Source organism: Carya illinoinensis, chromosome 10, assembly GCF_018687715.1.
Source record: "Carya illinoinensis cultivar Pawnee chromosome 10, C.illinoinensisPawnee_v1, whole genome shotgun sequence".
NCBI lineage: Eukaryota > Viridiplantae > Streptophyta > Magnoliopsida > Fagales > Juglandaceae > Carya > Carya illinoinensis.
Window position 1 is genome coordinate 16,919,445 of NC_056761.1, and position 136,986 is coordinate 17,056,430.

A 136,986-nucleotide genomic window follows, 5' to 3' on the forward strand; every position below is an offset into this window, starting at 1 on the left:
GGCTCCAGTGCCACACCGCAGAGTACCACCACGCATGTGACACCTAACAAGCGATGCCCAGTTCCGCGCCCTGCGCGTGCGTAGCCAAGCATCCTCTAGCCCTCACCAGCAAAGGGCCACGGAGTCGGTGCGTAGGGCGATGCCCGGTTCCGCGCCCTGCGCGTTCGTAGCCAAGCAACCCCTAGCCCCCGCTCCCGTCGTCTAGCGACAACTTAGGGGACATCACTCAGTCTATTCCGCTCCCAAGTGACCAGAGGAGCTCCACCGGGATAATACCCCATCCCGGCTTGGGGTCATGATACACACGCACCCGTAAAACCACTCACGCCAATACACAGGCTTTTCACACACTGCCACAAACACACGTGCATGCACCATGCAATGCCATAACAATGCATAATAAAATAATCCAACAACATAAAACAATTAAACAGGCAACTCCGTCCTCCATCCACCCGACCCCCGAACTCCTCGGACTCAGTCCGGAATCAACCAACCAGCAGATTAAATAAATTGAATGAGTAATATATATTTAAATCTGAAAATAGGGTTTGGAAAATACTTACAGCGCTATATGGCAATTTTAGAAAATAAGCGGCGTTGCAAACGGCGGCGAAAAAGCAACGTCACAGTGAAAATTCACTGTGGCCGTGGGTTGTGAAAAACTCACTTTTGAACGGGGACAAACTAGAGCTTGGGATTGATAGAGAATGGTCTAGGGATGGTTGTGAAGCTATTGGAAGTGATGTTTGGCCGTGGGTGGCGGCGGAATCGCCGGAAAGAGGCCGAAAAACCCAAATCGGAAAGCAAGCTCGTAGGAGCTGTTCCGGTGGTCGTTGGAGGCCGAAAATAGGTGGGTTAGGACGGCAAGGGACCGGTGATGAAGTGTTGAAGAAATGGTGGCCGGAGGTGGAGCGACGGCGGCGGATTGGAGCCAAAACCGTGCAGCCTTTGGAGAGCTTTTCCGGCCAAACGGCCGGCCGGATGGGGGTGGAAACCGGTGGGGAGGTGCGCCGGAGGGAGACGAAGAGGATGGTGGGGGTGGTGTGCCACACGGTGGCTGGCGGCGGTGGGGCTGGGCTGAGGAACGATCCGGCGTGAGGGAGAGAGAAGAGAGAGAGAGGCCGGGTGGGGAAGGGTCGATCGGGGAGAGAGAAAGGAAAAAGGAAAAAAAAAAAAAAAAAAGAAAGGAAAAAGAAAGAAGGAAAAAGAGAAAAAGGAAAAAGAAAAGGAAAAAGAAAAAGAGATGTACGGAAAAGATGAGGTCTAATCCTCATTCCGGGAAACAAAACTAAACCGCCAAAAAGAGATTAAAACTCACAAAACAACTGAAAGAAATAAAACACAACATCAATTAAATTAAAAACAAATTTTAAAACGTAAATAAATTAAAATAAACAACTAATATATTAATTAAAATAAAAACAACCATATCAGCGAAAATACACTCAAAAACAGGTCATCATATTCTAAGTATTCATAATATTTTTCTTGAATATAATATCTTTATATTTTTGTGGATGTTATATTCGGATGATTAACAGTGTATATTGGTGTATCAATAATATTTTCAGGAATAACTCACCAGATTTGAGTGTCCAGATTCTGAGATCTGGTGTTAAAGTTTTGAAATCTATTCTGAGAAATTGAAGTAAGAAAAGATCTTGATGTATGATAATTAGAAGGCGCTAGAGAAGAATAATGTAAATGTGATAAAGTTCTCCTAAAAGGTTAAAAAGCAATTTGGATTGTTTCGTCCTTTTCTTATCTATGTAATCTAGATCATCTTTAGAATTATTTTTTATTTTAGGTATTAGAGTAATATTATCTAATGGTCATTCATTAGGAAGAGTAATTTGATTCCAATGAATTTGTTTGGAAATTTGTATACTTGAATTTGGTGTGCTAGATTATTATAGTAATATATAGCCTTTTAAACTAGTAATAAGAGCTTGTGGCACTAATGTTGTTTTCATTAGTTTATAATAGATCCTACTACAGTTAAAGGATGTGATCCTTTCATCATATGATAACCATTTATTTTAATATTTAATATTAAAACATTTAAGATATTAGTATCAAATAATGAAAGAGAATAAGTAGGGTAACAATTAAAATAAACTAGGCCTTAAAATATGCTATATTCTACCATACCAAATAATGAATCATGAAAAGTATAATGTCTCTCATCTATTAGACAGAGTAATACTGAGGCATTTAATTTACTTTTGGTGAGTGATTGTATACCCACTTGTAGGGCTGTGCATAAAAGGCCTTTGGCCTGATCCGTCCATAATACCCGACATGCTCCACCCGAACAAAGTCGGTTTCATCGGGTCAAGCTCCAATACGGGTTTAAACAAGGGATTATCGGTCGAAACCGATCACCGTCTCTAGCTCTCTTCTCCTCAAACCCTATCCCCCCACTCCATTCCTCCTAACGTCTTCCGTTGCTATTCACCGTCGACCTTCCGTTGCTGCTCTCATTTGTTGCTACTCCACCTCGCAGTCAAATCTGCACTCTCTCACAATAACTTGTACTTATCCCCTCTGTTACTCTCTCTTCCCGTTATTCCTTTTTCACCGATCCTCAACCTTTGCAAGTTTGTAACAATTTTTTGTTTTTTTTGTTTTTTTGTTTATTTTATCTGCAATTTTCTGATTTGGACATTCTGAGAAGTCTATTAATATCTAGGCTTTTTTTATCTATCATGTTTTTGAGAAGTCTATTAATTAAAAAAGAAGTGGGGCCATAAGTAATCAAACAAGTCCTGGCTCTGATGACCAAGTTCAAGGACCCAACAACAGAAACTTTGGGGAAACCATCTATATTTTCAAGTACTCCAGTGACCCAGTCTACAACCAAACAGTTCTCCCCTCTAAAACGTGATTTTCCTGCTATTTGATCATTTATTTTAATAAATGCACAAATTAGGAAAAGGTAAAAGGAAATAAACAAGTTTTAAGTAGCAATCTATTCTCTCTCTTTGCCGAATTATATTGAACTAAAAGCATTGTGAACTTATGGATAAAGACACCATTTACTAAATAAGTTCAATCTATTATCCTTAGCAATTTTCTATAGTTTTACCAACTACAAAGAATAGGCTGACCATATCTTGTAAGAGTTGAGTTTTTTGCAACAATTTGAACTTAGTAGGAAGCTATCATATTCAAAATCCCCAACAATTTGACTGAGATTGCTCCACTATTATAGATTCTGCCACCATGTTTGCCATGAACTCTTTATTGGTGGTTCTTCTAGTCAACTCTAATCAATGTCAACATTTCGTGTGACAATCCAGGATTTTTATCCGAGTTGGGAGTTTTTGGGGATGGAATATACAGACCCTTGGGCTAGTTTTCTTTTTGGGGTGGGGAAAAAGAAGGGGTTCTCTCCTCCCCTAGGAATCATTTAGGAGAGACTTGAGTGTAACGAGTAAAGCAAACACAAAGCAAAACTCTAATGGCAAATATAGTGAAAATATAGATTTTGCTATATAAAGAAGAGCATAATAAAATAAGAAAGTACCGTAAGCTTAATGGTTTTGTGGCCAACTCTTTCTTATATCTAACGGATACAGAGATAATAATGGAATTCTCCATGAGCTTTCATATTTAAACAGGACAGTGAGGTGTGTTTCACTGTTTCTAGCTAGGTAATTGTCAATCTTTATTCTTGAGATCTATCGTAATAATTGCAATATTGCCATCTTGGATTCCATGACTCAATAATTGGCTTATTTCTCTAAAATCCTTCATAATGATTACGTTTTTCAATAACTAATTTTTGCAGAAGCTGACGAGAATAATTCATCTTTGAAGGATTCCCATAACAACTGCACAGTATATATATATATTAATTTTTTCCCCTATTGGTGTATTGTATATTTGTTTGGCGCCCTTTCCCCAACCCTTCTGATCAACTCCTTTTTCGTGGATACGAATAAAACCTGCATTGGTTCGAAGTATATATACATAAATTAGTAAACACTTGGAAGCTTTCCTTTCAGCTTGTACAAGTTTTATATTTGTGTGTGTGTGGCTGGATGCATCTATGCATTACTAATATCTTGATTTTTGTATGTAATATTATATGTCAGTTCATATATGGATTGCTTTGAAAATGATACTTATACAAATTTAAGAGATAATGAGACGGCTACTCCTTTGGATAACCGATCACAAAAGACATCAAATATTAACTTGTCTAGTGACACAAGTCTACCTCCTCGTAAAAGGAGGGCAAATAAGGACCCCTCAATAGCGTTGGACCATTTTACTAAAATAGATGGATGCCCTTTAAATTACCCAAAAGCAGAATGTAATTATTGTCACAAGATTTACTCTTGTCATCCCAAAAGACATCGTACATCAAGTATGCCACAGCATTTTAGTACTTGTAAACAACATCCTTATAGAATCAGACTTACGAATCAACAGAATATGAGTCATGAGGGGCCTCTTGAGAGAGTTGGAGATAATGATGTTAGTAACTCGGCAAATGCACATAAATGTGATTTGAAAAATGTATGAATGACAATTGCTGAAATGATCATTTGTGATGAGCTTCCATTTAGGATACTAGAAGTCCAGGGATTTAGGAAGGTATGTAGATCTCTTGAACCAAGGGTCCAAGTGCCATCTCAAACCACTGCAGTGAGAGACTGTATTAAACTATTTAAAATGGAGAAGGAGACGTTAAGGAAAATATTTAAGACGGTCGAGCGGGTTAGTTTAACCACTGACACATGGACGTCGATTCAAAACTTAAATTATATGTGTCTTACTGAACACTTTATCGACTCTAATTAGAAACTACACAAAAGAATTCTAAACTTTTGTATGATCCCTAATCACAAAGGAGAAACTATTGGAAAGTGCGTAGATTCATGTCTACAAGATTGGGGCATTGACAAAATCTTTGCTAGTTGACAATGCTTTCTCAAATGATATTGCCATTGAGTATTTGAGAAAGTTCATAGGAGGTCATTTGTTTGAAGGGAAGTATATTCACATTAGGTGTTGAACCTCATTGTGAATGATGAGCTAAAAGATTGTGATGATTCAATCACAAGGGTGCGCAATGCAGTTAGGTATGTTAGATCATCTCCCACAAGAATTGAGAAATTCAAAAAGTGTATAGAGAAGGAGAAAATTGATTGTACAAAATTGGTATGTCTTGATGTTTCCACAAGATGAAATTTGGCTTATCTAATGCTAGAAGTTGCATAAACATATAAAAAACCTTTTTTGCAATTGGAGAATGATGATTCTTTTTTCTGTTATTGTCGTAGTGTGAACTTGGGCCCCCTAACTCTATTGATTGGGAGAGAGTTAGAGTATTGATAAAGTTTTTGAAGATTTTTTATGATGCTACTGTGAGACTTTTTGACTCTTTGTATGTCACATCTAATGCATATTTCCAGGAGCTTTGTAGCATACAATCACATTTGTCAAAAATGAGTCAAAGTAATGATGCAGTGTTGAAATGTATGGCTGAAAATATGAAGATTAAGTATAAAAAATATTGAGGATCAATTGAAAAGCCTAACTTGATAATATTTATTGTTGTTGTTCTTGATCTAAGATGCAAATTTAATCATTTGCATTTTTTGTTCAAAAAGACATATGGTGGTAATTGTGATGACCCGCCTTTACGTGTATTTTCACTAAAGGGTTATTTTTAATTTAATTAATATATTGGTTTATTTATTTTAAATTATTGCATTTTAATTGGTTTTTTTAATTTATTTGATGTGGTGTTTAATTTATTTTAGTAGTTTTATGTTTTTAAAATTGTTTTCGGCAGATTGGTTTTTGGTTTCCGGAGTGAGGACTGGACCTCATTTCTCTTCCCTCATCTTTTATTTTTCTTTTCTCTTTTTTCCTTTTCTTTTCCTTTTCCTTTCTTTTTCATTCTTTTTCTTTCTTTTCTTCTTCTTTCTTCTTCCTTCTCTCCCGCGTACGCCTTACAGCTCTCCCTCTCCTTTCCGTTGCCGCCTGTTGACCAGCCCAGACCGCTGCCGTCCAGCCGCCGTGTAGTACACCACCCCCACCAAAATCTTCCCCTCCCACCAATGATCATCTCCACCAAGTTTCACCTCTATCCGAGCCACCTTAGCCGCCACGAGCTCCTCCAAGCCACACAATTTTTGAGCTTTTCCGGTGCCGTCGTTCCACCTCCGGCCACCACCTCTTCACAGTTTCTTCCCCTACCTCTTGCCGACCTAACCCACCCATTTCTGGCCTCGATCCGTTGCCGGAACAGCTCCCACGAGCTCAACTCCAATTTGGACTTTTTCCGCTTCCACCGCCGTTTCCACTGCCACCCAAGACCAAAACTCCCTTCCTTTATCTTCCACAGTGTAAATTACACTGTTACGTTGCTTTCCTATGCCGTTTGTAACGCCACGAGCTTTCAAAAAATACCGTATAGCGCTGTAAGTATCTTCCAAATTCTACTTTTATATTTAAATATATTTTACTCTTACAATAAATTATCTGGTTGGTTGGTTGATTCCGGACTGAGTCCGAGGAGTTCGGGGGTCGGATGGATTGAGAACAGAGTTGCTTGATTTGTTATTTATGGTTGGTTGGTTATTTTATGCATTGAGATTGCATTTACATTGTGCATTCACGTGCATTTTATTTATTTGAGAAAAATCCTATTTTATTGGCGTAAATGGATTTTCAGGTGCGTGTGTATCACGACCCCAAGCTGGGATGGGGTATTATCCCAGTGGAGCTCCTCTGTTCACTCAGGAGCGTAAAATACTGAGTGATGTCCCCTGAGTTGTTGCTGGGCGACAACGGGAGCGGGCGGGATGGTAAAGCTCTATGCACCGACTCCGTGGCCCTTCGCTGGCGAGGGCTAGAGGATGCTTGGCTACGAACACGCGGGGCGCGGAACTGGGCATCGCTTGTTTAGGTGTCATATGCATGGTCGTTACCCACGGTGTGGCACAGGAGCCAGGTTGTGCGGATGACCCCTAGGGGAGGTCATGGTGCATACGGATTAATTGGTTAATGGATATGAGTTGGATTTGGGCCAAATGAGACTTTTGGCGAGTTTTGAAAAATAATATGTTTTTGGGGTCAAATGGGATTTTGGCATGCGTGGAAAAATATGGTTTTATGGGTTTTGTGCATTGGCATTCTTCACACATATTGTTTGAGTTTTATTATAGTTTTATCTAGTGGTGTTTAGATTTTACTTACCTGCGATACCATTTTTGGTTCCGTAGATTTTGGTACAGAGTTCGAGGATGAGGAGGAGGCTGAACCCGAGGATGCGGCTCCGCCGGAGTTCTGAGTTGGAGTTATGCTTTATAGTTGGTTTGAAACAATATTTGTGTTTTGTGATATTTTATTATGTATATTTTGAACAACTTTGTATTAAATAATGAAAATTCTGGTACTTAATTATATGACTTTCGTTATCCGCTGCGTGTTTCTTTTTGCACGTTTGTTACTTTTACACACACATGGCACTCGTCGATAGGGTGGTGACCCGCAATGTCACCATCCAGACGTCTCGATTTTCCAGTGTCCGTGCTTAGGGATTTGGGGGCGTCACATTAATTAAGTCAAAGAAATTATTGCAATAGTGAAACACTTGATGATTGACATTTACTTGGAGTATAGTATTGTGCTGGAGTTTCCTATTCTGAGCCTCCTTCTGTAGTTGATCGTACTATGATTGATTCTGATTCTCAATAGAGTTTTTGGATTGAGTATGAGCAAGAAATTATTGAATCTAATTTGATGAACAAATTGGAGATCGATCAGCACTTAGAACACGATTTTGAGGCACAAGTTCCAAATTTTGATATTTTGGATTGGTGGAAGATTAATGAAGTAAAATATCCTATTTTCGCAAGAGTTGTACAGGATGTAATGACCATTCCCATTTCTACAATTCCTTCTGAGTCAACCTTTAGTGCAGGAGGTCGTGTGCTTGACCCATTTCGTAGTTCACTATCTCCAAGAACAGTCGAGACATTTGTTTGTGCACAAAATTGGTTGAAGGATTCAATACCCATTGATCTTCATGCCTCCTTGGATAATATTGAAAGCTTTGAGATGGAATTGGGTAATGAATTTATTTCTTATTTACATATTTATTAAACTTTTTCATAATATTTATTTTTATATCCTTTTAATAATCATCATGTGTATTTTTGGAGTTTGGTCCAAAATTAAGCTTTGCTTATGATGATGAGATTGAGGAGTAACTCAATGCTTATGGTATGCATGAATGGTATAATTTTCATTTTCACTCCTTTGTATATGATTTGCATAAATTAAAAATTCTGATTTGATCTTCCCCAATATTAGTTTCTAAATCTTTGATATTGGATTTGTAGATTCACTTGAAAATTTCTTACGTTATTTCCTTTATTGAAAGAAGGAACAGTTGAAAAAAAAGACACCAAAAGCTTGGCATGTGGATGGATTAGAGTATGCATTGATGGAAAAGTTGCTTGGAAGATGTATTAATACTCTTGGGAATTACTATATGCTAGACAATGTTTTGATCGATTTTTAGTACTGCTTATTATTGGGTCAGTTACTGTTTTGTTGATTATCATCACTAAGTGTCATTCGCCATACATTTATGAATATTGTATAGTTTTTGTTAGGGATAAGTACCTACATGCATGCAGACTTTATAATTTAAACCATTTGAAGGTATATATTAATCCCAGTAAGTGCAGGATTCCTTTTTGTTTTTGCTGAATAGAAAGCTATATATATATATATGATCAGGAGCCAAGAGCAGAATTAATTACTTAAATCACCCATGCTAGATTTTGAACATATACGGAACACATTTGGTAGTGATTTTGAACATATACAAAAAATAAAAAAATAAAATAAAATAAAATAAATAAATAAAAACAATGATTTTGGAAATAAATAAATAATCAGATCCGTCCGTACATACCCGCATGTACGGTCGGGTCGAGTCAGGTTGGCGCTTTTTGGTAGCCGAGTTGGGTCAGACCAAGCACAGATCCGACTTGGGCTCTTGGGTTGCAGGTCTACTCACTTGTACTAATCCAATATATATAAAGAAATACTTCTGTTCCTTATGATGTTTAATAGCTTCTTTTGTTAATAATTGTAACGATTCATAATCATCATTTAAACTAATGGTTTTCTTTACTGTTTTAATGGTATAATTAGTAAAAAATAATAATTTATAATAAAAAGTAGATTATTTTATATTTGATTTTTTGGAACATTAGGAATTATTCAATCTTGTAAATTCCTTTCTATATCTATTATACTATAATCTTCTTTGTTGATATTATCAAGTTCTATGGGAATGCTACTAATGGATTCATCAGATTTAAATAAAGAATTCATTGAGACACGTTTTTAAATCAAAAATTTCCTATATTGAAAGAGAAATAAGTAGATCAAGATCTTGAGAAAACACCATCGAAACCACCCTTAAAGCTTTCCACCATACATGGACTAACCAACAGATTTTCATGACTTACCAATACAAAAATTCTCAATATACTTCATTTTTTTATATATAAGTTATCGTTGTTAAAAATCTGTATTAGTGATTTTTTTTTTTTTTAAAGCAAGGATACTCAAATGATTTCTTATACTTTTAATTTCTTCTCTTAAAAAGAAGCAATGATTTTCCCATTTCTCTATTATCGTCTATCTACTTTGAAATATATGATATTTAGTTATCATTAATTCATTATCTTGTTTCATTAATTGTTGTTTTCTTTTAAGATCCTTTATTTTTATTCATAAAATGGTTTAATTCAAGTCTTGAATTATAATCTCACATTTTAAATCATAAAGATCTCAAAAACCAACACTATGAGCAAAATAATAATTCATTATAAAATTTAGCAACATATAATAAAACAATAAAGAAGTAAAACAACAATATAATATAATACCAATATAATAGTTAATAGCTCTGATACTAATAACATATACTAGAAAATATAAAGTAGATATATAATTAATAATAATATATAGTATTATAATAATAGGTAGTATAACCAGTCGTATGCATGATATGAAGTTTATATAGATGGTATATAACCGACCATATGCGTGAATAAAAGAAAGAAATCATATATGATAAAATTGACTTTATTAAAAACATAATACTTAAAAAAAGATTAATTTTCAAAAGGATTGGGAGCAGAAGACATGAAGGAAGGTTTACCAAAGAGAGAGTTTTAAGAAGTGAGAGTAGAGAAGGATGGGAGAAGAGTGGCTTCAGATGAAAGTTTCTGAATGCTTTTCTTCATTTACAGACTTATGTTTATAGATTTTAAAACAATAATAAATAGTAGCTACCAATAATATGTGTCTTATCTTCCTACGTCAACTAATAGTAAAGTTAAAAAATATACAAATTCTTGTCTAACATCTTGATCTATTACGTTAACTAAAATTGAACAAAGTGGTTTGTCTTTTAGTAGACAATAATTTTGAAAGACAGTCATTTGTCTTGACTTTGAATAATAATCTGATAAGAACAGTGGATAACAATCTTGATAATAGACGAAGTTGCTTGTCTTTATTCTTTGAAGAGATAATGCTTCTGATAACTTGTATTTGTCATGTTGAATAATTTAAAACGTAATAATCTTCTCGAATCACATAATCTGCAAGATCCAAATCAAATGGGTCTTGAGAATCCATCAGATGTACTAGATGGTAGGATGAGTTGTCCTGAGAATGAGAGATTTGTTGAGCTAGTGATAATATAGGTTGTTGTAATGGAGATAATCTGACTTAATGTTGCGGACCCTTTTCATCATCACTATCTGAGACTTGTGATATTGCCTAAACTAATTTCTTCAAATCTCTTTTGCTAGTAATGGATGCTAATCAAGCCTAAAATCTACTCCGTTGAACTAGAACTTGAGGAACTTTGTTAATTTTTGAAAACATTTTAAAAACATGATCATAATTGTATTTTTCCTACCATTTTGATAAATTACAAGAAATCAAGACGCTCCCACTATGGGTTTTACTGTGGTAGGATTATTATGGACCAGAGTCCCTATCCAAGAAAGTTTTTAGATTTTTGCTTCGCAAAATGATTATCCACCCTCATTAAATCATTGTTCACCACTTCTTTTCTTTCTCAAAACAAAATTAAATTGGATTATGAAGTGGGAATATGTCATCAACCTCATCCCTCTCTCAAAACCACTATGTTTTAAGCCCGTGGAAAAAATACAATTATGATCATGTTTTAAAAATGTTTAGATTATGAAGTATGAATATGTCATCAAAGCTCAACCCTCTCTAAAAAATATTATGCTTTTAGCCCGCCAAGTTTCTATCAAATTATGGAAAAAAATATAATTATGATCATGTTTTAAAAATATTTTCAAAAATTACCAAAACTCCTGAAGTTCTAATCCAGTATAGTAGATTTCAAGTTCAATTAGCATCTATTACTAGCGAAAATGACTTGAGGCAATGTCACAAGTCTCATATAGTGATGATGAAGAGAACCCACAGCATTAAGTCAGATTGTCTCCCTTACAATAACCCATATTATCACCAATTTAACAAGTCTCTCATTCTCAATAGGCATCTCCTTCTTAGGACAACTCATTCTACCATCCAATACATATGATGGATTATCAAGACCCATTTGATCTGGAACTCACAGATTATGATCATCATTGCTTTTTCAATTATTCAACATAATAGATGAAAGTTGTCAGAAGCATTATCTCTTCAAAAAATAAAGACAAGTAACTTCATCCATTATTAATTAAGATTGTTATCCACTGTTCTTATGAGATTATTGTTCAAACTCAAGACAAGAGTTACTATTCAAAGTCAACACAAATGACTTTTTCTTTCAGAATTATTGTCTACTAAAAGGCAAACCACTTTGTTCAATTTTAGTTTACTTAGTAGGATAAGATGTCAGACAAAAGACTTCTTATATTTTTTAACTTTACCATTTAGTTAACATAGGAAGGTAAGGCATATATTATTAGTAGCTACTATTTTTTAGAGTCTATAAATAGAAGTTTGTAAATGAAGAAATACATTCAGAAACTTTCATCTGAAGCCCGTCATTCTCCTTTCTCTACTCTCACTAAAATTCTTTGTTTTGTAAACTTTCCTTCGTGTCTTATGCTTCCAAGTCTTCTGAGAATTAATCTTTCTAAGTATTGTTTTAATGAAGAAATCAATTTTATCATCTATAATTTCTATCTTTTTATTGTTATCGTGCGCGCATAAGGTCAAGACAAACAACTTTGTACATAATGTTCAATTTTACTTATTATTAGTTGACATAGGAAGACAAAATGTTAGACATGTATTATTGATATTTATAGTTTTAGTGTCTATAAAAAGAAGTCTGTAAATGAAGAAAAACATTCAGAATTTCTCAGCTGAAGCCTCTCTTCTTTCATCTCCCACTTCCAAAATACTCTTCTGTAAACTTTTTTCATGTCTTTATCTTGCAATGCTTCTAAGAATTAGTCTCTTTGTAAGTATTACGTTGTTAATGAAGTCAATTTTATCATCTACGATTTCTATCTTTTATATTTATTCATGCATATGGTCGGCTATACAGCATGTATTAATTGCTATCATGTATATGTCTGGTTATATCATCTATTATTATTGTTAATTTATTATTATTAATTATATATATTTTGGTATACGTTATTATTATTTATAATAATAATTAATTAACATATACCAACCATATGATACCAATTAATGTGATACCAATAACGTATACCAAGAAATATATAATTATTATAAATGTATATTTATTTATATACATTTAACATATAAAAATATAGTAACTATATATAGTACCTATATATAAATAGATATCTATACTAACTATATATAGCTATTCTATATATAGTAATAGTTTTTTTGTTCTAATCTATATATAGTAATAGTTACTATATATATAGTATAATTAATAATAAAATATTAATTAGTAATAATAGGAAGTATAACTTTGCATGGATAAAATATAAATAAGCATTGTAACCTGTCGTATATATATTTAATAGATATATATATATATATTAATAATAATAGGTGGTATAACTTGCCTTTTGCATGAATAAAAAAAATTCATATTTAAAAATTTTAACTTCATTAAAAATATAATACTTACAAGGAGATTAATTCTCAAAAGATTTAGAGGCAAAAGACATGAGAAGAAAGTTCATTTACAAGAGAGAGTATTTTGGAAGTGAGAGGAATAAGAGAAGCAATGGCTTCAGGTAAGAGTTTCAAAATACCTTCCCTTGCTTACAAGTTCCCTTGCTTACAAGTTGTCTATCTATGGACACTAAAACATTAAAAATTTTCAACATTAAAAACATCTGTAGTAATTGTCAATAATTTTCAACATAAACAAAGTCACTTTTCCTTACGTTGGTTGCTTTTGTTGGCTTGCAATAGTCAACAATAATTTTTTTTTTTTTTTATAAGTATCGTCAACAATAATTATTGATAAGGTCTTTTGTCTTATCTTGAATCTTTGACTTTTTGAACAATAATCTGATAAGAACAGTAGACAATAATCTTAACCTCATATCTCTCTAAAAAACATTATGTTTAATTTTAGCTTGCCAAATTTATGTTAAATGGTGGAAAAGTATAATTATGATCATGCTGTTAAAATGCTTTCAAAAATCACCAAAGCCTGTGAACTTTCAGTCCAACGAAGTAGATTTCAGACCCAATTAGCATCTATTACCAACAAAAATGACTTGAAGAAATTAACTAAGACAATTCACAAGTCTCAGATAGTAATGATGAAGAAGATCCACAACATCAAGTCAGATTATCCTCGTTACAGCACGCAGCAATGTCATCACCAGTCTGACAGGTCTCTCATTCTCAAAATAACTCATCTTATTGTCCACCACATTTGATGGACTCTTAGGATCTATTTGATCTGAAACTTGCAAATTATGACCCTTAGGTTATGTGATTCTAAAAGATTATTACTCCTCATTCAATTATTCGACATGACATATTAAAGATGTCATGAATTATCTTTTCAAAGGAAAAGAGACGAGCAACTCCATCCATTGTCAAGACTATTGTCTACTGTTCTTATCAGAATATTGTTTAAAAAGTTAAAATTCAAGACAAGACAAAAAACTTTGTCTGTGATTATTGTCAACCATTATAAGCCAACAAAAGCAACTTACATAACAACAAAAGACTTTGTCTATGTTGAAAGTTATTGTCAATTACTACAGACGTAGGAAAATAAGGCATAAAAATAAGACAATAAACTTTGTACATTTTATCTGTACTATTAGTTGACGATAAGGCATGCACATATTAATAGTAGTTACTTTTTTAGTGTCAATAAATAGACAGCTTGTAAACAATGGAATACATTCAAAAACTCTCATATGAAACCATTCCTTCTCTCTTCCTTCTAACTTTCAAAATAGTCACTCTCTTATAAACTAACTTTTTTCTATATCTTCTGCTTCCAAATATTTTGAGAATTAATTTTCTTGTAAGTATTATGTCTTCAATGATGTTAAAATTTTCATATATGATTTCTATCTTATATTCATACAAAAGGTAAGTTATACTGCCTATTATTATTAATATATATATTTATTAAATATATATACGATAGGTTACACCGCCTATTCATATTTTATTAATGCAAAGTTATACCATCTATTTTTACTAATTAATATTTTATTATTAATTTTACTATATATATAGTATCTATGTATAATAACTATATATAGTCTCAAATGAGTTAAGAGTAAAAGACATGAAATGAAGCTTAGTTTATAAGAGAAAATATTTGGAAGTAAAGAGGACGAGAGAATGAATGTTTTCAGATAAGAAGTTCTAAATGCCTTCCTTTATATACAAACCCTATTTATATAGACACGTGTACAATGTGGATCAATAATATGTATCATCTGACACTAATACAATAAAAACTTATAATATGTGCCGTCTGACACCCTAAACACTAGAAATAAAAGTCTCGTGCCTTATTAGGCTAGACTTTATTTTCCTACATAAAGTGAAAATAGCTCAAAATGTACAAAGTCATTTGTCCTTTAGTGGACATAAACAATAATCTTGAAGCACACGTCTTTACTATTCTTGAATAGTGATTCTTGTCCCAATGAATAACTCTAATAAATTTTCTAATGAAATAAAAGTTAAGCAACAATTACAAAAATTTCTAGGAGTTTGATTATGTGGCAAATTTTTATTCATCTTGCAAACCATTATACAAATCATTATTTAAAAAATTAAAAAGGAATCCACCACCATGGATAGAAAAGTATACAAATATTATAAAACAGATAAAGGCTCATTTTAAGAAATTATTATGCTTAGGACTTCTATCTCCTCATATTTTTAATTATTATGCTTAGGACTTCTATCTCCTCATACTTTTAAAATTGTTAAAATAGATGCCTCTGATATTGGTTATAGATGAATTATGAAACAAAGATTATCAAATGATTCTTAACAAATTATTAGATTTTATTCAGGATGTTGGAATCCTACTCAAAAAATTTATAGTACTTATAAAAAAAAAAGATTTTAGCTATTTTAATATGTATTTTCAAATTTCAAAATGATTTGTTGAATTAAAAGTTTTTACTTAGAATATATTGTGAAAAAGCAGTAGTTCTACACAACACTACACCTAGAGGGGGTGAATAGATGCACTCCAATTTTTATGTTCTTTTAAAGAAACAGTTAAACAAGCAGTTAATAAATAAATCAAATAGCACAAATAATTAACACATGATCTTGATCACGGAGTGGAAACTCATTTGAAGAAAATCTTCAAAATCTAAAACCACTCCGGGTGTAAAAACACCACCTCAAATCCACTATAAAAATTTTAGTTCATTACAACCAATTTAGAGGCGCTCACAAAACCTTTGTAGTAGCTAAACTTGACTTGCAACACCACGAGCTACCCACTCGATCTCTACACGCATGTAGTGTCGGAACTCCGACCTTTCTATAGCTTCCCACGAGAACCTCTCGATCTCTGCATCAACAGCAACTCCGGACTCTTCCGGCTAACAAATATGTCCACTTCAATTGACTCATGTAAGAATTGATTTTGACTATGTTGTGGTGGAGAAGTGTTTATCCAAGAGAGAATCAACCAAATGGAGGAGATGTTGCTCTAAGAAGTTATTGAAGACCCTTAGGGTTTTTGCTCTGATTCTCCACACTAGAACAGAAGTTAAGTTGTTCTATTTATAGTTCCAATCAAAGGAGACGCTTCAAAACCCTAAATTGTAAGTGATCTGGAACATTGGCTCGAGTGAAGTATCAAGTGAAGGTCAAGCGGCACAATCTGCCTGAGTTCGCTCGAGCTCATCGTCGAGCGAGTGTCGAGCGACACACTCTGCCTAGGTTCGCTCGAGCGAGTGTCGAGCGGCACAGTTCGTTTGAGCACCCTGTTGAGCGAGGGTTGAGTGAAGACATCTGTTTTGACCAATAACGAGCACACTTCAAGCACGTTTTAAGCTTTTCCGCAATAACACTTGTTACAACACTATTTTACACAGGTTTTCACAAGAATATGCCAATACGCTCATTTTTTCCTCAACAATCTCCCTCTTTGGCATTTCTGTGACAAAACCTCTAACCTATACATATGACTTAATCCTAGCACACCCATCACTAGATCCATATTCTTGAACATGTTGAAATATTTCTGCACACGCTTAGCAAACGGTTAAACATACCCATACACATATGCACAAAAATATGTTTGCAATTCAGAAATCATAATTCATGAATAGTCATGTCAAGTACAGGTTTTAGAAAAGAAATATTTCATTAAGCAACAAATCAGAAATTGAGTTCAAGAACCATTAGTCAAACAACAGCAGCTAACATGAGATATAAATCAAAAGACAACCAAAAGCTGTTGTTTCCCCCAAAAAATGTGTTATTAACACTGTGTTACTAAAACAACTCACACTCCCCCTAAGTTAGTACAAGTAACACCCCACACTCCCCCTGAGTTAATACTGTACTTCAAGCATGCTTTTTGTCACAACAGGCAAAGGGTCTCAATCATCACCATTGGCATCCTCATCATCCTCATTAAGTTGCCCTTCGATGTCGTTGAAACGTTGGGTTACAAACTGCTACAAATTATCAACTTTAACATTGAGGCTGTGAACCGTAGCATCTATAGTATCGAACCGGGCGTCAAGACGGGCTAGATACTCAAGAACCTACTGGAGACTAGGCTCAGACGAACCAGGGGCCGAAGTGGATGGTGACGAGGTAGACAGCTGAGAACTGAATGGCCGAGAGCTCGAAGGCTAAGAGGAGGGAGCGGGAGGGTTGTGTGAGCACGACTAAGTTGGACCATCCTACGACCAATAGGAGGCTTAAGTGCAATTCTAGGCTCCTAAGGAAGTAAAATGACTGACTGGGAGAGGGCCAATCGGGTGATTAGACAAGCTAAGGGCAAACCAGTCTGTATTTTGGAGGACCGATATGCCTCAATAATAACCCGACACAGAAGACTTCCTAGATCAATGGAGACACCATTGATCAAGGCATACAACAGAGTGGCACGGTCAAGACCCACATCACTATTATGACCAGTAGGATCTAAATTAGTAAGAACAATCCTACTGAAAATGAGGTGATCAGGTGTAAAACGAGTAGTGGAAATAGCGGTCGTCCCTTCCCAATTACTAGGCCGACCACAAAGACATACAGCAATGACTTGTAGATTGGGAGGACATGTCCGTGTGTAGGAAAACACAAGATGGGACACACGAGGGGCATTTAGCAGATCTGCTATCATGCCCGAAGTTACTCGGAAAAGAATGTTCCGGAGACTGACCTCAAACGAGTCATCAACAGAAACGTTATGAACGTTTGAGTAAAACTTCCTAACCAACTCCAAAGAAGGAGTGGGATGACCAATGGTCAAAGCCTGCCATTGGCAAGACTTAAAGATGCGAGGAATGATGGTCTCAGTAAGCTCACCTAGAGATACTTCACGCTCAACTATAGGAGTACGATGAGAGAAGTTCAAGTTCTGAGAATACAACTCCTGGGCTCGTGCATTACGGAAGTGGGCTTGAGCGGGTGCAGGGGGGTTGTAGCGAGGACGAACACGTCGAGACATGGTTTTGGCTGTAGACAGAGTCAATAACATTAGACAAGGCTAAGGCAATGTGAAGACCTGATGAATGCATGCCAACCATGCTGACACAACAATGCCAACCGATAATGCAAGACTCAATGCATGCCCATGTCTCACTCTTCATTTTTAAATCAATGATACATGCCTATTCCAAAATGAGCTATATGCATGCCAATGCCAACCCATATGCATGACCCATGCCTCTTCTAAAATAAACCACTTTCAAAGATAATGCAATCTTAAGTCAAACAACGTCCCAACTCTAGGATAGACATGAAATAAGTATAGGAACAATGCTATGCCAATGCATGATGAAAAAGGGAAAACAAAAATCATTGAGGCATTTTACCAAACACTTGGGGTGCATCCAAGTGAGAAACTCGGGCAAAAACCCATGGGAGTTTCAAAAGCCTCCTTAATACACCCAAATACACAACCATAACTCCAAAAGAGTTTCAATAAACCAAAAGAAATGAAAATTTTCAAGAAATTTCTCAAATAACCCCAATCCGAAACCCATATGCAAAACAAACGGAAATATACCTAAAAGAAATTCACCAAATCGTGAAAGAATAAAAGAGAATGGGCTTTACCTTGATTTGGAGGTGATTTCGGAAGAACATCCAAGTTTAAACTGAAAGATTTTGAGAAAAGAAGATGAAAACACACGGGAGAGGAGAAAACAAGAAACTGCGCATTGTGGCTCGAGCGGCACTGGGCTTCTATAACAAGCCTTCACTCGAGCAAACTTAAAACCCTCGAGCGGCCTATCGAGCGGTTTTCACTCGAGCAGTGTCGAGCGAGGGTCGAGCGAGACCTCCAGAAATGCATATTTTGCCCAGTTTTTAAACACACAACACTCACATGATTTGGACAAATACTGGGAATGTCAATTTTCACACCAAGAGTACATATCAAATGTAGAGGAGCATCATATTCTCATAAAACACATAGGTAAAAACAAAGTATCACAAGCAATGTAGACGTGCGTGTTTAAAGCGGTCCTTACTCAATCAAGAAATTTCAACTGTAAAGCGTAAGCGGGGTTGGGCTGAACATGAAACCGTAAGTGTTTGGGAAGCTCTTTTAAAACACAGAAAGTCAAACCCAATGCTGCTAGGACCTGAATCTTTCTGTTTAAATACTTGTTTCAGTATGTTCAAGAAAACATGAAACTTCTTCTGTTTTTCACCATTTTTTTTATTTTACTTTTTCTTTTCCTTTTGATATACTATATTTTTGCACAAGCAAGCCATGATGAGGTCATCTAGCCCGTGGTCAATTCTGTATGTAGGTAGAGCTTCCTACCACCTTTGATTGCCTCCCTAATAAACTCACAAGTGGTGAAATGTCAATTAATTGAGTTTGGAGTGAAGTGTGTGATGCCAGTCATAGATTACACGAGATACTCACGTTCCAAATCTTTGTAAAACATAGGTATATGATACAAATCTCAAAAGACACATGTACCTAGATTTTAGAATTAACAACCCCACTATCATATAGCGCAATCATGGAGTGCATGTAAAGGCAGCAATCAACGACAATGAAACTAGACAAACAACAAATACAAAACAAACATCAACAACAAAATAAAACAAAAATGCATGTAAAGCATGTAATGCATGTTATGCATTTTTCAATGCTTATGTCAAAGCACAAATCCCAATAGCCTTTCTTAGTAGTTCAAACCGAAGCCCATCCAAGGGTTTGGTAAAAAGGTCGGCTAGTTGATGTTCGGTGGAAACATACTCAAGGATCACAACCTTTGTTTCCACAAGCTCCTGAATGAGATGATGTCTAATGTCAATGTGCTTGGTCCTAGAGTGTTGGACAGGATTTTTTGAAATGTTAATAGCACTAGTATTGTCACAATAGACGCTCATCACACCTTGGGCAATGCCATAGTCACATAGCATTTGCTTCATCTACAACAATTGCGTGCAACAACTCCCTGCAGCAATGTATTCAGCCTTAGCCGTGGACATGGAAATTGAGTTTTGTTTCTTACTCATCCAGGCTACCAAGTTCGTCCCAACATAGAAACACCCACCAGAGGTGCTTTTCTTATCATCTGCATTACCTGCTCAATCAGCATTTGAATAACCTGCAAGTTCAGTGTTAGAGTCTCTAGAATACAAAATCCTATAGTTAACTGTCTCATTCACATAATGAAGTATGCGTTTGACAGCTATCAAATGTGATTCTTTTGGATTGGCTTGAAATCTAGCACAAACCCCAACACTAAAGGCAATGTCTGGTCTACTTGCAGTGAGATACAACAAACTCCCAATCATGCTCCTATACAAGGATTGCTCAACATCCTTGCCTGACAGATCAGCGCTAAGCTTAACACTAGTGCTCGTGGGGGTTCTAGCATGGCTTTTGCCATCTAATCCAAATTTTGTGATAAGATCTTTTGCATATTTGGATTGAGATATGAACAATCCATCATTCAACTATTTTACTTGGAGTCCCAAGAAAAAGGTTAGTTCACCTACCATGCTCATCTCAAATTCATTCTTCATTTCATTAGCAAACTCAAGAGCCAGAGTGTCAATGGAAGATCCAAAAACAATGTCATCCACATAGATTTGAGCAATTGTTATGTCTTCTCCAACTTTTCTAATGAATAATGTCCTATCAACACCTCCTCTCAAAAACTTGTAGTTTTCCAAATAGGAAGTTAGTCTTTCATACCAAGCTCTAGGAGCCTGTTTCAAGCCATAAAGAGCTTTCTTCAGCCTGTAGACATGATTAGGATATTTTGGATCCTTGAAACCCTTTGGTTGTTCAACGTAAACTTCTTCTTAGAGAATTCCATTCAAAAAGGCACTCTTGACATCCATTTGATAGAGCTTAAAGCACACGTGACAATTGAGCAATGCTCAACAATATTCGGATTGACTCAAGTCTGGCAACTAGAGCGAAAGTCTCATCGAAGTCTATACCTTCCATCTGGGCATACCCTTGAGCAATCAATTTTGCTTTATTTCGCACTATGGTTCCATTCTCATCAGACTTATTCTTGAAAATCCATTTTGTGCCTACCACATTGTGACTTTATGGTCTTGGCATCAAGTACCACACATTGTTCCTCACAAATTGATTTATTTCGTCATGCATCACATTTAACCAATTCTCGTCATTTAAGCCTTCTTCGACCCTTTTTGGTTCAATTTGTGAGATGTAACTTGAGTGAGCCAATTGATTTACCACTTTCCTCCTTAGTCTTATCCCTTCATCTATGTTTCCTATAATGTTTTCTTGAGGATGATTCAACTTTACTCTTGAAGAAGGCTCTTTTTGGCTTCTCACCTTTTCATTTGACGAGGACTCCAAGTTTTCTCTTACTGCATCACCATCTTCTCTTTCAGTTTCACTTGGTAAGTGAGATGACTCATCTTTGTTCAATTTCTCTTCAGGAGCATCATTCACTACCACAGTTATGGACTCTATTACACTTCTGGTGTGCAGATTGTAGCATCTATAAGTACAGTTGTTTCTAGAATATTTAAGAAAAATCCCTTCATCACTTTTGGGGTCAAACTTAGCCAAATTTTCCCTATTTCTCAAAATGTAGCATTTGCTTCCAAACACCCTGAAGTACTTCACATTTGGTTTCTTTCCTTTCCACAGTTCATATGGTGTTTTGGAAGTGTTTGGTCTCGGATAGACTCTATTCACAATATGACATGCTGTGTTCACAGCTTCTCCCCAGAAGTGGGTAGGAACATTCTTACTATGTATCATGACTCGAGCCATTTCTTGAATTACCCTGTTTTTTCTTTCGACCACTCCATTTTGCTGTGAAGTGATAGGGGCAGAAAATTCTTGACTGATGCCCTCTTCATCATAGAAACTCTCAAGATTTGAGTTGTCAAATTCTCTTCCATGATCACTTCTAATTCTGACTATTACCTTTCCTTGCTCATTTTGAAGCTTCTTGCACAAGATTTTAATCACATTAGGAGCTTCAGCTTTCTCTCTCAAAAAGCCCACCCATGAATATCTGGTGAAGTCATCCACCATTACCAGTATGTATCTCTTTCCCCCCAGGCTTTCAGTTCTAGAGGGTCCCATAAGATCAATATGCAATAACTCTAAAGATTGTCCGGTTAGGATATCTGTAGTTTTCTTGCGAGCTATTCTAACTTGTTTTCCCAATTGACATGACCCACACACAAGAGTCTCCACTTTACCCAGCTCAGGCAACCCTATCACCATCTCTTTCCTAGCAATCTTGGATAGATTTTTATGATTCACATGTCCAAGTCTTTGGTGCCACAGGTCTATAGCCTCACTCTTAGCACTGTTGCAACTATATTGAAAATTAGGAGTGATGTCATAACAATTGTCAGATGTCCTCGTTCCCTGCATCATGCAGTTTCCATCATTATCTGAAACAATGCATTTTTCTTTTGAGAAGTGAACCTCAGCACCATTGTCACACATTTGACTTATACTGAGGAGATTTGCTTTTAATCTATCAACAAACAGCACTTCCCTCAAGACGGGTAGTCCAGGTATATCAATTTCACCTCTTCCAATTATATCAGCTTTTCCACCATCTCCAAAAGTTACTGTTCCACACTTGTACTCCTCAACAGTTTTAAACAAACTTCTATCACCTGACATGTGCGTGAGTATCCGCTATCAAAGTACCACACATAGGTGTCTCTAGTCTTTAGAGTAATGTGTGCCACATGACATGTGTTTCTTTCTCCAGTTCTGAACCACATCTTTCTAACTTTTGGAGAACCACCCTTTTTGGTAGTCAACAGTTGGTCTAACTTGACATTTAGCATCTCATTTTGTCTAGTTAAGGCCATGACTTGACTCCAAAGATTCAGATGCCCTCTTTTTGGTTGTCTATCTCCATTTCTCATGTGATTCTTCCTAAGTTCATAGCAATTTGGTCGGATGTGGCTAACCCTACCACAATTATGACACACATAGTTTTCTTTGCAATCTCTTTATCTTCTGAATGAAGAGGTACACTTAGGAGCAATTATGAGACGTTTACCCATGTTTGGAGGGTGCATACTTTTACTTTGAGAAGGTGTATGTTCATACGTGATGTATCTTTTCAGCTTAAAACACTTCATTACAACATGACCTGTTTTACCACAGTGGTGACAAATAGGTCTTGCATTTCTAGCTCTTGGTTTCACATGAGACATAACACCCATTTGGACATGATAGGATTTCTTGCCCTTGTCAGATGGGTTAGTCTTTCCATTGACAGCTGATTCACAAACAAACACAGTTTTCTTCTCATTTTAATAGGAGACCTTTGAGGTGGATGCAGCCTCAAATTTTACTGCATCATATCCTAGTCCACTCTTGTTACTAGGGGACTTTCCAAAGTTTAGGATTTCATCCAACTTTTGTTTCCTACTGGAGAAGGATTTCAGTTTTTCCTTCAGCAAGGTTATCTCACTTTCATGAGTTTTTAACTCATCTTCCAAAAACACCTTCTTCATTTTAAACTGATCAGCTAGCACAATGGCCTCAGTTAATTTGCCTTGAAGCTCTTCATTTTCTCTTTTAATGAAATCTAGCTCTTCAATATGCACTTTGTTGAGTTTCCTCAATTTAACGCATTCCTTGTATAGCTTCTCATATACTTCTTGCAGCTCATCTTCATATTCAAATTCATTTCTAGACTTACTCTCATCATCCGACACATTTTCACTGTGTTGACTTTTGCTATCTACCGAGACAGTGAATGCCATGTAATTCAGATTTTGTTTTGGGGAAGAGTTCCCTGAGGAATCACTTGACTCTGATTCATTCTCACTTAGGGATGCAATTTTTGCTCTTTCTTTTGCCTTTTTGTAGTTTGCACATTCCAGGCAAATGTGTCCAAAATCATGGCATTCATGACACTGCACACTGGACTGACCTTTGTCTCTATTTGTTCTAGTATGCTTCTTAGAGTTTCTACCTTGTTCTCTGAACTTGAACCTCTGTTGTATCTTTCAAACTTTTTCTTCTCTAGACTCTGATTCTTTTTATTTCTAGCCACAAATATTTTCCTGAATTTCTTAGCATAGAATGTTATTTCTTTGTCACCCATAGCCAAATCATCGGATGACTCATCTGGCTCCTCTCTAACAATATTGAGCGCTATGGACTTGTGCTTCTTGTCTACTGGAAGAGTATGTTCATATGTTTGGAGGGAGCCCACCAACTCTTCAATTCTCATAGCATCCACATCTTTGCTTTCCTCAATAGCTGTAACCTTAGGACGAAATCTCTCAGGAAGAGATCTGAGAACTTTTCTCACAACTCTATTCTCAGGAATTCTGTCTCCTAGATTAAAGCGAGAGTTGACGATATCATTTAGTTTGGCATAGAAAGCATCAAATGTTTCATCATCCTTCATTCTCAATTCTTCAAAACTAGTTGTCAACATTTGAAGTTTAGAATTCTTTACAGCCTTGGTACCTTCATGGGTAATCTCAAGAATATCTCAAGCTTCCTTGCAATTTTGACACATTGATATCCGTTTGAACTCTTCTTGGGACACAGCCATGAAGATCGCATTCAATCCTTTGCTATTCCAACCACACTCACTTATTTCATCCCTAGAATAATTTTCCACACTTTTGGGAGTTCGAACTCCCTCAACAACAACTATTGGTTCTGGCTAGCCATTTGTTATGGAAACCCACACTCGTTCATCCACAGATTTTAAGAATGCTCTCATTCTCACTTTCCAATAAGCATAGTTGTTTCCATCAAAATATGGTGGAGATGTGAGTGATTGAGACTTATCCATTTAAACCACTACAGCAGGATCACACTCAGGAGCTAAATCCTAGCGGAGTGAACCCACTATGATACCAATTGAAAAAGTAGTGGTTCTACACAACACTACACCTAGAGGGGGTGAATAGGTGTACTACAATTTTTATGTTCTTTTAAAGAAACAGTTAAACAAGGAGTTAATAAATAAATCAAATAGCACAAATAATTAACACATGATCTTGATCATTGAGTAGAAACTCATTTGAAGAAAATCTTCAAAATCTAAAACCACTCTGGGTGTAAGACACCACCTCAAATTCACTATAGAAATTTTAATTCGTTACAACCAATTTAGAGACACTCACAAAACCTTTGTAGTAGCTAAACTTGGCTTGCAACACCACGAGCAACCCACTCGATCTCTACACACATGTAGTGTCGGAACTCCGACCTTTCTATAGCTTCCCATGAGAACCTCTCGATCTCTACATCAACAGCAACTCCGGACTCTTCTGGCCAACAAATATGTCCACTTCAATGGGTTTATATAAGAATTGATTTTGAGCGTGTTGTGGTGGAGAAGTGTTTATCCAAGAGAGAATCAACCAAATGGGGGAGAGGTTGCTCTAAGAAGTTCTTGGAGGCCCTTAAGGTTTTTGCTCTGATTCTCCATACTAGAACAGAAGTTAAGTTGTTCTATCTATAGTTCCAATCAAAGGAGACGCTTCAAAACCCTAACTTGTAAGTGATTTGGAACATTTGCTCAAGCGAAGGTCGAGAGGCACAATCTGCCTGAGTTCGCTCGAGCTCATCATCAAGCGAGTGTCGAGCGACACACTCTGTCTGGGTTCACTCAAGCTCAGTGTCGAGCGAGTGTCGAGCGGCACAGTTCGCTCGAGCGCCCTGTTGAGGGAGGGTCAAGCGAAGACATCTATTTTGACCAATAACGAGCACACTTCAAGCACGCTTCAAACCTTTCCACAACAACACTTGTTACAACACTATTTTACACAGGTTTTCACAAGAATATGCCAATACGCTCATTTTTCCCTCAACATATTGTAAATTAGCCAATGAACTTTTGATTAAAAATATAAAAAAACCTAACTGCTAAACAAATATTTACTAGATGACAGGCTATATTAAGTATTTTTTTTTTTATATTGCACATATTAAAGGAGAACATAATCTCTTCATAATTTTCTATCCCCAGAATTTTTATGAATTTATTTTAGTAGATACAGATTTTATTATTATTTCTGAAATCTCTTGTTCTTTTCAATCTCAACCTTATCCACCTGCATCTCTGATTATTACATTTCATAAAATTAATATTAAATAAATCCTTATCTTAGAACAGTGGAGAAAAAACCCTTATCTTATAAAAAGATTTTATCAACCATCTGATCCACCCTATTTTGATTATTATGACTATAAGCAGGAATGGGCACAAATATTTTTAAGACAACAAGAATTTGCTTTCTTCACTTTGACAAATTTCAAGAAATTAAAACATTCCCACGATTGTTCCTATTATAATGGGATCAATTTGGACCAGAATCTCTCCTTCCAATTTCTCTCCAGGAAAGTCTCTAGATTTTTACATTACAAAATGATTATCTATCTTCCTTAATCCACTGTCCACTACTTCTTATTTTCTTCCTTAAGACAAAATTAAACTAGATTATGAAGTGAGAATATGTTATTAAACATCATCCATCTCTAAAAAATATTTTGTTCTTAGCCCGCCAATTTATTATCAAATTGTGACAAAAATACAATTATGATCATGTTATAAAAATGATTTAAAAAATTACTAAAGCTCCTAAGGTGTTAGTCCAATAGAGTATATTTCAAGCTCAATTAGCATCAATTACCAGCAAAAAAAGATCTGAAAAAATTGGTTGAAGCAATGTCACAAGTTTCAAACAGTGACGATGAAGAAAATCCTCGACAAAAAGCCTAATTATCTTCATTATAATAACCAGCATCATTAGTAGCAATATCATCACCAATTAATCAGGCCTCTCCTTCTCAACAGACCTCTCCTTCTCAAAATTATTCACCGCATTTGATGGACTCTCAAGATCCATTTAATTTGAAACTCTCAAATTATGACCCTCAAATTACATGATTCCAAAAGATTATTGCTCCTTCAATTATTCAATAATTACTATTCAAGAATAGTAAAGACATGTATGTTTCAAGATTATTATTCAAGTCTACTAAATGATAAGTGACTTTGTACATTTTGAACTATCTTCTCTTTACGTAAGAAAACAAAGTCTAGCCTAATAGGACAAAATATTTTATATATTTCTAATCTTTAGGGTGTCAAACGGCACATATTATAAGTGTTTACTGTATTAGTATCAGATTGCACATATTATTGATCCACATTATACATGTTTATATAAAGAGAGTTTGTATGCAGAAAAAGGTATTCAGAACTTCTCATCTAAAGACATTCATTCTCTCATCCTCTTTACTTTCAAATATTCTCTCTTATAAACTTCCTTTCATGTCTTTTACTCTCAACTCATTTGAGAATTAATCTCCTTGTAGTATTATGTTACGTTTTTAATGAAATCAATTTTATCATCCTCTGTCTATTATTTTAATTAATGCAATTGACTGGTTCTACCGCCTATTATAATAAATATTAAGTATCTATCTATTATATATTACCTGAGATACGTATATATAGTTAGAATATATAACTATATACTTAGTATATTTATATATAGTTACTATATATAATACTATATATTTATATGCTAAATGTATATAAATAAATATACATTTATAATAATTATATATTTCCTGGTATACATTATTGGTATCACATTTATTGGTATCATATGGCTGATATATGTTAATTTATTATAATTATTATTATTATTATTATTAACGTATACTAGAAAATATATAATTAATAATAATTTAACAATAATAATAATAATATTTGGTGTAACCAAGCATATGCATGATAGCAATTAATACAGGTGGTATAACCGATCATATGCATGAACAAATATAAAAAATAGAAATCGTAGATGATAAAATTAACTTCATTAAAAACGTAATACTTATAACAAGATTAATTCTTAGAAGGATTAGAAGCTAAAGACATGAAAATAAGTTTACACAAAAGACCATTTTGGAAGTGAGAGATGAGAGAAGAGAAATGCTTCAGCTGAAAAATTCCGAATGCTTTTTTTCATTTATAAACTTCTATTTATAGACACTAAAACAGTAATTATCAATAATATATGCTTAACATTTTGCCTTCTTACGTCAACTAATAATAAGAAGAGTTGAACAGTATGTACAAAGTTATTTGTCCTGACCTTGAATAGTAACTTTATCTTGACATTGAACAGTAGACAATAATTTGACAATGAATAAAGTTGTTTGTCTTTATTCTTTGGAGAGATAATACTCCTAACATCTTTCATCTGTTATGTATATTTATATATATAGTTACTATATATAACTCTATATAGTTACTATATAGTTTACTATATACTTAGTATATTTATATTAGTATATAATATTATTATATTATATATATACTATATATATTACTATTTTATATATGCTATATAGTTAGTATATACACTCTATAAAACTATAACATATAAGGAACCTAATAAATACTTACGTTCGCATGTCATGAACTTTACGTTCGAATGTAATTTCTATACGTTTGAATGTGAAATGGGTGTGTTCGAACGTTTATAGAAAAATTGGTAGGACCTTTCTCGTGTATATTCTATGGCATGCACCATAACCTAAATTCATCTACGTTTGCACGTTAATTGTTTTACATTCGAATGTGAACTGGGTACGTTCTAACATTTATAAAAAATTGGCAAGACCTCTCCTACGTAAATGCTATGGCATACACAAGGACATAATCGCATGTACGTTCACATGTTCAACACATTACGTTCAAACGTTATCTGTGTGAATAGACTTAGTGGGACACTTAGCGAGAGTGGAATATTTTTGGAAACATTCAAATGTTTGCTATAAGATTCGAATGTTGTGGCAGTTAATGCAACAACTTTGCATTTAAAAAGTCACTGCAATAAGTATGTTTACTAAACAGAATGTCATTCACTCTGTCTAGTTCCACTTATATCGAAACATTAGTTCGAGCTTATACGGCATTTTATGTGCAGTCTTGGCGAGATGTTCCGAATGAGGTTAAGGATCATATTCAGAGTCGTGTATTGGTGAGTTTCTATACCTTAGTTTTTTTTAACTAGTTAGTATAATATAATATTTTTTACGCAATTCACTTCTTAGGATGAATTCAACCTAAATTTTAGCTGTAGCGAGCAAGTACAAACTATGAATGAATTGATGGCTACATTATTTCGGTATCACAATGGACGATCTCATGACCACTTCAAGAAATTTGAGACGTTGGAAAAGGCTGCTCAATCCCATTTTCAAAAACGAAGTTAGATGATTGGAAGAAGTGTTGTGATCTTTTTGCAAGTCCAGATTATCAGGTGTTCTATATTTTACCCTTATAACTTATTTACATCCATATTGGTTTCATATATTATATTTAACATTGTTAATTTTTCCTACAGCACTTAAGTTCTATCCATGCATAGAATAGAACCTTTTTGACAATCCACTATCGCGCTGATTCAAGGTCATTCTAACGCATTGCCGATAAAATAGTAATTACTTATTAAAATTCAATCATTTTTATCATATTCATTATTTAGGTACTAACATGATTTTTTAAAATTACTACTGTGGCTTTGTTAGAAAGGCGATGATTCTGAAAATTTCTTCATTGTTCATGTCTATGTTGCCACTCACACCGATAAGCACAATGAGTGGATTGATCTTGTCGCCAAAGATAATTATATAAGTGATGTCATTTTCTGTGTATAGATTATGCTAACATGTGAATAAATATTATGTTTTCTTACTACTTTAGTTAATATGTTACTTTTTGTATGTTTTCTTCCTAATTATTGTAAGAAAAAATGATTAAACTACAGTCAGTCTTTGAGGAATCTTCTCCTAGTGTCATCGACATATTTACGCAGATCCTCAAGACCAAGTTTGATTGGTAAGAGGTTTGGAATGTTCTTTCAAGCTTGTCGATTTTTTCTCGACGACCTTAACTTCAGAAGTTAATAATCTTCCCAAAGATTTGGACATCACTCGCCAATAAATTGAACAGATGAAGTCGATATAACAAGAGTTGGAGACTCTCTTATTGCAACAGTCCGATTTAAAAACTCGTTTGCAAAAGTGATAAAGAGATCCGGACGAAAGAATACACCATGAAGTTCAAGAACAACTATAGAGGGAGATGCAGGTTGAGATGGAACTTGTTTTGTCACTGTAGCAAGATCGTGATGGGTAAGAAAAGAAGAAGAAATAAATCCTATCATTGTTCAAAACTTTTGTCCTCTAATTTTACAACTCTCTAAAAAAATTTCATCAAATGATACTATTTGTGGTGTAATATGATACAATTTTAATGCATTTTAATTTTATGAAATTAATAGTTCTGATCAATACGTTCGACTGTAAATAAAGAACATTCAAACATGGCTTTACGTTCGTATCAACGTTCGAACATAATTACACAGACGTGCGGTACATACGTTCAAACGAAACTATTACCTTCAAATGTATATACTCAAACATTCGAACTCATTCTATTGCAATCAAATGAAATTTTTTGACATTCGAACGTATATATTAACCATCCAAAAATGTAATTTTTTACATTTGAACAATTACCCAATAATGTACGAATGAAACATTCAAATGTCAAATAAAAAACTTTCGAATGAAAAATATTGAACGTTAGATATTTATCGTTCGAATGCTAATCAGTCGGTTAATGTTCGAACATTATTTTACCACGTTCAAATGTACTTTCTGTGACGGTATTTGACTGTCACAAAAAAAACTTCACGTTTGAATGTTCCATCCCACAGCAAACTTCCAACCGTCACATTTAAAAAAAAAAAAAAAAAAACTTTTTGTGATGGGTGTATAGTAAACCGTCACATAATACCTTCTGTGGTGCCTTTTTGGTGGCATTCCAAACCGTCACCAAAAACTTTCTGTGACGGTGTTTTAATTTTTTGTGACAGTTTCTTCCATCACAAAAGATGAAATATGTTGTAGTTATATAGAATTACCATCAAAATGCTCCAGAAATTTGAAAAAAAAAAAAAAAAAATCTAGTGAAGTTGCTAAATCAGGAGGTTTGAGACTAACATCTTCCAAATATAATCTAACAGAGTACAACTAGGCAAAAAATTAAATACAGACAGAAAAAGATAGACAGATAGAAAAAGATAGACACGAAGGGTACAAAATAATGGATACCCATCTCCACAAGATGGGAAAGAAAGAGTTCAGAATAAAAGAGACACCCAGCACTGGTCTGAGCAACAAAGGATAATAGGACAGTAATCTAGTGTATCTTTAAAATTTAAATAAATTATCAACAAAGGCTTTCAGTATTGCAAATCATTGCACCATTAACAGCATAATGTTGCAATAGTCAATTCCTGAAAATCATTACTAGCATTTGAGTAAACAACTTGTGCTTCCGTGATATAATATAAAAATACTAACTAACCATTCCAAAGGTGATTTTCCCAAAACCATTGTCTCCCATGACTGCCAGAATCAAAATGAAATAATACAAAGATAAAGAACAATGCTAAACAAAAAATTAAAGTTCCGGTAACCAATCTCCTATTTTATACACAGCGGACACTTTCTAATATATATTAATCCAAAAGTTTAAAGCCCAACACTTTGTAATAGCAATCAGAGGTTAATGCCCAACAAAATCTCCGGTTAAGATCAATAAATGTTACTCAATAGACTTCTAGGACGGGCTCCATCTCGTTTCCATAACCAAATGTTTCTGAATAACTGACAGAAAATAGGCTAGAGATAATGGCTAGAAAAGATGGATCGCTTGTGGAATGAGAACAAGAGGATTACAGGACAGGAAGCTCAAATGAGGAATTGGTGGATAAATATCTAGTAGAATGAGAAGGTAGCTATGGATTAGAACAGTGGCAGTGGAGGTTATGGAGGGATGTAGAGTATTATTTCAGAGTGGAAGCAATACCATGTCTTTGATTTTTTTTTAATGGGTAATAGAGATTTTATTAAAGGTGCGGCACCTGTACACATGAGGTGGAAAATCTACAAGCAGTAAAGCTAAGGTTATCTATCATATGCCACTGTCCGAACTTAGAGACACTTAAGCATAATGGAATCATTCAACACACATCTAGGCGACAAAGATTGCTATTTTCCCTTTCAGCATGCCATAACCCTTCCCAAGGGCATAACCCAAACTATACCAAGACATTTGAAAATTGAGTACCAAAGTGCTCTGGCCACGTCACTGTGAAGCCCTGCTCTTCCTACACATCCAGCTCATCTCCTCCACGACTGTAATCTCCTTGACAATGTGAACAACCTCATTTTTTATTGCTGTCACTTTGCCAGATAAGAATCTTTCCTACCCATCACTTCAATATCATGGAGATTGCGCATAAGTATCAATTTCATCCCAATGAGTATTTGATCTTCTGAAAACATGAAAAAATGAGTAGCTCCATTGAGCTACCACTCTAATATAGTATATGAATCTCCTCAGAGATCATAACCAAACATGGCCCTAAAATTTATGACTGGCATAAGAGGATCCAGTAGCCTAGTCCAATTAGATGGGATATTTGTTATAGTTTCATGGAAGGTCAGCTAGATATATGTATAAGATAATTAACAGATTCATCTATTTACCAATGAATTAATTAGAAATACGAAAACGACAACGCCATAACAGTGGCTCAAAGCTTTCAAGAATCAATTTGCCTTCCCTCGCTCATCCTCGGGGGGCTTTAGCCTAAAGGATTTCGCTGTCTCAGAATCTATCCCATCTAACACCACAGCTTGATACGTCTTAATCTCACCTCCATCGCCAAGATCCTTGGCAATGAAGGTTATATAATACCTGACTCATTTGGTAGCCTGATCAATTACCTTCAAGACCTTAACAAACTCCAATTCTGCATTGGCATCCTACACACCAACCAAAGCCATCACGAATTTTCACGACTTTCAATTCAAAAAGATGATGATGATCATCATCATAATAATAATAATAATAACAGAGGAAAAAAAAAAAAAAACCTTGAACCGACGATTATATTCGTCGATTGCGAGCTGCGAATGCCGTTTATACATATAATTGTCGTAGTCTATGTTGCACGGTTGAATTTGGTGGAAACAATTGACGCCATGGATGTCAGAAAAACATCAAAGCCCTAAACCAACAAATGACACGAAAAGATGGAGGAATTAAGCAAAAAATTAAAGCTGGAGTAAGCGATAAAATGAGAATAGAAGATCGGATCAAATATAGTCAGACTCACGTCACTCTTCAAAACTTGTTCGCTGTAGGAGTAGGCTTCCTCTCGTGTCATCTCATCCCGGTGATCATTTAGGGCGCTAAGTAGAGGCGGAGGTGGAGAAAAATTATTTTGGCTGAGGATTAATTCTCTTTCCAGCTTGTCGTAACCAAACAATCCCTCAAGAGCTATGTCGTCCGTCTCCATTGCTCTTCAAGCGATAACCCAGCAATTGAAGAAACACGAAGACAAGCCTAGCCACTGCCGCTATCTCTCTCGCTAATTTATAAGTATCTCTCTACGTTAATTTTTCCACCAGGCACCACCGTCTTTTTTTTTTTTTTTTTTTTTTTTTTTTTAATCCATCTTTAAAAATTTAAAATATGTTAAAAAAAATGAATTTTTTTAAAAAGTAATTAAAAAATCACTAATAATTGAGAATAAAAAATGATTGCAAGAGAGTTTATTTCAAACAAATGCTTGTTTTCAACGTTTAATATTTATGATAATGCTCATGCAATTTATATGCATAATGAGTAATAATACGTCTATAATTATTTTACAGTTAGCCAGTACACGCATATCACTTTATTAATATAAAAAGCTGACTTTAATTTTTTTATAGAATTATAAAATAATTGTAAAAATGTTGTTGATAAATCATTATCTATGTATAAAGTTATAAATGGAACACAATGCACTTTGCTAAAGGTTATATTATCAAGTTATGGGTCAAACCCAAATCAGAATGCCCTAATTCCAACTCTAACTTTGTCAAGAGTTTCACTCAAACTCTGACTCCAACCACAGTAGACTCAATCAGAGCGAATTCGAAACCACAACCACCCAAAAATCACAAGAAGTAAAAATTACCGATTCACCCAAATCACAAGCAAAATCATCGAAATCACAAACCCAACAAATTGACACAGATAAAAAGATGGAGATCAAAAGTAAGGGACTTACGAGAGATAGAGATCGAGAGGCAAAGGATAAGGGACTTAGGAGAAGGATTCGGTGTCAAGGGGCAGTTGTGGCATCGGTAAAGAGGAGGGGAACACAAAGGGACATCAACGTGAGAGTGAGGTCGCGAAGGCGATGGAAGAGCCACTACAGAGAGAGAGAGAGAGAGAGAGAGAGAGAGAGAGAGAGAGAGAGAGAGAGAGAGAGAGAGAGAGAGAGAGAGAGAGAGAGAGAGAGAGAGAGAGAGAGAGACTCCGATAGGATGGGGAACCTGGGGTTTCTTAGAAGAGATCAAGGGAAGGGAGCTGAAGTTGAACTTTGAATGTCAAAGTAATGAGATCGAATAGGAGGAAGGGGTGTTAAGGTCCTAAAAACGTAAAATGGCACCATTTTACCCTTGGAAATAGGGGTGAAAACCGACCTTATCGGTGTGGTTTTTGGGTAGAACCAACGCTGACCAATGAGGTGAGATTTGCCGGAGCAACCGACCGTAACCGGTCGATGAGGAGGAGGAAAACCGTCCATATCTACTCCGGTGGTTCTCTGGCGGTTCACGGTCCGTTCTCGGTTCCTCTAGCGGCGCTAGTTCTCAGAAAGAGTAGAGAGAGAGAGAGTTACAGAAGAGAGAGAGCTGTAAAACCCAGGTGAATCGGGGAAGAAGAATGAAGAAGAAGATCAAAATGACGCCATTTAATTTTAAATCCAACGGTGTCATTCTACTTTTTTTTTTTCGTTTCTCATAGATAAAACGATGCCGTTTGCTTTAATACAAACGGCGTCGTTTACATGTGTTTTAATCTCATAGCATCAAACGACGCCGTTTCACTTAAACTTAAGTGGAACGGCGTCGTTTTATGTAGGTATAATTTTAAAAAAAATGTATGTATATGTAGTCAGCCGGTTCAGCTGTTTGAGTCGGCATTAAACCGAGACTGAAACGACGGACGGTGGTTTTATTAATTTTCTGCCGCCCGCCAACCGGTTCCCTGCCTGTTCAAGCCGGTTCCTAACTCCTACGGCTGGTCTGTGTCGGTCACAACCGGTTTGTCCGTTTGTTGTACACCCCTACTTGGAAAGCAAAGACGTTTTTCGCAATAGTGAGGTTGCAGTGAGTGTTCAAAGTGTTTTGACTTTGTTTGGGGCCTTTTGGGTAGCGTTGCGAGGGGTTTGGACTTTTAAACCCCTTTTTTTTTTTCGTAAACATTGTTTTGGGCATTTGTTTTCCTCCTAAACATTAAATTAAATCTTAAATCAATTTTAATCTTTGTTTTAGCCATAAATTTTTTTATTTATGAATTTTATAATTTTTTTTATCGTGAAGTTTAATTGTTAAGTAGTATTGATTATTAACAACCACTATTTAATTAGTGTCTAATTACATGTTACTATACTGTATTATTACATGTTATTAACTCAATATAATATTTTATACTAATGTCTAACTTAATTTGTATTTTAGTGTTTAATTACATATTATTATATTAAACTTAAAGTATTATATGTTATTGTATTAGTTTTAACTTAATTATACGACTTAGTATTTGTAACAACCCGATCCTAAAATTAGGCCATAAAATAAGTTTTCATATTATTATTAAAAAAAATTATTGATTGTTATTATTATACTATTATCACTTTATCAAATTCATGTCATTAATAAGTTGATAATTTTAATTTGAAGTAGTATCATTATTAGCATCATTATTTTTATTCGTAGGATGAGTGTAGTGGATTACTTCAAACATACACATTCTCCCTCTCCTCTAAGATGTATCTTTTGTAATTGATTTCCTCTCCTCTTGTATGTTACTCTTTCCATAACCGACTAAACGAGTATATTTAAAACCTCCGTCGGTACACCGCCTTCAGGTATTTTCTTGATTCAAAGTTTTCGGCAATGTTGTAAACCTTGTGGTGATTTCTTAGTCCCAAAGATTGTGGCAATTAGGTTGTCTACTTATAAGCCCAAATCTCTGCTGTTATAACCTCTCATTCCCCCACAATATTCCATCCCTCTCCTCTATGCTGATAGCCCTCTGCTCCTAATCTTTTAGGAGTAAATAGTCATACCCCACTTCCTTGCACCAACCACCATTTAATCAGATTGAGAAGAAGAAGCCCTAGCTCTTACCAATGCACAAACAACATGCACCAGTGTATTGGCTCTTGGTGCACTACCACAACCCACTGCAATGCACCAACTTATTCAGCCTCCAAACAACCCCGTTAATTATGCATAGCACCTTAGAAATCTTCCCAAAACCACAGCAAGCACTCCTTGGCATCTTTAGGGTTGTAAGAGGACCAGATCAAATCGAAAAAACTAACTAGCTGTAAGAGGAACTGCTCGCGAGTTCCTCCTTTCCCACAATCTCTTGAAGCAAAATGGCAACATATGTAGTTTCTGGTCTATTCATGCATTGGCTCATTCAAAGCTGTAGTACAACATGGTGAAGGGGTGGAATCGGCACTTCTTTTTCCTGTCTGGTAGATGGTGGGAGTTTCAGGTCGGCCAGGTTAATCAGCGCGACGACCCCGTTCGTGCCATCTGGGGAGTTGTTGGCAAGTACAAAAGTTTTTGGCCCTTAGCAACTTCCGAGGAAGTGAGCCAGATTGAGACCGTTCCTGCCTAGGTGAACATTCACCTGAAATTTTTTCTGAGGCCTAGTTGGATGAGGGTAGCCTTCGGTAGTACTTGGCTCACCCGGCCAACATGCATTTCGCAAATCAGACTATACCAATGCAGCCGATAGTTCCTCAGGTCCATAGGCAATTCCCTAGCCCCCTAGTAGTGGTCTCATCCCCTAATATTGACATCTAGATGGTTCCCTTGCCTGTGTCTATGGAACGTCCTGCTAGGGGCGAGGATTTCTTTGTCTAGGTTTCTATCCTAGAATCTCCTGGTACTTACTCCCCTGAAGTCGAGGTTGTCTCGTCCGAGGCTTTACTTGATGTTGACGGAGGCAACTAAGTCGTTTCCTAGAAAGAAATGGTGATGGCTGTGTCTTGGGTTGTTGGGGTTCTAGTTGATGTGTTTCAAGCAGAGGCCACAATGGTGTCAACTGAGGTTAATAAGGTTTCGACTGTTGTCGTTGACGTTGAGGTTTCATTGCCCTTTACTTGCACCATCTCGACTTTCGTATTGGCAAGAACAGGGGTCAAGGTCATGTTGGTGCTAGTGGGGGCTAGTTAGGTCCCGGATGTTACGGCAAACACTGGGTCCTTATTGTCCTTCACTGATACCATCTAGACCTCGGTGACTATATGAGTCAGTTTAGAGGTAGGGATGTGTTGCCCAAATAACTAATATAAAAGGGGGGTGAATTGAGTTATATTTAAAAAATTAACAATTATAAATCAAATACACAATAAAAAATATAAATAAAATATAAAATAACAATAAATATAAAGAGTAAGGGTAAGAGAGAAGTAAACTCAGTATGTTAACGAGATTCGGCCCCACTGCCTATGTCTTAACCTCAAACTATCCTTAAGGATCCCCAAATTCACTATTTAACATCTTTCAGATAGATTTTTTTTTTTTAACTTTTGGCATATGACAAAAGGAGTACACTTTACTTTTCAAATTTTTTAAACAAAATCATTTACCTTTTGCATAAGTCAAAAATAGTATCAAGCACTTTTAAAAATATTCAAATAAAGCATGCACATGTAAAAAATGACAATCAATCATCTTTAATATTTTCAAAATTTTCAAACAAAATCATCTACTTTTTGCATAAGTCAAAAAGAGCATCAATCACTTTTAAAAATATTCAAATAAAGAATACACATGTGAAAGATGACAATCAATCATATTTAATATTTTTAAAATTCAAATATTTAATCATGTCATGCACATGTAAAAGATGACAATCAATCATCTTTCAAAATTTTCAAAATATTCATGCACATGTGGAAAATGTATTTTAATGTTTTATGATAAAATATTAATTTTGAACCTTAATTCTAATTTTAAATTTTTAAGATATTTACAACATTACTCTATGATTATAATGTGAATTTGTTCCCTTCTTGCTCATGTTTGGTTCATTCATGTGCTTGACTCCATTGTATAGACAACTTAAGCTTGAGACTCATTTATTTTTTGAATTCATTTGTTATCATCAAAATCAATGTGTAGATATATAATTACACGAAACTTGAAACCTTAGGTTCAACAGGATGAGAGCGAAGCGGGAGACTGAGGTAGCTCTCCTCAGTCCTAGCATTGATGTATTGGAGGCCGGTGAGGTTTCAATAGTCCCCATGGGCCCAGGGGTCAAAAAGGATCCTTAGTGCGTCGAGAAAGGTGAAGGTGAAGTTTGGGGATGTCCATTTCCAGCAGAGTTTGTGGGGGCGCTAAAGCATTGAGGGGCGATGGGGCCCTGGTCAGAAATCGTTCTGAGGAAAAGGGGTATGCTGCTCCGAGGTTGGTGATAGGTGGGGCCTGTTCTGACCCCGTCCAAGAAATGGCTTGAAAACTCAGGAGGTTCTTTTTCCAGGGTTGGTTATCAACTCGTTACATTCCTCTTTATGTTTTCTTAGTGCATATTCTTTTCATACTGACTTGAAAACTTTCATGGTAGGGTGCAAAGCAGATAGTGGCCTTCATCGTGGATGATCGGGAGGGACTGGAAGGCGAGAACTAGGCACTCCAACCCTTGGCGTGATTGAATTTGTGCAACACCAAGGAAGAGAGTGAGACGAAAGAGGAGCTAGAGGAAGCCCTCATTAAGGTGCAACTCAGTCGCCTGCAAAGGCAGAAGAGGATGCTTCAGCTTCGTCACCGAAAGGCCCAACTCAAGTCTAACTTGGCGAGGTCACGGGAGGAGGTCAGATCATGTTGTCCTGAACCGACACTTACTATGAAAGCGAGGGACAACCTTTCTATAGCTACCATTGGTGCCATGTTGCAGCAAGAAAATAACAATTTAGCTAATAAGTCAGACTCCGATGCTATCTACGACTTGGTGAATCTCGAGACTCGCTACTCCTCCTCTATAGTTACTTTTTCTCAGTGGCTACAAGCCAAAAACCAAGAGTCTCACACAAGGGAAGAAATCTTTCAGCAGAAGAATAAACAATTGAAATCTCTATTAGATTCTTCATTCTGCTTGTCAATTCCCATTAATAGGGATGACATGATATTATATGAAGAGAATGAACGTCTCAAACATGAGACTAAGAACCTCAAACTTATGTAAAAGTATTTCAAAAAAATCTCTCTCTATTTTTATTGACTCTAGTTTATCTTTTAAGAGATATTCATAGGATGCATTATATATATTTCTCTTCTAATCATACATAATCTATCTTCTGGTAAAGGTTTTGTGAAAATATCTGCTAACTGATCTTGTGTGTTTGTGAAGTCTAGTACTGTCGCATTTCTGCACATGATTTCAAAGAAAATGATATCTTATTTCAATATGCTTAGTTCTAGAATGTTGTAGTGGGTTCTTTGAAAGATTTATAGCAATTGTATTATCATATTTGATTGGAATATTATTATACATGAATTTAAAATCTTCAATTTGTTATTTCATGCAAAGAACTTGAGCACAATAGCTACCCGCAGCAACATATTCTGCCTCAGCAGTAGATAATACAACAGAATTTTATTTTTTACTAAATCAGGAAACTAGTGCATGACCTAAGAAATGACATGTTCCACTAGTGTTTTTTTGATTAATTTTGCAATCAGCATAATCTGTATCTGTGTAGCTGATTAAGTCAAAAAATGTGTGCTTAGAGTACCATAACCCTAGGTCAATTGTACAACTAAGATATCTAAAAATGTGCTTAACTGCAATTAAATGAGATTCTTTTCAAGATGATTGAAAACGTGCACATAAGCACACACTAAACATAATATCTGGTCTACTGGCTGTCAAATAATAAGTTACCAATCATACCTCGATATACTTTCGAGTCAACTGCCTTACCGATTTCATCTTTATCAAGTTTAGTGGATGGGCTCATTGATGTTCCAATTTCCTTAGCACCTTCCATCCCAAACTTCTTGAGTAATTCTTTAATATATTTTGATTGATTGATGAATGTTCCACTTTTTGCTTGCATAATTTGCAATCTGAGAAAGAATGTAAGCTCTCCCATCGTGCTCATTTCAAATTCTTCCTGTATAGTCTTAACAAAAACTTGGCACATATTTTCATTAGTAGCACCGAATATTATATCATCAACATAAATCTGAATCAAAAGAATATCATCATTTTCGTATTTAATAAAAAGAGTTATGTCGATTTTTTCTCTTGAAAAATTTTTTTCAATCAAGAAACCACTGAATCTCTCGTACCAAGATTTAGGAGCTTATTTGAGTCCATATAGTGATTTTGTAAGTTTGAAAACATGATTTTGATAAATATAATTTTCAAAACCTAGAGGTTGCTCAACATATACCTCTTCATTTATAAAACCATTTAAGAAAGCACTTTTAACATCCATTTGAAAAAGTTTGAAATTTTTATAACAAGAATATGCAAGTAGCATTCAAATAGTTTCTAATCTTACGATTGGTACATATGTCTCATCATAATCGATTTTTCTTTTTAATTAAAATCTTGGGCTACAAGTCGAGTTTTATTTCTAGTAATGACTCTTGACTCATCTTTCTTGTTCTAAAAACCTATTTTGTTCTAATAATAGTATGATTTTTGGGTTTAGGAACAAGTATCCAAACATCATTTCTTTCAAATTGATTCAGCTCTTCTTGTATAGCTAAAATCTAAGATTCATCAAGAAGTGCTTCATCAATATTTTTAGGTTTAATTTAAGATAAAAAAGCAGTATGATTGTAAATATTTATAAGAGATGACCGAGTACTTATATCTCATAAAGGTTCTCCCAGAATTTGTTCCACTGGATGATTTTTCACAAATTTTCACTGTTTGGTTACATCTTATATTAAATTTTGATGATTTTTGCTGATGTCTTCATGTTAGACTTCCTCTATTGTGTTCTCTTTGTTAATATTGAGATTTTTCGTGTTATTTATACCTCATGTTTCTTCATCAACGAATTTCTTGGAGAGTAGATAATTAGATTCATCAAATACTATATGCATAGATTCTTGTACAGTCAGTCTTTTTATTGAATACTCTATAAGTTTTACTATTAGTAGAATATCCAAAAAAGATACTTTCATCAGATTTTGCATCACACTTATCTAAATTATCCCTGTCATTCAAAATAAAACATTTGCATCCAAATATATGAAAGTAAGCAATGTTGAGCTTTTTTTCATTCCAAAGGTCATAGGGGATTTTATCTAACTTAGACCTTAGCATAACTCTATTTATAATATAACATGCAGTATTTACCGTTTCGGCCTAAAAGTAACTAAGCAAGTTGTTCTCATTAAATATTATTCTTGCCATCTCTTGAATAGATCTATTTTTTCTCTCTACTACCCCATTTTATTGAGTTTGAGGAATAGAAAAATTATGCACAGAATCATTTTCATTACAAAAAGTTTCAATATTTTTATTAACAAACTCTTTTCCCCTATCACTTCAGATACTTGAAATGGTATAACCCTTTTCATTTTGAATTCTCTTGCATAACTTGGTAAATGCATTACGTGCCTCATCTTTATGAGCAAGAAAGATAATTCAAGAATATCTAGAGAAATCATCAACAATAATAAATACATACTATTTTTCTCATAGACTTGCTACTCTATTTGGTCCAAAAAGATTCATGTGTATCAGTTGCAGTGGTCTAATAGTGGAAATATGTTTCTTGGTTTTAAAAAACAATTTTGTTTGTTTACCAAATTAGCATAGATCACAAATTTTGTATTTAAGAAAATTTACCTTTAGTAAACCTTTCACAAGATTATTTTTTTAAAGTTTGGAAATAAATTCTATGTTGGCATGACATAGTCTTCTATGCTATAGCCAACTAGTTTCATTTTGAGCTGAAAAACAAATAGCATCTTGTGAGGCAATTTCTTCATAATCGATTTTATAAATATTGTTGTTTCTAAAAGCAATAAAACAAACGTTGCAATCATGATCATTCAAAATAATGCACTTATCCATTTGAAAGTAACTATAAATATTTTATCATATAATTAACTTATACTCAAAAGATTATGCTTTAGACTTTCAACAAGTAGAACATCTTCAATTATGAGAGAAGATTCATTACCAATTTTACCTATTCCCACAATCTTCCCTTTCAAGTTGTTTCCAAATATGACGTATCTTTCTTCTTTAGATCTAAGATCAAATAACTTAGTCTTGTCTTTCGTCATGTGTTTTGAACATCCACTATCTAAAAACCATTTGTTTTTGCTTGTGGAGGACTTTATGCATACCTATAAAAATAATTAAAATGATTTTTCTTGATACCCAAGTTATTTGGGTCCTTTATTTATTAGTATTAGAAAAAACAAGATTTTTAAATACTCATATGACCCTAATAGCCATTATATGCTTTCTTCTAATAGGACAAGCAGAATAATTATGATCATTTATATTACAAAAATTACAAATAGCATATGGCAAATATGAAGAACTTGAGTGATTATAATAATATCTTTTTTTGACAAAATTATTTTATGAAAAGAATTTTGAATACTTGACTTTAATGTAGAAGGATTATCAAAGAAGTTTTTATAAGATTTGTATTTTTGTTTTGGCATATATCCCAAGCCTACCTTGTAAAAAAACACATTTTTGACAAACTAGAAGTTTTTCAAATTTTTTTTTTTCTATTTGTAAAGTTTTCAATTATATTTTCTAAATCAGTTTGCTTCTTATTCAAGTCAAGATTTTTATCTTTCAAAATGATGTTTTCTTTTCTTAAAACATCAATTTCGTTTGTTAGAGAAGAATTTTTCTTTTTTCAAAACAGTATATTTGATATCCAATTTTTCAAGTTCCTCATATACCTCTTTTAAAACATTTTGTCATTCTTCATATGAAAGATCTTTAATATTATCAAGATTTGTTACCTCAAGGTCATTTTTAGCCATAAAACAAATACTTGCTGATTCTTCATTACTTATTTCACTATCTGAGCTACTTTAATCATCATCACATGTAACTTTTATTACTTTCTTACCCTTATTTCGATCTTTTTTTAACAATGGATAATCTGGCTTAGTATGTTCAGGCTTATTGCATTTATAATAAATTAAAGAGTCATTTTTACCTGAATTTTTCTTGAAAAAAATTTTAAAGAATTTTCTCGAAAGAGTTTATTTTTCTTTAAGAACCTCTTAATTCTTTTTGTTATCATCGCATCTTTTTCATCTTTATCGTTATTTTCCTCATTTTCATCACTTTCACTTTTATTAGGAACAGTTTTAGGTGCCAAGCTCTTTTTTAGTTTTCCTTTTTCTTACCCTCTTCTCAATGTGTACTCATGGGTGATAAGTGACCCGATGAATTCATTCACTTTGAGTTTCTTGAGGTCAATAACTTAAAGAATTGCTATCGCTTTTGATTTTTAGCGTTTTGGTAGAGAGTTGAGAATTTTTCTTACTATTTCCACCTTGGAATAAATTTTGTCAAAAGCTGTCAAGTTATTTATAATATTAGTAAAACGAATGTACATACTAGAAATAGATTCATCATTATGCATCTCAAACATTTCATATTCATAAGTAAGAATATAAATTTTTGATTCCTTGGCTTGTGAAATTCCTTCATAAGTAACTTCCAAGTTATCCCAAATTTCTTTTGCCGTAGCGTAAGTCATTATTCTATTAAACTCATTTCCATTGACAGCATTATATAATAAATTCATAGCAGTTAAATTTAATGCATAAAATCTATTGTCTTCACGATCAAATTTTTTTTCTTTCTTTTTAACTTTTACTCCATCAACCATTTTTGTTGGAATATAAGGTCCATTTATAAATTATTTCTAGATTTCTCGACTTTGAGCTTGAAGAAATTCTCATTCTAATTTTCCAGAATGAGTAATTGTCTTCACAAAAGAGTGAAGGCCGACTGCTAGATTGACTTTCACCAAATGAAACTGCAAGTTAGTTATAAAATCTTAATTCAAAAGATAGTTAATCTTATAACAGAGCCATTGCTCTGATACCAATTGTTACAGATCATAGGTAGCACCTATGTCACCTAACAATTGTATCTACCAGACTAGCTGGCCACCGTCTCTACCAGTGCACCGTCACCCATGGTCGGAGAGTTTTGCTTCGGTGACATATTCATAAGCGAAAGTTCTCATGAGTGATCTGCCTGTATGAGTAGTACAAGCCAACTAACTCTTATACCAATTGTTACCAGATGACTAACACAAGAGAGCAGTGAATTGAGTTATACTTAAAAAATTAACAATTATAAATCAAATACACAATATAAAATATAAATAAAATATGAAACAACAATAAATATAAAGAGTAAGTGTAAGAGAGAAACAAAATCAGTATGTTAATGAGATTCAGCCCCACTGCCTACGTCCTCGCCTCAAACTACCCCTTGAGGATCCCAAAATTTACTATTCAATCTTATTCAAGTGGAGATAGAAACTTATTACACATTTGAACAATACCACTATAAATGATCCGTGTAAAACATTATCTACACTTGCAATCACCTTACACGTAGTAATTCAACTATTCTCTGTGTAGAACACTTTCTACACGCATAAGGGTTATACACGCACTTTTACTGATACAAGAGTTGATAGTGGATAGGTTATTAGAAAACACTTCTTAATGAGTGAAATAAAAATAATACAGCATAAACTATATATCTCTCAAAATGAACAAGGTTTAAGGCTCAATACTTAGAGAAGAGAGAATGAAAGTTTTGAATGAATATTGTATGCTCTTGGTGTTATGAATATGAAGCTGTCAAATAATCTATTTATAGGCATATGAGACTTCATATTCAAATTTAAAAAAAAAATCACATGTCAAAGATAACAAACATCATTCATTTTTTCAAAAAATTCAAATAAAAGTTTCTTCTTTTTCATTTGTCAAAGACAACATCAATTACTTTTCAAAAATTTCAAACCTAATTTTTTTTTTTCTTTTGGCATATGACAAAAGGGGTAAACATTACTTTTCAAAATTTTCAAACAAAATCAAAAAGAGTATCAATCACTTTTGAAAATATTCAAATAAAGCATGCACATATGAAAGATGACACAATCAATCATCTTTAATATTTTTAAAATTTTCAAACAAAATCATCTACTTTTTACATAAGTCAAAAAGAGTATCAATCACTTTTGAAAATATTCTAATAAAGCATGCATATGTGAAAGATGACAATCAATCATCTTTAATATTTTTAAAATTGAAATATTTAATCATGTCATATACATGTGAAAAATGACAATCAATCATCTTTCAAAAATTTCAAATTTAATTTTTAAAATATTCATGCACATGTGGAAGATCTATTTTAATGTTTTATGATAAAATATTAATTTTGAGTCTTAATTCTAATTTCAAAATTTTAAAATATTTACAACATTACTCTATGATTTTAATGTGAACTTGTTCCCATCTTACTCATGCTTGGTTCCTTGATGTGCTTGTTTCCATTATGTAGACAACTTGAGCTTGAGACTCCTTTATTCTTTGAATTCATTTGTTATCATCAAAATACATGTGTAGATATATAATTATACAAAACTTAAAACCTTGGGTTCAACAGGATGAGAGCGACCCGGGAGACCGAGTTAGCTCTCCTTAGTCCTAGCACTAATGTGTTGGAGGCCGGTGAGGTTCCAATAGTCCCCATGGGCCCAAGGGTCAGAAAGGATCCTTAGTGCGCCGAGGAAGGTGAAGGTGAAATTTGGGGATGTCCATTTCCGACAGAGTTTGTGGGGGCGCTAAAGCATTGAGGGGCGATGGGGCCCTGGTCAGAAATCGTTTTGAGGAGAGGGGTATGCTGCTCCGAGGTTGGCGATAGGTGGGACTTGTTCTTACCCTATCCAAGAAATGGCTGGAAAGCTCAGGGGGTTCTTTTCCAAGGTTGGTTATCAACTTGTTACATTCCTCTTTAAGTTTTCTTAGTGCATTTTCCTTTCATACTGACTTGAAAACTTTCATGGTAGGGTGCAGAGTAGTTAGTGGCCTTCATCATGGATGACTGGGAGCGACCGGAAGGCGAGAACTAGGCACTCCATCCCTTGGCATGATTGACTTTGTGCCACACCAAGGAAGAGAGTGAGAGGAAAGAGGAAATAGAGGAAGCCCTCATTAAGGTGCAACTCAGTCAACTATTGAGGACCTATGTTCCCACCTGGGTCAGGCCGAGGCTATCATCTCTCAACTGCATGCCGAGTTGTCATACGTCTGTTTGGTTCGCGATGACACCTAGTCTTACGGCTACCTGGAGGGCTTGGAGAGAATGAAGGACTATGTGCTCCTAAATCCCCAGAGCAATTTGAAGGCACTAAAAGTGCATGACCTCCCTATAGACTCAGTGTTGTTGAAGCGAGGAGAAGCTGATCGAAAGCGTACTCTCAGACAACCTTGCTAGCTAAATACTTCCCTATTGTATCTTTGTGTTATCATTTTTCTTCATTTGTGTCTGTACTTTTTATTGTTATTAATGGATCTCCCTATACACACTTTTCTCTCTTCTTGTGTTCTTTTTTTTTTTGTCTTTTTCTGCTTTTACCTTTCCATTCGTGCACTTTGGGAGGAGTATATTGGGTGATGAGTGTGGGTGCGGCACTACTTGGGTTATGAACAAACTTATGTAAAACTTAACTATTATCGTAACCATAAACCTAGACTGTCTCGATTTGTTATTGCAGGTTTGGGGGTGGGCCTCCTCAGGGATTAATGCCGGGTAGTTGAGGGATTGGGCTCGTATTCCACCAAAGGAGAGGCTGAGGCACCTTAGGCTAAGCTCTCTCCAGGGAAATAAGTTGTTGGATAACGGAGAAATTGTCCCGCTCTCCTCCGTGACATAAGTAGGAGGCATTTGATAATATTGCTAAAATCAAACAAGTTAGTGTAACTAATCTCCAATTATGGTTGTGAAATTTGCAAACCGGATGAGATCTGAGGTGCGGCAGAGATATGAGACGTTATTCACTTGGCATGCGTTACTCATTTGGCATTCCGTTGTAGGAGTTGACATCCCAAGAGTAATGTCAGGTAGTCAAAGGACTAAACCCGCTCTCCACCGGTGTAGAGGCCGAGATGCCTAAGGCTAAGCCCATCTCTTTGGTCCCCTCGGGAAGATAAGTTGCTGGACAGTTGAGGAGCTGATCCGTTCTTCATCATGATGGGGGTCGGGGTAAATTTCTAGGCAACCGAGAGGCTGGACCCACTCCATTCGTGGATGATTGGTAGGGACTGGAAGGCGAGAACCAGGCACTCTGATCTCTGGCGCGATTGACTTTGCGCCATGCCAAGAAAGAGAGTGAGAGGAAAGAGGAGCTAGAGGAAGCCCTCATTAAGGTGCAACTCAGTTGCTTGTAGAGGCAGAAAAGGATACTCCAGCAGTCTAGCCCAGCTTCGTCATAGAAACGCCCAACTCGAGTTTGATTTGGCGAGGTCACAGGAGGACATCGGTTCATGTCGTCTTGAAGCAACGTTCACTATGAAAGCAAGGGACAACCTTGAGGAATCCCTCGATCGCTAGCTTGACGAGCTGGAAAAGTTTTGAGCTGGGAATTTGCGGTTGGGGAAGGAGCATGACTTTGATGCTCAGGCATACAAGTGGCTTGAGGGGAGGTATGAGAAGCACTCCAAGTCTTCGAAAAATAAGTCGAAATCTCTTAAGGTTAGGTCCAAAAGGGTGAAAGACTTGGAGTCTGAGAATGCCACGCGCTGGGTAGTCCAAAGAGAAGAGCCAGGTTAATGTGTTGAGACTTGATTGGTTGAGGCCGATCCTACAGTAGCTGCTCATGAAGCAACTATTGAGGACTTGCGTTCCTACCTTGGTCAGGTCGAGGCGATAAGAAAATGATCTCCAAACTAAGATAAAAAGAATAAAAAAATGGACGAATTCTAATTTCTATCACGTGGATGTTACAAATGCCATGTGGATGTTATTTTACATCTTATAAATTAAATTATATCATAAGAATAATGTGTAGCATAAAAACTTTTAAATAATATTACTCTTTCCAATACTATGTTCTTGCATCAACTGGGACCATTATTTTTTGTTTTGAGCCATTTTCGATCGACGTTCTTAAATGAAATTGTGGAGGTAAATGTCCATAACACCGAGGAAACCAAATCCCGTCGTGGAGGAGGCAGGAACTCCATGCCAATGCGTGGCCCAACCAACCAACTCATGACGTAGGTTGAAAAATCTAACGGCAAGAGGATTTGTTACATTATCTATCCTAGACGCGTAGACTGAACAATCTTTAACACGAAAGTTGACTGGTCTACGAATCATAACAATAAATATTATACAATTCATATAATTTAAATTACAGAAAATATTTAGAACAGATAATTGTTGAATATATAAACATGATTATGGTAATTTATAAGGGATGTTCATCTCCTCTCTCTTCTCCTTGTGATCAAATATCTATCTAAATATAACCTCTAGCCAGTCAAACTTCTGAACTTCCATAGAGTCCATAATGTCAGTTTATAAATATTACTATAATTGTAGCAAGGGGTGACTTCACTAATAATTGAGATGTCTTACAATTTTTTGCTCTTGATAGAGCTTAAAAAGATTTTTTTTTTTTTAATAAAAATACGATATTTCAATTTTATTAATAACTCTAATTTATAGTAGAGGAATAACTTATACAAAGAGAGCATGACATTACACAATAAATAAATAAATAAATAAATAAAGAATAACAGACGTTAAAAGGGACTTGAATATGCCCTTATTATTACATCTTGTCACGGAACAAAGAATATCATTAGCTATTTATTATATGGTCTAATTATTTTGTAATCGAAAATAGATGTTATATCAGTTGTTCATCGCTTTTGTTCATTCCAGGTCTTACTCTCAAAAAATTCCCCCAGCATGCGTTCAAGATCTTCTGGAGTGAACCTTATGTACTTCTGAGGGTTCTTTCCATTCTCTATCATAGGCCTATAACAAAAAAAGCACATTTTTTTATTTTTAATAAACCAAAACATAAAAAATTAGGCAAGCCTTCTAAAAAATAGGAGGAAATTAGAAAGTACGAGGAACATGCCCGTAACGTCTAAGGAAAGATCTAAAAGCAGGCAAGAGGACTTCAGCAACAGCCAGCCTCAGAGACTCTCGCAACTCACTATCGGGAACTGTCCATTGAGATTGCCTTTGATGTAGCTCTTCAAATTGGGTATTGAAGGTCTTGAACCTGTCCTTCACCACTGCTCTGGAAAGACCAATGCCACCAACATCACCTCCAACCAGGCCACCCCCACCTGATGGACTAGATCCCTGAACGGTGAGACATTGCAGAATCTGAGGATCAAAAAACAGCAGCATAGCAGCTGAGTGAGATCTTCGACTAACTTCCCTTATCAAATTATCAAGTATAATCTTCGAAAAACATTTCTAGCACCTGTGAGCGGTGAAGTACAGTTACAGTTACATAAAGTATTGCTCACTTATCATGTCCTTGGCATAACCAAAACTATAGAATGCTCGAACAGCCAAAATAAAATAAAGATGTAAATGGGGAAGTTCCGTAAACATCTAGCATAACCATTAATGTCTCCAGGTCCAGCTTCAAGAGTTGTGGAAAAGCAAACAGATTCTGATACAAGAAGTTTGATTAAAGAAGCAAAACCTTTGCCCAAGAAACCCTCTTATACTGATTTGCATGCTGCTGAACAATCCTCCGCTGTATCTGCACCCAGTCATCCCCCAACAAGTCTTTTGCCTCTGACCTGCGAATATTCTTTTCAGAATTGTGCATACTTAGCATGCAGGAATGATCATTTCCAAATAATAGAGCAAGCTAAATATATAACTAACCTCCGAACCGATCTCACTATGTAGTGAATGTTGTTCATAAGAAACAATTGTGTCAATGCAGGATCTTTGTACTGCTTGGATTTCCCATCCAGGTTATTCTGGAGAGCCTGCATAATCCTTGTAGTTAGAGAAGCCAACTGAGCTTCAGGATCAGCATCATTGAATTCCTGAAAAAGCTGCTTCAATGTGGATTGGTAGCTGTGCACAAAAATACCCAACAGTCATGCATTTCGTTTGACTACAGTTTCTCACAACATTGACCAAAGACAACCGCAAAAGAACCAAGAAGCTGGAAAAGAGGCTGATGGAACAAAACTGATCTCCATAGAACATACAAGAAACGATTTGAAGAGTTACCAAAGTGAAACTGTAAAGAAACAAGCCAATTAAAAAACCAAAAGAAATCTAATAGAAACAGTATGGGTAAAACAAGGAGGTAGGAAACTTGTCTCGGATACAGTCACCACCACTACAACAAAAAATTAGAGATGAATACCTGTACTGCTTTACATGATGACTTATACTAAACCATTAATGCAAAAGATTGTACCAAGTGCTATGAGTGTCCGCCAACTACAATAACTTAAGACAGCATAAGAAATCCATCAATAAGAAGAATCGGTTCTCAATAAAGCATTCCTTCTGGGGGGAAGCCTTTCGAAACCAGTAGCAGGAAGTGGAAAGAAGAGGAATTAAAACTCACTCAAAAAGAAATTTCACGTAATTTATCACATAGCTGGTTAAAGGGTGGACAGTTCCATCAAGTACAGCAGTTTTTGTTGCATCTTTTTCAACCGCTTCTTCAAAATCAACAAAGGTCTCCAGGGCAGTCTGAGCTAGCCGCTTTGCCAAACTCAGTGCAGATTCCCGTGTTTCAATGCAATGATTACTTCCGAAAAGTGTTCCAATCTGCTCCACCCCACGTCCAACACACACACACAGACGTAATAAAAAGTAAGTATGTCAGTTTTACTCAAGTCAGAAAAAAGACCAATCTGCATATGTTTATTTTGTAATATCATTAGCCTCTTAACATAGCTTTTCATTTCGACAAGTGAGCCAAAACCTTATAAAAAAGTGCTCAGGTTGTGTATGTGCGCACATCTATGTACTTGACCATGAATTCATGAAAGAAAAGAAGAATTTTGAGGAAGAATCATTTTGAGTTCTAGTTGCCAACACCTATTTTCATTTAGATTTTTTGTCATCTCCACAAGGGTCCTCCTGATCCTCTTCTATATTCAAGTTTTTAAAAATCAAACCATATTGTTCACCACTAGCCTGGCAAAAATTTGGATTAAATCGTGCAAGCTCTTACTAGGATTAAAGCAAAACAATGTTTGACCCGAAGCGAGAAGATGTTGGTGAAGAAAGACAACTATAAGACTTATGTTACAATCTTAAATTATGAGGGAAACCTTTTTACGTATGCAAATCAATACTTGAACTAAATAAATTTCACATGCTAAAATATAACAGGATTTAGTTTCCTGTCAGTGATCTGTATAGAAAAATTTACCTCTGGCTGGACTTCTCTCATTATCTCATACATGTCCAAAAGAACAAACAACTTTTCAGGCGACCTCTTGCTTTTGGCAATGGCCTCCCCAAAACTGAGAAGCACAGACACACTATTCACAGTGACATCAGCAAAACTCTGATCCCTGAGAGAATCCATGCCATCGAATATTTGATCGCAGACTTTCTTTTCCCCAGTGAAGAGCAGTTTAACCTGTTTCATGCATTCTTATATAGTTGGAAAAACAACAGTACCAATTCAGCCACAAGTAAGTCCTTACTCCTTACAGCAATCCTCATGTAGTGGATCCAGTTCCCAATCTTTGCCTCCAAAGCCTCCCACTGCATTTTCTGCACATCATCTTTTGTAAGTCTCTCCACTCCTAGTTTCCTGAGACTCTGTTCCAAAACAGGAGCACGAGTATCCCTGGTTTTTGGAAACAAAATATGATTGTCATCAATTAAACCAGATTATAAAAAAATAATAATAATAAAGACAGAAAAGGAAGGGTAGCATGTGAAAAAAAAAACACAGAACACATATCACCCCTAATATAAAAGAAAAAGCTGCCCCTATTTCTTTTTTAAGTAGGGATTCAAAAGGAAATATGTATCATACATCTGAAGATAGGCATAGCAACTTAAGTCCTGCAAAAATTATTTGCCTCTACCATTCCATAGGTATTGCATTGGCACACCCTTTGGAAGCATCCACTACTTAACATGAGAAATGCAGAGAATTTTGAAAATCAGGCACAAGGCTTGACAATGGAACATAACCAACTTAAATGTGATGGCAATTCTGCTAACCATGATTGTAGAATGTTTATGAAGTGAATGATCTCCAGAGTGAAGATGGAAAAGCGAATAAACAGAAGTGTTGAGCAAGGGCACAGCCTCAGATTATGCAGAAAATATTGAACAAATAAATATATTCAATCACCTGTAAGTTCTAAATAGCTGTTGTTGATTCCCAGCTTGAACCATTTGTTGGGCTAGATCATGCAGAAGTGGCAAAACCCTCGGTGGAATAAGAGTTGGAGTTTTGTAAACAGCAGTTTCTAAGCATTTTTGGTGCTCAGCGTGAGACTTGCTGCTGGCATCACCTTGGTGTCCAGATTCTGATGATGGCCGCAGAGAGTTTGGAAGACAATCGAAAAGACGATCAGGTTCCACAGGCTTGCTGCATCATGCACAGGAAACAAAAGGGGAAACAAGGTGTACTCTTGTTGTCTTTATTGATGTAAAGGTAACCAAAGATGCCCAATAAAAAGTATAAGTCAACAATATTAAAGTTGTCCATTAATGACTCCTTCCTGCAGTAGATGAAAAACTTATAAATGGCATATATCCAAATGAACACTTCCTAAAGGGTTTACAAACGTAATCTCATATTTAGAAAAAACAATGAACTAAAATTTAACTTTAATAAGAAACGTTGAATGGATAGATACTCTCATTTTGTAAAGTTTCAGCAATATTGAAGGAGTATTATTGAGTCTCAAGAAGCACTAAGAGTCGTTTTGTGCAGAACAGTAAACGTGGTTTTCTTTGGTGTTACAAACTTGCCTCTTTCATAACGAAAAAGATTATAAACAAGATAACAGAACAAAACAACATTTTGCAGGTTAATTTCCATTCACTTCATCCTTTACCAGTTCAAGCATAACATTTCACCACCAGTTATCCCCCCAACACTACAAAGAAACAAGGAATAAAGGGTAAACAATGTAACTACTAACTAGTAGAGTTTCTAACATGATTAGAACAACATTAGCTGGGAATTGAAAAACAGGGAGGTTCTGAGAAATGTGAATTACGTATAAAAAAAATAGAAATAATTAGTCTGCTTCTTAAGATAAAATTAATACAGTAGTAGAGATCAAAGCAAAAATAAACCTGTAATTTGTTAACAGCTGTCTGAACTCGTCTTCAAGTTTTGAAATGGCTTTTGCAAGCAAGGTATTTGTTTGGTTAAGGATGCCACCACTACTTTTAAAACTTTTGTTGCTGCTGAAAAACCGAACAATGCTTCTCAGCTGATTAATTGCTTCTAGGTAGCTTTCAAGGTCCTCATGTGGTCCTCTGAGTATCTTAGCCTCTGCCTACATATTTATAATGAACTTAAAAACAGCATTGTCAATCAGAACTACATATTAAAAAGTATGACATGATATGGTAATTAATCAGCATCAAAAGAACTTAAAATCAGCCTCTGGCCCTCTGCCTATATGACACATCGAACTTAAAATCAGCATTATGAATCAGAACTCATGTTAGGAACACTGCATGGTAATATTGTTTTGTTTCATCAAATGCTAGAAAAGAAAAAAACTTATATTCTAAAAGAAGAGAAAAACGATGATCTTATACCAGTCAAGATAATTACATCCCCAATTCAAAGCGGCCATCAATTAATATTAACTGCCAAAATTTGTCTTTTTTTTCCCTTTCTAAAGAATAACCATGGATCCTACGAACTTAACACAATTGAACATTAGCTCAACAGCATACTGCATTAACACTAAAGAGGAGAAAACGGACGATATACGCTTTAACTAAAAAGAGGATTGCCCATATATTTGATAACAACCAGTAACTAAAAAGAGTACTCTTTTTATTTTCTTTTCTTTTTTCTATTATTCTGAGTTATCTTAAGGAGGCTCCCCTCTTCCAATACTGTGGCTCCAAGTTGCGACCTAAGCTTTTGTCTTCCAGAGTGCTTCCTTTCTCACTTCTGTATTTTTATTTACCCTACTTAAATATACTTGTACTTCCTGTAAAACATTCCTCAGCACTACGTTCCAAAAATCATATAAATAAGACCGAAGACGCCCCTAGAGAAAATGACTGACTTGCTATTGTCGTCAAACACTCAAATTGTTCATTTCCACCAAGTACAATTATCACTAACTCAAAACAATAGAAGTGACCAACCTTGCGCGTGAGGTCGAATTTCCCCAGTATAACCTCTGCAGCCTTCAATGTCTTATCGATATTTTCGTGAGCCCTTCTTATCGAATGCGTTCGTATCTGCCACAGCCATTAAAAGAAATTTCGAAAACAAATAAATGAGCAAAAACAGAATTTGAGCTTTAATTTTTTATTTTTTATTTTTAAATCATCGGGTAGATCTCATTACATTTGGTCCATTGTGTGTGTTGAGAGAGAGAGAGAGAGAGAGTGTGTGTGTGTGTGAACGTAAGAACCATTTCTTTTAAGTGCAGCGAATCTCTTCATCGATTTCAATCTTGTAAAAAAACGTCTCAAACGTAAAATTTCCAGGCATTTATGTCATTTTCTGTTAGTGTGTAATGGAATTTCTCTCTTTTTTTCCTCGGCTGCCAAACAGGAAAGAGGGAGAAGTGTACTTGAGTAGGACGCATTGCGGTTTCGAGGGCGGAGAGGCGGTGATCGAAGGAGCCGAGAATGGAAACCATGTTGTCCGTGATGGTCTCGCTCTTCTGCAGCGACTCTCTAATGGACGCTGCTCTTTCGCTCAGGACCTCCATTGCCTTTTGAACCCCCATTTTTCTTTTCTCACCGGATTTTCCCTCACTTTCTTTCACTTTGTTTGGTCAGGGAGAAAATCATGTACAGCATTAAACGAAAATGCGAAAACGTTAAAAGTAAAAAAAAGTGTATAATCAGTTTCCGTTGCTTAGGGGGATTCTCGTCGAAGTACAGAGGACGGATGCTTTGCCTTAATCTATGGCTTGCCATATGTGACATAACTGACCCCTAATTCTAGGAGATTCTTTTGTATATACTTTCCATTTATTTGTCCTCCAATTGATATGTAATTATTTCATGCAATTTGAATTCAAAGATCACGACATCATACATGCAGCAATGAAACTCAGCCTCACTCCCCAGTTCCTCGGCTCGGATACATTCCTCACACTCCACGACATCTTTTCCACCAACCCGGCCATCTGCGTCCACATTGCCATTGATCTCTTCATCCCCCAGACACAACCCGCTCAGACCCATATTGACTAAACACCTCTCTCTCTCTCTCCATACGCAACTCCCTTGCGGCCTGCTTCTCGAACCAGCTTCCGGTTATGGAAATCTTCAGGAGAGCCTTCGACCGGTGCTTCACGGCGAGGTATACTGTTAACGGGCGCGGAGGGATTCCAATCATGCAGCTCGCGATCGTTTGAAAGCACTCTCCAAACTCGATAAGATGTCGGGAAAGCACTGCGAAATCAGACCTTCTGGTTATGGGGATCCTCTAGTAATTGTTGTTGTCCTAGCTTTTGTGAAAATGTCTGTTAATTCCATATTGTTTTTAGAGTTTTCCTACGTATTAATATTGATTCATTCATATTTAAAATTTAAATCAACACTATTTTTAATCAAATTAACTTTTTAACTAATCATATTCGATTAGTGAACATATTAATTCGTAGTTATACTTGCAACTAGATTTTTACTTATTTTTAAAATGTAATATCATGATCAATCCAGCTTTGGAGCTTCTCTCTCACTATATGATAGTCAATATCAATGTATTTTATTCTCTTATGAAAGATAGGCTTAGAACAACATTAGCTAAGAATTGAAAAACAAGGAGGAATTACGTATAAAAAAAAAATAGTAATAATTAGTTTGCATTAAGCATTTTGCTTGTCTTTCTACACGAAAAATGATCTAATAGTGAATGCAAGAAGATAGGGACTCTATCACGAATTAAAATTTAAAAAAATTAAATTATTTATTATATTTTAAATAAAAATTTGAAAAAATTGTAATGATAAAATAAAATGAGATGAGATCACTTTCCAATCCAAACGAGGCCGTCAAGCTTTTTTATAATTTTTTAATTTTCTAGAAGAAAAGAATTTCTAATTTCCCTTTGGCGAAACAAAATGCTTAGCTTTTTCAAGAACAGTGTGAGAAACTCAAGATGAGCTTTGTGCTTCCATTATTATTCATACATATAATTTTTTTTTTTTTAAGGTAAATGATAGTATTAATATAAATAGGCAAAATCTAAGTATACAAGATATAATACAAGAGATAAGACCTATCTAATTTACTAAAGAAAATAAAAGAAAATCGTGTACATTTTGGCCATTAAAGTCTATAGCAATGACCCAAAGAAAATAAAATAGTGAAAAAAAGAGAGCGAAACTCCTCTAGTGTCTCCTCCTTATCTTTGAAGGTCATTTCATTGCGTTCTTGTCAAATATACTACATAATGTAGATAAGAATTATCTTCCACATAACTTTAATCTATGGAAGTCCCCCCGGCATCCCCCAACTGGACAAAACTTCAACTATCATAGCAGGCATCACCTAATTTAACCCGATTCTGTTGAACATTTCACATTATAAGACTCTAGCTGTCTCACAATATAACAAGAGATGGTCTACTGACTTGCCGGCTTTCTTACACATACAATACCATTCTATAATAATTATCCAACGTTTTCGAAAATTATCGGTAGTCAGAATCTTACTCAGAGCTACCATCCAGATGAAAAAAAAGTAATTTGGGAGGCACCTTATCCCTTCACAATTTTTCAAGGGAAGTAAGAGTTTGGTATGGCTTTAAGGATCTTATAGAATGAGCAAACCAAGAATTATCCTTACCCGCAGGTGTCCACCATAACTTATCTTCAAACAGGGCATTCAGCTCAAAGTTTTGAATACTGTTTCGATGACCATTTCGGTTAAGGCACGTGAACGAAATATTTTAGTACCGGTATGTTTCGATGTACCGTTTCGAAATTAATTATTTATTATATATAAATATTTATATGTATATATAAATTAACAACTAATAATATATATATAAATAAATATATATATATATATATGTAAGTGTGTATCATGCATATGGGTATATATAGAAGAATTGAATATTTATAAAATGAATATATGTTGAAAAAAATCATAAACTTGAATTAAGACACAAAAATAAAGAAACAAAATAAAAGAATAGATAAATTATTAAAAATAATGATATTTAAAACAATAGAAAATGATGAGACATATATAAAGTTATAAAAAAAATTAAAATTATATAAATATATTTATATTTTAGATATTTTAGAATTAATTAAATACAGTTTAGATTTAAAATTCACAAAAATTTCATCGAAGTATAAGAAAATTACAAAAACAGCCTGAAATAGAATGGGGGCAGAAACGCTCAATTTAGCCAAAATGGCTAGAATTTAACCAGAATGAGACCAAAATTTGAAGAGAAATGAAATGGGGTGGTAGAGTGTACCAGACACTACATCAAAACAGCAAATTCCGACCAAAATGGTCGGAACGAAACGGAACGGAATTCAAAACCTTGATTTAGCTTTATAGAGTATAGTAGGCTGAAGAAAGCCTCAAAACTGTTAACTTCTCAATTTTGGGCTGCTCTACTAAAGGTGTTGTTCCAATGAATTTGGTCCCCTAAACGAACCAAGAGATCTGCCACCGAAACTTCTGGCTCACATGCCACTCAAAACACAGCTGGAAATGCATCATTCAATGCCTCCTCCCCACATCAGATGTCCCTTTAGAAATTTATACAAGTTCCTTCCCCCACCAAGAGTCTAGTATGATTAGCAAACACTCCCCACCCCCTGAGGCTCATTCTCCTCTCTAGTACACCAACCCTCCCACAATTTACCATGCCTTCAGTCAACTACTAATTTCTATAGTGCTTCTAGTTTCATATTATATCTACAAAACCATTTTTCAAGAAGTGCCCGGTTAAATGTTCTTAAATTCTATAATTAGATCTATTATTTATCTTCATATAAAAGTAATGCTATAATTAGGAAGGATCGGGTCCCTGTCACTTCGGCCTCTTCTCTATAGATACATTAATAGTTTCCCTCTTATGCAAAAACTCTTTTAATTGGTATTAAAATTTTCATATTAAATAAATAACTCTTACATAAATTCACGTTAAAACTCATTGTTGGATGGTTTTAAACCTCTCTCAATCTCAAAAACTAACTCAAAAGGTGAAGTTTTCCCTCACACTTATAAACTGACCACCAACCCTTTCTACAGACAACTCTTACAAACTACCTCTCACACATCGGGCCTTGGATTAGAGGTAGCGACAATTTGTTTCTACCACAAACTGTTGGGCTTAAGACTGTTGGTAAACCTGGACTCTAATACTAATATTGGGTAGTCTTAGGCTTCTCTCAATCTCAAAAGCAAATTTAAGAAGTGAGACTTTCCCTCACACAACCCCAACACTCATGATACAAACCAAGAGGCAGACTTTCAAGAATAAATGAAGAATATATTGCCCAAAACAACCCATGCAATAAAGGGGCCTCTGCAATAAAGGGGTTGGAGGCTATAATAAGAGTTATTTCTACTCAAACATATCCAAAGACAACAAACAAAAACTTCAAGAGAGTAAGAACTATGGATGGAAAGCGTACGAGAACTTTTGCGCGCATACCGCCATATTCCTCTCACGTCCCGATTCATTAAGTGGAATCTGTACAGTTTATGGAATCTCTCAAATCCCTATTGGAAAACTTCGACTTTGACTAACAACGAAAAGCATTTGTTGAAGAGCTCCTCATACCAATTCTCATAGCTTGACATCTTCAATAGTCTTGTGGAAATATGAAGACTTCAGAAGCTCAAAGGTTGAGGTCCTGAGGACGATGACTCACAACAAAATCAGAGAAGTGGTGATTAATAGTTGAAGACCAACCACTTTACTATATAAACTCCCTTATCAATAAATATACAAATATGAAATTTCAAGAAATTTCTGCACGGTATAACTTAGTTACAAACTAAATTTCAAAAACTGAAAACGAATTGTCATGAACAGTACCAGCCAGCATAGGATTTTAAACAATTCTTGTTGGTTCTTTCAGAAGAGAAATTGAGTTCCGGCACTTGTCACCAGTAATCTGCACAGGAACAAGTTCCATTCCTAAAACGATGGAACCTCCTCACACCTCTAACAATGATCTCCCCGTCTACTATCTTTGAGATGAACTTAGTGGCAACACGGCAATCATTACAAACTCTAAGTTTCTTGACAACTCTAATAGTAGTTCCAGGACGGGTGTTAAGAATACCAAAAACTATTGCCAGTTTCTCACTGTGTCCACATAGTAAAGTTTCTTTCTCCTCTTCATCAACGTTGTGAAGAGCACAAGGCACATACCCCTCCTTTCTCATCCTCTCTGACAGGGTTTCAAGAAATCCATGGAGCTGCTCACTTTGTGGGTGTGATACATCCCCAGCCACAAACCTCGTTACCAAACTCGAACCAACTACACCCAGGTCCTTTTCTTACTCCCATTTCCTGCATCATTTTACGGATGTCCATTGCCTTTTCCCAGTGTGCGGCAGAAGATTAGATATTTGACAATGGAACATCTGGTTTTTTGGTAGGGCTCAACCACTACTATATTGAAAACAAAAATCCAGCTATATTATTTTATTGTATTGCTCTCAAATCCTTTCAACATACCAATTTAGCCAAGTCTTGGAATAATGGATTCCTAAAGTGTTAATGTGAACAGATGTATTGTCAAAAAATGGCAGAATATAAAATCACACGAAACCTTTTCCTAGCACAAGGATCCCAAAAATTCGAATTCTCATTCTGTCAAAGCTTGCAATCCAAAGTCGGAGAAGGGCCCTTCTCAAGAAGTGACCTCATTCACAGAAGCTATATATTTCATATTTGAGATGAAGTGATACCACTTTGAGAGAACTCAGAGTAGTCGCCAGTTGAAATAGCAAACACAGAAAGATTTCACACATGATACTGCCTCCAAGTTGAACTCCTGAAGCCTTGAGCTGCTATACCAGTAGAAGCAAACTAACTGCAATATATTGGAAAGAATATTTCCCATGTCATCACGTGGGGAGACATTCATATCAACATAATTCTATTACTTAATACTTCATTGAAATCAAGTTATAGCAAAGAAATTAAGCTAATGTTATCAATAGGACCTAGTTAAGAGATAAACAATACAGTAGAAACAAATGTGTATTTTATCTATGAAGTCATCAAGCACCCCAACCTGTTAATGTAGTGTAAGAAATCATTGAAAGCCACATGTTAATAAAACGGTTTAAAGAAACATATTTTCATTCGTTTCAAGAAGTTTACACCTTGAAAGCCGGTAGCAAAGAAGGAAGAAAACTGTTTTTTGAATAGAAGTACTACAGAAAAAGAAACCAAGCGTCAATGAAAGCCGGATCAACATCGCTGATATGAGTTGCTAGTAGAAAATTGCCGACTGTTTGATTCTATTATTTTGATTCATTGAGATTATTTCGAGATTAAACCGGATGTTCAGATTTTAATCAGATGATAATACTAATGGAGATGAAGTATAGGAATAAGAAACAATTTTAAAGTCAAATTCACATGATCACACTGTCACTTGTACTCGATACCTTTCAATTGTAAAACCACCCAAAGGAAGGAACTGAGCCACCAGTTTTTGAAACCAGAAAAATAGAGTACGTTTGGATAGACCAAAGAAAGCCTATGGCTTTGCAATAAAGAAGGGTGCTAACCAACGTCAATCCGAAGAAATAAATACCAAAGGCAGCAAGAACAAAAGAAATGCTCCAAGCAAACAGGAAAGAAGAGTACAAGTTGTTGGGCTTCTTAGTGTGGGGCTTGGTTCTGTTTGTACAGGTCCGGTTGACGACACAACCCGACAAAGATCCGTTTGTGATTTTTTGGTGGATTTTCGGGTTATGGAGAGGAGGCCTGTGTCTTATTCGAATGATTCCACATTTTGTTTTTCTTTTTTCTCATTGTTCCTGGTTTGTTCAAGCATCAAACACCAGTAGTTTCATTTTACACGACATTATTAAAACATAGTTTAAGTAATTTTCTTTCTTCTCAAACGGAAGAGTGCAAAAGAACATCCAATAATTAATTATTAGTGCAAATCATCACGATTGCGAAGTCCATTATCCATAACTAAAGGAGAAGTTTTTCCTAAACTGACAATCAAAGAAAATTTAAATTTCAACGTACTAACAACTGTATTAATGTATATTCATCAAAAAAAAAAAAAAAACTGTATTAATGTAACTCAATAGCTTACCTGCCCTAGTCTGTCCATATGGAAATCATGTGATCCAGCACTTTACCGACATTCTTCATAGCCTCATCGCCACCAGTCTCTATAATCGAACCCAAAGCCTCGTTCAACTCCAATGCTTCCTTAATTCTTGCCTCTCTCAATAAACCCCGATAAACCCAGTTCCCCAAACCCCTTTCCGGAACCAAATTCACACCCACCATTGCCCTCAAAACCTTCAAGGCCTCAAGGATCATCCCGTTCCTACAAAACCCATTAACCAGAATCCCACAAACCTTCTCATCAAGCACACACGGAGAGCCCGGCCTCACCATCCAGTTGAACACTTTCAAGGCCTCCTTAGGCTTATGCTTCCTGAAATATGAAGCAATGAGCAAGGCATTGATGGGTGTGAGGTAAGGATGTGCCACAGGGCTGTGCTTGAGGCGGGTGAGGAGAGACATGGGTAGGGCCATGTCCGGCTCGGAAGTGAGGGAATCAACGAGAATGGAAAGAGAGAGAGATTTTGGAGGTGGGTTTGTGAGGAGGGCAGTGGTGGTGAGGTGGATTGCTGTGGGGAGGTGGTTTGAGAGACACAGGCGTGGAAGGAGGAGGTTGATCTTCGTGAGCTCCTCTCGGGTTAAAGTTGCGGTGGAAGAAGCAGCTTCACTAGAAGAAGTAGCAGCAATAGTAGAAAGTGGTGCAACGAAAGGTTGGAAGACATGGGAGATGATGGATTTTGAGGGAAAGGAGAGAGGTTGAAGCTGTTTCAGTGGGAGAGATTTCATTTTTGATTCAGGATGCTTGGGTGTTTCCTTTCCTGCTCAAGTATGTTCTAGGTCTCTCTCTGTTCTTCTCTGTTCTTTTAATAATTTCTTTTTACATTAAGAAATTATTTTTTAATAATCTTGTAATATTTTTAAAAACCATAAAAATATATATATATAAAAAATAAAATAAAATAAAATAAAAAAAAAAAAAAAAAAGACTCGATAGTCTAGCACTTAGGAGTGAAAATAATCAGTGAACCAGTAAATCAAATCGAACTGATGGGTTAGGTATAGTATCTAATTCGGTCGATCCAATACCAATTCTATTTTTTTCATAAACAATCAAAATTGATGATATTTCAGTTTTTCTTTTTCTAGCCTTGAAGAGGTTCATATAAATATATATATATATATATATATATATATATATATATATATATATATATATATTTCAAATTTTTTATATTGTATAAATATTTATACATGATTTTTTATATTATATATAAAATAATTTTATAATATATGATAAATTACTATTTTTTTTTTTTATACATTTGGGAGAAAAGAGTTTCAAATTTAAGACCTCCATTTTGGTTAGGAGTTTTGTCAATTAAGCAACAGAAGTTTGACTTATGGTAAATTACTAATTAATATAATATTAAAATTTAAAATTTTATATAAATAACTTTGTATTATCATTATAGTGATATATTGACATACTAGATTTTGTATTTCAATTATTTTATGAGATTTATTTTGAATTTATTTAATAACTAAAATAGATATGTCATATGGTAAATAAAAAAATGTTTATTTGTAATATCGGAAACAAATTGGGAGTAGATTCATGATGGGCAACATTTCAACCTTTTGACGAAGAAGATTTTTATGATATTTTGTAAAATTGATGGGATACATTAAAACTATTATGTTCGACTTGAAAAAGCTTTTTAGGGAATTTTTTGTTAGATTTGAAAATTCGAGAACCCATTAAAAATATGTTTGGTAAGAAAATTTTTGTAAGAATGTCCTCTTTTTATTTATTTATTTTCTTTTTTTGTGATGGTTGTTTTGGTTTTGTTTGTTATAAAAATGTTTTGATAACTAAGATTCGTTTAAATACTTTTTGGGAGTATTTTATTTTGACTAATATCTTTTTTATAAAATTTTTATGTGCAGTCAGTTTTGCGTATGCTTTACATACTCTATTAATATAATTAGATGTATTACTTTTTCTTAATATAAAATAAATTTTTTAGCCAATCATACCAAAAGTACGCAAAATTTTAGTATCTATTATGACTATGTTTTTGTTTAGGAGCTTTCTGCTGTTCTGGTGGTTTGCCGGCTTGCTCGTGTTTTGTATGAGTTTTCCTCTCTGTTCAAATAAAATTCTCATGCATACACAAAGGAAAAATAACGACAAACAGAAGTTTGTTCAAGTCATACTTTGGTTATCTGAATTATATTTGTTGAGTTGGGTAAGAAATTGGTTGAACAAACTGTACAGCATAATGATGGCAGACAGTTCAATAAATTCAGACACATAACAGAAAACTAAAACAAAGTACAGAGATATCTCAAAGATTGTACAGAAATACATCATAGGAACTCTTCAAGAGTAATGGTATAGCGAGGTACCATTTGGACTCAGAGACCATTTTTAAGATAAACCACCATAACTAATCATAAGAAAGCTGCCAGTTCAGGGCAGGAACAAGGCGGCATGCCAGACTAGAGAATGAAATCCGTTTGTATGGACAAGGCAGCAAAATCTTATTTAACAAAGCCTAATTTTATTTGTATTTACTATAATAACAAACCCGTTTTCTCCTCAATACAACATTTGCATGACAAAAATCTTGTCTTTACTCACAGGAAAAAGTGTTCTGTACAGAACTTCTTGTATATGGGTAGCTTATTGTCATCTAAACTGATATTGTATAGGAAGAACAGGGCCTGTCCTTTGTTTACCACAGGTAAAATGGATCTGAATATTCACAGCTAGCATTGGCATGGTACTCTTGCATGGATGCTTTCACTGAAGCACTGACTCCTTCGGATCTCATTCTGCAGAGAATAATAATATGTAGAGTAAAGTTTAAGAATGTGATAGTACAGGGGAAGCGAAAGATGCTCACAAAGGTAAAGAATTAATTACCTTATACTGAGCCTCGTCGTAAAGGTTCGGCTTCATGAGTTTGTACTTGATTATTTTGGTGGTTGTCTAGTGGCATGTACTGTGACATGATAGCCATGATCTCTGAGTCCATGTAAGACTACAAAAAGGAAGAAACAATTTTTTAGCTAGTCTAATTCAGGATGCTAGTTAACAAATATGGGCACAAAGCCTTTCAAAGGAGTGTCTTTATATGGTACCCGAAGCCTGTATTTGTAGAATATATAACCGGCTATACCAGCTGCCACCACAGCTGCTATGACCACGAAGGTTAGGAACCACCCAAATCTTGATCCACTTCTTTCTGCCAATAGAAAAGCAAGAATCAGAACATGTATCTTCAGTTAATCGCTAACCACGTCTTCTTATCAATGCTAGTTGACAGACATCATTCAAGAACAGTACAAGGCAAGGCAAAACACTAATGACAAATTGAGAGTTTTGGGAAGCCATATTTTAGCTAGGATAATACTAGTTTCAGTACGATGGAGAGAACAAATCATCTAATAGGGGTTACTGGATGTAATTTCTTGATCGAGTCTCAAGAGTAGGATCAGTTCGTAAAGAAATATATAACCTATAAAACTCCCATTTGGAAAAGGCTAAGCATTTAAAAAAAAAAAAAAGAAAACTTACAGCCTAGACATACCATTAAACTCGTGTAAGAAACTTAAAATTGTATACTGAACTTTCTAACATGCTAAATGTTTTTCTATCAATTATAATATCCATATTCGCCAAATTCTATAGTTCCAATCTGAATTTGGAAAAGACATATAGCTGGTTTTTTCACATCCTACAAACTTTAATGCTTTATTCATTCCCATGTGCATAATTTTTGGGAAGATTAGACTGCACCATGAGTCTTAGTCCAGTAGAATTTTCACTTATTCCATCTCTGATATCTTTTCACATGCTAGCAGATATAGCCAATTGTTAAAAACCCAACCATTGATCCAAAAGCCTTAGGATTGTTGGATACTAATTTGGTTAAGCATTTAACCCTCAACATCATAACATTCCACCACGCTTTCGAATCTGACATCCACAGCGGCTTACTCTATCAACACTGACCCAGTAGCCCTTTCTCTTATGGTGGGTTCGCTCATCTATTAGTATTCAATGACTTAACACCATGCCCATACATAGTACCAAGGCATTTAATCCAGCCTATAGGTTGCCCCTTCTATAACTTGAACTCATGATGTGCTCCCTGCTCTGATACCAATTGTTAAAGACCCAACCATTAATCCAAAAGCCCTAAGACTGTTGGATACTAATTTGGTTAAACATTTAATCCTCAGGATCATAACATAGCCACCATCATAGGTACTCAAGATATTGTGTCTGAAGAGGTTAGCAAGTCCAGCTCCATTGGGGAGAAAGAAAAAAAAAACATGGGCCACTTTTGAAGCCATTGAGTGCCTTGGCTTAAGAAACAAACCCCACTTCAGAACCATCAAGTAAGGGACTCCACTCCTTAATCACGTGAAATATAAAGTGCATATATCAGGGAAAGAAGATATTAATATTAGATTACACTATATTCGAGTGCAGGTGGCCCCTTTTTAATTTAATTTAATTTTTATTTTAGTAGATGACAGTTATTTAGTTTTATTATTTGAGTTTTCTTCCTTACCAATACAAGCATCTTGTTCCTTTATGTACAGAAGGTCCCCTTTACACTTGCATTCATAACCACCCCAACTGTTTTTGCAGCTGCAACCATCACACTGACAAGCAAGGTGTTCCTTGCATTCGTTGATATCTGGTGCACAACCAAGAAAATAAAAGGTGATGAGTGCTAGAATATTAGATTCTAAAATACATCATAACAAAAAGAGCATATGCATAAATGGTGCCTTAAATAATCATACTGGGATGCGGGATCACCTTCGCATTTCAGACCATCCCCATGAAAACCTTGTGGGCAGTTACAGCCAGAGAGTTCAGACTCCTACTTACCATATGAAAAGAAATTTAGTAAGATGGAAGAAAAAACGAGAGTCTTGGGCTGCATTCTTATATTAAGTGCTAAGAAATGCAAAACCACTTTTACGAGTAGAGAGAACTGAAGAAGCAAGAAACAGTTGGAAAAATGCACAAGATCAGGACAGAGATCACTGAACTAAGCAAGCTGAGAAAGTTAATCCATTTTTACTTTCTGACCAGCATCCTCCATTATTTATTGAGCACCTTGCAGGTCCAAAAGCTGTCATTCAAGAAGTAAAAGTTAGATGCCATGTCATGAGAAAACTCCATCCTAATTGGAAAAAAACTTGTAACTCAAGGCAACAGCATTAACAATAGCACTCTGCCGCTAGCATATGTGTGTTTCCAACTTCCACTTTAATTTCATTAATAAAAGTGCTGAGATAATCCAAACATATACATTTTCTGATACTGTCAAACAATAGCAAAACCCCCTCCCTGTGAAAGGGAATTAGACACTCATGCTGATACTCCTAAAACTTAATGAACCAAGGTAACTTAGTAAATTGATCGACAGAGGAGGAAAAACGCACCTTCACAAGATATGTAACCATCACCTCTATATTGAACACCTTTAACCATGGGGCACTCGCACACTCTTCCTCTAAATGTGTCCTGTCCAAATTCAAGACTTCTGTAACTAGAAAGTAGCTAATTGTAGGGAAGGAGTTATATGTAGTTAACCCATGAATAGAAATTTTCATGAGAAGGATCAATTTTTTTTTTTTTTAATAACTAAAGCATCAATTAGAATGAGTGAAATCTCAAATTTTGTCTTTATACCTTGCAAGCAGTTACATTAGAGTTTACGTCCTGCCAACAACCACCATTATTTCCAGCGCATTCATTAGTCTCAATATCTGGTTAATACCAATAAGAAAAAGAAGAAGATATTAGTAAGCTTTTTGAAACATGAAAAAAGTAGTCATTGTAGAGTGAAATAATCAAATAAGCACATTAACCTCCACTTAAACAAATAGCAGGTTCAGTGGTTTCCTTAAATCCCGCACATATGGCCTTCAGCACAGCAGTTCTCTCCAATTTTCCTTCCATAGGTAAAGTGAGGTAAAAATTTTAGCATCATGATATGGTAAATACCCTATTGATAACATCGAGACTTGGGAAAGAGATCAGAAGCAAAGGACCATAACCATGTGGATGGGAAAAAGAACATAAACACAGCAGGATGTGAACCAAAAAACAGGAAAAGGCGAGCTTATGAGTATATGGGTTTTGCTACTTGCAAGTGTGGTGTATCAACATACCATTTGTTGTGGGATCCACTATAGTTTTAGAAAGGTTAAAAGTTAAAACACCTATACCTTTTCATCCTTGTGGGACCCACTTCAGTAGTGTGTTGTGTGTGTCAAACAAAGGCTTGCAAATAGATTTTTCTACAATCAGTGGTAAGTGGTGACCATTTGATGTTGCCATGTGCGGCCTAGTGTTCCATAAAGGAGAGCCAACATGAAAACCCAAAGAGATGTTTTTGAATCTGTGTCATGCCAATCTGGATATTGAAATAAAATAATGGGAAGAAAGACAAGACTCTGGCATATGACTTACAAAAGTGCTCTTATAAACCCAACTTTAAGATACCCTACATATTTTTGGCTGTGGCCATCATAAATGCAACCATGAATTGCATCAATCTACAAGGCTCAGAGTTGAGAAACAATATTATTTTTATTTTGAAATCTGAATTGGAAGAGAAGAGTGTCAGGGCACACTGTTATATGCAACAAACCTCGATACTGAATATTATTAATCACCAATGTTGGCAAGATGGTAACATCACCACGAGATCCTCGGCCGACCTAATGAGGAAAAACTGAATGGTAATTAGAAACATATGCTGCAAAAATATCAAATATATTAATCCAATTAGACCATATGAATCACTTAGGATATCTGTTCTACTTCATTAAAAATTAGACGACGTTAAGAAGGATCTATGTAGTCTTTTTATGAGGGAAAATGGAAAAGAAATAAGGAGCATGACCTGGAGTTCTTGTTCAGTTTTTAGCACTTCATTTACCACATCAGCTAAAGGATCACCAATGCATTTTCTAATGTTCTCGATGGGAAGATCTGAGTCAGTCAGATTACAGCTATTAGAAACACAATTGGAATAGAATGAACAAGAGAGCAACACCAGTGGTACTTACCAAGCGATTTCATGACATTCTCAGCACATTCTTTGCTATATTTCTTCTCCTTCATGGAACACCTAATATGGAAATCAGTAACGTAATCCCACCAAACCCACGACCGTTTGCTCTCCTTGGCAACTCTATGCACACAGAGCTGCCTCAAGTTCTCAAAGACCACATCCTTCCCTTGATATCCCACTCCAAAATCCAGCTCTGGATCCGGTGCACAATATCTTCCCTGGTTTATGCATTGGGACTTGCACTGACTGCTAAGGATGAAAGCCTGTGGGCAGTACCAAGTTATATAGTGGGGTGTGAACTGGGTGTAACCCCCCTTCTCAAGAATCTGAGCATGACCCTTGAAACTCTTCACAAAATTCATCTGCTCATCGCAGCGTATCCCACATTCATCATTACTATTTGTCCAAAACTCATACTCAACTCTTTCATCAGGGTGGGGAACAGACTCTCTCCAGTCTAGTCTTATGACAACATCCTCACCTTTTTTCAAATATTGCTTCAAGCTCTCACCAAAAGACCTCTCTATTAAAGCTGAAGGAATCCCAATCTTCTCTATGTACCCATCTGAATCGGCACTCTCCTCAGGAGAATCCATAGTAATTAGAGGCTCATCGACGCTATCAGCCACTAAAACAGCTGCAGCTCCAGCCTGCTGCCCATTCCAGACTTTCAAGGCAAAGTAGCATTCTACAATTGCAGTAGAGAGAAAAACCATATATAATTCACCCATAAGTTTTTATCAACAGAGGTCATTCAAAAATGAAAGAATCATAGTGCATTTTAAACATCATTCATATTATACTTCTAAGTATTTGGGTGTTGCAAGGCCTTCCATATCTCTAAGGGGCAGTGACTGCCTTTCCTATAAACCCAAAATCCACGATTAATATGATATTGCCATGCCTATACTCATGGGATTAAGCCTTTGAGTTAAGAGTATCATCATTTTTTCATAATCTCCCAATGTGGAATCAAATGATTGGCAGATAAATGAAAAACTAGTCTCCTTTTCTAATCATTTGATACCTCTTTGCCGGATGATGAAATGATGATGGTTAAAAGAAGACTACTAGCATTTTTCTTTGACTTTAGTGGTGCTCTACAAATTGTGTTAAGCTCCCACACAAGATACTTGCCAAGATGATAGTCCTTAACTTTCACAAACCCAAATCTTAAAAACTGGATGACAACAACGGTAGCTAAAAGAATTGAAATAGTCTAGCCACAAAGGGATTACACAAAAGCAATCTCACAAATTGGCATGGCTTAATGTGGTTTGTCAGATTATAAAGTTACTTTTATTGTAAAGTAGATCTAATAGATCAGATGAAGCCATATCAGTTTGTTGGATTGTTTTTGCGTAATTCCTTTCTGGATGTACTATGTAAAGCCATGTCAAAACAATTTATTCAATCTAAGTTCCGCTGTTATGAACAAAACAACTATAGTTTAGGATTTACTATGTTATATTGAAAAATATCTTCCCTTTGTTCAAAAGATCATTTATGTCATCGAATTTACAAAACAATAAACAAGGGAAAGGTATTGGGGATATAGTTTGACCTCCCAAAAGTTAAATCAAAACTGTAATAAAGGAATGGTATATAGGACTTTAGCACCAAGAAATGGCATATGAGTGAAAAGGACAGAATCCCGCATCTAGTTTTTGCTAACTCAATTTTCCTCATCTGGAGTGGGCTAGGCATGATCTAGAGAATGAAAACAAGAGATAATAATAAGGGAAAACAGGGAAAAGCAGAGTGAAAACACGGTATCTATGTTCAGTTCAAATCTAGAAAGCTGAAAATAACCCATCATTAATAGTGATATGATTTAAGCCAGCACTCTCATCGAATTCAAACAAACTCAATTAAAGCTATCGTCTACCCACTATGAATTGCATGAAGCAATTCAGAACACCTAACAATGGTGAAGTCAGACGAATATCCCTCAGTCCAAATGCTTCAATACAGGAATCATCAATCAAAACCTTAACAGACATGTAACATGTTAAATTAAAGAATATTATCAATAGTCCATCACAAGTCAAACTGAGAAACTTAGAGAGAGAGAGAGAGAGAGAGAGAGAGAGAGAGAGAGAGAGAGAGAGAGAGAGAAAAGGGAAAGGGAGGGGGGGTGGATTACTGCTTAGATTCGCATACCTCCTCGGTCAACAAGAAGAACGGTGGGGCGAGGGAACTTAGACTTAAAAGGCTTATCACCTTCAAAGGCCTCGCATCCATTAGAACCTTTCTCAGGATACAACACAGAACCCACCATGAAGCCTCCATAATCTGGAATTCCGAAGTTCCCTATGGCACCGTCACGCCTTGAACGCAGATTCAATGGAGATAGAACAGCAATACTACTCTTCTCCACCACAAACCTTGCACCCACTTCATGTTTCTCAATAACTGCTAACACCAAAACCAAAGCTATCAGCTTCCTGAGAAAAGGCATGCAAGTTTTTTTCTTCATGACCATCATCACAAGCGAACTCCAAGGAATCTGTATCTTTTGTGTTCTCCAAGGGGAAGATGTAGAAAGAGAGAGGGGGGCAGGGGGAACGTGTGTGCGAAGAGACTTTGCAACGGTCATACAGGTGGAGAGAGAGAGAGAGAGAGAGAGAGAGAGAGAGAAGAATAAGGTATTTACATGTATGTTGGGTATTCCATATTTTTGTTTGGACTTGGTGGAGGGGTTTACATTTCTCTATCTATCTGTGACGTAAAGGAAAGAAGTGTGTAAGGAGGGTGGTGGACGGAGTCATCCGAACTACCACTACCATTCTGCAACTACCATCAACATTGATTGCTGCAGAACACGTCGTTTTCTTTTTTCTTTCTTTTCCATACATTTGAATAATATATTTGAATACATGCATATATATATATATAGATATTTTCATTCTATGAAGGGACAGATTTTTCTGCATGAAAAATCATAGATGTCAAAGCTCTTAGGTATGACCATGAACAAGCAGCAGAACTATTTTCAGTATCACCTCCAGTATTTTTGTTTTTTTCCTCTTCTTGTTTCTACTTTCGTGTTTGATATAATTATTAAAAATATAATATAAATAATTATATCTACTCCTACCCATAAGCTTAAATTTTTAAGACAAATTAGAAGGAATTCATCTTATATTTTCGTAAAAATCATAGGAAAGTATTCTATTAAAAATGATAACAAGCTTATACCTTAATGAAAGCTCTGTTCAAGAAAGGAGGGATATATCTTGTCTTGTTCCATTGCATGTGGGAGTAAAAGTCCATTTTCTTGCATGTGGGTGAAGCCAAGTATTCTGAATGTAAATTTGTGCAAATCTTTTCTGCTTAAGTTTCAATTAGGTGATTGATTGGTTGCGAATTTGGTTGAACAAGCCATCCAAAACGACCAAAATACAAACATTTTCTACTTTTCTTCATTTTCCTTTGATTGCGCTTACAAAAATGTTGCTCTATTTTTTTTTTCTTTTCTTACCGTAGGATTTATTTTAATTTTGGAGTTTTTGTTTAAATTTAAAATATGTTAAAAATAGACGCATAAAATAGATCATATGATAATCGTTGACCATTAATCATATCTTAAAAACTATCACAAATAATAATAAATATTGTAAAAATTATAAAGGTTTTTTTTTAGCTTAAAATAGAGTAGTGCTAGCGAGCCTCCCAACTTTGACTGTCGGCTGTGCTCGCTAGCATAAATTTGCCTTCTTATTTTTTTTATATTTTTTAACATTTTTAAATATTTTTTAAAAATAAAAAATATACCAATATATTAAAAATTATTTCTTTGATTAATAAATATAAAATTTTTTAAAAAATATTTAAATATATGAACAGTCAAAATAAGAGGATAAACTCATGCAGCATACTAGTATTTTCCCTAAAAAAATGTGAGAAATAAACGAATAAAATAGATCCTATTTATTATATTTTATTTGTAAACTTATCATCTAATATCACATCATAAAATAATAAAAAAATAAATTATGAATATATTTTTTTTAATAACTAGTAACCATTAATCGTATCTAAAAAACTATCGCAAATAATAATAATAATAATAATAATAATAATAATAATAATAATAATAAATGCTGTAAAAATTACTCCATATGTATTATATTCACTTATGGACTGAGATCTTACTCACATAAATTGTTATTCATAGATCTGGATGTTATCTCGAGTCAAAGCAATACGACAACTCCAAGATACGAATACCACATATTCGGGCTTTCTTGGGACGTTGTTTAATTAACTATGATAGCATGCGCATGATATTTTTGGATATTTTTAACATTTACCAGTTTGGAAGTTTGAACTTTCTGTCAACGTCGTAGGGACACAAGAGCATGAGAAATGCATCATCTACAAAAATATTTTACTAAAATAAATTTATTAAATTACGTTATTTAATAAAATAATATTATCTACAGTTATAAAATATGTAATAAGCATAAAATCATTTTTAAAAAAAGTAAAATTTATTATTAAAAAATTAATTTCTTTTCATATAAGTCTCGTATTTATTTATTTATTTTTAAATAATTATACGACATTATTATACTCATAACTACAAGTATTATTTTTCTATTTAATATAATACATTAGATTATAAATTTTTTTTAAATAAATCTAATGTATAACATTAAACCACATCAATTGATAAACATCATTTAATAAGATTTTTTGTAGATCTAAAACTTATGGAATATTTATTCCAAAAAGGCTATGACATGTCTTGCCGCAAGGTGAAAGTTGACCCTGAAAGGCAAGTTGAGAGTTTGGAGGGGCAATTGATTATACACTTCTACAATAATTTTATTATATTTTATAATTGCTTGCTTTTAATGCATATTGACATAAGTATGGTAGTGGTGAGATGATTGCTCTCTCTCTCTCTCTCTCTCTCTCTCTCTATATATATATATATATATCGATAATATCAAGTCAACTGCACATTTTCTAGGAGTATGGTAGTGATATATCGATAATATCACTGCTGCAGATGAAAAGGGAGGCATATATGTAGGGATCAATAGACCATTTTGTTCAATGGCACCTCATTTGATAATCATACATCAATATTTAGTTTCTTTGTTCATTTTCAAAGTCTTTTTCATTTAAAAATTCAAAAACTTGTAAAAGAAATGAACAAAAGTTACTTTAGTTGACAGTTAATATTAAATGTGGTTATTAAATGGAGTGCTGATAAGTATCCTTACTATCACCACAAAATCAGACTCATACATATAGTCATTCCTGGACCAAAGGCTGAAGGAGCTTTCTGTTGCTTTGAAGATAAGCAACAAAATCTTAGATGACTAAAAGATTCTGGCAACAATGGAGATGTATATATTGTATCTTCTTTGATTGCTTTGATTAGGCTTCATGTCTTCCTTCACTTGTACACAAAAAAAGAGAGAAGATTTGGATATTTGAGTCTTCCCTTTAGAGCAAAGGCAGCTGCTACAAACAAAAAATAGCCAAGCAAGCCATGACCAATGTAGCAATTCTCACTAAGCTAAAGCAGTGCAGTTTTGAGTAAAAATGATGGAGAATCTGAAATGCCAGAAATCTTTATTTGCATGAGAACAGATAATTTTTGTCGAGAAAGCAGAGATGAAGGAAAACCTACTTATGGCTCATTGATCGCATGAAAATATGGTTTCATTAATTATTAAGTGCTGCGGCGGAAAACAGAGTTGAACAAGATTTGAGGGTAGACATGGGATCATTGATGCATCTTATAATGTATTCATTCAGTTTTATCTTTCAAAATGGAACAAAACCTGCTCGAGCTTCATTCTCCATCCAAAGTAGTAGAAACAAGATTTATATATGATCAAACTATGGAAAGTAAAGCCAAAATTACGTTGATTTGCTTCGAACATGGATTACGCAATATATTACCTTTTTGCAGTACATTCCCATTTCAGAATCTCAGGAAAAAATGGTTAATTGTAAAATAATACTTAAGTTTTCATGTTTTAACAGATGGATCGTTCTACACCCACTGAGGATGTAGTATGATAAATTCTCCCGAGAAGGCCATTTGCCTCCCTTTTTTTATCATATATTTTTTATATTCTTAAACATTTTTTTAAAAAATTTCACAACATTATTAAAAAATAATTTCTTAATCACTAAATAAAAAGAAAAAAATATCGAGAAAATATCTCAGGACGACCTCTTAGTGGACCAAGCATTTTCCTTCAACAGATTGAGGCTTTTAAGTTTCCGCTTCTGCATAATTGATAACTGACTTAAAAATACTGGCAACTAGATATTTCCTTGCATCTCCCGTTAGTTTTCTACTGGGAGGTGCTATCTTCCTTAGTTTTCTAATTAGAAAATGACGGAAGTAGCCAATTGCAAGATTTTTAAAATTGTGTTAATTTTGCGTAAGGCTCGAATTGTTTAAGCAGGAAACTTGGACACTAAATTTTACAATTAACTGCCGTAACCAAGACAAAAATTATGACAGTGTTGATAGGTACTTATAAATTACTAATAGCACCACTAACGTAACACGCGCAACACTTCACTACTGATGTGGTAAGCATGAACTAAATATAATTTTTTTAAATAAAAAAAATAAAATTATAACCTCCAATACATGCCTGCCACATCAATTGTGTACGTCGATGTTTGAGTAGCATTCCAATTATTAGCATTACTCTAAAGATTTGTGTATTCACAATCACCAGCGGCTAGTTTATTATCAAGTTTTAGCACCAAGAATGCACTTCATAATCGAAGTGAAACATGCGTACATGAAGACAAATGACGAGCCATCCACATCGCATCAATTATCAAGAGAAGCATAACAACCACGACATTCGAGGTCACGACAGATCTTGCCATTACAAAAGTTAAACAAACCCAAGCAATAATTATTAGGTCTAGTTATCAAAGATGTCTATAAATCCTGGCAAGTACTGAATTACCTCTTGGGGTGCTCCATAACAATGTGTTTTAGTTGTAAGTTTGACCTCGTTCATATATGGCACAGGAGACTGCATTTATACTATTTTGTATCTGCTCCAGACACTGCAGGGTTAACAATCTCGGTTGACTGTAGCCATGTAGGTAGAGATGTCCTTGCAACCCAAATCAAAATTACACGGCGCGATGATGACACCTAAAAGTCTCTATAAGTGCATGGCAAAGAGTCATCCATGCACATTAATAAGTTCTGAAAAAAGGAAAGGACACTTACAATTCATATCAATTAACAACTTTCTTAACTTAATACCTAGGAAACTTAAAAACATAATACAGAACACACGTCTGCTATGGAATCAAATGTGACGCTTCCTCCGGAGGCCCTTACCGCGGCGCTTGCCTTTACCCACCTTGAACTTTCTTTTGGACTTCTTCCCTATTCCACCAACAGGCTTTAAGGAACCTATGCTTTGATTCCCATCAGCCATCTCCACATCTGACAAATGATAATAAAAACACCCAGATCATCAAACTTGAAAGTGCTGAGAGCCATTTTTTCAACCTTCAAATAGTCACCCTTCGTCAAATAGCAGATGGAGCAAAATCAGGCACTATTCTAATACTAATATTCCAGTTTTACTAGATTCTACACAAAAAATCATTTTCATGTAAAACGCAAAGAATCACCAACAAGTTAGCTTCTGATAATTCCATGGAATGACCAAAGTCAACAAAAAGTGATAACAGGTATACTTTTTTTTTATCGGTAAATGAAATACAAAATAACAGGTATATTGTGTCCTATTTTATGAACAGGATGAAATTCTTACGTCACTTTTGTTCTTAAGAAGGAATAGTAAGAGGGCAGAAACTAAAATTGCACAAATAGTTGCTAAGCATGTTGCTAAGAAAAATAAGCTTCAGTTTATCCCCTTAACATGTATTTTTCAGTTGTACATAAAGAGCTTTGTATTTTACGCAGAGCTGTTGCTTTTGTATTTCTTTTGCCGTGTGACATATGCTGAAGTACCAGGAGTAACAGTGAAGCATTTTAAATGAAAATAAAATGAACCCAAAAACATTTTTGAGGACAGAACATAGATCGAGTAAAAAGCCCTACATCATAAGCCAAATTTAATTTTTTAATAAGCAATAACATAGATAAACAACCTACAATCCTTTCTTCGATCAATAGTAGAGATAAATAACCTATAATCCTATCACTCAGGTTGAAAAATACTAGAGCAGCAGATCGGCCACGGCGTTCCCCACGCACCTCTCTCCCTTTCCTGCTCCCTGTCCCTCCCTACCTCTCAATATGTATATACAAACTACAGAAAGACCATGGGCCTTGGTGAGTAATGAGTTCTACATCATAAGCCAGTTTTTTTATTAGTAATAGTAGAGAAATAGAAAGGCGTAGGTGTGATACCCCATATGATAAGAGGATAAAGTTGTTGGCGTACACGATCCCACATTGCTTGGGAATGAGGTTCTCACTCTTTATAATATTCCAATGGGGTTCCAATTGTATTATTGACTATTCTTTTTGGAGCATAGGCCATGTGACTTGGGCCTTCCATTGAAGCATTACAAATGATATCAAAGCTTATCCCCACTAGAAATATGGGACATGAGCCATGCCACCTACAACGGATGAGCCCAATGAGGAAGTCAGGAATTTAAAAGAAGACATTGTGATACCCCATATGATAAGAGTATAAGGTAAGTGGTGTATGAGATCTCACATTGATTGGAAAGGAAAATTTTTTTGTTCTTTAAATATTCCAATGGAGCTCCAATTGTATCATTTGCTAGTCCTTTTGGAATATAGGTCATGTGGTTTGGAGATTTCCTTGGGGTGTTACAAATGACTACCAGTTACTTAGATCCTATTCGAAACTTGTGGTCGGTACTTTGTTAATCCAGAAAATTTAGAGCAGCAAAGCGGCCATGGCGGCCCCTCTAATGTGAGCCTATAGCACAATCATGCGCCCACGAATTTGTGATAGAAATCCTCCCTCCACCCTCCCTCGATACACACACACGCATATACAATATAAACTACAGAAAGGACAATGAGTAAAGCAATTGGGTATAAATACATACAATCGGCTACGATTTCCGGGCCTGAATAATGAAATACTGATTAAAACCCATCTCTTCTAATTTAAACCAACAATAATTCGTTAAAAAGCGCCAAAGGCACATCCAGTACGTGGATAGGACGTATACTAGAGAATCACATAGCTAGATTCAAGAAAAAAACCAACAACGCGTAATCCAATTAGTGATGAGTTCTGCAAATATAGCTAATGGTTATGGCGCATACAACGTTGAGTCGAAATATGTACTAGCGAGTGAGATATGAGAAAGAGAGAGAGGCTTACCCATCGCATTAACTGAGAAGATTGAAGCCGTAGAGCTAATGTCAGTCTTATTGGTGGTGGTGGTTAGGTCCATAGCAGCGGTGGAATTTGGGGAGGGACGCACGGGTAGCTTAGGGGCGGCGAGGGCAGCCTCTTGAGCAGCGAGCTTAGCGGCGTCTTTGTTGTCGTAGAAGGGCTCCACAATCTCTCTCCGAATTGCCCGAAGCCTCTTTTCTCTCTTGCACCTCATCGATTTCGCCATCTCTTCTCCTCTTCTTCTAACAAACAGCCTTCGCTTTTCTTTCTCTGCGGGGGGCGTTAGGGTTTTGAAGAAAGGTTTTAATTCATTCTCCTCTCTGCGTTTATATACCTTTGAGAGCGTGTCTAATTAGGGTCCGTTTGGCTGCTCTAGAGTTTGTCCTCTCTGATTCAGGAAGATACGGAAATTCCTGCTCCACTTTATTTATTTATTTTTTAAAATGAAAAAGATGTTTTGGATCAATCAAAATAAAGAGAGAGTTTCAAGATTGAGAGAGAGCGAGAGAGGAGATTCTCTTATTGATCTGTTATTAAACTTATATATTTTTTAAAGAATTCAACGATATATATAGGCGTACAAAGGGGACTATGCTAGCTCACTATGCTAGCACTATGCACTATGCATTTGACGACTAGATAAATATGGTCATACAATTCAAGATAGTTTATAACACTTCCCCTTTGGATGACCATATTTAAAGAATATGCCTCGTTAAAACCTTGCCAAGGAAAAACCCTGTGGGAAAAAAACCAATGGCGAAGGAAAAAGAGTACAGTATTCATATGTATCGCCGAGTGCTTTAGGATTGCCTCATTAAAACCTTGCAAAGGAAAACCCAGTGGGATAAAACCTTAGCGAAGGAAAAAGAGTACAATCAGCACAAGTTTTCAAGACATTACTTCCCCTGAAAAGTGCATGATAATAGGTCTTCAAACCTCCGCATTCAAATGTTCTGCATAATCTTCTTAAATGTTGCAGTTGGTAATGCTTTAGTGAATAAATCTGCCAGATTTTTACTTGACCGTACCTTCTTGATATCAATTTTAACTTTCTTCTCATGAATTGCAATGATCTTCTTGTGTGTATCTGAAAGATAACTCGCATTTGTACATCCAACTAACTGTGGACTTGATCCATGTTGATAAAATAATCACAACTGGATCTTTCTGCTGATCACTACTCTTCTGGAGTTGTACTCTTCTGGAGTTCTTGTAAATAACACAGTTAGTATAGAATTCATCAACATTAAACTGCTAACCTCATTTTTAATAAAAACGGTGGCCAGCCTTTTAAGATCAGACAAGCACCGCAGATTTTCAACTCCTCTGTAGGTGTCAGGCGTGCTGTCAAGTGCTGCAGCTGTCAGGCATGCTGTTAGGTGCTGCAGCTGTCAGGCGTGCTGTCAAGCGCCTCAGCTGTCAGGCGCCGCAGAGCTATGAAACTATATTTCGTCTCTTTTCTCTTACTTCACGAGAGATGTTGTATCATAATTTTCTCTATAAAAGAGATATTCAGCTCATCTTCATTCGCATCTCATCTTCTTCATTTTTCTGTAATCATACTTCATTTTTACTCTGCAATCTCTTTCTACATTTTTACTCTGCAATGGCTCAGCGATCTTCTTATGGCCAATATATGAGGTACTCTGCACCTCGTTCATCAGCTGTTCCTGCTTCTACCACAGGTGCTATCATGCAATGTAATGATCTGACTCATAGGTCAGATAATGAAGCTATCTATGAGCTTGTGAGTCTCGGTACCCGATACTCATCATCCATTGTCGCATTTTCTCAGCGACTGCAATCTAGAACTTGTGGAGTTGACAATCTCCACGAGAATATTGCTATACTTCAGCGACTTCTTCTGGAGTCAAACATGAAGATAGAATCAATAAAGTAAGAGAATAGGAATTTAAAATCCTTGCTTAAATCTTCTTTTCGATTGCCCACCGCTTTAGATATGGATGCCATGCAGATTCTTGAAGAACAAGAGCATTTGAAGAATGAGGCAAAGTGCCTTAAATTTCTGTAATTCTTGCTTCAAGATAATAAAATAATATTTCACAAATATTCATATTTGTGTTTCTATCTTTTGGTAGATGTTCTGTGTGCTCCCTTTCATTTCTTCTTTAATAATGCACACTTCATATCAAACCCATAATATGAATCTGAAATACTAATTGTATTAAAAGATGGTATTTTATGACTAATAACATCATCCATCTTCCCCTTGAAGCCGCAAGGGTTTCAGATTTATATTTCAAATATGTGCAGTTTTCATGAGCTCTTCTGGAGCCTCAATGACATTTAAATCATATATATAAACTGTAATAATAGCTTGTTTTCATTTGCGTTTGGATTGCTTTAGATCATATAAGGATCTTTGAAACTTGATAGAATACATATTTACAGATGTATTCATATTAGAAGTTTCAGACATTTTCTATCCTTCAAGGATTTTCATATATATATCATGATCCAATGATCCATATAAATATGCAGTTAATCATGCATATCCAAACTCTCGGTAACTTTCAAGCTAAAAATCTCAATATCAACCACTTTAAAATCATATCAATATTGTTTCTTCGAGAAACTAACTTGTGATTTCTATATCACATTTTCATATTAAAAGCTTCAGGCTTTTTATATCATGTATATAAATATCCACTGATATTTAACAAAAATCACCTCTTTAGGTATTTGGACTTCAAGTCAATATTTATCACATTTTACTTAGTGATATCAATTCTGCATATCAATTCTGCAGGAATTGAGAAACTGACTCGTGATTTATACATCACATTTTTATTTCCTTTCTATAAATACCCACTGACATTCAACAAGCATCACCTCTTTAGGTGTTTGGACTATAAGTCCCGATGCATCATATTTTACTAGTGAATCAATTCTGCAGGAATTGTTTCTTTCAAATTTGGCCACGATTCTTGATTCACTTTCATCATTACTTCTGGTAATGTCAATTGTCATCTCATATGGAAATACGTTGTTGACAACGATTTTATTTCTATTCATAATTTCTCCATTATTCATGAAATGTAACGAGATCTCGTTATTTTCAGGTACCTGTCCCTCTTCAAGGGAAGACATTTTCATGATAAACCTCTTCAGGAGGCACTCTTCAGGAGATTTGTACTCTTCAAGAGTTTATATAGGAGAATTTTATACAGAAAATCTGGATGAACTTTATTGCTTGTTTCGTGGGTATGGCCTCTTCAGGAGCACCAATTATTTGTGTCTTTCTCTTTTTGAGATACTCTATCTTTTGTATCAATAAGTCTCACATGCCTTTAGACATGTCTTATGTTCATTAGACTGCTGAATTTCTTAATTGTCCTTCAGGGACTTCAATCCTCGCTGGGATTTTAGCAGCTCTAATATGAGACATTTTTATCTTATTGCATCCATAATTTAATTATCATATGAACTTCTGGTTCACATATGATAATCAAGATAACGTCGAATTATTTCATCTTATTTGCTTCTGACAAATTTTTCTTTCGACTTCTGGTGGTAAGACTTTATAGTAAAAGAATCTTCTGGTTCTTTTATGGACGTCCATATGAAAATCATTCGACTTATCATAATTGATTTTGGATGATCAAGATAACCATGAATGATACAAATATTTTGAATCATATCATTTTTTGATGCATCATAATATTTGATTCAATAATTTGTATAATATTATCTCAAAGAGAAAGCTTACAGCTTTTCCAATACGAGCTTCTGGCCCGAAAAGATATTCATTATCACGTCCAATCTCTTAGTTTCTTTGAATGAAACGCATCATTCTTTTCACTTCAGGGAATAGAATGATATAAATTCATTATCATTCACTTCAGGGAATGATGTAGATCTAGTAAGACGTGACTAATGATTCTTATCAAAAATTCATTATTTTATCCAGTCACTGAAAGACCAAATTTAAATTTAGAATATATTGTGAACGTTTGCATTTCATATTGCAGGAGCATACTCGATATTGCTACTTCAGGAGCATATTCGAGACGTTCATTTAAATATATATTCTTTCCACAATTTCAAATTATGCAACTTCAGGTGCATAAATCATAATGAGTTTTTGGTACACGTATCACTCATTTAAACTATGAGGTACTCAATAAAATTATTGATTTAGAGCGATCCTTCAGGGATGCACCATTTTCATTCTAAGATAAATTATATTATCAATAATTCATAACAAGTACAAAAAGAATAAATAAAACTTGTATCTGAACTATGTGAATAAAACTATTCACAGATATAATTGATATGTAAATTATGGAAATTTTAATTTACCAATATTTACTTTAAAGATTTCAAATGATATATTGAGAAACTTACTTGAAATAGAAGATTACTATCTTCAGTATCATCTGAACCTTCGTGCACTGTAAAAATTAGTAAGATTGAAAAATATCACAGTACATAGCTCATGTCTATAAAACTAAAATTATTAGTCAAACATGTCAAGCTAATCATAAAAAAAAAAATTACCTTTATCTCTTATAGGAAACCAGTCAACTATTATTACAATAATAATCGTAATCACTTACCAAATCCAAAATCTCGTTGATTCACATTTATTCTCCATAAGCACCAACCTTTTCTTTTCTTTTTATTTTATTTTATTATTATTTTATTGTAAAGATAATGCATTGAAAGCACTATGGATTTGATTAGTTGCTCCCATATTCATCCCCGTTAGCACCCACCAAACCTTCTTTTTTTTTTCTTTATCCAAAGATGCTTGCTTTTCCTCTAAACGACAAGAGGGGCTTTATGACTTTTATGACAAGCGGACTTTATTTTTCAACTTTTGTCTCTTTGGGTAGGTGTCAAGCTACCGAGTGCTGACCTCACCTATGACATAGAGGTAGATTCACCAAAAAAAATGAAAAGAATCATGGACAAGCTTTCATCGGTAATTTTCCTGGCTTCATCATCTTCGCTGCTTTCTAAAAAGATCAGGGGGTTAAGATTCTTCATCCAGGAGCCAGAAATTCCTAGCTGGGATATAGCATAAGCGAGTCTGGTGCACCGTTTAAGCATCTCTCTCCAAGTGTACTGGACATCACCGTACACAACATAAAGTCTGTCTCCATAGACCATCGCAGAGCGCTCCTTGGGTCACGTGGTTCCAAGCCCGGCTTGCTCCGCGAGTTTCACCATGTACACGTACTGCTCCCTGGTCAGTAAAGAATCAGATCCCTCTAAAGCTTTACCCAGTTGATCTTTACCCATGTAACCAGACACCTCAGATCTGGTGTTGATCTAGACTTGTAGAAGACCGCGTACTAAAACTGTGTTTGCAGTTGGAGTAGCTAGAGACAGAGAGGAAAATCGAGGAGAAAAGCTTGGTTGCAACACGGCGAGGACAGCAGAAAACACGTCCCTGACTAAACTGGCAGCGTCGGTGCTGAGCCGGTCAGGCGAGATCACCATGGTGAGGACGACATGGCTTTTGCGATCTTCTGCAGCGGCAGGTTTTGGAGGTGCGCTACCAACTCGAGCGAGTGAACTGCTGCCCTCTCGTGATTGTAGTCTATGCCAGAGATGGATCACCGAAGCGATACTAGATCATGCTTCCCGGATCTCCTCTGAATACAGCGTGAATATCGATAAGAAAGTAGACATCGACGAGGACTACTCTCGAGCTCCTCTGTTTGTCCAAAAATGGAGTGAACCGACCGTTTGAAACCGAGGACTGTTTGAACGAACGAGGTGGTGGGGCGTGCCATACTTCTCGGTCAAAGAGTTTGGGAACTTGTCGGTGCGCCCATATGGATCAACTACACTTGCACACCAGGAGATAGATAAACGCGAGATGATCTTACTTACGACAGCAAGAGTTGGTGAAGAAGACACCACAGGAGAACACCACGGGTGCTCTGGCATAGGTGGGTGTTGGCCTGGTAGGCTGTGGAGAAAAAAATCGCATTCGTGCTGATAACGTGTTGTGGATCAATCAAAATAAAGAGAGAGTTTCAAGATTGAGAGAGAGCGAGAGAGGAGATTCTCTTATTGATCTGTTATTAAACTTATATATTTCTTAAAGAATTCAACGATATATATAGGCGTACAAAGGGGACTATGCTAGCTCACTATGCACTATGCATTTGACGACTAGATAAATATGGTCATACAATTCAAGATAGTTTATAACAAAAGAGACTTTATCTCATTAAAAATCAGAAATATTGTATAACAGACGATTTTATGATACATACAAGCATAGAGTATTATGATTACATCATTTTTTGCATTACAACAGACATAATATATAACGGATAGATTTCAATATCATATACATCCTCTGTACAATTTAGTACATCTTGTGCCAACTGGTGAGCTACCTTGTTTGCTCCACGGGAAACATGTGAAATGCTCAATCTTGCATATGAATTCAGTATTTTCCTTGCATCTCCAATAAGGCATCCTGCATGCTCCAATTCAATCCTTGGTTTAATGTCAAATCCATCACCTGTTTCAAGTCTCCTTCTATATAGACTTAGTGTATTCCTATCTCTTTGATGAACACAGCTGCTAGTAGAAAACCGTAGGCCCATGCATCAAAAGTCATTTCCTTGAAAGATCTTTGAGTATGAAAAGCACTAGCAACTTGACCTGTGTGATCTCTAATTATGAAATCTATATTAATTTTTCATTTCCTTGATCTTACAGCCTCGTCCCAATTGACTTTGAAGTGATGCTCAACTGGCTTTGTCCCTTTGTGTGGTCCTTTTGGAGAATTAACACTGACCTTCTCTAAGACTTGGATGCTATCTTTGTATGAGGCAAGTTCTGCTATGGCTTGTTAATATATCCTGGTTGGATGTTTGAAATCTTTACCATGAAGGAGTTCATTCCTCCTGTTCCATATTCCCCTTAAAGTACCAACCACTTCACTAAGTTCATTAGTGTCCAAAACCTCCACTAGAGTAGACCAGATGTCAAAAAATAGGTCACCATGGCATGTCATCTTTTGGACCTTCTTACTGCTTTGGTTCCAAACATCTTGCGCAGCTACACATCCCCATAATGTCTTAGGAACCTGTTTGCAGATAGTACATGAACTATCTTCCACAACTATTATTCTTTTTAAGTTAGCCAAGGTGGGGAGAGACTCACTACATGCTCTCCATATGAACATCTTGATTGTTGGTGTGGTCTTGAGCTTCCATATTGTTTTCCACACTTGTTTATCTCGAGGTCTACAAGAGGGTTTCCCTTCTAGCTCTTCTTCTATTGTCCTGTGCAGATAGTAACCACTTTTAATTGAGAATTGTCCATTATTGATGGGTTTCTAAATCATTCTATCTTTTCTGTCCCTCAAGGCAAATGAGGATTGCTTTGATTGCCTCTATCTCTTATGTAGAGAATAATTTCTAGAGTAGAAAATCCTTCCATATTCTAAGGGTAGGATCAATGAAGTCACTAACTTGTTCACACCAACAGTCTTCTTCTCATGTGGTAATAACCTTGTTAGAGGGCTGGGATGGTATCCAACTATATGACCAAATGTTCATATTATGACCATTTCCTATTCTCCGCAACAATCATTTCTTAAGGACCTCCAGGTCTATATGAATACCTCTCCAAGCAAAGGATGGTCTTGAGCCCAGTTGTGCTTCTAACAATTCACCTTGTCCAAAGTACTTCTGTTTGAGGACCATAGTCACCAGAGAGGTTGGGTTTTGTAGAAATCTCCAGCCTTATTTTGAAAGCAGTGCAATGTTGAAGCTCCTAAAATCCCTAAAGCCAAGGCCTCCAGACTCTGTGTTGTTATTGAGCTGTTTCTAGTTGACCCATTGTATTTTGGAGGAGTCTTCATTATAGCCCCATCAAAGTTTTTCGAGTAATTGATTCAGTTTCCTCATGATTCACTGTGGTATTAGGAAGATTCCCATGGTATAAGTGAGAATTATCTATAGAAAAGCTTTGAGGAGTACTTCTTTCCCTATACTTGAGAGGTACTTAGTCTTCCACTTTGCAATTTTAGCCCAGGTTCTGTCAATGGGGGAATGAAATACTGCAATTTTTGTTCTCCCCACACAAGCAATAAGCCCTAGGTACCTCTCAAAGGATCCATTTGACTTGACTCCTGCCAATTGCAATATTTGTTCTTTTGTCTCTTTCTTTGTGTTCTTGCTAAAAAATATTGGGGACTTCTCCTTGTTGAGTACCTGTCTCAAGGCCTTTTCACACACAGATAGAATATCAAGCAAGCTGGAAAGCTCCTTGGGAGTTTCTTGGCAAAAAAGGAGGTTGTTATCTGCAAAGAAAATGTAATTTACAGTTATGAGGCATCTTCCTATTTGGACAGGTGTTATGCCTTCGCACTTCTCAGCTCGATTTAATAATGAAGTGAGGGCCTTAGCACACATGTTGAAAATGTAGGGGGACATATGATCACCTTGTCTAAGCCCCCTTAAAGGAAAAACTTCTGTTGTGGCTCCCCATTAACAATGATTGAATATGAGATAGAGGTACGACAGGTTTGAAAAAGGTTGGTCCATTTGAGAGGGAACCCCATTTTTGACACACCTACTTTCACAAAACCCCACTCTACCCTATCATAAGCCTTGCTCATATCTAAGTTAAGAGCCATACACGTTCTCCTTCTTTTCATTCTTGTGCTCATGGAGTGAAGGGCCTCATAAGCAACTAAAACATTGTCTGAAATGAGTCTACCAAGTATAAAGGCGCTTTGATTGAGGGATATGAGATTGGGGAGGATGACTTTTAGCCTATTTGCAAGAGTTTTGGACATAATTTTGTACAATACATTGCAAAAACTAATTGGTCTATATTCAGTCACTTTTTTTTTTTTTTTTGGATATTTAACTTTGGAGATTAGGGAGATAAAAGTGTCGTTTACCTTAGTTAAAGAGCCACCTTGGTTAAGGACATGAAGAGCAAACTGGCACACCTCCTCACCTATTACCTCCCAATGCTTTTGGTAGAAAAAAGCTGGGAATCCATTAGGCCTAGGGGAGCCTAAAGGATTCATTTGAACAACAGCTGCAGGGATCTCTTCTCGAGTGAAAGGAGTAAGAAGCCAATATGTCATCTCAATAGCTAGTGTAGTGTCCAAAGCAAACAAGCATTCCTCAAAGTTAGAGGGGGAGGAAGTGGTAAATAGAGAGGAGAAGAAACCTGTAAAGACATCATCAATGCCATCCTACTCAGTCAACACCCTCTGGATCATCAACACCTCTGTCGTTTCTGTCTCCAACTTTCATCCAATGTTGCTTTGCTCTTTGGCGCCATTTCATTTCATTTGTTTCCATTGAGAGCTTTACTTCTTTTTGCAATTGTTTCATGGATGCTATATGGTTCCTAGTGCCTGTCTCTTAAAGATGACTACTTTTATCCAGAGCCTGATTGATATCCTTGTGATTGTGCAGTTTTTCTTTATGGTTCCATTGTAACAGACCCCTTTAACAATGTTCAAGTTTCTGTCTCATTGAGCTGGCTCCTCCACCTCCCATTTTAGCTCCCTTCTATGCTTTTTTCACTACTTTCTGGCATTCCTCTTTTAAGTCCCAAGTAGCCTCATATCTAAAACATATTCTTCTCTGCCTTCTCCCATTGCCCGATTTCTATTTATTGATGCAAAGGGGGGAGTGATCAGACTTAATGCCAGCTAGAGTAGTACATGAGGTAGAGCTAAAAAGCTCATTCCATTCCTTGTTGGCCATTGCTCTATCTATTCTTTCCTTGGTGAACTCTCTGCCACTTTTGCTGTTGGATCAAGTAAACCAGCTTTGTCCCTGGGAATGAAGGTCATGGAGACCACATATCTCAACTACCTTCCTAAAAGCTTCTATTCGTTTATAAGGTATGCTTGCGGCCCCTTGTTTTTCATTCTGGTGTAGAATTTCATTGAAAACTCCTGCACACATCCACGCCATAGGTGTAGCGAGTTTTAACATCTCAATTAATTGCCAACTACTACTTCTTTTTGCTGTTTCTAAGTGCCCATAAAACCCTGTGAATTGCCATGTGTGTCCATTGTCCTCTTCCTTTATTAAAGCACTGATATGCCAACGAGTGTAGTTGATAATTCTAACATCCCAGCCCTCCTTCCACAATAGGGCAATGCCACCACTAAGTCCCATGTTGTCCACTGCAAAATAGCCATCTAGTTTCCAACTTCTTCTTACATTCTCTAGTCATTGTTTTCTAACCTTAGTTTTCACCAGAAAGACTAGAATGGGGCAATTGGCCGTAGTTAATTTTCTAAGGATTCTAACTGATCAAGGATTTCCAAGTCCTTGGCAGTTCCAAACTAGAATGCTCATTGGTGTTGGCAGGGCTGGGAACCAGCCTCTATCATTTGGTTTTTGTTACCATATCCTTTTCCTTGCCTCTTGACCCTCTTGGTATCATGCTTTTGTCCTTATTTTCTCTTTTACAACCCATCCTGTTGCCTGATTTTTGGGAGATATTTGTAATGTCACCCAATTCCTCCTTCCCAATGTTTCCTCTATAGGAGTTCTCTCCTCAAGCATACCATTTCCACTTTCTGGGGTTAGGACCCTCAAACCTTGTAGTAGGTTTTTCCTTTCCTTTGTGCTAGGTGCCTTACTTTTAGCCAGACCCTCCCTTGTTTCCTGACCCTCGTAGGGTCCCAGTGATCTGTTTAGCTCAAGTTGTGAGATTAACTGACTAAGTTACCTTTATCATGATCTACTTCCATTCTTGTATTGTTCAAAGGGTTTAAGGTCCCATTGTCAGTTACCAATATGGGAACCTCGTATGGATTTGGAAATTGACTTTTGAATTGTGCTTTGGTGAAGGCTTCGAGGATGGTACCTGTCATCTTTTCAATGATTGAAAACTCCTCTGTTGGCATTTGACCATTGACTCCTTGGTATACATTTTTCAATTTTTCCGCTGAAAATTCTTCCTTCATTCTCGCTGACATCTCCTGCTTGACAACATGATTGCTTGGCATGAGCTCTTCTCTGTCACCTCACCCCCTACCTACTTCCTACTCTCCTCAGTAATTGTTAACACCATTTTCACTACTGTTTGAATAACCATTTACTCCTCCATTGGAACCACCATACTTCCGAACATTAAAGATATTTGTGTGCATGGGTTGAGCTCGTAACTAGGGGCCAAATTGTTGGAATTCTTGCTCCACTTTGGACTTAATTGAAACCCCATTTCCAAACTTTTTTAATTTACTTGTTAACTAAACAATATTTCATAGATTAATGCGATAGAGTAATGTTACTCATCATCTTAATTCTCATTATCCTCTCATCATCTCATGATGTGACATTAAATAATAGGAGATTGTTTATTATATCTCACTTTTGAACCTATCATCTAATGCCATATTATGGGATGATGAGAAAATGATGAAAAATAAAATAATGAATATATTTTTTTCTAATGTAATATATATCCATAATCCATACTTGCTACGTTAATGATGTAAGAAATTTTTTTACAACATTTGATTGGGGAAAAAGAATGATACATAAGCAAAGTCCCACGGTGAAAAATAATAGAAAAAAATTGTAAGTATTGTATTAACAATATATAAACAGTAATGTTTGCTAGTTTTTTCAATTTTTTTTTGTATGGATTTGCTTGTGTGTATATCACGAGTTCTTTCATCTCTCTAATATGATGATGAAAATAATATGTTATTAAACCTATCAACTATATTGGAATTAAAGTTAGTTGTTAGGAATTAAAGTTAGTTGTTATTGTTACTCTTTTAAACTTTGCCCTAGCCTTTAGAGCATTTGATGGTTTCTTATTTTTTCTATTTTAATTTTTGGTCTAATATTTACTATTATCTTTAGTTTGGAGATTTGTGTGATGCATGTAAGCATTCCTTTATCACTTTTAACTCCAAAATTGGAAGCACCATAAGCTTTCCATGATTGAGATCTTGTCAAAGTATCTTTTATGATTTTTCCCATATCATTGATGATTGGCTCTCTTTGTTATAAATATATCCATTTGCTAGATGACCATATGAACTACACTTTATTGTATTTGTTGTACATGTAATTTGGTTAGCACAACAAACTATAGGTTTGTTGTGTACGTGATCATAGTTTGTTGTGCATGTGATGGTTTGTTTGGTTGTTGTGCATGTGACTTGGTTGGCACAACAAACCACTATGAAGTTTTCTATAAAAGGATGTCTTGACGATTATTTGTAATACGCAAGAAATAATAAAGAAGTAAATAATATCGAGCCCTTGAAGAGTCAACTATATTGCAATTTTTCAATCTTTCTACTTCTCTTTTGCAATCTTTCAATCATTTGCTATTTATTTTTAGTTTTATAACACATAAGTAGCACGAGACTTTAGCCAGTTGTAGTATTCATCATATCTCTAATCTCTGGTAAGATACAATTAAGCAAGTATTTTCAATTACAACCTTTTACTTTTATGCTTAATTTTTATTATATCATGCATATAGTCAGTTATACCGCCTGATTATTATTTGTGGTGAATTAATATTCACATAGTTTACATACCAGTTATATCTATTGTGAATTAATATTCTCATAGTTTACATATCAATTATATCTGTGATGAATTTTTATTCCCATAATTTACATATCAGTTACATCTGTGGTGAATTTTTATTCTTATAGTTTACATATTAGTTATATTTGTTATAGATCATGTCAAGTCTTACAAAAGTCAAGTTTGTTGCCCTTGATATTGATAGCAACAATTATCCATCATGGATCATTAATGCTAAGATTCATCTTGTTGAATGGATCTTAGAAAGGAAATAGAGCATTCCTCAAGGATCGTCATAAACCAATAATTTTATTGAGTACCTCGCAATAAAAGATCTATTGATTATATAAGATAGTTTAAAGGAGTGATACATGTACCGAAAGACCATGATCCTTCCAAAAGCTCATTATGATTGATGCACATGAAGTTCTACAATTAAAATTGTGTAGAGAAAAAAAAAACACTAAAGAGGATATGTTTGAAATGAAATATATAGAGAGAATCTTAAAACTGGCCCATCCATCTTTTTAGAATTAACAACCTACCAATATCTAAGTTACACATAGGCTTCCCACCACAACTATTATCTAGATGCACAACATCGAATTTTAAAATTTACTCTTCTCCTCCTTCTCACAGAACATGAGGATCATCACATTCCATTAACGTGAGGATCAACACATTCCCCATTTCTCCACTCAAAGTTTTCACAAACTCACTCACTCACTCTCTCTCTCTCTCTCTCTCTCTCTCTCTCTCTCTCTCTCTCTCTCTCTCTCTCTCTCTCTCTCTCTCTCTCTCTCTCTCTCGTGGTGATTGTTATTTATTATAAACTATGAAATTCCCGTCCTCTTCCTCTTCTTCACCGGTTTTTATCTGATTTTTTTCTATTTTTTTTTTTATCTTTTTAATACACAAACACATACAACACGAGAAGAACAGAAAAGCTATTAGCTTTATTACTATGAGGGAGGCGACGTATGGCACCACAAACAACTGGTTAGAGGCTTCGAGGGGCTGCAACTGGATGGAGGCTTCGCGAGGAGACTATGACAAGCTGGAGGCTTCAAGGGGCTGCGACGTTGAAGGCTTCGACGAGTTTGAGTGAAAGAGATGAGGGGTTTGAGTGAATTTATGGCAGAAGAGATGAAAGGGTGGGGCTTGTGGGTGAAACATCTCTTGCAAATGATTCTATTATGTGCAGTTAAGAGTATTGATATTATATTATGATTTTTGATGTAGTAGCAAGTGAAAAGAGGGCTGCTATACATCAAATAATAGCCTAACCGCTTAGAAGTGTGACTCAAATATATAACATATTCATACTTCGAATGTGCCCCTACAGTAGCAATATCGAGTGAAAATGTTACAAGATATTTAGAACTAATATCTTGTATATTAGTGGCTGAACAAAATAATGAGCTTTTAATGAAAAACTAACAATCTCGTCCAACTAGTTCTGCCTCATTCTCTAAAGCAAATGAAATCTCATTTTATAATAATATAGGAAATAATGGTTATAGACGTGGACATAGTAAAAAAAACTATTAGAATCAAGGGAAGCATGCTCAAGACTTCTCAAAGAAAAATGCTCTATACCACCAAAAGTGGAACCACACCATGATAAAGTAGGATAAAAATAAAGGCTTGAAGAATAAGGCTATAATGAAATACATGTGATATGAATGAGCATTGGTCACGTACCCATCGTACATCCAAATATTTGGTTTATCTATATCAAGCATCGACGAAAGAAAAAGGAAAAGGCGAAATGAATTTTACCAATCACAATGATTCAAAAAATTATATAAATTGTAATCACATTATGCTTGAGTTGTTCTCTTTTAATACATCTTGTTAAACTTTCGTTGGCATTAATAATGTTTTATACATACTTTTGTTTATAAGCATATATGGGTTCAATTAATACATTAATCAATTTTGAAACTATTGATAAAGATTTGTGTCAAGAAGATAGTTGCATAACACACAATTATTAAGAATAAAAAATATTTTCAATGTTTAACATTGAATAGAGTTAATGTCAATACCATATCCGGTATTTCAAACATAATTGAAAACTTTGGAAGAACAAATATAATGTTACTAGAAAGAACAAAATTTTATATTGACAATACTTTGTATTCTTCAAAATCTAGAAGAAATTTATTAAATTTTAAAGATATTTGTCGTAATGGTTATCATGTTAAAACCATGAATGAAGGCAGTAATGAATATCTTTATATTACTTACATAATTTCGAGCCAAAAACTCCTATTGGAAAAATTAACAGCTTTCTCTTTGAAATTCTATTATATAACTATTGAATCAAATATTGTGATGCGTCAGAAGTACTATGATTCATATTTTTATGTTTTTCCATAATTAACTTGATCATCCAAAATCACTTATGATAAGTCAAATAATTTTCATATGAACTCCCATTAAAGAACTAGAAGATCTTTTGCTATAAAATCTTCCAACCATGAGGGGGAGAAAAATTTTCTAAAGCACAAAAACAAATAAGATAAAACAATTCGATGTTATCTTGATTATCATATAAATTTATGTGAAATGAAAGTTCAGATGATCATTCATTCTAAATTAATTGACGGATGCAAGAAGATAAAAAAAAGGTCTCATATTCTAATTGCTAATATCTTAATGAGGATTGAAGTCCATGTAAGATAATTAAGAGATTTATTAGTAAAATGAATATAAGACATGCCTGAAAGCGTGTGAAACCTATTGATAAAAATGATAAAACATCCCAAAAAAGAAAAGTACAAAGAAAAAAAATTGGTGCTCCAGAAAAAAGTCATACCCACAAAACAAGCAATAAGAATTATAAGATTCATCCAAACTTTCTCTAAAAAACTCTCCCAGAATAAAATCTCTTGAAGAGGTGATTCCTGAATATTAATCTTCTTGAAGAGGAAACTCCTGAAGAGTATCTCCTTAATAGTTATTTTTTGAAGAGGAAAATGTATCTAAAATAACGAGATCTCAATACATTATAAATACAAAAGAATTATTTGATAAAAATAAGAATTGTTGTCGACAACATATTTTCATTTAATGTCACCAAAAGTAATAATGAAAAATAAACAAAGAAATTGTCAAAAAATACTAACGTAGAAATATTGGCTAAAATAGAAAGAAAAAAGAAATTCCTACAAAAGTGATATCATTAGTAAAATGTGATCTATATGAACATGTAATCCATACACTTAAGGAGTGATACTTGTTTAATATTAGTGAATATTTGTACAAAAGATATGACAATGTGATATATAAATTATGACTCGATTTCTCGCAAAAACCATATTTTGATTTGTCCTTGAAGTCGATGAAATTGCATTGAGATTTTTATTAGCTTGATAGTTACAGAAAATTCGGATATGCATGATTAACTGCATATTTATATGGATCATTAGATATGAAATACATGAAGCATATAGTCCCAAAGTATTTATTCTATTAAGCTTCAAAATCTTTATATGATCTAAAGCAATTCAAACGCACGCGGAACAAACTATTTGAGAATAATTCAGTTTGTTCATATATTCAGTATCTGGACTAGTTTTTATTGCAGTATATGTAAATGATTTAAATGTCATTAATACTCCAGAAGAGCTCATGAAAATTATACATATTTGAAATTTAAATGAGAAAGCAACCCTTTCAGTTTTGGGGGGGAGATGAATGAAATTATTAGTCTTGAAATACCATTTCTTAAATACAATTAGTATTTTAGAAGCATCTTCCTGTTTTGTAAGAAATGTGCATGATTAAAAGAAAAATAAAAGGGAGTGTGATTGAACTGAATTTTTGCATGTTTTATATATCTAGAGCTAATATATTTTAATTATGTCATTACATTATTATTGATTTTAGATGAAAAATGGTTAAGATGCATAAATATGAGTTGTAATTTAAATTAGTTAATAATATGGTTTATGCTTAATTTTATAATTTTTGATTTAATTGGGTAATATTTTTTCACATGCACAACACATTTTTTTTTTATATTTTATTCTTCCTTTTTATTTTATTTTAATTTTTTCTGATTTCTATTTTTTTAGGCCAAGAAATACAAAGATTAGGCCAAGAAAAATCAAAAAGGCAAAAAAAGCATACATGCAAAACACTAAGAACCAAATGAGGCTTTTCAGCTCGGTATTGAGATAATCATACTTGTACGTGGGACCCAACTATTCTTGGGTTTTGAGAGAGAGTTTTGAGTATAGGCAATTTTGAGTTTTACGGAAGCAACACAATGAAATTATTTTTAAAGTCTTTCGGCTTTGACTCAAAACACACTAAAAAGCAAGACCCTTTGGTTTGGACGTAAGACGCACGGGACGTAACACACGAAAATAAAGTTTTTCGGTCTTAGAGACACGTGGGACCCATATAGATTATTTATTTTTGTTTGAAGAGAAACTCAACACGGGCTTTCTTGTTAGAGTTTTCATTTTAGATGGAACCTAATTTTTTTGTTTTGGGAACCAAGATACACGAGGGGTTTCTATTTTCATTTTGAACGGGACACAAGGTTTGGATGTTTTTAGACAGAATGGGGATTCTTCTATACATACATAGAGATAGAACACAAGAGTGATTTTTCGAAAAGAGATCCTACAGCACCGCGTTGAAGAGCTTCTCGAGGAGTCCAACTGCTACTACTTAGCCTTCCACTACTGCTTGTTACCTCCATCTCCAGCCATCCACCTAACTTTTTCCAATCCATTCTTTTTATTTAATTTTAGGTTGAAGTATAGGTGTATTTTTTTTAGATTTTTAATTTAGAATCATTTGGCTTTGAGTATTCGATTTCGTGCATATTTAATTTTGATGTAGTTGTTTTTCTTGCTCTTTTAAGCTTCCGTTTAATAGTGATAACAATTATCATGGAGTGATTTTGAGAATTTTGTGGTTTGAATATAAGGATGAACCCTAAAATCTTGATTTTGGAGCTTTTCAATTTTCAGCTCATATTTTGTCAATTATTTTCTAATCTAGCTAAATTCTTGACTTAGTTTTGTTAATTTCCAAGTTCCACTAGATATTAGATTGATTAAGGGTTAATTAGAACTTAAATAATTTCAGTTTAATTAATTAATTTTCTGGTTAATTAAGAAAGATTGTTTAGTTTAGTTGGTTTATTGATCGTTAAAATTTATTAATTTCTTACATTTCAATTCGACATTCAAAAATATAAAAATATGAATCTAGTCCAAAGTAGTGCCTTTTTTATTTTTGTTGCAGTCTTCCACTCGTTCCACATATTACCACTTTGATTTCCTCTTTGTGAATATTTTGACATTTTACACGAATTTGACTTTAAACAACTTTTTTCGAAGAGATGATCTAGGAATTTTATTCTTAATTATTACACGACATCTTCCTACACTTGGGATAGCCTTTGTACTACTCATTTTTGAATGAGTCAGAGTACACAAAATATCTACCAAAAGATAGAAAAAAATGTAAATATTTATGAAATATTATTTTATTATCTAGAAACAAAGTTACAAAATTTAAGGCAATTCGCCTCCTTCTTTAAACGATTTTGCTATTCATAAATTTACATGTCATCCTTATAAAAAAGAGTAGGTAATCGAAAAGAAGAGTCAAACAATGATTTTAAATTCTTATTCTCTTGCTTTATTGCTTCTACATTCATGTTGGACTCATAAAGAAGTCACTGAAGGATAGAAATTTTCTCGTTAATTTGTCAACCTCACGAGCTCTAGATTGTAGTCGCTAAGAAAATGCAACAATGGATGATGTATCGAGACTCACAAGCTCGTAGATAGTATCATCATCTGACTTATCAGTCAGATCATTTCCATGTTACATTGTAGCACCTATGGCAGATATAGAAACAACTGGTGACCGAGGTAAAGAATACCTCATATATTGATCATGAGAAGATTGTTGATCCCTTGCAAAAGAAATTACAAAGTAAGAATGCAGAGAGAAATTACAGAGTAAGAATGCATAGAGAAATTATAGAGTAAAAATACAGACTAATTATAAAAAAGTAAAAAAGATGATATGTGAATAAAAATAAGCTGAATACTTCTTTTATAGAAAAAATATGAAAGTAAGAAAAATTACATATCTTGATATAGGATACATTAAATACAGATAGTCTGCAATTATTTACTAGGCCGATGAAATTAAATGCGGCTTTTTCATACTCTCTAAAACACTAGACTTCTTTAGATATTTGCAACTGCTGATCCTGTATTTGAGCTCACTCTCTTTCCAAAACCTCTATATGTGGCTGAAGATCACGTGCATACCATTATACCAATTGTTTTAGCTCCTTATTCTCCAGGTTCAACTTTTTGTTCTTATAGCTCTTCACATAGAGCTTCTGATACAACTCATATATTTAATTAATAAGGTGGTCAAGCTCATTCATTCTTGTTAATAACCTCCGAGACATGGTCGTAACCGAGATAGCATATTGAGCACTAAGAAATCTTGATTTTGCAACAACATTAGAATCAGTCCTTTCAGAAAAATGCATTTATGCTCCTATCATTAGATTACCAGCCTCAGGAGAGAAAATTGCATGCTGAGGCACGAATGGTTTCTGATTCAAATCTGGAACATTGACAAAAGGAAATTGTCCAGCCATAATATTGTTATGGATAAACAAAGACAAGATCAAAAAATAATGTGAGGATTTCTTCTCTCGTGAATATCCTTTTCTCGTGAGTTTCTTATGAGAAATAATGATCTTTTAAATAGCAATCCATATTTTTTCAAAATCTTCACATCGTCTCCATTGACACAATGTCTCGAATAGACGAATTTGAATTTCTCTATAAGAGATCAAAGAGCTAGCCTCATAGCCCTGCGGCACATTTGAATCTCTTTATAAGAGACAAGAGAGGTAGTATCATAGCCCTACAGTGCTTTTCTAGCCCAAACAGTTCCAAAAGAGCAGTGAATATCCTACAGTGCTTGTCTAGCCTAAACAACTCTAGAAGAACAGTAAATATTTAGCTAAAACTATGTTATACACAAGAACTTCAGAAGAGCATAACTTCAGAAGAGTAGTAAATTTAATATTAAAAAGATTTTGAATTAATATGGAGAATCTATTCACCAAAATATTATTAACTGTATCATTTAGAGTTGATATACAATATTGAGATATATCAACGCAAGAACCTTTCACTATAAAGACATTGAAACTCTATATACATTTGAGGGAGAGAAAATAATTAGACGGATTGTATTCTTTTTCCTTTGTTAAGGTTTTATCCCATTGGATTTTTCTTGACAAAGTTTTAATAAGGCAATCTTAAAAGTATTACAAGGAACACAACAATATTGTACTATTTTTCCTTCGCCATTGATTTTTTGTCCATTGTGTTTTTCCTTGGCAAGGTTTTAACAATGCATGTTCTTTGACGCATTAGAATATTGTACTCTTTTTCCTTCGCTAGTTTTTCCCACAAGGTTTTCTTTGGCAAGGTTTTAATGAGACATTTTCTTTATATATGGTCATCCAATGAGGAATGTTATAAATATAAGCATTTGGTGGATAACCATATAAACTACACCTTATTGTGTTTATTGTACATGTGATTTGGTTGCCACAATAAACTATGGGTTTGTTGTACATATGATATTTTATTGTGCATGTGCATATGATAATTTGTTGTGCGTGTAATTTGATTGGCACAACAAACCACCATGGAGTTGCCTATAAAAGTATATCTTGAGGATCATTTGTAATACACAAGAAATGAGAGAGAAGTTAATAATATTGAGCTCTTGAAGAGCCAATTATATTGTAATATCTCAATCTTCCTACTTTTTTTTTTTTTTTACAATATTTCAATCATTTGCTACTTATCTTTGATTTTATAATACTATTCTATTATTTCTAAATTGGTTTCTCTATAGCAAAGGGCTCTCTCTCTCTCTCTCTCTCTCTCTCTCTCTCTCTCTCTCTCTCTCTCTCTCTCTCTCTCTCTCTCTCTCTCTCTCTCTCTCTCTCTCTCTCTCTCTCTCTCTCTCTCTCTCTCTTAAGCCTGCTTATATTCTTACTTAGTCCTCCCCCAACTTCATACCAAAGAGAAGGTTGTTAGGGTTCCAAGAGAAGCAACTAGAAGAAGAAGAAAAGAGGAACTCGAAGTGCTAAGTTTGGTCTGAAACTATTGAACTGATATGAGAAGTGAAGAAATATCAAGAAGAAGGGGAACAACGTCGTGAATGTGACGCCCCCAAATCCCCACGCACGGACACGGGGAAATCGAGACGTCCGGATGGTGACATCACGGGTCACCACCCTAACGACACGTGCCAAGTGTGTGCAAAGACAACAAAGTGCACAAGAATAACGCAGCGAAAGAAAGTCAACAACTAAGTACCAGAATTTTCTTAATGTAATACAAGCTGTTTAAAACATACATAAATAAAATATTACAAAAAAACCACAAATACAGATTTAAAACAAATATAAAACACAGCATCAGCAAACCGGCGGAGCCGCATCCTCGGGCTCAGCCTCCTCCTCCTCGTCCTCGAACTCTGCACCAAAAGCTACGGAACCAAAAATGGTTCCGCAGGCAAGTATAACCCAAACACTACCAGATAAAAACACATATAATCCAAACAACATGAATGCAAGAACAACCAAAACACATGCCCCGCAAAACACATTTTTTTCCACGCATGCCAAAAACCCAAATGGCCCATAAAAACATTACCATAAAACCAGACCTCGCCATTATCCCAGATAATGGCCCAAACCACCATTTTCCCAGAAAATGGATCAAATGCCTCAAAACACAACTTGCCATTTTCCCAGAAAATGGCCCATAACCGAAAACCATAACAACAATCCGCTCCGTATACACCATGATCTCCCCTAGGGATCATCCGCACACCCTGGCTCAGTGCCACACCGCAGAGAACGGCTATGCGTGTGACACCTAAACGAGCGATGCCCAGACTCGCGCCCAGCGCGTACCGGGCCAGGCCATCCTCTAGCCCTCGCCAGCGAAGGGCCACGGAGTCGGTGAATAGAGCGATGCCTAGACTCGCGCTCAACGCGTACCGGGCTAGACCCATCCTCTAGTTCCGCTCCCGTCATCGCCCAGCGACAACTCAGGGGACGTCACTCAGTATTAACCACTCTCGAGTGACCAGAGGAGTTCCGATTACGCATACACCATGATCTCCCCTAGGGATCATCCGTATACATGGCTCTGTACCACACCGCAGGTAACGACTGCGCATGTGGCACCTACACGAGAGATGCCCAGACTAGCGCCCTGCGCGTACCGGGCCGGGCCATCCTCTAGTCCCCGCCACTAGAAGGACCACGGAGTCGACACGACATCGTTACCATATCGTGCGATCTGGTCGTCGCCCTGCGACAACCCAAGGGATGTCACTCAGTATTATCCGCTCCCGAGTGACCAGAGGAGCTCCACCGTGATAATAACCCATCCCGGCTTGGGCTTGTGAGACACACGCACCCAACAGCCAAAAACGCCGATAAACATGATTTACTCAAATAAAATAAAATGCACATGTATGCAATATGCAACGCACGCCAATAAAATACAACGCACGCCTCACGGCACAACCAAATCAACCAAACACAATCAACCAAACAAAACACTCCGTCCTCAATCCATCCGACCCCCGAAACTCCTCGGACTCAGTCCGGAATCAACAACCAACAACAATTAAATAATTGAATGAGCAATATATATTTAAATCTGAAAATAGGGTTTGGAAAATACTTACAGCGCTATATGGCAATTTTAGAAAACAAGCGGCGTTGCAAACGACGGAAAAACAGCAACGTTACAGTGAAAATTCACTGTGGCCGTGGGTTGTGAAAAACCCACTTTTGAACGGGGACAAACTAGGACACGAAATTGATAGGGAATGGTCTAGGGATGGTTGTGAAGCTATTGGAAGTGATGAACGGCCGTGGGTGGCGGCGGAATCGCCGGAAAATGGCCAAAAAACCCAAATCGAAAACTAAGCTCGTAGGAGCTGTTCCGGTGGTCGTTGGAGGCCGGAAATGGGTGGGTTAGGACGGCAAGGAGTCGGTGATGAAGTGGTGAAGAAGTGGTGGCCGGAGGTGGATCGGAGCAAAATCCGTGCTCCCTTCTTGGAGCTTTTCCGGCCAAACGGCCGGCCGGTTGGGGGTGGGGTTTGGAGGGGTGGTACGCCGGAGGGAGGGGAAGAGTTTGGGACCGGTGGTGGGCCAAACGGTAGCCGGACGGTGGCGGTCTGAGCTGTTGAAGGGACGTCAGGCGTGAGGGAGAGGGAAGAGAGAGAGAGAGCTCGGGGGGGGGTTCGGACGCGGGGGAGGGAAAAGAAAAAAAAAAAAAAAGAAGAAAAAAAGAAAAAGAAAGGAAAAAAAAGAAAAGAAGGGAAAAAGAAAAAGGAAAAAAAAAAAGAGAAAAAGGAAAAAAAGATGTGAAAAGAAATGAGGTCCAATCCTCACTCCGGGAAAACGAAACAAACCGCCGAAAAAGATTAAAAACCACAAAAACAACTAAAGGAAATAAAACACAACATCAAATAAATTAAAAACCAATTTTTTAAAACGCAAATAAATTAAAATAATAAACTAATATATTAATTAAAATAAAAACAACTATTTCAGCGAAAAAAAAATACTCAAAAACGGGTCATCACAGTGAAAAGACATCCTTTCACTTTGGTTAGAGTCGTTTAGTGTTAGTCAAGTCTGTAGTTTTATTGTGTAATGTGTTGTGCACTGTTTTATGTTATTAGTTGAGGTAAATAAGTTGTTAGTAGAGTTGAAAAGACAACGTTTGGAAGAGTCTTCCCAACGGTGAGTTCAAGTTGTAACCTCTTAGCAAGTGCTAGTGGTAAGTTTAAATTTGTCTCAATTATGTTAGAGTGTAGCATACTAAGACAAGGAAGTGAATCATTGTGAGGCATCTAAGAATTATGGAATATTGTAGAAGTAATTATGTAAGGAGATTTGGGAGCCCTCGAAGCACTCCCGTAGCAATACATTGAGATTTTCCTTTCTATCATTTCATCATATACTTGGCGTGCACTCTATTCTTATAATTGCAGTAACTATTTACTATCATTTCCATCTTCTTCTTGATATAAAACAGCAATCAACAAGAGTCTTAACAATGGTATCAACATTCACCAATCCTATGGCAAATAACACAAGGTCCAAGCATCAACAACGTGAGGTATTACAACAACAAACACTTGAAATTAGACAACAAAATGATCAACGCCAGCAAACTATGCAAGACTTCAAGACAGATATTGACACACTAAATGATATGATACGCACAATCATTCAGCACCACCAACATTAGCATCTTGAGAATCACCATAGACAGTACGATGACCAAGAAGAACTAGATCCAAGAAGGAGCAACTTAGAGGTGTGAGATTAGACTTCCCTCACTTTCAAGGAGATCAACCAACTACTTGGATTTTCAAAGAAAATCCGTACTTTGAATTTCACCAGACTCCTATGCCACACCGCATGCTCATGGCTTCTTATCACATGGATGGAGAGGCTCTTGTGTGGTACCAAGAATCTTTTAAGGGGGGCCATTTCCATGACTGGGACATATTCACTAGATCGATGCTCCTTCGTTTTGGACTGATGACTTATGATAGCTCCATGGAGGCACTAACTTGATTAAAACAGACTAGCTCCATTGGTACTTACAAGGCATAGTTTGAAGCTCTGGCCAATCAGTTGAGGGGACTTTCTGATGAGCATAAGTTGTGTTGCTTCCTAAGTGGGTTGAAAGATAAAATCCACCTTCCCATGAAAATGTTCAATCCTATCAATATGAATGTAGCATATGGATTAGCAAGAATACAAAAGGAATACCACTTAAGTGTAAAAAAAATCCAACAATCCTATAGTGGAGAAAACTAGTGAAGTAGTGGGGGGGTTTTTTCGAGGATCTTACTTGGGTAGTAGCAATAGCAAGTGGTCTGGTCCTACTGGTGCCACCAAACTAGTATCCTCGGCTTAAATGGATGAGAAATGGAAGAAAGAGTTGTGCTACCACTGCAATGAGAAGTGGAACCTAACCCATAAGTGCAGAAAACCAATGATTTATTTCCTACAAGTTGATGAGGAAGAGATAGAGAAGGAGGATGACAGCCCTACAAAGGATGAGCTAGAAAAGGTTGAGGACAACAAGGTTGAAGATAAGGTGGAGATCTGAAATTTCATTGGCTGCAATCGCTGGAACTCCCACAGTCAGTACAATGAGGCTAGTGGGCAGCATCAAGGGGGAGAAATTGGTGTTTGTAGTGGACTCGGGTAGCTAAAATAATTTCATAGATTCAATTTTGATTCCAAAGCTGAAGTTGGCAGTGGATCCTTCAATTGCATTAAGGGTCAAGGTTGCAAATGATCAATGCCTAAGGAGTGGGGGAATGTGCAATGCTGTGAATTTAAAGGTGCAAAGTACCTCGTTTAAACCCTCTCTTTATTTACTTGATCTTGCTAAATGTGATGTTGTGTTAGGAGTCCAATGGTTAGAGACATTAGGTCCCATAACTTGGAATTTCTCTAAGTTACCGAAGAGTTTTAGACATGAGGGAAAGTTGACTGAATTACAAAAGTTGAGGCTGAAACTGTCAGTGGTGGATGATGGCCACAAGATGCTTAAGGGCAAGGGAATTTTGTTACAAATTATGTCTGTGGATGGTGAAGGGGAGGATCAAAAAATTCTGGATGGTGATGTTACTCAAGTCCTAGAAGAATTTAAGGGAGTTTTTAACGAGCCCAAGGGGCTGCCTCCACCCTGCAACTATGACCATCAGATAGTTCTCAAGGAAAGTATCCAACCCACCGCTAATAGGCCTTTTAGATACCCTTACTACAAAAAAATAGAAATAGAGAAAATAGTGGCTGAGCTCTTGAAATCAGGGGTGATACGACCTAGCTCCAGCCCTTTTCTTCTCCTATTTTGCTGGTTCGCAAAGTCGATAAGAGTTGGAGATTATGCGTCAACTATAGGGCATTAAACAAGGAAATAGTGAAAGCAAAATTTTCTATTCTAGTGATTAATGAGTTGCTGGATGAATTATTTAACTCGGTTATTTTCTCTAAACTTGATTTAAGTTTGGGTTATCACCAAGTGAGGGTAGTTGATGATGATATACCCAAAACAACGTTTCAAAGTCATGAAAAACATTACGAGGTCTTGTTAATATCTTTTGGCCTAACTAATGCCCCAGCCACCTTCCAAGGGTTGATGAACGATGGTTTTAAGCCCAATCTAAGAAAATTTGTGCTAGTATTCTTTAACTACATCTTGGTCTAAAGCAAGAGTCAAGCTGAACATGTGGGACATTTAAGTAAGGTTTTATCCTTGCTGTAGCAACACAACCTATATGCCAAAAGATCGAAGTGTAAATTTACTGTTGGGAAAATTGACTACTTGGGCCATGTAATTAATGCTAATGGAGTGATGGAGGATGCTTCTAAGGTGGCCTTTATGCTAGAGTGGCCCGAGTCTAATAATGTGAAGTCTCTAAGGGGATTCCTAGGGCTAACGAGATATTATCGAATGTTTATTTGGAATTATAGGGGACATGATAGCCCTCAAGTGGGTCACTCGGGGTACCTGAAAACATACAAGAGGGTTAAACTAGACTTTTATTGGAAAGGTCTGAAAAAGATATTAAGAAGTTAGTAAGGGAATGTGATACTTGCCAAGTCATGAAAAGTGAGGCTGTTCACCCAACGAGACTACTCCATCCACTTCCCATTCCCAACCAACCTTGGATTGATATATCACTTGATTTTGTGGAGGGTTTACCAATTTCAAAAGGGTTCAGTGTAATATTGGTAGTGGTTGACTGACTGTCTATGTACGGGCATTTTATACCCTTGGCTCATCCTTATACTACTCAAGTGGTGGCGGAAGAGTTTATGAGGAATGTTTTTAAGCTGTATGGGTGCCCTAGGTATGTGGTATCAGATGGGGATCCAATTTTTTTACGTAACTTTTGGAAGGCTATTTTCAATGCACAAGGGTTTTCACTTGACTTCAATTTAGCTTATCACTCGCAAGCAAATGGCTGAAGCAGTGAATAAGTATGTGGAAGCCTACTTGCACTGCAATGCAGGTTCTAAGCCTAAGGTTTGGTCTTACTGGCTTTCAATGGCCAAGTGGTGATATAATACCACCTATCATACAACAACAAAAATGGCCCCTTATCGAGCTGTATACGGCTACATCCCCACCCACTCTTTTATCCTATATACTGGGCATAGTAGCTAATGAAGTAGCAAATCAGTTTCGTTTCTCAACAACAAAGTTCAGATCATCAATTTGTTAAAACAAAATATAACGTATGCACAATATTGAATGAAATATTATGCTGATAAACAGAGAATGAAAAGAGAATTTGAAAAGAAAAGAACGAAAAGAGAATTTGAAAAGAAGAGAACGAAAAGAGAATTGGAAAAGAGAGATTGGGTTTATGTTTAAGCTTCAGCCATACCAACAAAGGACCCTGGCTTTTAGGCAAAATCTAAAGCTATCCCTCTTTCAGGTGGAGGAAAGAGTTGGATCTGTGGCCTATCAACTGAAATTACTTGAATCATCAAGGATACACCACACGTTTCATGTTTCCTGTCTGAAGAGGAAGTTGGGTTCGTAGGTTCCAATACTTCAGGATCTTCCTCCCATTGACCCAGTTGGTGAGATACAACTTGAACCAGAGAAGATCTTAGAACAAAGGATGAAAAAGTAAGGGACCGTGTGGTAACAGAGGTGCTTGTGAAATGGAAGGGGCTAACTGATGAAGAGAGCAGTTGGGAGCTGTTGTGGACACCTTGTCGGCAAGGTTTTTTTTTTTTAAGAAAGGGGGAGGGGGGGAATGTTAGGGTTTCGACAGAAGCAACTAGAAGAAGAAGAAGAGAAAAAGAACTCAAAGTGCTAAGTTTGCTCTAAAACTATCAAACTGATTTGAGAAGTGAAGAAATATCAAGAAGAAAGGGAATGACGTCGTGAAGAGGCATCCTTTGACTTTGGTTAGAGTTGTTTAGTATTAGTCAAGTCTGACGTTTTATAATGTAAGGTGCTGCACAATGTTTTATGTTATTAGCTGAGGTAAATAAGTTGTTAGTAGAGTTGAAAACGTAACGTTTGGAAGAGTCTTCCAAACGGTGTGTTCAAGCTGTCACCTATTAGCAAGTGCTACTGGTAAGTTTAAACTTGTCTTAATTCTATTAGAGTGTAGCATATTGTAGCATATTAAGACAAGGAATGGAATCATTATGAGGCATATGAGAATTCTGGAATATTGTAGAGGTAATTATGTAAGGAGGTTTGGGAGCCCTTGAAGCACTCCCGTAGCAATACAATGCAATTTTACTTTCTATCATTTCATCATACACTTGGCGTGCTCTATTGTTATCATTGCAACAACTATTTTCCATCATTTCCATCTTCTTCCTAATATACAACAGCAATCAACAAGAGTCTTAATAAAGAAGGTCTTAATCTCCAAGAAAAAGTAGAGATTTCATGTCAAACCAGCTTACATCATCAACCATAAAAACATAATTGGTCAATGATGGCAACCTCAAGACAAAAGCTACATTGATAACAATTCCGGAACATCTGGTGTCTTGGATGAAGACTTGGTTGAATACTAATCTTGAGAGAGTATAAGGTTGAAGACTATTCATAGATAGTGTTGATTACTATTTAGAGATATTTTCTGTGGCAAATATACTTAATCAGAAAGTATTAAATGCTTCTCCACTCGTTACATTTATCAATTTATCTGTACTTTATTATATAATATTTCATTTTTTGTCTTGTTCATTAGTGATCAGCACTCTCTGTCATAGTACATTTAAATATAGTTAAAATAATGAATTGAGATAAAAGTTAAATAAAATATTATTAAAATATAATTTTTTAATATTATTAATATTTTAAGAATTGAAAAAAATTAAATTATTTATTATAGTTTATATAAAAATTTAAAAAAATTATAATGATGAGATAAGATAAAACAATTTCACTATCTAAACAGCCTTTAATATTCTCATGTACCGAGACTCAAGAATCTTATTACCCTCAATAATTTTACATACAACCATAAAGTGTGTAAACGCTTTATAATCGTTTTGAAAAAGAGTGAAATATATTATTAAAAAATTAATTTTTATCATGTGATCCCATATTTTATTCATTTTTTCTAAAACGATTATGCAATAGTTATATAATTCATAATTGCAAATTTTCTTTATCACCCTAGACCAAGATGAACATGTGTATTCTGGCCATTACCATTTTGCCTCCGATAGGCTTGCCACCCGCTGTTCGGCAAGACTCCCTCCAAAACCCATAAATATCAGGAGTTGTGATGATGAGGAAAAAAAAAAAAAAAGCCAGCTCGCGGCCTTTATTGGGAAAGGTATTCCATGGGTTGATTTCCATTTTGAGGCCCAAGAAAACCCAGACCCATCTACGTTGGGTCTAATTGGGCCGGACCAATTTGTGGATATGGGCACTGGAAGCCTTTATCTCCAACAGACCAGAAGTAGAAGATCTTCTGGAATTTTGTTGCAGGATAGAACTTCTCATTCGAAAAATTGCCCATAAGATCCAACAAGTCAAACCAAAACTCATAAATTTCTTGACTGTCATTTTTCACGCACACTCTGTAGCGCGAATCCCCTCCCCTGAGCCTCTTCACCATGTTGATCAAGCAAAAAGGATCCACAAATACCACAAGACCCAAGCAGAGGATGAAACTTGGGTACCCCTCCAGAAGGTTTACGCAGAAAACCTCCAATGCCAAATTGCCATAGATAAAGAAAATTTCTCAATGCTGCAATTGTCTGTAAGCAGTGGTGTAAGCCATTCAAAATTAAGATGCCACCCATGACTGGAAAATGGCTCCTCTTATCCATGGATTGGCAAATGAAGAACATACATTGAACTGCAAACTTGATTGCTTGATTGCCTCAAGATGGGTCAGAAAAGGGGAAAAAGTGTTGCTGCCCTGAATAGTTTTCAAAGGTCAATTCACTCTTTAGTTGATAATGATGTACATTCTTTAAGAGTAAAAATAATAAAAGAAGGTTACTCAGACACCCTTTCTCTTTGGCCAGTGGCTGCTACTTCTCATGCCTTGCCAACAAACTCCACATCGAAGAGGAGAACGGAATCTGGTGGAATAACACAGGAACCTGCAAATACAACGTAAACTTAAGGCTTAAGATGTGTGAGTAACCTACTTTTAAATGTAACTGGGGAAATTGATCAGGTGTAAAGAAATGGCATTGTAAAAGATGACAGAGCTAACCTCCTTTGCACCCAGCCCCTCTTATGCCATATGCAAGTTCTGGAGGAAGCTTTAGCGTGCGTTTCCCCCCTAAAGCAAGCAGGAAAAAATTTCTAAATGCATGTTACAAAAATTATATTGCATGGAAGATGATTCATGGATGATTTCTCTTTGTACCAGGAAGCATGGGAGGTACTCCATCACCTCCTAGAATTCCTTGGTCCCAGCCCTTGATGACCTATGAGATCCATGAAAATCAACCTTGATGCTTTCAAAGTCCCAACAACAAACATGCAAAAAATGGAGAGCTCTGCCCTATCAAGAGCCATTTACAAATTTTGAAAAGTGAGGAGATGGAAACTACTTATTATGGGATTACTAATAATCTGAAAATAAAAATAGTTTCATTTCCATTTTTCCAATATATAATTGATTTACAGATGGAAGAGTAAGGTTCTAAGAATTAAGCCATCTTGAATGAACCATCTACAACATATATATATATATATATATATATATATATATATATATATATATCTTTCGAAGCAATACTTTTGCTCCGGTTAAGCCACATCATCATTTTATTGTATTAAATCACTATAAATTGAAGAAATAGACAGGAAGTGTTCTACACATAAATACCTCACCAACACCGACACGAAATGTAAGAGGCTTTCCACGATTGTAGCTGCTGTCGAAAACTTTCCCATTCTCCAATTTGCCGACATAGTGTGCCTGTTCCCAGTTCATTCATTGAAACATCATACACCTTATGACATATAATAAGCATTTAATATATCAGAGAAAGAAGGGCTCCAAGACCATCATACGTACAGCAGCTCGATTGCCATCTTTACATGCAAATCTCAGGGTAAAATTAGATATAATTAGATGTCACCTTAATCAGCTGTCCTTTGATAGCCTCAGGGCCAGTTCCAACAACTTTATCGCAGAAGGCGAGGCCTGAAGGTGTTACAGTAAGTTCACATGGAGCTGCGTTGGCTGCTGCTGCACTGGCTTCTGGTTGCAAGAGAGCCTCAAGCAAACCAAAACAGAAGCCGAAACCAAGTGCTTCTCTTCTCCCTAGGAGAGTTGGGTTTACATTTTGCTGGGTTGCAGGAGGCGAAGTGCTGTTTTTGGATTGGCTTGAGAAACTGATATTTGATGTTTTTGTGGAATCGAAGTCTTTTATGAGTGATCTTGTTTTGGGTGTGCTAAACTTTCTGGGATTCACGGTCCCAACTGAAAATGCCAGCGAGTTCATCTCCAGTCCTCGACCAACCAGTTCTTTTGAAACAGGATAGGCTTCTGCAAGATGAAAGTGGGATTTCTATAAAATGTACCAATAAGATTCAATATCCAATGTAGGTGGGCATAGCATGGGCTAGGATGCGCTAACTGGACCTATTTCCAGCCCATTATTAGTCAAACTTACTTAATTTGTACATGAACAAGTTTGCACCTTTTTTTATTTTTCTTGGCAATGAACATTTTACAACTAAGTGGAACATGGATCTCTGACCTATGAAGGAAGAAAAACTTAGGCATACGGCTTTTAGTCTGCATTTTCGGAAGGTTTTGGGCATATTTGAACCTTTGAAGTATCTTAGAATTTTGTAAATATTAATGAAATTATTTGAATAAAAATGTTTTATTAAATTTTAATAAAAGAGAAAAAAATTAAATAAAAATATTATGAAGTTGAAAAATTATTTGAATATAATTTTTCTTTTGAAGTTTGTAAAAGTAGTATTGATTTTTATATTTTGTTTCAAAATTTATAAAAGTTGAATTGGTTTTTATATTGGATGATGATACCCTTATACCTCATTTACTATTACTTTACAACTTAATAATTTTTTTAATTTTTTTATTATTTGAATATGGATTAAAAATCCTAGAACATGACCTTATTGTATAATTTAAAATAAAATAAATTCAATCAACCAACATAATAATGTAAATTAATTAAAAATAAATTCAATTTTACAAAATTGACAGAATGTTATGCAAGAATTTCTTTTTCTGGGATTTTCAATTCAGATTCAAAGAGCAAATGAAAAAAAAAAAAAAAAAAAGTAGTAAAACAATAGTGAAAGAAGTGTAACGGTATTATTACCCTTTTGTATTTGGATAATCATTAGACCAAAAAGTTGAGAATTTAAAACTAATAAATTGTTTCGTGTTTGAGTAGTATTTTCAAAGGAAAATTTGAAAATTCTTTAGCTGTCCAAACATTAATTGGACTAAGAATAGATAATAGAGTTATGTTGCATTCTCTCATTCCACCTTTCATTGCTATATGCTCGTTTAGTATCATTCACCAACCATTAGAATAATAATTATTTTTTAAAATAATAAATTAAAATATTGATAGATAATAGCAGTCAATACAGTGGATATGAGTGCGACAAAGATATACTATATAATATTTTTTTTTGATTGGTAAATAATGAAAAAATTGACATTCTTTTATTATATGAGTGGGACAAAGGTATACCATATAATATGGTATATGTTTGATAGTATACCTTTGTCCCACTTATAATGAAAGTATAAGCAACCATTTTTCACGACCTGAACCTCATCAAAGTAAACCTTTCGGATCGTAGCTAGGAGTAAACCCAAGGCTTGTCAATCAAAATTGTCTATAATGTGGGAAAACTCCTAAGTCCAACCTAGGATGTCCGAGTATAAGCCGCCTAAACTTCTATTCTTTTTACTTAGACTTATTGCCACAATTCATCTAAAACATCAAGAACTAATCTATTTAAAGAAACTTATGATGATGATGATGCTTGAATGGAATTCCTAAGTTGTTAATTGTCACACCAATTCAATAGAGTTTGCCAACAACAGAGGAAATAGTAGAGTTTCCCATCAATAGAGTTACCAGCTTTTTATGAAACTAGAGCCTCTAGCCTTCCTCCCATTTTCTTCAGCCATTAATTTTCTCAACCTATCTGCTTCATTCCACTTCTCACCCAAAACATACAAATCAGAAATAAGGGAATAAACCCCTCCATCATTAGGTTACATATCCCAGTGCTGCAGTCTCAGTCCAATCTCAAGCGAGGTTTGGGGGTGTCACACTATTGATAGGTAATAAATATAGATTGTAACTTTATATAAAATTATGTTAATCAAGTCAAGTGAATTATTTGGGTTAGTTTAACCAATTCACATAAGAAGCGTTAAAATGCGTCGTGTCAGTTGAATATAATATTTCTTTTGAAATTTGTAAAAGTTGTATTTATTTTTGTCTTTGGACAATTTTTAGATAAAAAAATTAAAAATTTGAAATTGATAAATTGTTTTGTGTTTGTGTATTGTTTGGAAATGAAATTATTTTGAGAATTCTTTGCCTGCCCAAATATAAATTGGACCAAAGGGTTGTTTGGAAATAATTTTCATCTTATCCAATATCATATCATCTCATCTTACTTCATTCTATTTCATTTTCTTTCCAAATATCACTCAAACACAAACATTTTCAAATTAATTATTACAAATTTTTCAAGTTAATCATTACAACTTTCCTAAACTTCCAAACAAAACACAAAAAATAATTCAATCTTTTCAAATCTAAAAAAAAAAATTATATTAAAAAAATTATATTCTAACAATATTTTAACTTTATAATATTTTTATTCAACTTTTTCTCTCTCCTTTTAAAAAACCTAATAAATACTTAACTCAAACTATTTCACTACTATTCGCAAATCATTTTACTACTATTTACAAAATTTTAGTCTCATCTCATTCTCCAAGCATCCAGGATGCTTGGTAATGTTTCTTATCTCATCTTATCTCATGTCATGTCATATTATTTCCTTTCCAAACATCACTCAAATACAAATATTTTCAAACTAATCATTACAATTTTTTCAAACTTTCAAACAAAATACAAAAAATAATTAAATTTTTTCAAATCCCAAAACAAATATTATATTATAAAATTATATTTTAATAATATTTTAACTTTATAATATTTTTATTTAACTTTTTCTCTCTCATTTTCCAAACTACATAAAATATCTTAACTCAAACCACTTCACTATTATTTGAAAACCATTTAATTACTATTTACAGATTTCTCATCTCATCTTATCTCCCAATTATCCCCTTAGCTTTCTTTGATAATATTCTAGTGTACAACAAAAGCTTTGAGGAGCATTTAAAACATTTGAGGGAAGTGTTGGGTACCTTGAGACAACATAATCGTGTCGCTAAAAAGTCAAAATGTCGATTTGCAGTTATTGAGATAGACTATTTAGGCCATCTTATTTCGAAGGAAGGAGTCAAAGCAGACCCAGCTAAGGTATCCTCCATGTTGGAATGGCTAACTCCAGGATCTTTGAAGTTTTTGAGGGCTTTTCTGGTCTCACTAGATACTATAGGAAGTTTATAAGAGGATATAGTTGTATTGCAGCCCCATTGATTGCATTACTGAAGAAGAATTCTTTTGAGTGGACTGAGAAAGCCACTGTAGCTTTCATAGAACTCAAAAAAGCTATAACACAGCCACCTATTCTCAAGCTACTAGATTTCTCAAGAAGTTACACCATTAAATGTGATGAAAGTGGTGTTGGGTTGGGGACAGTTTTAATACAAGATGGGAAACCCATTACTTATTACAACAAAGTACTCAAAGACAAGACTTTATTGCTGTCAACTTAGGAAAAAGAGTTGCTAGCATTAGTAAGTGCAATACATAAGTGGAGACCTTAAACTAATTAGCAAGGTTTAAAGTTTTTGTTTGAGCAGAAGGTTGGAACTGAGGTACAACATAAGTGGATTACTAAGCTAATGGGGCATGACTTATGAATTGAGTATAAGAAGGGGAAAGAAAACAAGGTAGTTGATGCACTCTTAAGGAAATAGGAGGAGGAAGTTAGAGCTTTAGCAATGATTTCCTTCCTTACACCAACCTAGATCGAGGAGCTGAAACAAAGTTATTTGGGTCTGATTTTGAAGCCAAAGTTTTACAGTTCATATACCATAACCCACAGGATGGGCGTATAGGTTGCCATAAAACCTTGAAGAGAGCAAAAAGGGATTTTTATTGAGAAGGCATAAGAAGGGATATCAATAAATTGGTGGAGTGTGATGTGTGTCAAGTTACAAAGTATGAGAACATACATTCTGCATGATTGTTGTAACCCTTGCCCATACTAGTCACTCCATGGACTGATATTTCCATGAATTTTATAAAAAGACTACCACTTTAACATGGGTTTAGTGTGGCCCTTTCAATTGTGGGTCGACTCACTAAACATGCTCATTTCTTTCTTGTGAGCCATTCTTATATAGCCCTCAAGATAGCCCAGATCTTCTTCTCAAGGGTGTTCAAATTGCATGGTATGCCCAAATTTGTGATATCAGATTGAGATATCATTTTTTTTTTTTTTTTTTGGAAGGAGGTGTTTCAATTGCAAGGGACAAATTTAGCCTTCAACTCTACCTATCACCCTCAAATAGATGGGCAGACTAAAAACTTAAATAAATGTCTGGAAGCTTATTTGAAATGCTATGTGGGTACTAGGACAAAAGAGTGGAGTTCATGGTTGCCATTAGCTGAATAGTGCTACAATACCACAACTCACTCTTCATCTAAATTGACTCCATTTGAGGCTCTTTATGGGTTTTCCCCTCTCAAGCTCTTAGCTTATGCACTTAGAACTACAAGAAATGTTGTTGTTGATACTTGGTTTAGGTCCTGAGAAGAGTTGATGGCCTTGCTAAAGGAAAATTTGGGCAAAACTCAACAAATTAGAAAAGAACTTAAAGAAGCTTCAACATTGGAGAATGGGTATTCTCAAAGTGGCAGCCATATAGACAAAAGTCATTATCCTTGAGACATAATCTTAAAATGGCTCTATGTTACTATGGGACTGTTAAGGTAGTTGCCAAGATAGGTGCAATGGCATACAAGTTGGCTTTACCAACATCATCTTGGATCCATCATATTTTTCATTTATCTTGTCTTAAACAGAAATTAGGTCAACAGATAACACCATTACCAACACTATCACCTATGTATAAAAAGGGAGTTATCCAACCAAAACCTAAAGCAATTTTAGAGAGGACAATGAAAGAGATGGGGAACCAAGCACTGACTGAAGTTCTTGTTAAGTGGACTGGAACATTGGCAGAAGACATTATATGGGAGTCCTTGTAGAAGCTAAAGAGCCTTTATCCACACCATGTGGGCAAGTTTCTTTAGGAGTGGGACGGTGGGGAACCAATAGTTATGTTGTGAAGAAGGAAACTATTAAGAGAGGAAGGTAATTGTGGAAGTCACTTACTGCAGCCCTGAGGTCAAGGCTCTTTTAAGGAAGGAAAAATTGTTATGTATGCAGAAAGCACAACAGTAGGGAAGAAGTTTAAAGTCTTAAACACAACATTTTTGTAAGTGTTTAATGAAACAATGAGATTTACTTATGTGTGTTGTAAGGAAATAATTAATGAAACGATGCGTTTGTTAATAAGTATAAAATTCAAACGTTATATGATACGAAGTGTTTGGTATTGTGTTTATAAAAACGTGAAGTATAAATAGAGAAGGAAAATGAATTAGGCTTCGAAGAAGTAAAAATTTTAGTAGAGGTTGGATTTGCCTCGAAGAAATCCATCTCATTCTCCAAGATTTTATTTCTTATTTCATCTCTTTCATTTCTTTCATTATTTTATCTTCATTTCTCAAGAATATTTGTAACAAGAATGTAAGAAGAACTGAATGTTGGTAAATACCTCTCACTTCTTTCTCCAGATCTGAATCGACTAATGGCCAATGAGGGAAAAAATTAGAGCAAAGGTGTATGAGTTCCTTACGTTTGATTTGGAGAGCCCCATTTGAATTTTATGTTGTGAGGTTGTGAGCATTTGAGTTTAAGACACACACGCACAAAACTATGATTTCAATGAGAAACATTTGAGTTTGGGCTTATTGGCACATGGGAATAATCTATGTCGTAAGGCCTGTTTTATTTTCGTAAATGAGACACAAACCTCCTCTAACTTTCATATGGAGAAACAATTTCATAAACCAAACGGTCATTTTACAATATCTCATCTCATCTTACACATATTTTAACTTATTTCAACATTGTACATAGATTCAACTCAATATTGAGCACTAAAAAAACTAACAACCTCGTGTGCCAATATTTTTTCTCTCTTGGTAAGCCTTTATTCCTCTCTCATCCCATGTTACCCTAATATTTTGATTTCATAGAACACCCGCCCTTCCTCCTTCGCTCCCCAAGCCCAACAACTGCAAACCTAGGGTTGCCTAAACCTTCATCACATTTATGGTTTAATCATTCGAATCTCCCTGCTGTACCATGCAAAAATTAAAGAGCCCTATCTTGCCTGCTAAATGGTCTTCTGCCCTCTTCAAGAATAGTGCCTTCGTGTGGCTTCAAACAGTCAAGATTCTCGCCTTTAAAACCACAATGGGTTCAGCTTTACCTACAAAGCCACTTCGCCCTTGCCATTCTTGCTTGATTCCTTCTAGTGAGTTTGTCGAGATTTTAGCCACTATCCCTAACTCTGCCCATAAATGTTGTCACACCCATACCTTAGCCACGACGGTTCCCAAGACCTGATCCTATCAGGTAACCAGATCTTGTCTACCATTTCTATTTCCAAAAACTCACCATGGGTATTTTCATTTTTTTCTTTACAGTATAGTCAATTATGCTAAATTGGGTTCCTAATTTCATAATTAACATATTTCATTACAATCTTTGATGTCCTTGTAAGTGTATGTAAATTTAAATTTTCCTTTCCACCGTGTTTACTACGAATTTTACTGGCAGTTTATTCAATTTTGGTATTTTCTTTATGACTTGTTTATGTGAAATTAGTTATTCGATGGCCATGGAAGCTTTTGTGGCTGGATAATATGTAGATGGTATATACTAAAGTAAGATTATGCATATAGGAGTAAGAATTCGAAATATGTTGCCTTAGAAAATTTGTTAACAGGGGTTTAGAGAGCCGATCGTCACTTAGGCTATTTGACTACTATTTACTATTTCTATTTTGATTATCTATTACAAATCTGGATTTATTTTATTTGTTTTCTTTGTAAATATATATATATATATATATACAATTTCAGCTTATCTATTGTCAATTACACCCCTTGATGTTTCAAATTAATATTCTACACATCAAGGGTACAAACCAAATTGTGTTGACATGCAGTGCATACAAGTTTTGTGTCTTTGATTCCAATACATGTGCAAATGACTACAACTGCCTTTTATAGTGTGTGAGGCATGATCAACTATAAGGATTATGATGCTTTATTCATATATTTTCTCACTTTTATTTTTCTTATTTTTAAAAGGTTAGTTTTTTTGTATTGCTTCGAGAAAAGGGGTGTTGTAGGTGAAATAATGTTAGATGCTCCTGTAGTAAATTTCATATATCTTATATTTAAACTTGCCTAGAAGTGTGGGTCTAACAACTATAATTCCATACCCACATGCATGGTGTGCATGGGTTTCATGTCACTTTGTTGTGCTATTTTGTTGTGTGATATGTGTGTAATTAATTCTATTTTTTATGGGTCCCATGTGCCTTTTACCTATGCAGTGTGCTGTGCGTCTTATTGGGTTCAATATATATCTGTTGTTTGGGGTTTTATGCATTGTCTTTTGCTTCTTCTTTTTTTCCCAATATGCTGTGTGTTTTATGTTTGTAAGGCATATATTTCGTAATTGATGTGTGGTTGTGTCTGTTGCTACCTTTGCTTGCTGTGTTGATGAAAAATCAATAGTTCTATATTTTAGTATACATTTTCCATTTGGTAGTACCTTTCATAAATCCATGGGCTCTGTTTGTGTGTTGGTTTAATGTCTAATTTTTGTGTTGGGGGCTGTGTATGTGTTTCTAATGGTGTTTTTTGTGGGTACCAAGTACAATACTTGTGCGCTCTATTGTGTGTCCATTTGGGGTCATTAGAAATCTAAATTGTGGTTTCTTTGTAGTGCCCATTTTTTTAATGTAGTGAATGTTAGCTTGCACAAAAGATTTTCATAATTAACTGTCCAAAATATTTTTGTTATTTCTTTGATGATATATACCCAACTTATTATCTAATTCTAAGAATAAATAAACTGGACATTATTTGCTATGTGGTTTTGTTTTATCCTTAAAACATAACTTATGTGGGTAGTAGGGATTTCAGATATATGTTCTATTGTGCTATCTACTGCTAGTTGCTATTAATAGTGTTGGTAGTTAGTGACTTCTAAAAAATTTGTATTTTTGTTTTGCTTTCATAGCGTTACTACCTACGCTCCTCTCATACTCTTGCCACAACAGCTCCAAGACGTGCTCCTTCAAGGTATATCATTGCTACCCCAACTGATTTGGCTAACTTATTTCCATCCTTCTTTGATATATGAATGTTTCAAAAGATTAAGTTTTTAGAAACACACATTTTGTTAGCTGTAATAATTACAACAAGTATTCCAAACTAGGGCAACCCAAAGTATAAAAACCTTATAGCATATATATGCAGATTTGCATATTATCAAAAGATGATGAGAAAGTTTAATCTATCAAATACAATTATATTTAAATTTGTGTGGTTGTTACTACTGTTGTCATGTTGATGAAAAAAATTAATATTTGTGTTACTATCAATGGTAGTTGATATTTTCTATTTCTTGTGTTGCTACCATGGTAGTTGTTATTTTCTATCTTCTAATTAATATTAATAGTTCCTTTGAGTCAACCATGGTCTCTGTGTGTGTGAAATGGGGGTTTGGTTTCTGTTTTTTGTGTTGTGTATTGTGTACTATAAATGCGTGTTATTAAAGTACATTTTTCTGGGTATAAAGTGCAAAACCAAAAAAGTTTGCTATTAACTGTTGTTGGTTTCAATATAAATTTAACTATAGTTTTTTCAACTAGAATATTTTTCTTAATGCAGTGTGTGTTTACTTTAAAATCACTATTTATTATTGTAGTTGATATTTTCTATTTTATTATTAATATAAACAATCCATTTGAGTTAGCCATGGCCTGTGTGTGTGTGTGAGAAAGGGAGAGAGAGTTTGATATCCATTTTTAGTGTTGTGTGTTGTGTGCTGAAAATGTGTGTTATTAAAGTATTTTTTTAGATACCATGTGCAAAATCAATGTAATTTGCCATTAACTGTCCTTGGTCTCAATATAAAATTTAACTATGGTTTTACAATTGGAATGTGTGTGTGTGTTTTTCCCATGCATTTTACTATATGTGTTGTTGTTGTGTGTGATGTTGTTGTGTGTTGCTACTGTGTGTGTCTGCTATGTGTGTTTTGCTATGTTTAGTATTGTGTCTGTCTCAACAAAAGCACACAAGCTTAGTATATGTGTTGCTGCTATGCAGAATACTCTGTGTGTTGTTGTTGTGTGTGTTGCTACTATGTTTAGTGTTGTGTGTCTTAATAAAACCAGTGTAGTTTACCATGTATGTTATTTTTGTGAATACGATTTAAAGCGGTGACAGTTATCTTGCTAAAAAATTGATAATTTCATAACTTTTGTCTAGTATGTGTTATTTCTTCAATGATATATATTTTGTTAGCTTGGGAGTCCACTCGTTAAGATAAGAAAACCTGGATGCATTCTTGATGAGTGGGTTTCGTTTCAGCTTTAAAATAAAACTGTTGTAGGCATTAGGGAGTTCAAATATGCATTCTATTGTACAATTTATTGCCAGTTGCTATTAACTGTGTTCTAGTTTGTGTGTTATGAAAAAACTTTATTGTATTTTTTTCATAGTGTTACTACCTACGTTCCTCTCGCCTAACTTACCCTCTGCAAGTATGGCCCAGTTTCATTGTTGTTTTAATTTCTATTTCATCATCTATCACATGCATTCAATCATATTAGTTCCTTTCACTGTTGACTTTCTTATGGCTCCTGTTGATCCAACCTATGACTAATGTGTGTTTTCACTTATATTACACCCAATATCTTACATATATTCGTTATGTGCGCGTTTAGCTATTTCACATGGATGATTCAAAAAATATACACATTGATCGTGATCTATGGGTGGATGGGATGGAGGAAATTTTCATTAAGATGTTGTATGGGGATGCCCTTACTGTACACTAAGGGCAAGAAAGATCACAAATAGGAACCACACACTATATGCTCCGCCTTATGTCTATGGGTATAAGGGTTTATGATGGGAACCAAGTAAAGGGAAAACTACAAAGGTTAAAGATGAGGCAGAGCTTTTTCATCAACCTTACGAGCCAAACTAGTATCAGTTAGGACCCCAATACAAAAACGGTGATAGGCAGTAATGAACACTAGGCAAATGCTCTTAGTGTAAGGATATGTCCATTGTAAAAAAAATATTCTACCATAATTTTTTTTGTTAGATGGAATCTTATATTTTATGTCTTGTTAACCAGATATCATAAATATGTTTTAATATTTATGCTAGGAGAGACGACAATGGAAGATGTCTGAACCTTGGGCTGCCCAAAGTATGAGATGCTTTGCACCATTTTTAGGCATTAGTTGCCACTGTTACACTCCACCATGTGTCAACCCAACCACCCCCAACCAATGACGATGAGCAATGACTTGATGTAGAGATGTGATGTCAAGACCCTCACTTGGCAATCAACAGGGGCTAGATATTGATATTGATGGCATAGACATTTCCATGGAGATGGGGAAACCTTCATTGGCTGCATCGACATGTTCGTCACATCTGTGTCAAAGGGGGGTCCTCTAGGCAGGTGGATCTCGACATATCAAACTACCTCGATGCGATCACGCGTTCCACGATCACACAACAGAAGTGCTATGAGGATAGTGTTGAGGCATTGGCAGGAAAGCATAACAAAGTCTCATGACCCACCATGGTTAGCGATGATGGTTGGGATCTGCATACTCATTATGTGTCATTATTGCAAGCACTTTTGCCTTTGCTACTCAATGAGATTTTTTACTGTGCATTTGATAGCTTACTTGACCCCAATGTTTAACGAGGCTTTCTAGCAATAGATGATGTGAATAGGCGAACGTGGGCCATGCACATTTGATGTTATGTTGGGGACCCTCAGTCTGACATTGCTACTACTTTTCATGGAGGCTTATTTTTATTGATTTTATATTGATTATATGCTAACCAACTAAGCATATTAACTGGCATTTGAAGCTTCTGGATGACATTCAGTTGTGCTCATATTATGAGATATTTTAATATAATCTTGTTTATTGACATTTTTTTCATATTGTAGATGGGATAATATGTCTATGTTTATGTTTTTATTTTTATTTATTATTATTATTATTATTTTACATATTTAATGTTGGACTTATATTGGCCATGTTTCTAACGTTTTTCTGACAATAGTACCAAAAAACATGGTAGATAATGGATGATGATAATTGGTCAGCGGGAAGTCCATCGATGGACATGAATGTTGATGGCGAAGATATCATCTCTGACCTTGAAATGAGTTCTAGTGATGATGAGTTCAAGTATGAGGCGATTGAAATCTTCACCCTTTTTAGTATCATAACCTCTCGACCGGGATTCATCGTAGAATGCCACAACATAACATATGCATTCAGGCAAATCAATATATTATAGGAATTTTGAATAGGCATCCCCAAAATTGTAAGGACTTGTTCTTATTGGAGGTTGGTACATTTCATGCATTATGCTCGTTGTTACATATAAATCATTTGTTGGTTGATTCTAGACGATTGGTGACTGTGGAGGAATTGGTAGCCATGTTTGTCCTTCTGGTGGGCCATGCACAGGGACAATGCATTATTGAGGGCCGATTTTAACATTCGAGCCAAAAAATTATTCGCCATGTGAGCGTAGTCATAAGGGCGCTATGTGAACTTGGGAAACATTATTGCACCAACACACATAAGCGGGGTGCATCCCTATATTGCAAAAAACTACTAAAATTTTCCTTGGTTTGAGATAAGGAATTTCCCATGAAATTTCCCATTATTAAAAAAAAAATAGTAACTTGATTTGACTATTTTTAAAACTTGAATAAAATATTTCTAAGGTAGGCATTTGTGTTTGATTTTATTTCTAACTTGACAGAAATGCCTTGATGTGATGGATGGCAATATGATCAATGTTTTGAATACCGTACCAGATGTCGTACCGGTCAAGGCACTGGAACGAAATATTTCGGTACCGGTACCGTTTCGTGTACCATTTCGGGATAGTCGATATATAAATAAATTATATATATAAATATATATAAATTATATTTCAAAATAATAATTTATATATGAATAAATTATACATGAATACATATGTATATATAAATTGTAAATAGTTTGATATGAATTGGGGATAAAAAAATGAGATTATAACTTAAAAAAATGAAAAAAAAAACATAAAGACCGAAATACCGGCCGGTACGCAGGTCGGTACAGGCCGCAATACAGCTGGCCGGTACGGTCGGTATTTCAACCGGTATGAAACAAGTACCTTACCTGTACCGGCCTGCTGACCGGTACGGAATGTACCGGCTGGTACGGTACAGTACCAAAAACACTGAATATGATAGGCGTGATAGTACTAATTGAAGTACGTGAGGCATATCAAAACCGGCATGCTTGAATTTTTCAGAATGTATTGTAGATATGTGATTTCGATATGAAGTTTACATTTTTATACATTGGATGGAAGGGAACAATGCATGATGCTCATGTTTTCCTCCATGCATTGAGTGAATCCGCAGCCCAATTTCCATGGCTGCTCGAGGTAAACTTCCAATATTATCTAATTTCATATATGAAATGTTTTTAGTAGATTTTTTTTTTCTTTGTTTGTAATTAATTGTGTGTTTTGGCTAAAAAGTGCTCAAGTTATTATTATCTAATCGATTTTGCTTTCCCATGCACTTTAGGATTTCTACCCCTATCCTAAAGAAAGGTATCACATGAGTGATCTTTATAGTCAGCATTCATTTCAGGGGTATAAAGACTATTTTAATGACAGTCATTTCTCAATTTATAATGTTATAGAATGCATATTTGGTGTGTTGAAAGAATGCTTTAAAATTTTAAGTTTAATACCTGCATATTCCATTGGAAGGCAAGGACTCATTGTTACAACATGTTGTATGCTACATAATTTTATTAGAAGGATGACTTCCAATGACCAGATATTTGAGAGATGGAGCAACATGCAGCTCCCTAAAAATGCACTTGGGGTTGGTGACGAGGCAGGATCATGTTGTTATCCAAACATAACGATTGAATCAGGCCAAGCTATTGCTGCCAAAAGAGATGAGATTACAATACCTATGTGGGCAGTTAGGGATGGCCATTGAACGTGTAATTAAAACTGAGCATATATGTAATTAAGTCATTTATTGTAATGGTTTAGATCTTACTGAAATATATAAACATTTTACAATATTTAATATCAGTACAATTGGTACTTTAAATAAATACCCAAATACTAAAGTTTATGAGAGTAATAAATTGTCTAATTCGGATTTAATAAAATCAATATACAAGTGTCTGCTGAGATGGATTTTCAAATTAACAAAAGTAGGAATTCAACTATAGTTTATAAGAATTCTCAATTTATAAGTGATTATTATATAGTTTTTCAATAACCGGAAAAATGAGATTTTTCGTGCCTATATTTTTATGAAGATTACTACCTAGGTAATTTTTTGTGGGAGCCATGGATAATATTAGAATTGTTGGAACAAATAAATTGGCATCCAGAATAACATCAGGAAGCTTTTGTAGTATACATCCCACAATAAATTGATTGTGGGATGTATAATTAGATTTTTTTAAAGTCTCTATGATTGTGTTATAATTGATTGTGGAATGCATGATTAGAGTTTTTAAGGACCAACAGCTTATCATAATTAATTATGAGCATATACATAACAAATAGTTGGTTCATAATTAATTATGATGTATTTTAGCTTGCATATTAATACATCCTTCCCACCACATACCAATGTTTGTATCTAGGAAATTTACAACCCGTACCTCCAATTGCTATAATATACTTCTCATGGCTGGAGGGTGGACATTGTTATACACGGTTGGACAATTGTTATTCTTTTCTCTGACAACTTAAAAATTGTGATTTTTTAAAGGATGATCACTCTATTCAATCAGGATCCCTTCTTCACCACCCTCTTACAAAGTGGAGGAGAAGGTTATAATAGCTCTCCAACGTATATACAACATTCTAATATTATGGTCCAAGCAACTCCCATTGGCGGTGAAAAGACGCCTCCAGTAAAAAAATGTTCAAAGAGGTGCATATTTAAAAAAATGTTCAAAGAGGTGCATATTTTACTGTTGAGGAGGATAACCTCCTTATCTCCACTTAGCTCAATATTAGCATTGATACCATATGGGGTACTGATAAAAAATCCACTCAAATGTGGATTAGAATTTCAGATTTTTATCATGGGTATAAAAAACCAAACACTGTGAATTGTTATGTATGGTTATTGATCAATCGTTGGTCCATTATCCAAAAATGCACAAATATTGTGAACCATTTTGTGCATTTTTAGCGTATGTAGAATTATTGCATCTAAGTGATGTGACTGAGTAAGACAAGATATGTACAATTTCCTTTTACTTTTGTAATTATGTAAGCAAGATTTATTTTCTAACATTCCTTCACCTTTTCATATTGAAAATGCAAAACTTATGTACAAAAAGATAGCGAAGGCGAACTTCACAATGGAGTATTGTTGGAAAGACAACAACCCAAATGGCAGCAACACATGATTTTACTAAATACAAGGAGAATGCCACAAGATAAACGTCCAGCCAATGCACGGCCAAGTGAAGTTGACAATGACATTGTGGAGGAGAATGCAGAGGTTCTTATTGAGAGGCCTCCAGGCAAAAAAAGCTAAGAAAGAAAACTTGAGAAAGTGAAAGTCCTGGGAATCATGTGATGCTAAGTTCAACATGGCATTAGCTGGAATAACCGAGGATGGACGGTTGTGCACGGAAGAGAGGAGAACATGGATGATGAAGGCAAATCGCGATAGAGGTGCACAACTGGAATTTGAGAAGAAAAATTTTGAGGTGGAGATGATGAGTAAGGATCTTGCTAGCATGAATGCCATGCAGCAAGACTACTTCTATGATGACCCAAACATAGCTAAGCCTTTGAGCTTATTTTATTGTAGGTTTGTGCATGGTAGTTCAGCCATGCAAGGTGGTGAAATCCATTTAAAAACTTTTGGTTTGATGCACTAGGCATCTGAGCCCACAAGGGAGGTCCACAAGGCCCATGCAAGTTCGGCCCCTATAGTAATTTAGTGTTTGGAAGCCCTAAAGGAATTAAGGCACATACCAACCCATTTCCTTCTGGCCATTTGTCATCTATTGAGATCCACACTAGGAGCAAATGAATTTGGATGTAAAGGAAGGGAATGGAGGTGAGAGAAATTAGGGTTTAGAGCCCCACATCCCTACCCTAGGATTTCTACCTACCTTTTTGGCACTTATCATGCATGTAGGAAGCCTTGTTTGTACAACAAAAACTTTTTAACACGTGTCACTAGTTAAGTAGAGCTTCTAGAAAAAAGAAATAATGGACACATAGTGAAGTGGCACCTAGGGCAACCTAAGAGACAATAAGGGTATGGCAACCCTAGAGGGGGATTCGGTTTCTAGAAAATTTGGCCAAGTGTCATGCATGCAAAATGAAATGATGAACAAGGGAAGAAGGTGGCCTTGGAAAAGGATAAAATCTTGCATGAAAGGAAGGACCTACACACCTAAGAGCTTTTGGAAGCTCTTTGTGAGAGGTACACTTGAGGTGGATGGCTAGGGCAAGGAGACTTGTGCATTGCCACTCACAATGATAAATCACATAACGTCCAAGACGTTGGTAGAAGAAAGATTTTCTTGGGAAAGAGAAGAGCATTTCAGCCACCTACACTAACACACAATTCACATGCCACATGGCACACATGCACACTTGTAGAAGATTGCGGAGGATCTTGGTTGGAAGAATGACTCTTTTGCCACTAGGTACAATGAATCAAGACACAAGATAAAGGGTAAAAAATGGAGATAGGGTTTATGTTTTTGAGGAGCCACACTTGTCCAAAAAGTTGCACTTGCTATCTAACACAATCCAATGATAGAGGAAGGGAAGAGGCACACGATTTGGGTGCCAAATGGCATCCATGCAAAATAGTTTTAACTTTTTAAGAAAGATCACATGCCTATGTAAGGGGAGGAGTTGAAAACCTTAAGGTCTTTTACCACTTAGTGAAATTTTCTTGAGTCATTCGGCCATCTCATTTTCTTTCCATTTCCATCACTTTCTCTCCATCCAAACACCACCCATGCCACTATCTTTTCATTCAAACCCCATTCCAAGTGCATGCCAAGCTAGAAACACCATCTACAAAGGAAAGCCACACAAGGTTTCGAACCAAACACTCTTTTCTTACACCTTACACTGCCAAAGGGAAAAAGTCCACATGAGCACATGCACACACATGCCCTTGGGTAGTTAGAGTTTTCTTTTCAAATGAATGAAAACCCAAACCTTATTTGCCTTAAACTCATGGGTATGACATCTTTGAGAGGAAGAAGGGACACAACCTAAGCACTTGTTTGTATGAGGGTTTTGGTTCCATGAAAGTTTCGGACATGAGGAAAGGGAATCCAAATAGTTGAAGTAAAATGAATCCGTAGGATTGGAATCTTTTGAACTCACAATCAATTTGAAAACTCACCCAAGAAAACTAAAATCAAGTCAATGGAAAAACCTAACCCCGTTGAGAAACTCATTTTAAGAACCTAGATTATAGAGAATCTAGACCCGTTGAAGAATCTGTCTCAATAACCCAGATTATAAGGAGGAACACTACAAGAGTTGTGATTTACTTTTGACAAATTCAAAAGTTCATTCAAGAATAAGAGTAGATAAACTCAACTCACAATGAAAATAATTCATCAAATTTTATAAACTTTCTGTAAAATGTGGCAACAAGGGATTTAAATACCCTTTCCCAACAAAATAAACCCTAGACTAAAATTTAAAACTTTCTTTCTCAAAATACCCCGATTGGTGCGGCTACAATAGTTCCCTTAAGAATTAAACCCTAATCTAAAAATAAAACTTTTTCCAAAATTACCCTTGGCCAAACATTACAATTTCCTCCCAAAAGAAACCCTAGCTGAAAAATTAAAACTTCCTAAACTAAACATGTGGCCGGCGCCCTCCCTTAAGTTTACATAAAAAAGTTTCTCTTAAAATCTTAGTTAATAAAACATAAGACATATGTGGGTCAAGCATCTTTAAATCCAATTATTCTAAACTAATAAAATAAGTCATTTAAATGAATTAAACAAGTTGAAAGCCTTCAATAACAATAGGCTCAAACAATAACTCTAAGTCATGTCTTCCATAGTTTGTATCCAGTAGATCGAAACTGGATCTCCTTCTCTCAAGCCCATCTTGAATGTTATGCTCTTACTAGACTTGTCTCAAGTGGATTGTATCAATCCATGCAATGCTTCATTGCTCTTCCTAGCTCTCGATTTTGTGATTGCCCCATCTAGAACTTGCAAATCATCTTTAAGACTTGGTCTATTTTGGTGCTCATTATTCCCCATCTCCTCAAAAGGATTCGATCTCGAATTTTCACCTACATCAAAGAGAAAAAGATAAAAAAAATATTGAAAGTAGTAGAAACATAATACTAACCTGGAAGATCCATTTGATATGAATTATCATTAATTTTCTCAAGAATTTAGAAAAGTACATCTAAGCTACTCTTGTCATCAACAAGTAAAGGCATTAAATCTAAAGCAGTAAGTGGATTAAAGCCATAAACAATTTTAAAAGGTGAAAATTTAGTAGTAGGATGAACACTCCAATTATATATAAACTCAATGAATGGTAAATGATACTCACAAAAGTGCTCATGTAACACGTCTAAAATCTTCCTTACACCAAAGTTACCCAACAAACCACCTCCATGTCTATCGCACACAAGCAACTCACACATAAAACTAGTAGGCACACAAAGTCTATTCTCTCGAAAAAAATACCAATCTAGTTTACAGAACTTACCAAACGATACTTTCTCACATGTTCCATACACACTTGCAAAGTCATCATCATTAGTATATAATTTCTTATCATATTTAAATCTTAATAACTTTGCATTTAAAATAAAGATAAGGATATACCTTCTTGATAATGCATCAACCACAAAATTTTTCCTACCTTGTGTGTATTTGACTACATGAGGAAATGTCTCGATGAATTTTACCCACTTGGCAGACATTCTATTCAAGTTACCTTGTTTCTTCAAGTGCTTCAAGGACACATGTTTGGTATGTAAGACAAATTCTTTTGGTCAAAAGTAATGTTGTCAAATCTCTAATGTTGTCACAAAATCAATTTGATACTTTATTCATCTAATAAGTGACAATCCACTAAGCACATCGCTAGGCAATATGATCTCATATTTATGTAACAAAGAGATAACAATATTAGGCAAATATTTGTTAAATTCGTTAGTATTAAAACTTTCCTTAGCATAAAAATTCATTTCTCTCTTTATTTTTCTCTCATTTTCTTCACTCAAGCTTTTCTTTTCACTTTCATTTTTCTTTCCACTCTCTTTTTTTTCTTAAGATTTTAGCCTCACACTCATTTCTTTTCTCTCTCATTTTTTTCTCTCTCTCATTTTCGATTTGACTATTTATTTTTTCCTCAACCTCACTCCCACTCTTTTTTTGTTCCAGCTCAATTTCACTTATATTCTCTCATTTTTAATCAATCTCACTTTTCCTCATTCTTTTTTTTTTATTTTATTAACCTCACTTTCACTCTTTCTTTTTTGATCAACCTCACTTTTCAGTTTCAGTTAGTCCTCATGGACTTATTTTGTGGTTAAAGGAGTAAGTTTGATTGTTTTTCCATCCTTTACAAAGTTATATATATTCTTGACTCCATCATGGATCACCCTTTTATCATATTGCTACAGTCTCTCTAACAAAATATGGCCAGCATGCATATACACTACATCACAAGGCACATCATCCTTATACTTCCCAATTAACAAAAGAAAAAAGAAAAAAAAAACTAACACTTACTTATTTATCTTAACCTCCCCACAATCATTCAACTACTGCAACTTGTATTGTTTAAGGTGATTCAAGATAGATAAATTCAATTTCTCAACTAAAGTAGTGCTAGCTATATTAGTACAACTCCCTCCATCAATAATCATACTACATACATTGTTATTGATATAGCATCTAGTATGAAAAATGTTCTTTCTCTACTACTCTGTATCATCCATTTTAATTTGTGTATTGAGAACGCACCTATCAACAGAAGACTCACCATACTCTTTATACTCATACTCATTCTCAATACTAGGCTCATGTCTCCTCCTATCTCTTCTACCTTATAGATTTTTAATCATTTCATCTTGTTAATCTATCCTATCTCTCACTTCCCCCAACACCAAATTCAATGACTTAAACTGTTGTTGCATGGCTTGCAATACAAAGAATGAATTATCTGCTATCCTTTTTGGTGATGAGTCATTCTTGTGAGATATCGTAATGTGCTGTACAAAAAGAATGTTAGTGGTAAAAACCTCAAACACTTCTTTACTAGTTTACACTCAAATAATAGCTCACTCGTGTTTCACTCTTAATTGAATTTTTTTGATAATAATCTCACACTCTCTTGCATTTTGCCTCAATAGTTTTCCCACTCAAATTCTTTAAGAACTAGTTGAACTAAATCAATAAATATAACTTTATATTATTCCAACCAACAATTAGATCCAAAAAACAAGGAAAAAATAAAATGACATGAGACTCAAGAAATTTGAACGAGGGAAAGAGTAATTACAAAACAAGATACCAACTAGAATAATATATTCAACCCCTTTAATAATAAGGCTCAATCAATAAATTTCTTTCTTTCCTTTTTTTGTTTTTTTGAATTTGTCTTTTCTTTTCTTTTCTTTATTCACTATTTCAATCACAAACACCAATATTCAATTGTAAAAATCAAACAATTGAACTCAAACACACAAAAATTGATAGGGAAGTATAAGAGAATTAATGAAACAACACTCCATGTAATTGACAAACTTAAACATGCAAGAAATCCTAGAATTTTGAAACCCTAAATGATGAAGAATACGGCAGCCCTAATAAGATGAAATTTTAGCAGCCCCTTGTTTGTTTGTTTGTTTGTTTTGTTTTTTGTTTTTTTTTTACAACCCTAGAACAAGGAAGCCCTAGAATTAAATTTAAAGATGCAAGATCAAAAGATAGAATTAGATCTTATTAGAAACCTTGTTCTGAATACCAAATGATATGAACCTGTAGGATTGGAATCCTTTAAACCTACAATCAATTTGAAAACTCACCCAAGAAAGTCAAAATCAAGTCAGTGGAAAAACTTAGACCGATTGAGGAACTCATTTCAATAATCTAGAGTACAAAGAATTTAGACTCATTAAAGAACCTATCTTAAAAACCCAGATTACAAGGAGGAATGCTACAAATTAAAATTGTGATTTACTTTTAATAAGTTCAAAAGTTCATTCAAAAATAAAAGAAAATAAACTCAACTCACAATGAAAATAATTCATCAAATTTCATAAACTTTGTGTAAAATGTGGCTACAAAGGGTTTAAATACCCTTTCCCAACAAAATAAACTAAAATTTAAAGCATTCTTTCCCAAAATACCCCTGGGTGGTGCAGCTACAGTAGTTCCTCTAAGAATTGAACCCTAATCTGAAAATAAAACTCTTTCCAAAATTACCCTTGGCTGAAAATTACAAAGCCCTCCCAAAAGAAACCGTAGCTGAAAAATTAAAACTTCCTAAATTAAACATATGGCCAACACTACTCTTAAGTTTACATCAAAAAGTTTCTCTTAAAACCCTAGTTAATAAAATATAAAATATATGTGGGCTAAGTATCCTCAAACCCAATTATTCTAAACTAATAAAATAAGTCATTTAAATGAATTAAACAAGTTGAAAGCCTTCAATAACAATAGGCTCAAACAATAACTCTAAGTCAGGTTTTCCATAGTTTGTATCAAGTGGATTTAAACTTGTTCTCCTTCTCTCAAGCCCATCTTGAATGTTGGGCTCTTACTAGACTTGTCCCAAGTGGATTACACCAATCCTTGCATTACTTACTTGCTCTTCCTAGCTCTCGTTCTTGTAATTGCCGCATCTGAAACTTTCAAATGATCTTTAAGACTTGGTTTACCTTGGTGCCCATCATGAAGACTATTCCTTGTCTTGAGGATAAGCTTCATGAGCAAAGAACACAACACTTACTCACACACAGAGATTATGTGACGCCCCCAAATCCCCACGCAGGGACACAGGAAAATCGAGACATCCGGATGATGACATCACGAGTCATCACCCTATCGACGAGTGCCAAGTGTGTGTATAAGCAACAAATGTGCACGAAGAAACGCGCAGCGGATAACAAAGTCATAAACTAAGTACCAGAATTTTCATTGTTTAATACAAAACTGTTCAAAACATACATAATAAAATATTACAAATCACAAATATTGTTTCAAAGCCGACTATAAAGCATAACTCCAACTCAGAACTCGGGCGGAGCCGCATCCTCGGTCTCAGCCTCCTCCTCCTTCTCGAACTCTGTACCAAAATCTACGGTACCAAAAATGGTGTCGCAAGTAAGTAAAATCCTAAACGCTATTAGATAAAAATATATTAACCTAAACAATATGCATGAAAGAATGCAAAAGCACATGACTCGTAAAATCATATATTTTCCACGCACGCCAAAAATCCAATTTGGCCCCAAAAATGTATCACTTTCCAACTCACGCCAAAAGACTCATTTGTCCCAAATCCAACTCATATCCAATAACCAATTAACCCGTATGCACCATGACCTCCCCTAGAGGTCATCCGCACACCCTGGCTCTTGTGCCACATCGCGGGTAACGACCAAGCGTGTGACACCCAAACGAGCGATGCCCAGTTCTGCACCCCGCGCGTTCGTAGCCAAGCATCTTCTAACCCTCGCCAGTGAAGGGCTACGGAGTCGGTACGAGAGCGTTACCATCCCGCCCGCTCCCGTTGTCGCCCAGCAACAACTCAGAGAACATCACTCAGTATATTACGCTCCCGAGTGAAAAGAGGAGCTCCACCGAGATAATACCCCATCTCGGCTTGGGGTCGTGATACACATGCACCCAAAAATCCATTTACGCCAATAAAACAGAATTTTCTCAATTAAATAAAATGCACATGCATGCACCATTTAAATGCAACATCAAGGTAGCATGCACCATTTAAATGCAACATCAAGGCACAAAACAACAACCCAATCACAAATCAACAATCCAAGCAACTCCATCATCCATCCATCCGACCCTCGAACTCCTCGGACTCAGTCCAGAATCAACCAACCAACAGATAAATTATTGTAAGAGTAAAATATATTTAAATCTAAAAGTAGAGTCTAGAAAATACTTACAGCGCTATACGGTATTTTTCAAAAGCTCGCGGCGTTGCAAACGGCAGAGGAAAAGCAATGTAACAGTGTATTTTACACTGTAGCTATGGGTAATAAATTATCCACTTCGAACGGGGACAAACCAAGATACGAAATTGATAGAGAATGACTTTGAGATGTTTATGAAGTTAAAGGAAGTGATTTTTTGCCGTGGGTGGAGATGAAAATGGCGGTGGAAGGCCAAAAATGGGCTGAATGGAGATGAGCTCGTGGGAGCTGCTCCGGAAATGGATCGGGGCCAAAATTGGATGGGTTAGGACGGCAAGAGGTAGAAGAAAAAGCTGTGAAGAGGTGGTGACCGGAGGTGGAGCGATGGCCCCGAAATTGGCAAAAAGTTGTGCAGCTTAAAAGGGGCGTAGGAGGTGATCGGCCGGTCGGATGGAGCTGGGATTCGGTGGGGTGATGCGCTGGCCGGAGGGGAAACTTTTGGTGGGGGTGGTGTTGGCCACGCTGGCCGAACGGCGGCGGTCTGGGTTGGTCAACGGGCGGCAACGGGAAGAAAGGAAAGAAGCAGCGCGTGGGGAGAGAGAGAGAGAGGAAGAAGAAGAAAAGGAAAGAAAAAGAGAAAGAAAAAGAAAAAAGGGAAAAAGAAAAGATGAGGGAAAGAAATGAGGTCCAGTCCTCACTCCGGAAATCAAAAACTGATCCGCCAAAAACGATTTTAAAAATATAAAACAACTAAAATAAAATAAACACCGCATCAAATAAAATAAAAATCAATTTAAAATATAATAATTTAAAATAAAAGAACCAATATATTAATTAAATTAAAAACACTCATTCAGTGAAAATACACGTAAAAGTGGGTCATCACATATTAGGGTTTTAAATGATTGATTTTAATAAATATTAAACTATATTTTCAGCTTGCTTATTGTTGGATATTGGAACTTTCATGAGTAGACCTTTAACTTACTCTTGGATATTACAAGTATATGATATGTAAACTTGCTTGATTGTATTTAATTTAATAATGCTTTATCATGTCATGTATTTGGTTCCTTGAGTATTTGTTATTATGCTATTTATTGATTGATTAATTGCTATTTTATTTTCAGCATGCAAATGCTACACTTAGCACTCGGATTCACATGTTATGATGCACATGTTGGTATTTGATGCCTGATCGAATTTGTTAGAAGTTTTAAGTTCATGAAATGGTTGAATATTCATATGTATATTCACATGCATGATTCAGTCATATGTATATTTATTAGTGATGCATAACCGAGTGTATTAGAAGATTCTAAGTTCATATAAATATTGAGAATTTGTGTATACAATCACTTGTATGTCCTATGCTCGATGCATTATCAAGTATGTTAGAAGTTCCAAGTTAATAAAGTAAATGAATATACATGCATATGAATCCTTGTATATTCGACCATGCATAGTATATGAGGTAGTGCAATTGCTTTGTTCCTTATTTGTTTATTAAATGTCATTGTTTAATTGAATGAGAACGTGGTTGTATGTTCTAATATTTTCAAGCTGTAAAGCGGAATATATATGGTTGCACCTAACTACGTGATGTATGTTTTGCATAAAGTCTTGGCATACATGAGTACATGTTTCATGAAAAGAGCAAGGTATTACAGTCCATGTCACATGTATTGGGTTTGTCCACTCGGGGAGTGTCTAAAGAGTGGTAGCCCCTAGGTCAATGAAGTACAGTTGACGGGCCTCAAATGGGTCCTAAAGGAAAAGGATACCGGAGTGGGGTTGTACCTAAAGCTAGTGGGTGCCATATGATGAATGCAAAAATGCAAACTACCATACTAAGTATGTCAAAGAATAAGGCATAGTCACCTCAAACAAAGTGGGCCGTTGATTAATGCGGTAACTAGCTAGGAACACACGGTGCGTAGAGGAGCCGTGATATATCCAATCATATGTTATATGTTTAAGAACCAAGAATGAAAAGATGAAAAGACATTTTTTTAAAAGGTCAAAAGGTCTCTGTTACACGTTATCTTTTGAAAAAGTCAAAGTTGCATAAGTCAAGTTCATGTCCATGCATTCAGTATGGTTTGTTCTTATATGCTTACGATATCTATTATATGTTGCTTGTTTAGTTATAGAGATTTCTCGAAATCTCCCTGTGGTAATTTCCACTACCTTTCCCCACCAGGAATAGTAGACGTTGTGATAGGAACTCAAAAATGTGAATCTGGAGAAGTGCAAGAGGCCAGCCCCTCAAATACCTAGGGAGACCTTGAAGAGCCGTGAGAGCTCATCGAAGTTGTCCATATTGGATAGGTTGGAAGCTACCGACCAATTTATCACTAAAGTGTTACAGCTCTTCGAGGAGCTAAGAAGAATTTTGATCAAAGATAAGGCCAATTAGGAATGGCCTAGTTAGTTAGTATTTTGACAAGGATCATGGAAACAATGGAAGAAAGAATGTGTTTTGATGACTTTTTAGTGATGGTCCCGTGCTTTAGAAGTTTTTGAAAAATAAATGTGTTTTGGAAGGTTTTATGAAATTAAATCTTTTTGGGATAATTGCACTTAGGTACCATGATATTTATTTTACCGCCAGACCCATGTAGTAAAAGAATTTTTCATCTGTAAATTACTGCATACTACTGGAACAATAGGTGCATTGCATTTTATCTATCATGTACAAGATGTATGTAACCTTGAGTTGCATGTCTCGGCGCTTCAATCACTGAGAAATTTATGAGGCCTCTATATCCAAGAAATCTCCATCCATGCCTCATAGAGATGTGTAACTGTTGATACTGATTTCAAATTTCTAGCTCTTAGTGGTTGCCCAACTGCATGTTTTGGATAAACATGTGGTTGTGCAGTCACTATGAGATCTGTTTTCTTTTTAAATGGATTATATTATTTTGGGATTGTGACTTGATCTTCAACAATAGCATGTTGGAAAGGTTAAATTTCATCATCTTGTGAGCTGGCTGTAACTTTTTGTTAAGTTTGTTGAGTAAGCTGTTTGTTAAGATGTTTGTTAAGTTTGTAAATACTTTTATGGATTGGTGGGTTGGATTTAATTTAGGAGATGTTTTGATTTCATATTTTTCCAGATTGACTTCAGATTTTGTGCTAGTTTTGTGCATGGCTATTCTTGTGTGTGATTTTTCCTCATGGATATATTAAGATCTGATTTGTTAAGTTAGCTATTGTAAGTGCTAATTTGGTAAGGGAGATTGTTGCTTTATTGGACATTGAAGTGTTTTAGCTTGGTCACTTCTCTTTGATATGCAGCAAGGTTGCTGCTTTGGGCTGCTTCTAAGCATGTGTAACTTAGGATTAATTGATTGTTATGGTGGTTGGACTTCGGGTTGCTTTGGGTAGCTTCTAAGAATGGGATGCTTTGGAAATTTATGATCTAATTTTAGATCATGGCAGCAACTCAGAGTAGAGGTTTTTTTTTTTTTTTTTGGTTGGTTTGTTTCTTTACATTTCATTATATTAGGACAGAAATTTACTTGGTCTGCTATTGAATGCTATTATATTATACTCTATGAAGAGTTGGTATTAAACTAGTTGGTTTTGTATTATGGATTACTCTAAGTTGGTTTTATAAGTTTCAAAGCCAGCCTTGAAGAATGGTATTAGTCGGTTTTGTATTATAATATATCCTAAGTTGGTTTTGTAAGTTTCAAAGTTCTTGATTGGCATGTGACATACATAAATATTAATTATTAAATTAAATTTAAGTATCAAATTAAATTATTAAATAACATATGGTCAATGTAATTACAAAATATGAAAAAAAATTAAATTATTATTATTAAAAAAATAATATTATATTATTATTTTGACTAATCTAATGTGGGGTTATGGCTTGGGAGGTTTTGGATTTATGGAAAATATGTAGTTTTCATCAAATTTTGAATATAGTTTTGATGAAACCAATGTCAATGCTCTTATGGCTCTGATTGTCATTTGATTTTGTGAAAATCTAAATAGGTGCATCTACTCTATTTGTTTCAGATTATATTTGTACAGACACAAATAGCTTCTCTATTTTGATTTAATGACTACAAGGCAAGCTTTCATTTTTGTTCTTAACAATTGGAAATGGAGAACATATTTGTATAAATTCACATGGCAGTTTATATGAGGATGCTAGAGATGGATCAAGTAAAACAAGATACAATGTGAAATAGGCGAAGCAAAAGTAGAGGGCATGCATCATGCGTTTTAAAAGGGGTAATGCTACGGACCCCACTTTTTCTTCCCCTTTTTAAGTCCCGCTTGACGTGGACATGTCACTTGGCCTTTTTCTCTTTTTTTTTTTTCCCAAACGCCTACTAGTCTTCCACCTGACAGATATCCATTTCATCTTTCCTCCAAAATACCCTCAACAGAGACCCATTTCAAGGACGATGGAGGGGAGGATGTGGCTAAACTAGTAGCCAAATTTGTATGCAGGTGGTGCCCAGCAGACTCCTACTGTGGTGCAAGTGATATCCAAAGTTTTCTCAAACCGAATTATGGTGATTGCAAAAAGTAAGCATTGCATAGAATTTAATAAATTTTTTTGGATTACCTAGATACAAAGTATACTTTACCTGGATTGCAAATCTGACTTGTAATTAGCCAAGACTTGTAGTTTGGAGGACGATGGAGGAAAGGATATCGGGGGTTTGGAGGTTCAGATCCGGGAAAATGCTAGCCCCATCATGAAGGAGACAAAATGTACACGACCATGACAGAGCGGGGTTGCTGAGAAATAATGTAGCTGTGCGGCTGGGAACAATGGTGATAGATCATTGGTGGCTAGGCTAGTCGACGGTGGCGATGGAGGACAACTTAGCGTGAGGGAGATCAATACCAGCATGGCTGGGTGTAGGTGACAGCAAAGGAGCTGCTTTGCTTTTGGTGAGCTAAAACAAAGTTGGCTTCATGCAGGTGGTGGCTGAATGTGGGGCTAGACAATGGTGAATCTTGGTGATTAACTTGATGGAGGAGATGCAACTGAGAACCACAGTAAATAGTGTAACACTTGCTGGCTATGGAAGTTTGAAATGGAGGAGGCATGCGGCACTACGACTCATCCAAAGGGGTAACTCAGAGACGAGCTAAAGAGGTTTCTCAGTGGTTCATGTGGGTTGGATACAGTGGAACTAGTGCTCTGGTTTAAGCAAGTATGAGAGGGGAAAAGAAAAAGAAAAGAAACTTAGGTGCCAAGTGGCCTTTACACGTCAAACGGGAACCCAAAATGGGTTCCCTAGCATTTTCCTTT

The 136,986-nt window shown here is 35.4% G+C and overlaps 5 protein-coding genes and 1 long non-coding RNA gene across 10 annotated transcripts; all 6 read right to left on the reverse strand.

Annotated features, from left to right (window-relative positions):
- Window positions 1-19,839: 19,839 nt before the first annotated feature.
- On the reverse strand, window positions 19,840-24,584 carry LOC122278499. Its single transcript, XM_043088681.1, has 7 exons — window positions 24,387-24,584; window positions 23,488-24,027; window positions 21,279-22,846; window positions 20,844-20,938; window positions 20,431-20,609; window positions 20,277-20,348; window positions 19,840-20,121 (listed from the first exon to the last, which is right to left on the reverse strand). Exons 1-7 carry the CDS (start codon window positions 24,582-24,584, stop codon window positions 19,840-19,842), a joined length of 2,934 nt encoding a protein of 977 aa, XP_042944615.1.
- Window positions 24,585-31,282: 6,698 nt separating this feature from the next.
- LOC122278785 lies at window positions 31,283-33,665 on the reverse strand. Its single transcript, XR_006229347.1, has 3 exons — window positions 33,406-33,665; window positions 33,164-33,297; window positions 31,283-33,052 (listed from the first exon to the last, which is right to left on the reverse strand). It is a non-coding gene; the product is annotated as an uncharacterized LOC122278785 (long non-coding RNA).
- Window positions 33,666-49,109: 15,444 nt separating this feature from the next.
- Window positions 49,110-62,687, reverse strand: LOC122279622 (exocyst complex component EXO70A1-like). Of its 4 annotated transcripts, XM_043090356.1 has the most exons (14): window positions 61,862-62,687; window positions 59,608-60,613; window positions 59,350-59,422; window positions 59,201-59,259; window positions 54,723-54,818; window positions 53,685-53,890; window positions 52,729-52,968; window positions 52,074-52,212; window positions 51,787-51,999; window positions 50,971-51,176; window positions 50,268-50,465; window positions 50,080-50,179; window positions 49,498-49,751; window positions 49,110-49,391 (listed from the first exon to the last, which is right to left on the reverse strand). In XM_043090356.1, exons 4-14 carry the CDS (start codon window positions 59,216-59,218, stop codon window positions 49,274-49,276), a joined length of 1,788 nt encoding a protein of 595 aa, XP_042946290.1. In that variant the 5' UTR covers window positions 59,219-59,259; window positions 59,350-59,422; window positions 59,608-60,613; window positions 61,862-62,687; the 3' UTR covers window positions 49,110-49,273. The 4 variants fall into 4 exon arrangements, with proteins under 4 accessions (XP_042946290.1, XP_042946291.1, XP_042946288.1 ...); XM_043090357.1 differs by lacking the exon at window positions 54,723-54,818; XM_043090354.1 differs by lacking the exons at window positions 59,201-59,259; window positions 59,350-59,422; window positions 59,608-60,613; window positions 61,862-62,687 and adding exons at window positions 55,157-55,353; window positions 55,679-56,362.
- A 1,696-nt stretch (window positions 62,688-64,383) lies between these two features.
- Window positions 64,384-71,634, reverse strand: LOC122279635 (vacuolar-sorting receptor 6-like). The gene is made up of 13 exons (XM_043090386.1): window positions 71,115-71,634; window positions 68,947-69,639; window positions 68,781-68,869; window positions 68,526-68,595; window positions 67,741-67,824; window positions 67,562-67,638; window positions 67,312-67,393; window positions 66,916-66,998; window positions 66,680-66,743; window positions 66,426-66,554; window positions 64,987-65,090; window positions 64,769-64,886; window positions 64,384-64,677 (listed from the first exon to the last, which is right to left on the reverse strand). Exons 1-12 carry the CDS (start codon window positions 71,548-71,550, stop codon window positions 64,770-64,772), a joined length of 2,028 nt encoding a protein of 675 aa, XP_042946320.1. The 5' UTR covers window positions 71,551-71,634; the 3' UTR covers window positions 64,384-64,677; window position 64,769.
- Window positions 71,635-75,743: 4,109 nt separating this feature from the next.
- On the reverse strand, window positions 75,744-78,661 carry LOC122280051. Its single transcript, XM_043091002.1, has 2 exons — window positions 78,302-78,661; window positions 75,744-76,407 (listed from the first exon to the last, which is right to left on the reverse strand). The coding sequence occupies exons 1-2, from the start codon at window positions 78,540-78,542 to the stop codon at window positions 76,268-76,270; spliced, it is 381 nt and encodes a 126-aa protein (XP_042946936.1). The 5' UTR covers window positions 78,543-78,661; the 3' UTR covers window positions 75,744-76,267.
- A 29,075-nt stretch (window positions 78,662-107,736) lies between these two features.
- On the reverse strand, window positions 107,737-109,519 carry LOC122278145 (peptidyl-prolyl cis-trans isomerase FKBP13, chloroplastic). 2 transcript variants are annotated; one of them, XM_043088246.1, is made up of 5 exons: window positions 109,085-109,518; window positions 108,829-108,921; window positions 108,364-108,424; window positions 108,208-108,276; window positions 107,737-108,091 (listed from the first exon to the last, which is right to left on the reverse strand). In XM_043088246.1, exons 1-5 carry the CDS (start codon window positions 109,448-109,450, stop codon window positions 108,027-108,029), a joined length of 654 nt encoding a protein of 217 aa, XP_042944180.1. In that variant the 5' UTR covers window positions 109,451-109,518; the 3' UTR covers window positions 107,737-108,026. The 2 variants fall into 2 exon arrangements, with proteins under 2 accessions (XP_042944180.1, XP_042944181.1); XM_043088247.1 differs by lacking the exons at window positions 107,737-108,091; window positions 108,208-108,276 and having other exon boundaries at window positions 108,363-108,501; window positions 109,085-109,519.
- Between the last annotated feature and the right edge of the window lie 27,467 nt (window positions 109,520-136,986).

What these genes read in the sequence shown, in the direction of transcription:
- LOC122280051 (XM_043091002.1), bottom strand. Translation starts at nt 78,542, where the DNA reads ATGGCGAAATCGATGAGGTGCAAGAGAGAAAAGAGGCTTCGGGCAATT. An exon ending in CTTCTCAGTTAATGCGATGG is followed by an intron (nt 76,408 to 78,301) that starts GTAAGCCTCTCT and finishes ATCATTTGTCAG; the next exon opens with ATGTGGAGATGGCTGATGGG.
- LOC122279635 (XM_043090386.1), bottom strand. Translation starts at nt 71,550, where the DNA reads ATGACCGTTGCAAAGTCTCTTCGCACACACGTTCCCCCTGCCCCCCTC. An exon ending in AAACTGAACAAGAACTCCAG is followed by an intron (nt 68,596 to 68,780) that starts GTCATGCTCCTT and finishes TTTCCTCATTAG; the next exon opens with GTCGGCCGAGGATCTCGTGG. An exon ending in CTAATGTAACTGCTTGCAAG is followed by an intron (nt 67,394 to 67,561) that starts GTATAAAGACAA and finishes GAATTTGGACAG; the next exon opens with GACACATTTAGAGGAAGAGT.
- LOC122278145 (XM_043088246.1), bottom strand. Translation starts at nt 109,450, where the DNA reads ATGAACTCGCTGGCATTTTCAGTTGGGACCGTGAATCCCAGAAAGTTT. An exon ending in TTCGTGTCGGTGTTGGTGAG is followed by an intron (nt 108,425 to 108,828) that starts GTATTTATGTGT and finishes TGGATCTCATAG; the next exon opens with GTCATCAAGGGCTGGGACCA. An exon ending in AGGGGCTGGGTGCAAAGGAG is followed by an intron (nt 108,092 to 108,207) that starts GTTAGCTCTGTC and finishes TTGTATTTGCAG; the next exon opens with GTTCCTGTGTTATTCCACCA.
- LOC122278499 (XM_043088681.1), bottom strand. Translation starts at nt 24,584, where the DNA reads ATGAAGGATGATGAAACATTTGATGCTTTCTATGCCAAACTAAATGAT. An exon ending in ACATTGCCTTTAGTGTTGGG is followed by an intron (nt 20,349 to 20,430) that starts GTTTGTGCTAGA and finishes TGAATGAGACAG; the next exon opens with TTAACTATAGGATTTTGTAT. An exon ending in TTCAAATGCTGATTGAGCAG is followed by an intron (nt 20,122 to 20,276) that starts GTAATGCAGATG and finishes CAATTGTTGTAG; the next exon opens with ATGAAGCAAATGCTATGTGA.
- LOC122279622 (XM_043090354.1), bottom strand. Translation starts at nt 55,778, where the DNA reads ATGGGTCTGAGCGGGTTGTGTCTGGGGGATGAAGAGATCAATGGCAAT. An exon ending in AGAGGGTTTCTTGGGCAAAG is followed by an intron (nt 49,752 to 50,079) that starts GTTTTGCTTCTT and finishes TTTGATCCTCAG; the next exon opens with ATTCTGCAATGTCTCACCGT. An exon ending in TCTTTCCTTAGACGTTACGG is followed by an intron (nt 49,392 to 49,497) that starts GCATGTTCCTCG and finishes TTTTTGTTATAG; the next exon opens with GCCTATGATAGAGAATGGAA.